At 43.7% G+C, this 144,179-nt stretch overlaps 1 long non-coding RNA gene across 1 annotated transcript; it reads right to left on the bottom strand.

Moving 5' to 3' along the window:
- Positions 1–23,526: 23,526 nt before the first annotated feature.
- On the bottom strand, positions 23,527–74,896 carry LOC146867063 (uncharacterized). The gene is made up of 6 exons (XR_014966060.1): positions 74,805–74,896; positions 74,253–74,315; positions 26,648–26,711; positions 26,343–26,537; positions 25,378–25,763; positions 23,527–23,621 (listed from the first exon to the last, which is right to left on the bottom strand). It is a non-coding gene; the product is annotated as an uncharacterized LOC146867063 (long non-coding RNA).
- Positions 74,897–144,179: the final 69,283 nt, after the last annotated feature.

Here is a 144,179-nt window from a genome sequence, read left to right on the forward strand (position 1 = left end):
GAGTTGCATTTCAGGCTGTGCTGCCGAAACCACGCAAAGACTGCACTCAGGCAGTCCTTGATTCTGCCGCCGCTAAAGGCCTCTCCCTTCCTGCAAGTGAACAAGAGCTGGGTGTCATCAGCGTATGAGATGACCCGGGCCCCGAACGCCTCCGCTACCTCCGCAAGAGGGGCCATGTATATGTTAAAGATGGTGGGGCTCAGGATAGAACCCTGAGGCACCCCCACCTCCAGCGGAAGCATTTCGGCCGAGAACGGCGGGGCCCAGATCACCTGTCGGCGGTCGGCAAGAAAGGATTGAAACCAATCCAACACCGTCCCTCGCAGACCAATCTCCCTAAGTCTTGAGAGAAGGCCTGCGTGTGGGACGGTGTCGAATGCCGCCGATAGGTCCAACATAACTAACATAGCCTCTCCCCCATGATCTAGCGTCTCCCTGATGGCGTCGGTGACCTCAACCAGAGCCGTCTCCGTGCTGTAATTCGCACGAAAGCCGGACTGGGAGTCATGCAGCAGTTTGTTGTTCTCAATAAAGGTGGTCAGAGTATGCTGAACATGTTTCTCCAACACCTTCGCCAGAGCAGGGAGGAGGGAGATTGGTCTATAGTTAGCGCATTGCAGGGGGTCGAGCAGAGGCTTCTTAATCAGCGGCAGAATGAGTGCGTGTTTCCATTGGCATGGAACCACCCCGGAGCTCAATGAGAGATTAAGCAGGGGGTTCAGCAGACTGTTCACCGCCGAAGCCACCTTGCCCAAGCATTTCGCCGGACAAACATCCAAAGGCGAACCAGATTGCAGCCTGGATAGCAGCTCAAGCGATGTCTCACAGGACAACTGGGGAAAAACATGTAATAAAGGCCCAGTTTCAGCCTGCAAGGGTGCTAAATAGGTCAACTTGTCCCCTAACACAACGTCAGCCGATTGGAAATCCACCGTTGGAAAAGTGGCCTGAATCTTTGTGATTTTAGTCACAAAAAAGTCGGCGAGCTGTTTGATCCATTCTTCCGAATGAGAATGGACCGGGGTCCCTACTACCGGGTTGACAAACTCCTTCACAATCCTAAAGAGTTCCCGGCTCGTATTATCCGCTTTATCAATTCTCTGCTCCAGATAGTTCTTTTTGGCTGCGGCAATCTGTTTATAATAGGATTTTATCGCACCTCGGTAATTCATTCGCTCCACAGGATCGTACTTGCGCCGCCACTGCCTTTCCAACTTTTTGCAGTCTTGTCGCATTGTACGTAAAGTGGACGAGAACCAAGGAGCAGAATTGAGATGAGGTGCTGTTCTAGTAAGCCTCAAAGGGGCCAACTCCTCGAATCTTGCCTGCATCCAGTTCTGGACCAGGATGAGATCAGTTTCCAGAACCCCTGTCACCGGACACAGATATTGGCAGAGAGCCTCCGATAGCATATCTGCTGTCACAAGATGGTAGGCTCTGAAATGCCGGGGACCTTCCTCTCGAGCCCTTTGACTAAGCCTAGATTCAAGCACCAAGCCAAAGTTTATCAGATAATGATCTGACCAAAGGACCGGGAGTGGAGGGGACACCTCAATAGGTTTGGAGGCAAAGATCACATCTAATGTGTGGCCTTTCTCGTGAGTGGGGCTGTGGATAAAAGGGGCTAGTCCTAACATCTCTGTAATCTCGCGGAGTTTAATAGCCTCCGGATCTGTAAGGCAGTCCATATGCAAGTTTAAGTCGCCTAGTAACAAGCAGTGCACCGAACGCATACAAGGTACAGATAAGGCCGACTGTAGGTCCTCAAAAAAGGATCCAATGGGTCCAGGGGGTCTATAAAGGAGAATACCAGTACAGGTCTGGGACGCCGATAGATGGAGTGTAAAGCCTAATGCTTCACATCCGGCAATATTGTCCACCACAAAGGAGGAACAGTCAAAGACCTTGTCCACTACCAGAGCCACCCCGCCGCCTCTTCCCTCAGTTCTATCCCTCCGTAAGATGGAATAGTTAGGAGGGACAGCACAGGCGATGTCGGGTTCAGAACCCACTCCCAGCCAAGTCTCAGTTAAAAATAAACAAGAGATCTTGGAGTGCGCGAGAAGATCCCATATATCCGAAGTGTGGCGAGGCAGGGACCTAGTGTTGAGCAGCGCGCAATGACAGTATTGCGGAGGGGTAGATGGACTATGGGTAGATGATAATGTGGGGAGCCAATTACACACGGGGCATCCCCTACCCAAACGGCGACCGCCAGGGAAGAGAGACAGACAAGCAGAGCGTGTAGGGCGCAAAGCATACAAAGACGCAGCGCTGTACGTAATCATCCTGAAGCTACAGGTAGGCACCTCTAATCCCGCGGACACCAGAGCCGTAAGCCAGAGTCCGACCTCGTCCGCCGCCGAGACGCTGACGAGCGCAGACGGGCAGGACTCTGGCACGACTCAGGCGCAGGGAAGGCGCTCCGCTGCGCGTTACCGCTGCGCGAGACCAGCGAGCATTAAATAGCGTCGTCTCGGCGTCCCAGGTGACCTGGACGCTCAAAGATGGCGCTCGCGCTTTCTCCCCAATGCAAGATGGCGCTGGACTCAGTGAAACCCGCAAACCTCCCGGTAACCCGGACCCGCCAAACAGCGGTGGTGATGCCAGATTATGGTGCAAGGTAGGGGCCAGGAGCGCGTTATAAAAACAGGGGAGAAGACAAAAATAAAAGAAACAAAACTCCACAGAACGGGGTATTTTAAAATCTAGGCTGAGCAAAGATGACACGCGACCAGCGCGAACAGCAGTGGGGCACCGATAGTATTCTAGCCCTCCAGGGCACTAAGCAGACTCACCTGCCGCTCAGCTCGCCCTAAATAGCGTCGTCTCGGCGTCCCAGGTGACCTGGACGCTCAAAGATGGCGCTCGCGCTTTCTCCCCAATGCAAGATGGCGCTGGACTCAGTGAAACCCACAAACCTCCCGGTAACCCGGACCCGCCAAACAGCGGTGGTGATGCCAGATTATGGTGCAAGGTAGGGGCCAGGAGCGCGTTATAAAAACAGGGGAGAAGACAAAAATAAAAGAAAACAAAACTCCACAGAACGGGGTATTTTAAAATCTAGGCTGAGCAAAGATGACACGCGACCAGCGCGAACAGCAGTGGGGCACCGATAGTATTCTAGCCCTCCAGGGCACTAAGCAGACTCACCTGCCGCTCAGCTCGCCCTAAATAGCGTCGTCTCAGCGTCCCAGGTGACCTGGACGCTCAAAGATGGCGCTCGCGCTTTCTCCCCAATGCAAGATGGCGCTGGACTCAGTGAAACCCACAAACCTCCCGGTAACCCGGACCCGCCAAACAGCGGTGGTGATGCCAGATTATGGTGCAAGGTAGGGGCCAGGAGCGCGATATAAAAACAGGGGAGAAGACAAAAATAAAAGAAACAAAACTCCACAGAACGGGGTATTTTAAAATCTAGGCTGAGCAAAGATGACACGCGACCAGCGCGAACAGCAGTGGGGCACCGATAGTATTCTAGCCCTCCAGGGCACTAAGCAGACTCACCTGCCGCTCAGCTCGCCCTAAATAGCGTCGTCTCGGCGTCCCAGGTGACCTGGACGCTCAAAGATGGCGCTCGCGCTTTCTCCCCAATGCAAGATGGCGCTGGACTCAGTGAAACCCACAAACCTCCCGGTAACCCGGACCCGCCAAACAGCGGTGGTGATGCCAGATTATGGTGCAAGGTAGGGGCCAGGAGCGCGTTATAAAAACAGGGGAGAAGACAAAAATAAAAGAAACAAAACTCCACAGAACGGGGTATTTTAAAATCTAGGCTGAGCAAAGATGACACGCGACCAGCGCGAACAGCAGTGGGGCACCAATAGTATTCTAGCCCTCCAGGGCACTAAGCCCACGATGCTGAATGTATTTGCATTACTGACTGCAACCTCAAACCCCACTCGGTTGTGAATACAATGCATGATTCCACAGGATAAGCAGCTGGGTGTGTGCTAAGAGTCTGCTTCTGCAGAAAAATAGCTCCCCCTTTCCATCTAATGCAACTGTAAAATTACCAGAGTAATACGCAATAAATCTCTGTCTATAATTCCTCTTTGCACACAGAGACATGGTTTCATATTAGTCAGAAAACGAAATTTCTTTGCCAATTTGAAAGCACACTTACTACTCTTTTTTTTTTGCAAGTGATAAGTACTTTTACAGTCTGACACATTTTTAATCCACTTTTCAGATTCATAAAAAAGCACATGTCCAAACAGCTTTTTCAGACCAGAAAAACATGTAACCTGGGTGACTGACTACACTCCAGCAAGGGCAACCAGCCTTAGTGATGCTGAATGTATTTGCATTACTGACTGCAACCTCAAACCCCACTTGGTTGTAAATACTATGCATGATTCCACAGGATAAGCAGCTGGGTGTGTGCTAAGAGTCTGCTTCTGCAGACAAAATACCTCCCCCTTTCCTACTAATGCAACTGTAAAATTACCAGAGTAATACGCAATAAATATCTGTCTATAATTCCTCTTTGCACACAGAGTCATGGTTTCATATTAGTCAGAAAACGAAATTTCTTTGCCAATTTGAAAGCACACTTACTACTCTTTTTTTTTTGCAAGTGATAAGTACTTTTACAGTCTGACACATTTTGAATCCTCTTTTCAGATTCTGAAAAAATTACATGTCCAAACAGCTTTTTGATCCCAGAAACATGTGTAACCTAGGTGACTGACTACACTCCAGCAAAGGCAACTGAAGTACTGGGTATTCTAGACCCAGCGGTGCAGGGGCACACACCCTATGACTTCGGGGTTTCACCCTGTTCCGGACCTACAGAAACACAGAGTCTTCTGGGTGAAGTCAAAGAATCGTTTATTGGCTGCAGACCAATGACAGATATCCTAGAAGTACAACAGCGTGTATGTTCTCAGGAGACTGCTGAAAATCATAGGAACGGACTTCTCCTTAAGTACAAAATATCATGCTCCAGGCATACATTCCTTGGTTTATGATATGGTCATATAAAGGCATACATTACAAACGAAAAAGCAGAGTCATGATGACCATCCCACATTCCAGTTCGGCCAGCCCACAATGATTTACACCGGAAGGTTCAGGTCCCATGTTTGAAGTAAATAGACCCCCCAATAAACATGAGCATCTCCTGTTTTGGGAAACAAGTAATAAAGCAAGAACATGCAGGTGTAGAAAAGATTAGCCGGGGGATTGTGTAGAATGAAAGGGTTTTATGACGGGTCAAGCCCTGATACGAATCACAGGTGGACGGAGGAAGGGGAGCTCGTGAGACCGGTTTGACCCGGGGCAGCAGAGCCAGCTGCCCAGGTCACAGAGAAGTCAGAGGGAAAGCTCATGTACTGTGAGGCCCGTATTAACTCCATCATAGCCTATGTGAGGGCAATGACAAGATGGCCACTGCTTCCAAAATGGAACCCGCGTAGTTGAGCAGAATACGTGTACACAGTGCGTTCGTAACTAGAACGACACGCAAAGCACTCGTACGTGCCGCATTTACCATTTGCGGTTCGCTAATACCAAGATAGACAGGGGTAGGGCCCTGTCCCCTACGCGGTTCCCGAATATCAAAGTACGACAGACCCTCCTTTTGCCCTTACATAGGCAATCACTATACTCATCTTAATCCGAGTCTAGGTCAATGTCCGCAAAGTCATGGAGATGTTGCTGTAGCATCATCCTATTACTTAGTTCGTCCCTCGATACAGGTTTCCTTACCCATAAGGTAGTACAGAGGCCACATATCGCAGGAGCACACTGTATACACAGGCAGGACAGGAAAAGAATGGCTAGGATCATTCCAATGACCATCAGAACTTTCCAACCCCAGGCAGATATCAATTCCCAGAACCATCCCATCAGTGACCAATCTCCCTTATCCACGTGTATGGCTTCAGATATTTTATGGAGTTTGGAGATGGCTTGATACACTGTTGGAGCATTATCTGGTATGAAAATGCAGCAACTGGATTGGATGACCTTACATACCCCACCGCGGTCTGCAAGAATAACGTCTAAGACCATGCGGTTCTGCAAAGTCATAAGGCGATCCGCTTGGAGCTCAGCTGTCAAATTACTAAGGGCACCAGCCGTTACATTGACGGTGGATTCAACCACACGAGTCAGCTGTCTCAGGTTCCTACTATTGACCATAGGTCCCCAAAACGGCAGGAAACCCAAGAAGAAGTCTCCTGCTTCCTGACCGGCAGTGTCCTCCTTACTGATCACACCTCTCACAACTCTGGTCTTGTGATAATCAGAGGCGGCAGTAAATGTCGGCGGTAGCAAGTTCGCAATATAACATGTGCCCGAGAAATCAGGGGGCAACCATGTATATGCTCGATCATGACAGATGAAATATGTGCCCTTAGCAGCCAAAAACGCAGGGGAAAACTGTGACGGGAAAGTGTACGTTTCAGTACAGTCACTTCTTCCCAGTTGAGCCCTAGGGTTCTGACCATTACCCTGTAAGCAGAACTGACCCATGTGGGGTACGACCCAGATTGGAGATGAGATTTTCCGCTGTCTTTCACCCAGACTAATACTATACCCCGTCGCGTTCCATCCCATATAAGGTCTCAGCTCTTCTTTGGGAATGGATGAGTATGCATTAATATCCCTACTCATATCGGCAACTCCTTTCATCAAAGCCTTATTATTGGTGATGGGTCTGATGGAACGCGGTGGGCGAGGGGAGTATGTATCTAGAGCATAGAGGAACATGGTTTGGAATGCCCATGACGATCCATTGTAACCGTACGGCAGCACCAGGTAGGGAATACCCTTGTTAATGGTATGTGGCATTAACCCACAGACCCAGCAATTGGTCGTATTCATTACCAGTTGGTGCTGGTGCAAGAGTTGGATAAACGAGTTATTTACGAACTCTGATCGTCGGGTCTGTTCGTGCTCAGGCAAAGGGTGAAAAGAGTGAGAGGAGGCAGTAGAGAGAAGTATAGGCTGTTGAGTGGGTGCAATGGGTTTTGGAGCAGAGAAAAACACAGATCCTACAATAAACATTATGATGCTACACAGTGTAAAAAGGCACAAAAAGACGAAACATTTACTTTTTACAATTCTACACATCTTGGCTTGAAAGTTCATTTCTTCAATCGGTCTCTCCATCTTACAAAACTCCATCCTCTACTCGGGCCGCTCGCGGTGGATGAGTTTCTTCTGCTAAGGAGTACGCCTGTCAGTCCAGGGAAACGCCCTAGACCAACCAGAACCGTCGACCTAGCGTCTTCGGCCTGTACCCCAAAGTCTTGGCACCGCGACCCTGCGGCAGAACCCGGATGGTGGTTCGAAAAACAAAAATCAAGAAAGTCCTTCAGATGGGAGAGCAAAAAATGTCAAAAAGGGAAATAATGAGGGAATCTTTATTTGTCCATGGGTCTAGGTCTCAAATTATAGCGGAGACGGCCAGGTGTTGTTTGGTCTTGAAAAAGAAGTTCAGGCTCAGTGGTGTCCAGTCGATTCGATGGCGGCACAGCTTCCTGCAAAATATTGTCACTCTCTTGGACTGAAGCTGTGTCTTTTAGGCGTGCGTCACTGAATGGTACAAAGCGAGGCACAATGTCTGTCTCTGAGTCGGCGATACCCTCGTTGACCCACTGGTCATATGGCAGAGGCAAGGGAACTACCTTGCAGTGAGTACCATGGATCCAGTGCTTCTTCCCTTTCACTCGCACTGCTGATCTTGTCGAAAGAAGAACAAGATGAGGGCCGATCCAACGAGGCTCGTCGTTGCCCTTACGCTGGAAATTCCGTACTAGGACCCACGAACCAGGGTTGATGGGGTGTCCAGGAGGTTCAGAGGCTTGGGGAAGAGTATCATGTACCTGTTGGTGCAAAACACGCAGTTTAACAGTCAAATCATACAGGTAATCGAGCAGCACTGGGTGCTCTATCTCGCTGAATTTAGTGGGCCTTGGCACACCCCATACATTAGCCGGGCGGCCAAAGACCACCTCGTAGGGACTAAGTCCCACTCGTGAGTGTATCGTCATTCTGGTGGACAAGAGTGCTAGAGGCAGGGCATCAGGCCATTTAAGACCAGTGCTCGCCTGAATTTTGGCCAACTTGAGCTTTAAGGCTCCATTGTAGCGTTCAACCAGTCCAGCTGATTGGGGGTGATTTGCAGCGTGAAATTTCTGCCTTATGCCTAAACCTTCACATACACTCTTCATCACTTTACCCACAAACTCACTCCCGTTATCACACCACACCATTCTCGGCATCCCAAACCTGGGGAAAAACTCCTTCACAAGGGCTTTGGCTGTGGATAGAGCAGTGTTATCTTTCAGAGGATAAGCCTCTACCCATTTGGAAAAAGCACAAACAACCACCAATACATATTTCAGGTTGTTGCATCTTTCCATGTGAATAAAGTCCAGCTGCAAAACTTCGAATGGACATGATGGGGGTGCAAAGTGACCAGCCGGAGTTGGGGTTCCCCTACCAGGGTTGTACTTCAAGCATACCATACAATTCTTGACCACATTCTCTGCACACTTGGGAATTCCAACATTCTGCCATACTGGAGCCAACAACTTACAGATACCTTTTGTACTGATATGCGCCATTCCATGCGCCATAGTAACCACTGGAAGCACATATGCATCAGGCAACAACCATCGCCTATGTTCTGTCAGGTCAATCCAACAACCATTCTCATCCAACTTACCCATACTCTCTCTCCACTTGCTTAACTCTTCTTCTGTAGCTTCAGCCTGAAGCGACTTCACACTCTCTATTGTGTTCTCACATATTCCCACATCATTAACCCATCTTGCGGGACCTGCAACATACATTCTAGTCTTCACATTCTGTGCGGTTTCTCTCGCGGTCTCATCAGCAAACGCATTCCCACGTCCAACATCATCGGTGACTTTCCTGTGCGCACTGCATTTCATGATCGCAACTTGCAAAGGTAGGGTCAGTGACTCAAGGAGATCATTCACCAACTTGCCATTCTGAATTTTAGCTCCATGCGACGTCAGGAACCCACGCTCCTTCCACAATCGCCCAAAATTATGAGCCACGCCAAAGGCGTATTGGCTATCTGTGTATATGTTCACTCTCATTCCTTCAGACAACACGCATGCTCTCGTGAGGGCAATTAATTCTGCTGCTTGGGCCGAATTATGTGGCACTCGTGCAGTTTCCACAACTGTATGTAAAGTCGTGATAGCATATGCAGCAGTCGTGTCACCATTAGGGAGCTTGAAACAGGACCCATCTACCCATAAAGTGCCATCACATTCAGTCAGGGGAGTATCTTTGAGATCTACTCTCCCTTTCGTCTCTTCTTCTGTTCTGAACAGACAGTCATGTTGCTCAATCTCATCTGAGTCTGCTGGAATCGGCAATAATGTGGCTGGATTCAGCGTATTGCATCTTTTTATGTGTATGTGATTCGCTAACAGTGTTAGTTCATATCCTGATAATCGCGCACTAGTCAGGTGTTGTGTCTTGGTTCTATTTAATAATGTGTCTACAGCGTGTGGAACCATAACGATCAGTGTGTTGTCCATTACCAGACCAGCAGATTGTCGGATAGACATCGCTGCAGCAGCTGTCGCTCTCAGACAGCTTGGCAATGCCCTCGCTACAGGGTCCAAGGTGGATGAAAAATATGCGCATGGGCGCGGTCTGTCGCCAAAAGGCTGTGTCAACACTGACAACGCACATCCATCTTTCTCGTAAACATACAATGTAAAAGGCTTACTGTAGTCGGGAGTACCCAACACAGGAGCTGAACACAACGCATTGCGCAATTCCACAAAACTTTTCTGGCACTCTTCAGACCATGGGATAGGATTTGGTGTGTCTTTACATGTTAATGCTAACAAAGGTTTTGCCAACAAAGAAAAACTAGGGATCCAATGCCTACAGTATGAGGTAATGCCCAAGAAAGCACGCACTTCTCTCTGTGTCTTTGGCACACTCAACTGTGCAATGGCTTGAATTCTCTCTGGGGTCAGTTTCCTTCCCTCCTTCGATAAGAGATGACCTAAGTAGGTCACTTCTTGTCGACAATATTGCAGCTTAGAGAGAGACACTTTGTGATGGTAAGCTGATAAATGGCGCAACAGTGACAATGTGGCTTCTTTACAGATCTTCTCAGTATCCGCGGCGATCAGTAAATCGTCCACGTACTGGATCAGGATAGCGCCACTAGGTAAAACAAGTGCATCAAGCTGCGCTTTCAGAGCTTGACTATATATGGATGGACTTTCACAGTAGCCCTGGGGAGCGCGTTTGAAGCGGAAGCTTCGGCCTCCCAGACTAAAACCAAAAATGTCTCTGCTCTCTTCTGCAATTGGGATACTAAAGAAAGCATTCTTTAAATCAATCACTGAAAACCATGCAGCAGAGGCTGGAATCATCGTTAACAAGGCAGTTATATCGGGGACAACCGGAAACTGAGGCACAACAATCTTATTAACCTCTCTAAGATCAATCACAAATCTGTAAACAGGTGGCTGTGAAGGGTCCGTACGCTTTAAGACAGGTAAAATCGGGCTATTACAAACGTTGCCTCTTGTCTCTTCAATCACACCCTTATTAATCAAATCGCTGACAATGTCTAACAATGCTTTCTGCCCTTCATTAGAGATCTTGTACTGAGGAATACGTGGCAGTCTAACATTAGCCTTTAGAGTCACCACATATGGTGGTATCTCCAAGAGGCCCACATCATTGGGACCAGTAGCCCAAAGGGCATCCGGAAGGGATGACAATTCAGGTGGCATCGTGTTCTTAGACAAATACATTGGGGAAACCACTGTCTTGCCTAATGTAAGTTGTACTCCTGAAGGAGAACAATACAGTGTAGCGTGCAACCTTTTCAACAAATCTAATCCCAGCAAATTCTCACCACAACCTGTGGTCAGGATCAGGGGCGCTTTCAGCTCACAAGGTCCAACAGAAAGCGACATAGGACTGGAAATCGGGTTCCTAACTGGGGCGCCAGAAAAACCTACTGAAACATTTATATCGCCAGACAAAGGTGCGCCAGGGAGTTTGGAATGCATGATTGAACTCTTTGCAGCACCAGTGTCTAGCAGAAAAGGCTCCGTTACATTTGCTGTAGTCACCTCAACATACGGTCCACTCTGATCCACTGGCACTGAAACAACTCCCTCTCTCTGTCTACGGCTGTCCTAGTAACCATTATTTTCTGCGTCGCCATCTTCATAATAATCATTATTGTAATACTGTGCCGTATTACCAGTCACGGTAGCTTGCTGATCAAAGCTATTAATTGCGCTTTGGGGCGGAAGAGGACGCGCATTTTGGGGAACACTTCCACGCCCTCTGCCTCTAGGAGCTTGCTGACCACCTCTACCTCTTGCGCCATACGTATTACCATTCCGTTGCATTAATTTAGGACAACTATATTTAAAATGACCTTCCTCTTTACAGTATGAACATTGGTTGGGACCTACAGGGACACGTGGTTGATAATACCCGTTCATTTGCTGGTTTGTCTGAAATTGTTGGGGTTGGTGATAGACACCTTGGGGCTGTCTATAATTAGTACCACCGCCACGTGGTGCATAGGCCTGCTGTAGAAGGACCTTCGTTTTTAGTTCCTTCGTTTTCTTCTCCGTCCTATCTTTCTCGTCTTTATCTCTGTTTTCATAATACTGTGCAGTAGCCAGTATTTGCGCTGAAGAGGAAACGGCCCAAGAACTCTCTGAATCTTTCAACTTTTTACACAGGTCAGGGAGTAAATTCTGCACAAACTTGTCCACAAACAACCGTTGTCCACCCTCAGTACTCATATCTTGCCCACTGTGGTCAATAAACGTTTCTTCAAACCTAGTAAAGAAGTCTGACACTGTCTCATCTTTCTTTTGCTTGCATGCAGATAACTTGTCCCAATTTACACGCATCGCAGGTATTATTGTCTTCATATACGTAATGATTCTACCAGGCAATTCAGCTACTAAAGGTTCTGGTTTCGCACCACCCGTTTGTCTAGCATCAGCAGCAATAATGTTAGCCCATGTATCCCCTAGCTCTGCATTGTGATCTACATTACGAATGGATCCCCATAGAGGCTGTGGAACAACATTACCAAACAACATGTCTATATCGGCCAGATTCATAACACATGACCCTGCCGTCTGTGACAACTCTTTATAATAACCTGCTGGGTTTTTACGGGGATCAGGCAATGTCTGCTTAAGTGCTAACACCTCAGAGCGCTTCCATGGAACATGCACCCAAACACGCTGGAAATGCGCTGGCACAGCGGGGTTACCACCGGCAGCTGCAACCGCTTCCTTCCATACCGGGGGAACTTCTCTCATAGGGTATTGTCGCGCTTTTTCCTTATTCCCCACAAGGACCTCATGTTCAAACAATGACTGTTGGCAATCGTCATTCCTTAAGGACAGTACAATCGCAACTGCTTTATCTACTTCGCGGTCCACAATTATACCAGTTCCAAAATCGCACCTCACTCTACACAATTCCTGCGGATTCGGATTTCTACCACTATCCTCCAATTCTTCACAGAGAATTTCGCACATTTTCTCAAATACGTATCTCTGTTTCGGGGCATCCCATTGATGGAAAGTGTTAACAACCGATTCCACATCATACAGTGAAGGAAAAACGATCCATCTGCGCGCCATGTGATCTATTACCTTTTTCTCATCGGGGTTAGGCAATTGGCTGCGCAACTGCTTACGCTGTACACCAGGAGTTGTACCAGATGACCCAAAGAGAGGCGACATTAATGTAGTAACCACATTAGCCAAACGCTGTCGCGCCGAAGGAGAAGTTGAAGCGAGAACAGGGGGAAAAACAGAGGGAAGAAAAGAGGATGTAGAGACAGGTACTGGAGTGGTGGAAGGAAGAGTGTTAGGGGAGGCAGTTACTGGATCAAGCAAAGTCGCAGAAAGTGCGGAGGTAGTTGGAAGCACAACTGGCGGCGCTTGAGAGGACTGCGCTACAGGAATAGGAACTGGTTGCAAAGCAACTGGCGGTTGCGGCAAGGCTTGCAGTATATGCACTGGAGGCGGCATATTTACAAGCTGAGGAGGCGCCGTGGCAGTTTGAGCATACGGGGGTGGCGAACTCAACAAATGTGACATCAAGGGATCTTTCTCCTTTTCTTCTGACTCATCCTGCTTAGAATATGGCAAAGCCGGGTAACATTTGTCAATCCCTAACTTACGCTGCCTGTGCAATTGCTCATTCATTTGCTCCTCTTCATTGTCTTTAAATTGTACAGCTGCTTGCATTACTGACATACCTCTCTCTCTCTTGTTCTTTTTTGCTAACTTAATTTCCTTCTGTTTGGCTTCTTTTCGCCATAAGCGGAAAGAGTCAAACATCGCCGGCCGGGCTTTCTTCTTAAACAATTTAATTTCCAGATTATCTAGAATATCGGTATCGAAACTACCATTTTGGGGCCATTTTAAAACACCGTCTTTCCTGGTGTAGTGGATCCACACTTCGTTATATGCAATGGGGCCTACGCCATGTTTCACATAGAGCTCATAAGTTGGAGTTCCAACCGGAGGAACCGGACATGATTCTTCCAGCTGGAAACCTTTTCCACAACCCAAACAGAATAACTTACCAAATATTCTAGAACCAGGCATCTTCGCTCACTAGTCTAGATCCAAACGTCAAAGGATTATCGATTACGATATTCTCGTGAATACACGAGTCCTCTGGCTTTGGGGTTTGCAAACACCAAATCACCAATTACCAAACCAAACGATCCCGAGGGATACCAAAACAAATGGGAGACGCTCCACTTATACTTAACTGAATATTGCTGATCGATGACCTCACCAGAAGACTCTCTCGATTGTTTCGCTCTCTCAAACTCGTCAAGGGTCCAAAACAGGTCGATTAATCAGGGCAGCAGACCTTCGTAGCCGTCGGGACGCGGAGAACCTCGCAGAAAAGACTTTCGGACCACGTCGACATGCAGGGGTCGATGAAGTGGCGGCCTTCCTCCGGAATTTCCACACGAAGCTCCTCACGAACCTCTGGCTTGGACTGGTACCGCTGAAATCGGCCCGAGTTGGGCGCCAAACTGAAGTACTGGGTATTCTAGACCCAGCGGTGCAGGGGCACACACCCTATGACTTCGGGGTTTCACCCTGTTCCGGACCTACAGAAACACAGAGTCTTCTGGGTGAAGTCAAAGAATCGTTTATTGGCTGCAGACCAATGACAGATATCCTAGAAGTACAACAGCGTGTATGTTCTCAGGAGACTGCTGAAAATCATAGGAACGGACTTCTCCTTAAGTACAAAATATCATGCTCCAGGCATACATTCCTTGGTTTATGATATGGTCATATAAAGGCATACATTACAAACGAAAAAGCAGAGTCATGATGACCATCCCACATTCCAGTTCGGCCAGCCCACAATGATTTACACCGGAAGGTTCAGGTCCCATGTTTGAAGTAAATAGACCCCCCAATAAACATGAGCATCTCCTGTTTTGGGAAACAAGTAATAAAGCAAGAACATGCAGGTGTAGAAAAGATTAGCCGGGGGATTGTGTAGAATGAAAGGGTTTTATGACGGGTCAAGCCCTGATACGAATCACAGGTGGACGGAGGAAGGGGAGCTCGTGAGACCGGTTTGACCCGGGGCAGCAGAGCCAGCTGCCCAGGTCACAGAGAAGTCAGAGGGAAAGCTCATGTACTGTGAGGCCCGTATTAACTCCATCATAGCCTATGTGAGGGCAATGACAAGATGGCCACTGCTTCCAAAATGGAACCCGCGTAGTTGAGCAGAATACGTGTACACAGTGCGTTCGTAACTAGAACGACACGCAAAGCACTCGTACGTGCCACATTTACCATTTGCGGTTCGCTAATACCAAGATAGACAGGGGTAGGGCCCTGTCCCCTACGCGGTTCCCGAATATCAAAGTACGACACAACCAGCCTTAGTGATGCTGAATGTATTTGCATTACTGACTGGAACCTCAAACCCTAAAAGTATTCCTCATTAATAACAATACACCTTATTTTATGGTGAAAACATAGTCCATATTATTTTACATGTTCCTCACATTTAAATTTCTCCCAAAACACAAAACGATAAACACAACTTCAACAAAAGGAATTCCAATTCTATTATTCATTTCTTAATTTACCATATACATCCCCTCTCAAACTCATAACTCACCTTTAAAATTAGTTAGTTGTGAAAGAAATGTGGCACTCAAACAGCAGATTATCAGAGCCAGGATCTCTGTTCTGTACACCTCTCTCCTCTCAGCAGAACCAGATAATGGCAATGTTTCCCTCTCTTTTTCCACACATATACATGTTAATTTCAAATCTCAGTGCTTCCCCCTTTTTTTCAAATGTAATCACACATTTCTATTGGTTGAAAACCAACCCTTTTCCAAAAGTACCCTTCCCCCAACTTGACTTCAGCCTAGTACCCTTCCCCCAACTTGACTTCTGCCTGCTACCATAGCAACAGCTCTTGAAACACTGCTGTGTAGAGTTAGGTCAGAAGTTCACCACACAATGTTTCATTTCCAAAGAGCAGCAGTGCTTGACTTTTCAAACCTAACAGCAAATCCATAGTACTGTTCTTTGGTAACACATTTTTCTGTACCAATACAAAACATGCTTCTATAAATTTACACATACAGCCTAGTTTTTATTGTAGAATGGTATCAAACAGCCAATCAGTTCTTTTTATTTTAAAAAAATATGTATGCCTCCATTTCCAAACTGTCTTTCATTTCTTTTTCCCATTCTACTGAAAGACACCTCCTGAGTGCATCCAGATCTCGTTTGAAGATGTTCACAGTGTGGATTGTAGGGCAGAGCTATGTCTTCTGGAGTGAAAAGTATGCAGAAAAAAGAGGTATGGTGAGAGACCTTGCTTTGCCAAATGTAGACATTAAATGGATTGTTCAGAGAGGGTTAAAGTGGCACCAATTGATGCCATTGGTGAAATCCTTCATGCAAATCCAACACCCTGACCTCATAATAGTGCACTGTGGTGGCAATGACCTAGGCACTTTGACTGGGGTAGGTCTGGAAATGCTTATGAAGGAGACCTTTGCACAACTGTTTTCACTTTTCCCTAAAACTGCCTTTGCGTATTCTAACATATGCCAAAGGCAAAAATGGAACTGGTCCAATCATTTTTGTCCGCAGATTGACAAAGCAAGAAAGCACGTCAACAAATCTGTTTCTGCTTTCCTCCGAGACTATGGTATGGGTTCCATTTACCACAACAACTTGCGTTACGACATGCAAGACATTTATAGAGGAGATGGTGTACACTTCACTGATGAAGGGAACAGAGTCTTCCTCTTGAACCTTAGACTCTGCATTGGTACTTACTTGTAGGTACCACTAAAAAATCAAATCACTTCATAAACACAACGGCTCTTTTTAGAGCCCCCTAATATCTAAACACTTAAATCTGAATTTTTTCTTTTTTATTTTTTTTTTCTACCGTACGCGTACGGTAAGCTTACCGTAAGCTTACCGTACGCGTACCCCGCGATTTTTTTTTTAAATTAATAATTTTTTTTTTGTACTTTTCTGTCCTTCTTTGACCCCCTTTCAAATGTTAGGGGGTCTGTAACTCTCTTCCTTGCCCCCTTTTCAAGTTATCACCCTTTTTTTTCTGTGTGAAACACACAAAATGGCGGCCGCCGCTTCCTGGTTTCGACCGATTCGAATGTTTACTAAGATCTAACAGCCAATCAGAATCGCGCTCGCGCACGGTAAGCTTACCGTAAGCGCACGGTAAGCGCACCGTAAGCTGCCACAGATATATATATTGATTTAAATGCTATTTTCTCAGGAACTACTGAACAGATTTACACCAGACCTACAAAAGGCACTTCCTTGACCTGAGGACTACCTCTCTGCCAAATTTCAAGTAACTCTGTTCAGCCGTTCGGGCTGTAGCTGTGTCTAAAGGTCCTATGGAAAAATGCATGGGAAAAATGTGTTTTGGGACCCCCCTTTTTTCTCAGCCCCCGCTTGACGAATCCCCCCGAGACTTTCAGGGTAGGAGCGGAGCGTAGCGCCCCACCTATTTTGAAAATTTCGCGAGGATTCATCGACCGGCGCCAAAGTTATTCCAAATAGAATGTTGCGGATTTCCTATGGAAACAGGGTCCTAACTATAACTACCTACTGGCGACCGCCAGTAGGTAATATATATATATATATATATTTGAAACATTAAGGTTGCCCTTGCAATGAGAAAGCACTCGCAGGTAGGTAAATCCACTAATTTATTGAGGACATCAACGAGAGCAGGGAGTGGCTCAATCTCAATCCTGGAAGGCCCGACTGGTTTCGGACTAACATGTCCTTGCTCACAGGCCAATGCAAAGTCTCTCAGCAACTGGTATTGCAGCACACCGGCTTAAATCTGCATTCCCGCCCCCTGTGGGCGTGTACACACAAGATGCATTATGGTGCTCGTAGTGCTGCAACATTCTTTAAATCCCAAGTGGGCTTTACTGGAAACTTAAAATGCGCTATTTCTTTACTCAAGTGGGGGAGTTCAAAATCACACTTTCCGCCGCGTTGTCAATAGTCGTAACTCAATCCGGGCCCAGCTGCTCGGCAGCGCCTTCATGCTGAGACGCTCGCGACCCGCTGTTTAAGTCTTGCGGTGGTGCTCTCTCGCGGCTGGACCAGCCGCAATAACATTTGAAACATTAAGGTTGCCCTTGCAATGAGAAAGCACTCGCAGGTAGGTAAATCCACTAATTTATTGAGGACATCAACGAGAGCAGGGAGTGACTCAATCTTAATCCTGGAAGGCCCGACCGGTTTCGGACTAACATGTCCTTGCTCACAGGCCAATGCAATGTCTCTCAGCAACTGGTATTGCAGCACACCGGCTTAAATCTGCATTCCCCCCCCCTGTGGGCGTGTACACACAAGATGCATTATGGTGCTCGTAGTGCTGCAACATTCTTTAAATCCCAAGTGGGCGTTACTGGAAACTTAAAATGCGCTATTTCTTTACCCAAGTGGGGGAGTTCAAAATCACACTTTCCGCCGCGTTGTCAATAGTCGTCACTCAATCCGGGTCCAGCTGCTCGGCAGCGCCTCCACGCTGAGACGCTCACGACCCGCTGTTTAACGAGCAGCTGGGCCTGGATTGAGTGACGACTATTGACAACGCGGCGGAAAAACCATTCATTTAAAAAAAAAAATTATAATAATGTTGCCGCAATCGTGAGTATTTGTGAATTCGCAGCAACAAATACAGTGGCACCTGTGGCAGCACGATTCATGTGACTTCGAGCCTCTGAAGAAGTGAATATTTCACAAAACACGTCAGGCTCGTACGCTGATGCTTTTTCGCCTGGACTTTTCCTGACTGCAGCCTTCGCCCAATTAATGAGCAAATTACATATACCTTTGTGAGTTTTCTTTCGTTGGTGGCAACTCTTTTTGTTTGGATTAGTACGGCCGTGCCTGGCCGAGGAAGAAACCCGCCGTGTCAAAACGGACCCTTGCATCGCCAGGCTGACGAATGCGAATGGGCGAGGTGTTTGTGGGACGATGGCAACAAGGTGCAGCAGTGCAAAGACAGCAATTTTGAGCAACCCACTGGGGAAATAATTATGTTTCATGACTGAATCCCGCGCCAGCTCACTGCAGTAAGATGTGTTACACTACAGATCCCAGAAAGCCATAGAAATGGCCACACCCACAGAGGGCTGGTTATCGTATTTAAAACAGTGGCACCTGTAGCAGCGCGATTCATGTGACATCGAGCCTCTGAAGAAGTGAATATATCACGAAACGTGTCAGGCTCGTACGCTGATGCTTTTATCGCCTGGACTTTTCCTGACTGCAGCCTTCGCCCAATTAATGAGCAAATTACATATACCTTTGTGAGTTTTCCTTCGTTGGAGGCAACTCTTTTTGTTTGGATTAGTACGGCCGTGCCTGGCCGAGGAAGAAACCCGCCGTGTCAAAACGGACCCTTGCATCGCCAGGCTGACGAATGCGAATGGGCGAGGTGTTTGTGGGACGATGGCAACAAGGTGCAGCAGTGCAAAGACAGCAATTTTGAGCAACCCACTGGGGAAATAATTATGTTTCATGACTGAATCCCGCGCCAGCTCACTGCAGTAAGATGTGTCACAATACAGATCCCAGAAAGCCATAGAAATGGCCACACCCACAGAGGGCTGGTTATCGTATTTAAAACAGTGGCACCTGTGGCAGCGCGATTCATGTGACATTGAGCCTCTGAAGAAGTGAATATATCACGAAACGCGTCAGGCTCGTACGCTGATGCTTTTATCGCCTGGACTTTTCCTGACTGCAGCCTTCGCCCAATTAATGAGCAAATTACATATACCTTTGTGAGTTTTCCTTCGTTGGAGGCAACTCTTTTTGTTTGGATTAGTACGGCCGTGCCTGGCCGAGGAAGAAACCCGCCGTGTCAAAACGGACCCTTGCATCGCCAGGCTGACGAATGCGAATGGGCGAGGTGTTTGTGGGACGATGACAACAAGGTGCAGCAGTGCAAAGACAGCAATTTTGAGCAACCCACTGGGGAAATAATTATGTTTCATGACTGAATCCCGCGCCAGCTCACTGCAGTAAGATGTGTTACACTACAGATCCCAGAAAGCCATAGAAATGGCCACACCCACAGAGGGCTGGTTATCGTATTTAAAACAGTGGCACCTGTGGCAGGGCGAATCATGTGACATCGAGCCTCTGAAGAAGTGAATATATCACGAAACGCGTCAGGCTCGTACGCTGATGCTTTTATCGCCTGGACTTTTCCTGACTGCAGCCTTCGCCCAATTAATGAGCAAATTACATATACCTTTGTGAGTTTTCCTTCGTTGGAGGCAACTCTTTTTGTTTGGATTAGTACGGCCGTGCCTGGCCGAGGAAGAAACCCGCCGTGTCAAAACGGACCCTTGCATCGCCAGGCTGACGAATGCGAATGGGCGAGGTGTTTGTGGGACGATGGCAACAAGGTGCAGCAGTGCAAAGACAGCAATTTTGAGCAACCCACTGGGGAAATAATTATGTTTCATGACTGAATCCCGCGCCAGCTCACTGCAGTAAGATGTGTTACACTACAGATCCCAGAAAGCCATAGAAATGGCCACACCCACAGAGGGCTGGTTATCGTATTTAAAACAGTGGCACCTGTGGCAGGGCGAATCATGTGACATCGAGCCTCTGAAGAAGTGAATATATCACGAAACGCGTCAGGCTCGTACGCTGATGCTTTTATCGCCTGGACTTTTCCTGACTGCAGCCTTCGCCCAATTAATGAGCAAATTACATATACCTTTGTGAGTTTTCTTTCATTGGAGGCAACTCTTTTTGTTTGGATTAGTACGCCCGTGCCTGGCCGAGGAAGAAACCCGCCGTGTTAAAACGGACCCTTGCATCGCCAGGCTGACGAATGCGAATGGGCGAGGTGTTTGTGAGACGATGGCAACAAGGTGCAGCAGTGCAAAGACAGCAATTTTGAGCAACCCACTGGGGAAATAATTATGTTTCATGACTGAATCCCGCGCCAGCTCACTGCAGTAAGATGTGTTACACTACAGATCCCAGAAAGCCATAGAAATGGCCACACCCACAGAGGGCTGGTTATGGTATTTAAAACAGTGGCACCTGTGGCAGCGCGATTCATGTGACATCGAGCCTCTGAAGAAGTGAATATATCACGAAACGCATCAGGCTCGTACGCTGATGCTTTTATCGCCTGGATTTTTCCTGACTGCAGCCTTCGCCCAATTAATGAGCAAATTACATATACCTTTGTGAGTTTTCTTTCGTTGGAGGCAACTCTTTTTGTTTGGATTAGTACGGCCGTGCTTGGCCGAGGAAGAAACCCGCCGTGTCAAAACGGACCCTTGCATCGCCAGGCTGACGAATGCGAATGGGCGAGGTGTTTGTGGGACGATGGCAACAAGGTGCAGCAGTGCAAAGACAGCAATTTTGAGCAACCCACTGTGGAAATAATTATGTTTCATGACTGAATCCCGCGCCAGCTCACTGCAGTAAGATGTGTTACACTACAGATCCCAGAAAGCCATAGAAATGGCCACACCCACAGAGGGCTGGTTATCGTATTTAAAACAGTGGCACCTGTGGCAGCGCGATTCATGTGACATCGAGCCTCTGAAGAAGTGAATATATCACGAAACACGTCAGGCTCGTACGCTGATGCTTTTATCGCCTGGACTTTTCCTGACTGCAGCCTTCGCCCAATTAATGAGCAAATTACATATACCTTTGTGAGTTTTCTTTCGTTGGAGGCAACTCTTTTTGTTTGGACATATATATATATATATGTATGTATGCATGTATGTATGCACTTTTTAGGTCAGCTCCTATCTTGAAGTTTGGGGGTGATTCGTCAAGTGGAGGCTGAGAAAAAAGGGGGGTCCTAAAACGCGTTTTCCCCATGTTAATTTCCATAGGAGATTTTGTGACGAGCTACAGCCCGAACTGCTGAACGGAATTACCCCAAAATTTGGCAGAAAGGTAGAGCTTGGTTTAGAAAGTGACCTTTTTTTAAATGGTGTAAATCCGTTCAGTAGTTTTTGAGAAATTAAAAAAATAACAATGAAAAAATCAATTTCCCATAGGAAACTTTGTGCAAGGCTATAGATGAAGCTACTGAACGGAATTACCCCAAATTTGGCACAAAGGTAGTGCCTGGGTCAGAAAGTGACCTTTTTTTAAATGGTGTAAATCCATTCAGTAGTTGCTGAGAAATTAGAAAAATAAAAGTGTTGATATCTGGGCGGAGCCTAAATCCTGTGCACGAACTTCACTGTGATTGGCTGCCAACACTCCAAACCAGGAAGTGTTGGCAGCCATCTTGTGGCTCGGTATAAGCGAGTCGCTATAAAACAGAGAAACAAAGGTAGAAAACAAGAGGAGGGGGCAGAGTAGAAACATCCTGACCCCCAGACGGACTCCAGGGCACCCCAATTTTTTTTTAAATCGGCGTCATTCGTGCTGGGGTCGCGGGTTCCCGTGTTTTATTTTAATGAGACCCCGGGGTGGGTAGGTCCCGTGGGCATTTCTTAAACAATAATAGCGGGGGCTTGCTGGGGCTGCGGGTGCCCACTGGGGTCCCCATAGTCTCTGGGCTTCACTCATGTTGTGAGGGGGGTTGTGCGGCCCCCCTCCTGAAGCTCTCCATCTGCTTATAACTTTGACGTCGTTTGACGATTCTTTATGAAATTTTCCAAAACGTTTCTCTTTTTTGATAAGCTCCTATTTTGAAAGTTTAGGGGTGATTGGTCAAAGGGGGGCTGAGAAAAAAGGGGGGTGTGGAAACGTGTTTTAGAAACTTTAGACAAAGCTACAGGTCAAACTGCTGAACGGAATTACGCCAAATTTGGCAGGGAGAAAGGTCTTGGTCCAGAAAGCGCAGTTTTGTTGAAATGGTGTAAATCTGTTCAGTTGTTTTTGAGATAATAAAGGGGAAAAAAAATATATATATATATATATCCGGTCGGTGCCTTACTCCCGAGCACAAGCTTGCCTCTGATTGGCTGCTAACACTTGAAACCAGGAAGTGTTAGCAGCCATCTCGTGCCTTGCATCGAGTGAAAATATAAAAGAAAGGTTCCGGGGGCAATTTAATATAGCGGTGCTCTGTGTAATGATGATTTGGACGCAGAGAAGGTTTAAGATTTATTAACTATAAAGGAGAAACAGGTGAGCGCCAGGCAGCACAACTTCCACTCAAGGACACTAGTAGTAAGATAACCCTTTCACGCTCCCTGTGCCCAACATCACCACTTCGGAGGTATGCTTTTAGAAGCCAGTCCGTCGGCTCGCAGCCGTCTACCTCTGCGAGCTACTACGCTGCTGTTCCTTTGGGAGCGGACGGCTCATAGTTCTGCCTCTATGAGTCGAGCGGACGGGCCGCAGTTGTCCCTCTGTGAGCCTGGGTATGAACTTTTCATAAGTCTTACTATATGAGCATTGAAAAGCCATTTTGTGATTCAGTCCGTCAGCTGGCATCTGTCCAAGGCATTTCTGAAAACATACCAGAGCTCTGTTTGTGAGAAATACCCCTTTCACGCTGCCTGTCCCTACATCAGCAGGTAACGCACCCTCTTCCCACATCACTAGCATACCGTCAACAACCTTCTTGGGCCTGCAAGTCTCCCTCTGCGAACCACTGGTGGGCTCGCAGCTCTTCCGGTGCGACTTCTCGGGCCCGCACGTTTACGAACCAGGCCGCCGGTTTGCAGGTCTCTGAGAGGAGATGCAATGGAGGCAACGATGATGCAGGTCAGACACCCAACAGTACTCCGACATCCCCCAGCAGCAGCTGCTTGTCCGCCATCCCCGCTCACCCCCACAAACAAATGTGACAGGAAGGTTTTTAAATGTAGAGCCTAACAAATCGGCTGGTGTTGCAGTTTTAATAAAAAAGATGTTTGTGAGGTTGGACAAATAAGAATCTTAGTCATGTATGGATATACATATAAAACATTTTATTAAAACAAAACAACAACAAATAAAACTGTGTGTAAAATATTTTATTAAAAGAAAAACAACAATAAATAAAACTATGTACAGCCATAGCGTGTCATCCCTCGACAATTTGTGAATCACAGCCTGCAAGGCAAAAAGAAAAAGAAGATGGTATGTTATGCGTCCAGCAAAGGAGAGAGAAAGAGAGGAAGAGTGAGATACAAGGAAGATAGAAAGAGAGAAACAGTGTGAGAGAGAGGAAGAGAGAGAAAGAGTGAGAGAGAGGAAGAGAGAGAGCGAAAGAGAAAGAGAGAGAGGAAGACAGAAAGAAAGAGTAAGACAGAGAGAGCGAAAGAGAGAGATACAAGGAAGAGAGAAAGAGAGAAACAGTGTGAGAGAGAAGAGAGAGAGTGAAAGAGAGAGAGAGGAAGACAGAGAGAGAAAGAGAGGAGAGAGAGAAAGAGTGAGAGTGAGAGAGAGGAAGAGAGAAAGAGTGAAACAGTGTGAGAGAGAGGAAGAGAGAGAGAGGAAGAGAGAGGGAGAAAGAGTGAGAGAGAGGAAGAGAGAGAGACAAAGAGTGAGAGAGGAAGATAGAAATATTAATTAAGAAAGAAAGAAAGAGTGAGATACAAGGAAGAGAGGAAGAAACAGTGTGAGAGAGAGGAAAAGAGAGACAAACAGTGTGAGAGTGAGGGAGAGAGAGAGGAAGTGAGAGAAAGAAAAAATGAGAGAGAGAGGAAGAGACAGAGAAAGAGAGAAAGTGTGAGAGAGAGAGAAAGGAAGAGATGGAGAGGGAGTGTTGACACTGGAGAAAATCTTCGCAGTTCACATTTGTGTCACCGGTGTGTCTCCAACCACGTGCCGGGACATACTGCACACTCAAGTTTAGTTATCTGAAAGATAGTATAGAATTAGTAATTGCAGACTATATACAACTGCACACACGTAATTCTGTGTTTCGGCTCTGTGCACCAAGGCTGCTGCATCCCATCCACTTCCACTGCCCAGAGGTATCTAACTGCCGCTGCGCACCCAGGGCCATATTATCAAGAACGTCGATAACATTATCGCCACTTTAGCGGCAGGAAACTGCTGCAAAAGCGGCGAATAGGGACTTGATAATATGCCCTTGTGAATTCCCATAGAAGCCCAGGTTTGATGTCCTTCACACCAGAACCTGGGCTTCTATGGTATTTCTCAAGGGCATATTATCAAGCCACTTATTGCCGCTTTAGCGGCAGTTTCCTGCCGCTAAAGCGGAGATAATGTTATCGTCGATCTTGATATTATGGTCCCCAGTTTGCTATAGGCCATAAAGTTGCACTGCCCGGAGGTGTATAACAGTCACTATGCACCCAGGCTGTTGCACCACATGCACTCCCACTATCCGGAGCTAACTGCCTGCCGCTGCGCATCCAGGCTGCTGCACCCCATCAACTCCCACTGGCTGGAGGTGAGTGCCCGCTGATGCGCAAACAAGCCTCTCTGTGTTAGGGTTTGTCGTAAAAATCACGCTCAACCTCATGCAGAGTCTTAATGAATGAATACCGATTATGTAGATCCAATACGAAAGTGCCTTTCATGTGTATTCCAGAAATCTTTGCTAAAATTATTGTTTTAAAAAATCACACCATTGATTGTAAAAAGAAGAAAAGGTGTTTATGTTTCTTTTGTATTCGTGTATTATTATTTGTACTTTGCCAATGCTTATTTGCAAGATTAAGCTTGTGGAGCACACTCGGTATGCAGCATGGACGAGTCATGTTGACGTTTCAGACAGTTGGTCCATGTGCTACACGTGTTATTCCTTTCGCATCTAAGCAACCCCACCCTCCTGAAAATCTATTTAAACCCCAAGCGAACTAAAGCACACGCTTACGCTCGTTATTGCTTCACTCACCTGGAGTCTGCAGCCCTTCGTCGGTCGGAGTTCCCTCTTCCGTCATCCTGGCATCTCCTACGCGCTGAGCAGCCTTTCCGGTCCAACCTGATTAATCTTCCCCTTCTCAGCAAAGGAAACCTGTTCTCGTCGTTCCGGTCCCGTTTTTTAAAGGCGCCTCGACCTGAAAAAAGGAAAGTAAGTTAGCGGTCACGAAAAGGACGTGCAGAAGATTACAGTAAGTCTTTTATTTATTATTTTGGAAACGAAAGAGAAAACGACTTTGGACAAACGAACAAAGGTCATTACTGAGGATTTTGAAAGTCAAGCAAGGCACGCTAAGATACAAACAGTACTTATCTTTTTTTAGACAATTCGTCTTCTTGGCAAAGATCAATCCAATGGACCTATATAAAGAACAGAAGAACATTCTCAGGTGAAATAAGGTGTTTTTATGAAACAAAGCATAATTTCTTTTCAGTAAGTGTACAACAGGCGCCAGATCTCATACTCTTTGGTTGATGTAGTAATAATAGAACATCTGTGCTAAAGTGTGTTTATTTCTTTTACAGAAAGGGTAAATCGCTCTAAATTTTGCAATTATACGAATGACAATCTGGTGGAGGCAAGACCAGAATAAAGAGGTATCGCGATTCATTGTATAGCCTGGAGATAATTGGAGATGTTAGGTTCTAATATCATATGCTAATGTTATGATTTGTTGGTTTTTTTTGTCTGACATTAGAGATACAGTCCATAGACGTCTGGTCATCCACAGCAGATAAAATCTGGAAACTGGATTGTTTCTCTCTGTTTATTATTTTGTCCCAATTCCCCCTTCCCTTAGGATTTTGCTCCTGGTAAGCTGTGCTTACGAATTCAGTTTTCCAGATGCAAGTTCTTGGGGGTAGCTGAGACCAATCCTCTCATCTCTCAAGTTGAACGTCCTGGATTTCAGGTGAGTGAAGGTCTGACACTCTGCTCACCTTCCGCCACCGGCGTGTGTCGAAGAGAGTCGACCACGTGCCGAAGGAACCTCCTCAGTCTCAGTACACGCGGTAAACGGAGCTCACAATTCATAATGGGTGTTGATTGCCAGGATGGCAACGCAACATCGCAGGTTCTACACGTGTTCAGCTCTGGTGGTGTTCGGGGGGGGACGTCAATTTGTGAATCAGAGTCTGTTAAAAGCAAGATAAGATAGTGCGTCATGCATCCATCAAAGGAGAGAGGAAGAGAGAGAGAGAGAAAGAGGGAGAGAGTGACACTGGAGAAAATCTTCGCAGCTCACCTTTGTGTCACCAGTGTGTCTCCAACCACGTGCCGGGACATAGTGCACCCTCAAGCTCCCACATCTGAAAGATAGTACAGAATTAGTAATTGTAGGAAAGACAAGTATGCAGGAATGAAAAGACAGACACTGTAATTCTCTTGATGTGGTTTAATCCTTAGAACATGTTTTGTAAGCAGCAAGTATAAAGCAAGAATGACTGAACCCCCGTTAACTTCTACCTCCCAACTTTCTCACATTCAAAACATAACATTCCCAAAGTGACGCGAGCCAGCCATGAGCTGTGAGAGGAATGTCACGCTTGTGTCTGCATGCTTCGATGCTCCCAACACACCTTACCTCTTTAAAAAAAGAGAAAGGAAAGTTCGTCAAAATTTGATTGTAAATTTAAGGGTACAAAGTATGAAAAAAGAAATACTCAACTAATTAGCTACAGATGTGGGAGCGATGGACATTTGGCCGACTGTAAAAACTGTCCTGCTATTGGAAAACTTGTTCAAAATGCAATAAGAAAGGGTAATGGCAGGGTATATACGACTGCGTACGCCTAAATCGCTGTGCAGCCTTTCTGCATCCAGGCTGCTGCACCCCATCCACTCCAGCTGCCCAGAGGTATCTGCCCGCCGCTACGCACCCAGGCCTCACTGCTCACCTTTTCGCGGTCACGGCACCCTCCACATGCTGCTCTGATCTGGAAGGTAATAGGTCTCACATTGGGTACTGAGTCTTGATATGGCTATGGCAGAGGACATACTAGTGCACCTATCATCATTGCAGGTTTTGCACCCGCTCAGTGCTTGCGGTGCTACTAACTCAGTGAAAAGTGAGGCCATGTACTCTAAACTCTAAAATGGCGTAGTGCACGTGCGTCCAGTCTTTTATATTAGCAGGGTCACGTGTCCTGTGACGCCTGTGCTGGATGGGTGTGGTGTGGGTGTATCTTAGATGTGAGGAAGTGGTAGTGTTGCCAGATTGGGCTAGATCACGCACAATTGGGCTATATTTTTCTAGATGTGTGATAAAATGTTGGTTTGTGCTAGTGGCCAGATTATAAATATATATACAATGCTCCAGCAAAGTAGTATGTTAAAGCGCTTTATTAGACAAATATTTACTTGGCATACTGCTGCAACATCCAATACATTCACAGCCTGCTTGATGCTGTCCCTGCCCCTCCTTCCCTAAAGTAGCAATATTGGGCTAGTTTGGGCTACTTTTTAGTTGGCTTTGGGCTATAGAAAGCTTAACTAAAATGGCATAGTGCATGTGCGCCCGGTCTTTTATATTAGCAGGGTCATGCGTCCTGTGACGCCTGTGCTGGATGGGTGTGGTATGGGTGTTTACCAGCCATGAGGGAGTGGCTGTGGCAATGCTGGCGTCCGTGTTGGAGTGCTACCGTCACCCGGGTTGCAAAAGCCAAAGTGTCACTCTGTGAGCCAAGTCCCACAACATGGCCAACATGGAAGGTACAGGGAATTACTGACCCTATGTTCATCCATAGTTCCACACAAGAAAGATGATGACATGAGATATCTGTGTAGATATGAATGTTTATTGCACATTCAGTGGAGTGTTGCAGCTGTAGCAATACAGGGCCATGGAAAGTTGAAGTTTCAGTTTTTGGCACATGGAGGGCAGCCAATTAGAGACAAGGTCGTTGTCGGAGTTAGGCTGCGCCAACATATGTACTTATAGAATCACTCTGACGATCTTCACGTGCTTATAAATTCAGTATACACTCTCCTAGCAGTACTCTAATGATGCAGTCTCTGAGTTCGTATTTGTATAATGACCGAGACAAAGTTACATAACTAAAGTTTTCCCCCACTGTCAAAGGTAAGATGGTTGCATACGCTGTCCAGAGCACTCTGTACTGTGGTAGGGCCTAGGGGCAGCATGTTGCATTCATAATGAACACACGGACACAGATAGATAGTGGAACTGGGTACGGGCATGTGTGCTCAACTCCTTTTTATTAACAGGGTCACATGTCCAGTGACGTCTGTGGTGGATGCATGTGGGGTGATTGTAAGCCAACCCTCTGTGAATGGTTGGTGGTGACAACAAGCACAACAGTAATCATTGGATCAGACACAGAGATTCAATCATAAAGGGTCAATGATTTGTGCTGCACTAAGGTACGGGTACCAGATATGAAATCATACAGAAAAGATTCTATCATAAAGGGTTCATGACTTGTGATACACTGAGGTAGGACAGCAGATGTGAAATTATACACAAAATATTGTATCAGAAAGGGTGCATGAGTTGTGCTGAACTGAGGTGGGGCATCAGAAGCATTCAGCATGTGCGCAGTCAACAATGGTGCGTGGTCCGGGGGGGCCGCACTGGGAGCAATGTCTCTTGCCTATTGGACTGCGTCATCTGCTATTGCGACTCGATGTGAATTGTGAGCCCTGCTGTTCACAGTGTAGGTGGTTGGAACAAAAGATGAAACATTTATGAAATACACTGTCGAAATATGTAGGTTTCAGGGACGTTATAGTTCAAATTCTGAGCTCTGCTGTCCGCAGTGTAGACTGCCATTCAGTGTTCGTTTGGACTTGCAAGATGAATTTGGTCATTATAGTAAAGCTATAACTGACATAAAACAAGTTCTTGAAGCAAGGATACTAAAAGGATATTGTGTAGATTTGAGGGACGTCATACTTAGTTGGTATTTTCACCAGAACCTACTTTAAACTTTGTTATTTCTTTTTGAAACTTCACATCACTATTATCTTCCATCTCTTCTTCAATACGTACCCTTTTCAAACTGTTATTTTCTGTACACTTCTCTTGACTAGCAAAGAAACGTAACTCTATATCATCACAAACTTGTTTTATATCATTTATATTAAAACTCAATTTCGTGCTGCAGCAAGACCTAGACGTATCCAGATGATTCCTCTTGACTTTGAATATAAACTTGTAGATGTCTATCAATCCGAACATTAGTAGGATTTCATTTCTCGATGTGAAAGCATCTTCAAGATGAAGCTGTACAATTTTTTGATAAGTATATTCTCCTGTGAAATTTCTTCCCACATTTCTTTCAATTCTATCTTCTCAGACTTGGTAATATATGACGTGACGCAGCGAGAAACAGCAATTCAGTTATCTGCAACATATTGTATGTCCATATTTGCATTCCACATCTTCAAAATCACTGGATTGTAATCATTAATGTACTTCGATTGTTCTGTTCTTTTTATATTATAAGTATTTTTGGGTGATTTTCGAGCGATAGGATGCCTCACTGCTGACATAAAACTATTCACTCTTTCTTGCGATGACTTATGGTGCACTGAGTTATTAGTACCTTTGGTGCTCAGTGTGTACGTAACCTGCGATGATGCGTGGTCCAGGGGGGCCGCACTCGGACCAATGTATTTTGTCTATTGAATTCTGCCTCAATATGGCCACATGGCGATGACTTATCGTGCACTGAGTTAGTAGTACCTTTGGTACTGAGCGGGTACGTAACCTGCGATGATGCATGGTCCGGGAGGGCTGCATTCGGAGCAATGTCTGTTGTCTATTGAATTCTGCCTTAATAAGGCCACGTGGCGATGAGTTATGGTGCACTGAGGTAGTAGTACCTTTGACGCTCAGCGTGTACGTATCCTGCGATGATGCGTGGTCCGGGGGGCCGCACTCGGACCAATGTCTTTTGAATTCTGCCTTAATAAGGCCACGTGGCGATGACTTGTGGTGCACTGAGTTAGTGGCACCTGAAGTACTCAACGTGTGTGCAGCCTGTGATGATGCATGGTCCGAGAGGGCCACACTGGGAGCAATGTATTTTGCGTACTGCACTGCGTCATCTGCAATCGCTACTCAATCTGAATTGTGAGGCCTGCTATCCGCAGTGTAGATCGAAGGCAGTAGTCTGTACAGACATAAGTCTGCGGTGCTGTGCCGCTGGGTTCGCAGGAGGCCTGTGTTGAAAAGACCCGCGGTCATGGCGGCAGCCACGTGGCAGGGTGAGGCCTGCCGCTCTGGCAGACGTGTTGGCCTTCACAGTTCACAAGTGAACCACGCCAAGAGCCCCGGCTTATTTATTTATACTCCTATGCTGGAGTGGCGTTCGTTGGACGACCCCACTGCACTTCCGCTTCCAGGGGAAGACAACACAGCTACATGTCTGAGATCATCCCCACTGCCTGAGGTAACATGGTTGTGTCTATTGTGCACAACACTACAAGCACCAGCAGTATATATGCAGATGGAAAGGTTTATGATCTGTATAGTGAGGTCTGTCCAGCACAACAACGCTACACTTGGTATTGTGTGCATTATTATTATTGATGGGTGAGTTGCGTCCTTCACACATACTTGGTTGCCATATCTGGCAACATTCAAGTATGGTGTGGCTGAGGGACCATGCCAATTTTGGAAGGTCCACTGTCCTGTTCTGCGCTGCCTCGGTGGTAGCAGGGAGGGGGGTGGTCCAGGGGGACGTCCTGAGGCTGGTGGCACTGCATGTTGTGGCCTTCATGGGTGTTTGAGCTGCGTGATCAGTAACTCTATGACATATGTTGCACTTCAGATGTGATTCTGCGCTACGATCCCTTTCACATTGTAGTTAGTCGTCCTGGTTTACACCAATAAAATGCAGATGTTAGATTATACTGCAAACGTGGCTTATTCCCTGTTTTTGGATCGCAACAGAGATTTGGCTGCTCATTGAAAATATTGGGAACTGGTGCTTTTGTGTTAATTTTTGTACGGGGTCGTCTACTCTGTATATTATTACCGCTAGTTGTTGTTCTCATTTGTGACAAATTCTTTTTTGTTGAAGATATTGCTGGAAAACTGGAGACATTGGCTGTTTTCACTAGGTTATCAATAAAGTGATAATTTAAAATCACTGAAAAAACTATAGGTTTAAAGAAGAAAATAATTAGAAATTAGAATTTAAAAAACCTTTGAAATTCACTGAAAAAACCATAGGTTTCAGGGACGTTATAGTTACAAATTAGCATTTAAAAAACCTTTGAAATTCACTGAAAAAAACATAGGTTTCAGGGACGTTATAGTTAGCTGAACATGTCACTCATAAAAAACCATAGAAATTCCACCGTTATAGTTAGTTGAGCTAACTATAACTTGCGCCCCGGCAATGCACTGCTGATGACATCACATATTACATCATTTATGACATGGTCAGTGACATCACTGATGACATCACTGATGACATCTCAAATGCCATCACTGATGACATCACTAATGACATCATCCACGTGACAATCTGATGCACCTCCTCACACCCTAATATAACCTTTGATACACCCCCTGTAAAATACAGAGTTCCATTTTCAAAACCATTGAGACACCAAAACCAGTTACTACAAACATACTCACTAATTCCTAGGTCTACAGACACATGCACTCATTCACCCATACAACCATTCATAACATGTAGTCACTGATCAATAGAGCACTATCATATGCACTCATGCAGCTATACAGACACTGACACACCACCATTCATCCTACTCACTTATGCACTCATCGTAGTCAGTCATGGAAAGAATGAATCATAGTTCTATTTACTCACCTACACAGTTATACACACACCACCTCATTTATTCATACCGGTACTAACACATACTTACTCTCTTATAAAATCACTAATACAAGTATATACTGATTCATACAGCCACTCTCACAATCCCTGACTCTCACATATAGTCATTTATATACTCCAACTCTCACATACACTGCCTTATACATATGTAGTTACTTGGACATGTACCACTGAGACATCCAACCTTTCACCAACACATCCATACACACACTCACCCGCCCATACAGCTGTTTCCATATGCACTCTTAAACTCATACAGCCAGTGAATCAACCACTCACACATCTATGCACAGAGTCACACACCTCCCACCCACCCACACACACACTCAGTCTTCCATACAAATTCTGAGGCAACCAATCAATAACCCATATAGACACTCATGTAGCTCCTGACCAACACATGCAGCAGCTTACACAAAAACAGACATACTGATACAGACATTCAGACAGTTTAGTCACTAACCCATGCATTCAGTAAGACACATTTAATCACTCACTTATACAGTCAGTCACGCACCTACTAAATCCTTCATCCAGAAAATTCTACATCCAGTTATTCTTCAATACACCTTGGCATATATATAAAACATATTTAAACTTTACAGAAACACACATACACTGGATGATGTCATCAGTGATGTCATCAGTGATGTCATTTGAGATGTCATCAGTGATGTCACTGACCATGTCATGAATGATGTAATATGTGATATCATCAGCAGTGCATTGCGGGGGCGCGTGTTATAGTTAGCTCAACTAACTATAATGGTTGAATTTCTATGGTTGTGTATGAGTGACAAAGTCCAGCTAACTATAACGTCCCTGAAACCTATGGTTTTTTCACTGAATTTCAAAGGTTTTTTAAATGCTAATTTGTAATTATAACGTCCCTGAAACCTATGGTTTTTTTCAGTGAATATATATATATATATATATATATTCAATAAAAAAACCAAAGGTTTCACACACGTTATAGTTAGCTGGACATTTCACTCGTAAAAAACCAATGAAATTCCCCCGTTATAGTTAGTTCAGCTAACTATAACTCGCGCACCCGCAATGCACTACTGATGACGTCACATATTACATCACTCATGACATGGTCACTGACATCACTCATGACATCACTGATGACATCTCAAATGACATCACTGATGACATCACTGATGACATCATCCTTGTGATAGAGTGGCAGACCTCCTCTTCCCCTAATATTACATCCAGTGAATGTGTGTTTTTCTAAAAATTAAATATGTTTTATATATGTATATCTCAAGGTCAATGGAAGAATAAATGGGTATATAAGTGTCTAAATGGATGATTTGTTTTTGAAAAATTGATAGTGTAACTGACTGATTAAGTGTATCATAGTGAATACATGGCTTACTGAGTAATGTTTAAATATGTAAATATCTGTATCAGTCTCTCACTTTGTGTATAAGTGGCTGCATGGGTTGGTGAGTAGCTTCATGGGTGTCTATATAGGTTATTGGTTGTTTGTTTGAGTATCAGTCTGAGTGTCTGCATGGTTTGGTGGGGGGTATTACGTAGTGCATAGGTGCATGAATGAGTGATTCACTCTTTGTATGTGTTGAAGACAGCATGTGTGCAGGATTGTATGGGTGGATGAGTGTGTGTATGGGTGTGTTAGTGAGTGAATGACTGTCTCAATAGTGTCTTTATGAGTAACTACATATCTTTTAAACTAGTATATGTGACTATTGGTGTATATAAGTGAGTATATGTGAGAGTGAGAGATTGAAAGAGTTCCTGTATGAATAAGTATGTGTTTCTATAAGTGATTGTTAAAAAGACTAAGTATGTGTAAGTTTCTGTAGAAGTAAGTGTGGTGGTGTGTGTATAACTGTATATGCAGGTAAACAGATGTTTGATTCTGTATTAGCATGAGTGACTATGTGTGTGAGTAACTCTATGGATGAGTGGCGTTGTGTAACAGGATGTATAGGTGTATGAGTACATATGATGAGTGAGTACATGTATGAGTGACTGTATAGGACTGTTGGTGAATGAGTGGATATGTATGTGGTTCTTAGAATTACTGAAGAGGTGGTTGTAACTGGTATTGGTATGTCCATTGTTTTGAAAATTTTAGTCTCTATTTTTGAATGTGTGTTTCAAAGGTAATATTAGGGGAAGAGGAGGACTGCCACTCTATCACAAGGATGATGTCATCAGTGATGTCATTTGAGATGTCATCAGTGATGTCATGAGTGATGTCAGTGACCATGTCATGAGTGATGTAATATGTGACGTCATCAGTAGTGCATTGCGGGTGCGCGAGTTATAGTTAGCTGAACTAACTATAACGGGGGAATTTCATTGGTTTTTTACGAGTGAAATGTCCAGCTAACTATAACGTGTGTGAAACCTTTGATTTTTTCATTGAATTTCTGAGGTTTTTTAAATGCTAATTCCTAACTATAACGTGTGTGAAACCCATGGTTTTTTCAGTGAATTTGCAAGGTTTTTTAAATGCTAATTCTTATATTTACCTTTTTTTTTTTTTTTTTTTTTTGCAATGTTTTATACATATTTTTATTTTAATTTTCTATCATTTTTTAAAGACTATGGTTAAATTTTAAAAATTCTACAATATATTTTTTATTTTTACCTTTTTTTTAAACTAAACTGGTAAGATTTATTAGTATAACATAGTGTTTTTTAAATTCTCTTTTTTTTTTTTTTTTAGTATTTTTTTAACGTGCGCATACGGTAAGCGCACGGCTTGCTTTTATTACGTTAGATTTCTACGCTGTTTGCGTTCATTTACGCAATTTGCGTAGACTTACGTCACGCGTACGCAGCGCGTAACGCGTACGCTGCACGCGGATGTTACGCGGAAGTGAAGGGGCGTGCCTGTTTTGCGCATGCGCGCGTGCGCGTGTCTTTTTTACGCGCATGCGCACTTTTGCCGTAAGCGCACCGTAAGCGCACCGTAAGCGTAACGTACACGCACGTTGGGTCATGTGATCAAGAAACAACACTTTTGATTGGTTTTTACTACTTTCAGTTCTAGAACTCTCCTACACCACACCCATTCCCCTCATTTCTGCTTGTGATCCCTTAGGAGAAGGAGCTGGGTTGTCTTTGTGATACGATGGCAGAACAGCAGAGCTCTTCTGAGAGTGAGCCTAGCAGCACTACCTTGAGGCAGAGAAGGAGAAAACAAAAGACCTCTTTCATATGGGAGTATTTTTCTTTTCCAGAGGACAAGAAAAAGGTAAATGCACCCTTAGTGACTTGTAAGCTTTGTGGCCGTGTCCTTTCAAGAGGGAATCCCAACAAGAAGTATTCCTTCGGGAATCACACCATGTTGAGACACCTTAAAGATGTACACGGTAGGACACATGCTCGACATACTGAAGGTAACCCTTCAGTAAGTCAACCAAGCACATCCACAGCAGCTCAGCCTGGTCCATCATCTGCAGGGCCGAGTCCATCTTCGGCAGGTCAGGTGAGCCCTTCATCTGTGGGGGAGCATCTCCTTTTTCTATCCTCTGGAAACAAACCATCGGTTTGCGAGGGTTGAAATACGGTGCGCCACTTGTCATGATCTAATTTGTCATAGGGAGACCAGTGTTTCCCTAGTGAACAATAAAATAGATCAGCACATTTGTCGTACCGACTAATATTCCCATTCTTTCTTTCCTCTGTCCCTGCATGAACACAACGGCTCTTGTAAGAGCCAACCTTACCTTTCAACTATTTTTTATATATGTTTTTAAAACTTTTTTTTGATTTTTTTTTTACCGTACGCGCACGGTACGCGTAATTTTTTTTTTTTTTTTTTTTAAAAAACACTAAAAATCAATTATCACATTACAAGATCCATGAGAGACTACAATGAAAAACTGAAAATGTGATTGTGGAGAACTGGAAAAAAGGGACCATGACATTTCTGACTTACCATACCCACTCAAAGATTTATTTATTAATTAAAATGTAATTTTAATTGCTATAAAAATGGTTCAAGTTTTCGTAAATTTTCTATCTCAATCTGAAAAAAAAGAAAAAAGTATTAATATTTAATAAAACATTTTATAATACAGTACACATATTTACATATTTTCAAAAAACAATTTTTTGCCTTTTTTTTGCTGTTTTCAGAATATATTGCATTTCACTATAAATCGTGAAAGCAATTGCATTCATCACTTAACAGCGGGCAAAAAAAAAATAACAATCTCAAAGATTGTTTAAAAAAAGCCCAGAATCTCTTCTCAGTTAAACATAACATTATCGAAATGCAAAATATTATTCATTAAAAATATCATCTAATAACAAAAACAATTTCTAAAAAATACCGTCTGACAATTTTCTTACAGAAGCATAATCTCAAAAATAATATATCTCAAATAAATCCACAAAACATCTAGTTTCCTTTCTTTTAGGCCAAATGTTAATTTTAGAAATTAATTTTTGATTAAATTTCCAACGATAATCCAATAAAATTCCAAAATTTAAATTGTACAGCTGTAACCGATTCTCAATAAAATTTTGGTTTCTGAAACATTAATTAGGATTTAATTAAGTCCACAATACAATTGGATACCTTTCCTTTAGGCCAAATGGTAATTTAAAAAATCTTTTTTGATTAAATTTCCAACGGTAATCCAAGAAAATACAAAAATTTAAATTGTACAGATGTTACCGATTCACTCTAAAATGTTGTTTTCCGAAACATTAATTAAGAATTATATAAGTCCACAATATAATTGGTTACCTTTCCTTTAGGCCAAATGATAATTTTTAAAATCTTTTAATTTGAAAATTCCAATAGTAATCCAATAAAATGGTAAAATTGTTTTGTACAGATCTTGCCAAGTTTCTCTAAAATTTTGGTTTCAGGAAGATTAGATAGGAATTTGCTAAATCAAAAGGCAAACGTTGCTTGAAAATCAATTGTGAATCATTACACATTGTCCAGCCTTTTTCACATTTAAGATAAACTGTGTAATGTCCAGAAGTAACAGTAGGTCCATTATGGAAAATTATTGCAACTGTTACAAAAGTTTTTCCTGAAATTGATAATTGCTGTCCTGTAAACTTCTTTATTAAAGTATCTAATTTTGAACCATCATCTTTACATCGTTGCATCATTAAAATTACATACTGTCCGTATTCCTTTAAAATTAACGTTGAAAACATTTCAGATTTACACTCACTGCATTCCATGCTATGATTAGCATCTTTAACTAATTTAGCAAAAGTGACTGTTTTACACTCTGGCAATGTTAAATAAATAAACCTTTCAGAATCCACATTAGAGCCACATGTATGGAAACAGTTTTCACAACTATGTTCCCATTTATAAGAGAGACCAAACAAATTTTCAATGTGTACCCCTTCTTCTTCCAGTACCTGAAGAAAAAACATCAAAAATTCCTGTGCATCTTGCTGTACATTTTGAGAAAACTGTGTTCGTCCTGAACATACATCTAAAAGTTTTCTAATTTCAGTAGCACTTTCTATTTGAGTTTTATCATTACTCAGCTTTTGAAAAAGGAGGCTCAACTCAGTACAGAATCTTTTTCCCTGATTTACTAATATCTGCTCTTGCAAACTTTCCAGATAAAATATAACATTCAGCACTACATTAGCGTAGCAGTTGACACCAGAGCTATTTTCAAAATGGCAACCTACAACCTCTTCAACATTTACCTTTTTCTTTTTGCTTGCAATGACATCACTCCTCTTTTTTTTCCTCCTCTCTACATCCTCATTACAGATATTCTCAATTCTCCTTTTTCGAGAAACTACACGTTTCTCCAACACAGGATACTGACCTAAATGAGGAGCATAGGTTCTTCTTAATCTATTATACTCCTTTACACAGTTTGTATCTGCACTAACTTTTGAATCATCAAAGTCTATCATGAATAAACCAGATAATGTTTTCACTCGTGACAAAGCTACATAAGCCATACCTTCTTTGAACACAGTTGAACCAATGTTTACAAATGCACAATCTACAGTCAATCCTTGAGACTTGTGAATAGTTACAGCATATGCTAGAGAAAACGGAAACTGTTTCCTTTGAACATATGTCTTTCACAAGCATAAAACGAACTGTACAACGACAAATGTCTATAACTTCTTCTATCTGATCAAATTTTATTTTTAAACATTCAATTACATCTTTTTTCTGATAATTAATAAAACCTACAACTCTTCCCATAGCTCCATTAACTAAACCTTTTTCAACATCCAAATTTCTCCTTAAAAATACTCTACAGTTCATGCAAACATATAGATTTTTTTCTAATCCAGCAGTTTTGGAAATGTTCTTCTCTAGTGAATCCAATTTATTTTTCAGTTTGCCTGTTAATGTGATAGTAATTCTTATATCCTGAATTTTGTCCACTGCTTCCAATTTCCTGATATCTTCCTTTTCCAATTTCAAAAGCTCCTCATTGAATATTGAGCATTCACGTAGAGTTGGCATTAAGCAGATGACACTTTTCTTTTCTGCAATGTTCTTGTATATCTTCTCTGCAACTATTTCTTCCTTTGGAAATAAATTATGTAGCAACCGACTCTGTAATGCTTTTTTACCAGCTTCAGTGAGTACTCCTATTCTCATATCTTTCAGAATACTTCCATATTCTTCATCGTTTGCTTGTCTCATGTTAGTAGTAAGTTCCTTGTACTCAAAGAAGGACCAAATATTAGCATTACCGATGCTTCCCAATGACTTCTTTCAATCTTCATGTGTCACAGTATTAAACACTGGTTGTCCTTTAACTGGAGTAAGCTGTAGAAGATCCCCAAAAACTATGACATGTTTTCCACCAAATAACACGTCATAGTCTCTCTTAAGAATTTGTTGCATTCTTAAATGCACAAAGGCAAGCATTAAGTTTGATACCATGCTCACCTCATCAATAATGAGAACTTGCATCTTCTTCAATACTCTTGAAACTTCCAAGCATGCTTCTCCAGTTAGCCTGTGGTATTGTATTTTGTTCTCATGCTCCACTGGTAACATTAGCAAACGATGTAAGGTGATTCCTTTTATGTTATATGCTGCTAACCCAGTTGGAGCAGTAACCACACAAGACAAAGTTGAATCCGTTTTTTGCTTTAGGTAGTTTCTGATGACTTTTATTAAGAAACTTTTTCCAGTTCCAGCTTGTCCGCTTACATACATCCTGATTGGATGAAATGATGTGCATGAGCACTCTTTTTTTTCATGTAGTAATCCGTGATCAATTTTGTTTGTGATCTCTTCATAAATTTGTTGCTGCTCTTCATTCAGTTGTCTTTCCAAATTTGGTAAGTCTATAAATTCTTCTTGAGCTTGATTCATAGCCATTTCCACTTCATTCATGGCTATTGTAGCTTCATTTTCAACGATTGGTTGTCCTAGGGGATCTTGACTGAGTGTTTCTGAACTTTGGCTGTCTTGAGAACTGTCTCTAGCTACTTCAGCTGCAATTGTAGTTTCCTGTTCAATTTCTTCATTTAACATTTGCACATAAGTTGTGAATGTACTGCATTGTATGCTGTCTTTGCAAGCATTAAAGGAATCTTCATAGCTTTGAAATTCTCCCAGTAGTTCATCCTCTGTACGCCATGGTTTAAACAGCTGTAAAAGAGCCAAGTAGTAAAATTCCTTTTTCTCAGTAGTGTCGCAACTGAGCCTCCTGTGATTTATCAAACTTCCTTTTGTTTGCTTCACCAAACATCCTTCCTCACCAATGACTTTATACTTTCCATTGTTGATGTCTTCTGCGGCTTTCCGTGAATAAATGTAGTTCTGCAGCACTTCATAGAGACACATGTTCTCCAGATGATAACTTCTCTTGGGTTAATATGTGTCCAACATGTTTGATTTCAAAATATCTGTACTTTCTGGGTCATTCTCGGCCAAATATTCAATTTCTCCAACAGATTTCAGTACCCGATTTCTCATTGCTGCAAGGCCTAAACTTGCCCAAATTCTTCTTCTTGATTTAGAGTAGAGACTTGCAGAAGATAACCTATCTGAACATTCGTAGGATCCAATTTCTCGATGCGATAACATCTTTAAACTGAAACTGTACAGCTTCTTACTGACAGTCTTCTTGTGAGAAATCTCTTCCCACATTTCCTTCAATTCTGTTTTTTCTGATTTCGTAATGTAAGACGTTACATATCGAGCAACAGCAATGGAATTGTCAGCTACATACTGTATATCCATGTTAGCATTCCACATGGATAAAATGACTGGGTTGTAGTCATTTATATTTTTTGATTCTTCTTTTCTTTTAAGGTTGTAGGTATTCTTAGGTGATTTTCTTGTAATAGTATGTCTCACAGATGACATAAAACTGTTTACTCTTCCATTTGAAAGAACAGGTCTAGGAAATCCAAATCGACATTTAGTGTAGTATTTATCTTTGCTCTTGTATTTCCGTCGACAGTATTTTCCACACCGATGACTTTGGAAACGTAAAACTTGCTCCTTTAACTTTTTATCTTCTGTGCTTTTTGGTATAGCACATGTTGCATATTCTTCAATGAAAGATAACACTGCTTCATCAGTATCTGTTCCAAACTTTGGGGCATCCTTAATCCACAACAGCATATGAATATGAGGAGCACCTCTTGCCTGGTACTCTTTTCTCCAAAAGAAATCCTCTACTTCTCCAAGAGGTGGATTTTTTTTATTGCAGATGAAGGACATCATAGCCTCAAATCTATGATTGAAATATCTGCAAACATTAACCGGATCCAATGAGCACAGTTCTCCTGCTGTCTTGTATTCGATGTTTTTAATGTTTGAATTTGCCTCTCGTAGAAAATCCAGTAAATCATCCCAAGCGTACTCAGCACAGCTTAGGGTAAGGAACCATGTTGGTGTTCCTAAATTCCGTAACATGCATTTTAATTCACCATGGCGTCGGTACCAATATTCATTTGTCCCACGCTGACAAGCCATCATATTGATCAGTTGTGTTTCCAAATGATCATCTCGGTGCTGCACTTTCTCCATAAAATCCTTAGCAGACACATTTTGTAAATGTACTCCACTTTTTAAAATGTGATTTACTGCATACGACAATGCAGACAAGTCGCTTTCAAATAAAAGATGGAACAAATAAGGAATACTTTGTCGAAATCTGGGATCTTCTGCATATAGTCTTGTAGTTCGATACTCAGAAGCTGGAATCTGTTCTGGACGTTCATCGTATCGTCCTCCTTTTCCTGTAGGAAACAGCTGGGGAAAACATCGAGCTTCCAAGCTCTCCTCCCATACACTCACGGGAGTTCCTTTTGCTTTCTTCATCTGAAACAGATCAATAGTGTCTCCCATAACTTCTTTTGAATGAAGAGGATGTATGCTAAAATGTTCATAAATTTCTTCTTCCTTTGACTTGTCCACTTTTTCAATTTGACCAGTTGGTGTTTCTGTGTCTTCTTGTAAATCTTCTTCTTCTTCTTCTTCTTCTATATAAATTGATTCATACCATTTATTATTTTTTTTCAAATACAAATTTGCTCTTTGTACTTTTCGTACATCCACCAGCTCCTGCCAAATCTTCTTATTCTTTGTAGGTACACCATTAACCAGAATAAGTAATGGTTCACTTTCCAAAGTATCTGCATCAATAGTTTCCATATTTTTTTTCAAATCCAAGGGCAAATACACCACTCTTCCTTTTAAACCTCTCAGTAAATCTGAAGGAGGTAATTTACCAGTTTTTGGCTCCATACGTACTATGGTCTGGAACGGATGAACACATTGAATAAGTATAGACTCATATGTATTTAATTCTCAAAGTTCGGCAGGAATAGCATCCAATTCTAAATTATTATGTACAGCTCTGGTCGGCATTCTATTTTCTTCTAATTTGTTGTAACAGTATTTACAAATACGCTGAACTTCACCCAATTCAAAACAATTTTCAAGAAATATATAGGTGGCAAAATCCTTCCACTTACAATTATCTTCATTTTCACTTTTTCTATAGAGATCAACATACCTGGTTTGTTTTCTATAATGAGTTCTGCGGCAACAAATACAAGTAATATTTGGTCTTTCATTAGAGATTTTTTCAAATTTTGTTATGTGATCATTAAATGTCTTACTTACAAATGGTTCTACATTCTCTTCCACTTCTTCCTCATTTACTGTGTCCTTTTCTGCACTGTCTTGTTCAGGACCAAAACTGAATTTCATCAATAACCTTCTCTACATCTGATACTGACCCACGGAACAGAGCCCTATTCAATTCATCTAACTTTATTGCTGGACTTTTAGCAAAATACAACCGTCTCACAAACTTTCTCATTTCAGTATGATGAACAGCCAGCATCCTAAAATGATGAAAAACACTTTTACACACTTTTCTAGATAGACAAGCCAGAGAATGACCCTGCAAACCAGTATTCTCTCTCACTCGGCATGGATCTAGACTTTGAAGCACCTTAATCTTCTGTTTTACACTTTTTTTACTATATTCTCTTAGAAACTCACGAAATTTATCAATAGATTCCTGACGCACAGTGCAAATACTACTACAATTCCAAGTGTACACTGGGGCTTTAGGACGTCTCCCCATAGCCTCATCTGCCATCACTTGTACCTCATCTCTTGGAACCATTTTCTCCTTCTCCATTATACAACCATTTTTCACTTCGTAAGCACGACCTCTGGTGTCAACTGCATGCAGCAAACTATTACTTTGAAAATAACTCTCTTCATTAAAAAAAGGTTCACTACTTGAACTATGCATCCATTCTCCTAAAAACACTTTACAAAAGTTTGTTCTTTTCACTTCTCTTTTCCTTTTGCTTTGTGATTTCAGTACATTGACCATTTTATCTAATGTACGCATCCTATTCAAAATTAAAATGAATAGTTTCCTTTTTAATTCTAATGCCTTAGCTGCAATGGCTTCAATTTCTTTTTTTCTCTTATAAAATTTTGCCTTTTGCTTATATTTCTTCACATCCTTTATCAAATTGGACATAACTCTTCTCTGAAACATTTTTCTACGTATCTCTTTAAACGCTGTTTTTCTGTTTAAAAAAATCTTTATAGTTTCTGAAGGTATATTTGCATTAACTAAATGCTCAATTTTTTCCTTTTCTTTCCTATTTAAAACATTCTTTCCAGTACAGACATTTTGTGCATTTTTCCTTCTTTTGAAGATGTTCTTTAAAAAATCTTTTGTTTGCTTACCAGAAGACTTTCTTTTTTTCCCAACATGAGCATCTCCAGGTAACTTAGGTCCTCCAGTTGTCTTCAAATATATTTTTTTTTCTGGTTTTTCCTTACTCTTGATTTTGTAGGCATCTTAAATTTTGTTCACTGCTCTTCAGCAATACCTGAAAAAAACTAAAAAAAAAAATCTTTATTTTATTTAAATATATTACTACATTTTTTATGATCTTTTCAAATCTTAAAATACTAAGTACCCCTTTCCTACAAGTGAAAATCACAATAACAACATCACAAATTAAATATCTAAAAACAATTCCTGTGTACACACAGAGTCATGATTTGATATTAGGCCGAAAACTAAATTTCTTTGCCAATTTGAAAGCACACTTCCTACTGTTTTTTTGGCAAGTGATAAGTACTTTTACAATCTGACACATTTCTAATCCACTTTTCAGATTCTCAAAAAAGCACATGTCCAAACAGCTTTTTTAGACCAGCAACATGTGTAACCTGGGTGACTGACTACACTCCAGCAAGGGCAACCAGCCTTAGTGATGGTGAATGTATTTGCATTACTGACTGGAACCTCAAACCCCACTCGGTTGTGAATACTGTGCATGATTCCACAGGATAAGCAACTGGCTGTGTGCTAAGAGTCTGCTTCTGCACCAAAAAAATAGTTCCCCCTTTCCTACTTATGCAACTGTAAAATTACCAGAGCAATACGCAATAAATCTCTGCCTGTAATTCCTCTTTCCACACAGAGTCATGTTTTCATATTAGGCCGAAAACGAAATTTCTTTACCAAATTGAAAGCACACTTACTACTCTTTTTTTTGGCAAGTGATAAGTACTTTTACAATCTGACACATTTCTAATCCACTTTTCAAATTCTCAACAAAGCACATGTCCAAACAGCTTTTTCAGACCAGCAACATGTGTAACCTGGGTGACTGACTTCACTCCAGCAAGGGCAACCAGCCTTAGTGACGCTGAATGTATTTCCATTACTGACTGCAACCTCAAACCCCACTCAGTTGTAAATACTGTGCATGATTCCACAGGATAAGCAGCTGGCTGTGTGCTAAGAGTCTGCTTCTGCACAAAAAAAATAGTTCCCCCTTTCCTACTAATGCAACTGTAAAATTACCAGAGCAATACGCAATAAATCTCTGCCTGTAATTCCTCTTTGCACACAGAGTCATGTTTTCATATTAGACAGAAAACGAAATTTCTTTGCCAATTTGAAAGCACACTTACTACTCTTTTTTTGGCAAGTGATAAGTACTTTTACAATCTGACACATTTCTAATCCACTTTTCAGATTCTCAAAAAAGCACATGTCCAAACAGCTTTTTCAGACCAGAAACATGTGTAACCTGGGTGACTGACTTCACTCCAGCAAGGGCAACCAGCCTTAGTGATGCTGAATGTATTTGCATTACTGACTGCAACCTCAAACCCCACTCGGTTGTGAATACTGTGCATGATTCCACAGGATAAGCAGCTGGCTGTGTGCTAAGAGTCTGCTTCTGCACAAAAAAAATAGTTCCCCCTTTCCTACTAATGCAACTGTAAAATTACCAGAGCAATACGCAATAAATCTCTGCCTGTAATTCCTCTTTGCACACAGAGTCATGTTTTCATATTAGACAGAAAACGAAATTTCTTTGCCAATTTGAAAGCACACTTACTACTCTTTTTTTTGGCAAGTGATAAGTACTTTTACAGTCTGACACATTTCTAATCCACTTTTCAGATTCTCAACAAAGCACACGTCCAAACAGCTTTTTCAGACCAGCAACATGTGTAACCTGGGTGACTGACTACACTCCAGCAAGGGCAACCAGCCTCAGTGATGCTGAATGTATTTGCATTACTGACTGCAACCTCAAACCCCACTCGGTTGTGAATACTGTGCATGATTCCACAGGATAAGCAGCTGGCTGTGTGCTAAGAGTCTGCTTCTGCACAAAAAAAATAGCTCCCCCTTTCCTACTAATGCAACTGTAAAATTACCAGAGCAATACGCAATAAATCTCTGCCTGTAATTCCTCTTTGCACACAGAGTCATGTTTTCATATTAGGCCGAAAACGAAATTTCTTTGCCAATTTGAAAGCACACTTACTACTCTTTTTTTTTGGCAAGTGATAAGTACTTTTACAATCTGACACATTTCTAATCCACTTTTCAAATTCTCAACAAAGCACATGTCCAAACAGCTTTTTCAGACCAGCAACATGTGTAACCTGGGTGACTGACTTCACTCCAGCAAGGGCAACCAGCCTTAGTGACGCTGAATGTATTTGCATTACTGACTGCAACCTCAAACCCCACTCAGTTGTAAATACTGTGCATGATTCCACAGGATAAGCAGTTGGCTGTGTGCTAAGAGTCTGCTTCTGCACAAAAAAAATAGTTCCCCCTTTCCTACTAATGCAACTGTAAAATTACCAGAGCAATACGCAATAAATCTCTGCCTGTAATTCCTCTTTGCACACAGAGTCATGTTTTCATATTAGGCCGAAAACGAAATTTCTTTGCCAATTTGAAAGCACACTTACTACTCTTTTTTTTTGGCAAGTGATAAGTACTTTTACAATCTGACACATTTCTAATCCACTTTTCAAATTCTCAACAAAGCACATGTCCAAACAGCTTTTTCAGACCAGCAACATGTGTAACCTGGGTGACTGACTTCACTCCAGCAAGGGCAACCAGCCTTAGTGACGCTGAATGTATTTGCATTACTGACTGCAACCTCAAACCCCACTCAGTTGTAAATACTGTGCATGATTCCACAGGATAAGCAGTTGGCTGTGTGCTAAGAGTCTGCTTCTGCACAAAAAAAATAGTTCCCCCTTTCCTACTAATGCAACTGTAAAATTACCAGAGCAAAACACAATAAATCTCTGCCTGTAATTCCTCTTTGCACACAGAGTCATGTTTTCATATTAGTCACAAAACGAAATTTCTTTGCCAATTTGAAAGCACACTTACTACTGCTTTTTTTGGCAAGTGATAAGTACTTTTACAATCTGACACATTTCTAATCCACTTTTCAGATTCTGAAAACAGCACATGTCCAAACAGCTTTTTCAGACCAGCAACATGTGTAACCTGGGTGACTGACTACACTCCAGCAAGGGCAACCAGCCTTAGTGATGGTGAATGTATTTGCATTACTGACTGGAACCTCAAACCCCACTCGGTTGTGAATACTGTGCATGATTCCACAGGATAAGCAACTGGCTGTGTGCTAAGAGTCTGCTTCTGCACCAAAAAAATAGTTCCCCCTTTCCTACTTATGCAACTGTAAAATTACCAGAGCAATACGCAATAAATCTCTGCCTGTAATTCCTCTTTCCACACAGAGTCATGTTTTCATATTAGACAGAAAACGAAATTTCTTTACCAAATTGAAAGCACACTTACTACTCTTTTTTTTGGCAAGTGATAAGTACTTTTACAATCTGACACATTTCTAATCCACTTTTCAAATTCTCAACAAAGCACATGTCCAAACAGCTTTTTCAGACCAGCAACATGTGTAACCTGGGTGACTGACTTCACTCCAGCAAGGGCAACCAGCCTTAGTGACGCTGAATGTATTTGCATTACTGACTGCAACCTCAAACCCCACTCAGTTGTAAATACTGTGCATGATTCCACAGGATAAGCAGCTGGCTGTGTGCTAAGAGTCTGCTTCTGCACAAAAAAAATAGTTCCCCCTTTCCTACTAATGCAACTGTAAAATTACCAGAGCAATACGCAATAAATCTCTGCCTGTAATTCCTCTTTGCACACAGAGTCATGTTTTCATATTAGACAGAAAACGAAATTTCTTTGCCAATTTGAAAGCACACTTACTACTCTTTTTTTGGCAAGTGATAAGTACTTTTACAATCTGACACATTTCTAATCCACTTTTCAGATTCTCAAAAAAGCACATGTCCAAACAGCTTTTTCAGACCAGCAACATGTGTAACCTGGGTGACTGACTTCACTCCAGCAAGGGCAACCAGCCTTAGTGACGCTGAATGTATTTGCATTACTGACTGCAACCTCAAACCCCACTCGGTTGTGAATACTGTGCATGATTCCACAGGATAAGCAGCTGGCTGTGTGCTAAGAGTCTGCTTCTGCACAAAAAAAATAGTTCCCCCTTTCCTACTAATGCAACTGTAAAATTACCAGAGCAATACGCAATAAATCTCTGCCTGTAATTCCTCTTTGCACACAGAGTCATGTTTTCATATTAGACAGAAAACGAAATTTCTTTGCCAATTTGAAAGCACACTTACTACTCTTTTTTTTGGCAAGTGATAAGTACTTTTACAGTCTGACACATTTCTAATCCACTTTTCAGATTCTCAACAAAGCACATGTCCAAACAGCTTTTTCAGACCAGCAACATGTGTAACCTGGGTGACTGACTACACTCCAGCAAGGGCAACCAGCCTCAGTGATGCTGAATGTATTTGCATTACTGACTGCAACCTCAAACCCCACTCGGTTGTGAATACTGTGCATGATTCCACAGGATAAGCAGCTGGCTGTGTGCTAAGAGTCTGCTTCTGCACAAAAAAAATAGCTCCCCCTTTCCTACTAATGCAACTGTAAAATTACCAGAGCAATACGCAATAAATCTCTGCCTGTAATTCCTCTTTGCACACAGAGTCATGTTTTCATATTAGGCCGAAAACGAAATTTCTTTGCCAATTTGAAAGCACACTTACTACTCTTTTTTTTTGGCAAGTGATAAGTACTTTTACAATCTGACACATTTCTAATCCACTTTTCAAATTCTCAACAAAGCACATGTCCAAACAGCTTTTTCAGACCAGCAACATGTGTAACCTGGGTGACTGACTTCACTCCAGCAAGGGCAACCAGCCTTAGTGATGCTGAATGTATATGCATTACTGACTGCAACCTCAAACCCCACTCGGTTGTGAATACTGTACATGATTCCACAGGATAAGCAGCTGGCTGTGTGCTAAGAGTCTGCTTCTGCACAAAAAAAATAGTTCCCCCTTTCCTAATTATGCAACTGTAAAATTACCAGAGCAATACGCAATAAATCTCTGCCTGTAATTCCTCTTTGCACACAGAGTCATGTTTTCATATTAGACAGAAAACGAAATTTCTTTGCCAATTTGAAAGCACACTCACTACTCTTTTTTTTGGCAAGTGATAAGTACTTTTACAATCTGACACATTTCTAATCCACTTTTCAGATTCTCAAAAAAGCACATGTCCAAACAGCTTTTTCAGACCAGAAACATGTGTAACCTGGGTGACTGACTTCACTCCAGCAAGGGCAACCAGCCTTAGTGATGCTGAATGTATTTGCATTACTGACTGCAACCTCAAACCCCACTTGGTTGTGAATACTGTGCATGATTCCACAGGATAAGCAACTGGCTGTGTGCTAAGAGTCTGCTTCTGCACCAAAAAAATAGTTCCCCCTTTCCTACTTATGCAACTGTAAAATTACCAGAGCAATACGCAATAAATCTCTGCCTGTAATTCCTCTTTGCACACAGAGTCATGTTTTCATATTAGGCCGAAAACGAAATTTCTTTGCCAATTTGAAAGCACACTTACTACTCTTTTTTTTGGCAAGTGATAAGTACTTTTACAATCTGACACATTTCTAATCCACTTTTCAAATTCTCAACAAAGCACATGTCCAAACAGCTTTTTCAGACCAGCAACATGTGTAACCTGGGTGACTGACTTCACTCCAGCAAGGGCAACCAGCCTTAGTGACGCTGAATGTATTTGCATTACTGACTGCAACCTCAAACCCCACTCAGTTGTAAATACTGTGCATGATTCCACAGGATAAGCAGTTGGCTGTGTGCTAAGAGTCTGCTTCTGCACAAAAAAAATAGTTCCCCCTTTCCTACTAATGCAACTGTAAAATTACCAGAGCAAAACACAATAAATCTCTGCCTGTAATTCCTCTTTGCACACAGAGTCATGTTTTCATATTAGTCACAAAACGAAATTTCTTTGCCAATTTGAAAGCACACTTACTACTGCTTTTTTTGGCAAGTGATAAGTACTTTTACAATCTGACACATTTCTAATCCACTTTTCAGATTCTGAAAACAGCACATGTCCAAACAGCTTTTTCAGACCAGCAACATGTGTAACCTGGGTGACTGACTACACTCCAGCAAGGGCAACCAGCCTTAGTGACGCTGAATGTATTTGCATTACTGACTGGAACCTCAAACCCTAAAAGTATTCCTCATTTTTAATAATACACATTATTTTATGGTGAAAACATAGTCCATATTCTTTTACATGTTCCCCACATTTAAATTTCTCCCAAAACACAAAATGATAAACACAACTTCAACAAAAGGAATTCCAATGCTATTATTCATTTCTTAATTTACCATATACATCCCCTCTCAAACTCTTAACTCACCTTTATAATTAGTTAGTTGTGATAGAAATGTGGCACTCAAACAGCAGATTATGAGAGCCAGAATCTCTGTTCTGTACACCTCTCTCCTCTCAGCAGAACCAGATAATGGCAAAGTTTCCCTCTCTTTTTCCACACATATACATGTTAAGTTCAAATCTCAGTGCTTCCCCCTTTTTTTCAAATGTATTCACACATTTCTATTGGTTGAAAACCAACCCTTTTCCAAAAGTACCCTTCCCCCAACTTGACTTCTGCCTAGCACCCTTCCCCCAACTTGACTTCTGCCTGCTACCATAGCAACAGCTCATGGAACACTGCTGTCTACAGTCAGGTCAGAAGTTCGCCACACAATGTTTCATTTTCAAGGAGCAAGAGTGCTTGACTTTTCAAACCTAACAGCAAATCCATAGTACTGTTCTTTGATAACACATTTCTCTGTACCAATACAAAACATGCTTCTATAAATTTACACATACAGCCTAGTTTTTAGTGTAGAATGATGTGAAACAGCCAATGAGTTCTTTTTATTTTAAAAAAATATGTATGCCTCCATTTCCAAACTGTCTTTAATTTTTTTTCCCCATTCTACTGAAATACACCTCCTGAGTGCATCCAGATCTCCTTTGAAGATGTTCACATTGTGGATTGTAGGGCACAGCTATGTCTTCTGGAGTGAAAAGTATGCAGAGAAAACAGGTATGGTGAGAGACCTTGCTTTGCCAAATGTAGACATTAAATGGATTGGTCAGAGAGGGTTAAAGTGGCACCAATTGATGCCATTGGTGAAATCCTTCATGCAAATCCAACACCCTGACCTCATAATAGTGCACTGTGGTGGCAATGACCTAGGCACTTTGACTGGGGTAGGTCTGGAAATGCTTATGAAGGAGACCTTTGCACAACTGTTTTCACTTTTCCCAAAAACTGCCTTTGTGTTTTCTAACATATGCCAAAGGCAAAAATGGAACTGGTCCAATCATTTCTGTCCGCAGATTGACAAAGCAAGAAAGCACGTCAACAAATCTGTTTCTGCTTTCCTCCGTGACTATGGTATGGGTTCCATTTACCACAACAACTTGCGTTACGACATGCAAGACATTTATAGAGGAGATGGTGTACACTTCAGTGATGAAGGGAACAGAGTCTTCCTCTTGAACCTTAGACTCTGCATCGGTACTTACTTGTAGGTACCACTAAAAAATCACAATAAACACAACGGCTCTTTTTAGAGCCCCCTAATATCTAAACACTTAAATCTGCATTTAATTTCATTTTTAATTTTTTTTTTTACCGTACGCGTACGGTAAGCTTACCGTACGCGTACCCCGCGATTTTTTTTAAAATTGATAAATGTTTTTTTTGTACTTTTCTGTCCTTCTTTGACCCCCTTTCAAATGTTAGGGGGTCTGTAACTCTCTTCCTTGCCCCCTTTTCAAGTTATCACCCTTTTTTTTCTGAGTGAAACACACAAAATGGCGGCCGCCGCTTCCTGGTTTCGACCGATTCGAATGTTTACTAGGATCTAAAAGCCAATCAGAATCGCGCTCGCGCACGTCACCGTACGCGTACGGTAAGCGCACCGTAAGCGCACCGTACGCTGGCTCAGATATATATATTGATTTAAAGGCTATTTTCTCAGAATCTACTGAACAGATTTACACCAAACCTACAAAAGGCACTTCCTTGACCTGAGGACTACCTCTCTGCCAAATTTCAAGTAATTCAGTTCAGCCGTTCGGGCTGTAGCTCGGACTAAAGGTCCTATGGAAAAATGCATGGGAAAAACGCGTTTTGGGACCCCCCTTTTATCTCAGCCCCCGCTTGACGAATCCCCCCGAGACTTTCAGGGTAGGAGCGGAGCGTAGCGCCCCATTAGTTTTGAAAATTTCGCGAGGATTCGTCGACCGGCGCCAAAGTTATTCCAAATAGAATGTTACGGTTTTCCTATGGAAAGAGGGTCCTAACTTTAACTACCTACTGGCGACCGCCAGTAGGTAATATATATATATATATATATGTGTGTGCCTGTAAAGTTTTTTTCACTGCTTCAACAGACTGGAGCTCTAAACTTCTTTCTGCTAGTGCTCTGCTACACCCTAACATAAAACCGCTACTATACCCTCGGTTAGTGCCCGAATATGCTGTAGGTCAGTCAAGAGCTTTACTCTGTTATCCCAGGCTTACAAAATTACCCTTCATAAACCAATATTCAACAATGAAACATATGCAATAAAAAGTGAAGTGATCAAAATGACTCCCAATATAATTCAACACCCCAATGAAAAAAAGAATTCCCTCATAAAAAGGCAATACTTCTTATCTGTTAGGTGCTGCCCTCCACCGTGAAGATGGTGAAGAAATCGTTAGGGGTTCAGTGCTGGAAACAATCACTCTAAGACGGTCCCTTCCTTTTCTCCTGTGATTTAAAAAAAAAAGAGAGGCGAGAACCATGAGTTGGCCCGCCTGTGAGAACATGAAGCCATTGAAACCGGCACTGATGAAGCCAGTTGAAGGCTGAAACACGTCTGGCAAAAGCGGTTCTTTGACTTCACCTACTTGTGCAGGATACAGCAAATAAAGCCTTTTTATCCCCAGAGCTGTGTTGTATCTCTTTTCCTACCTGGGAGAGAGTCCTGGTGTTCATGTTTCACCAGCAAGCAGGCGCTGGCTGATGACCGCCCTCTCGTTCAGGAGCAACGCGTAGAGTCTGCAAACCTTGGATGTGCATTAACCTGCAACGCATCACCCCCCCTATTGGGGAGAGAGGAGGCAACTCTGATTGCCTGAGAAGGGGACAATAAAAGGCACAATCCTTCCAGGTATTTATGGCTGTGTTGGGACCCTCATCCGACCTTTTGGGACTTCAATTGTTGTTAGGAAAAGCTCTATTACTGAATGGGCTCCCTCTGGGGACTTTCAGTACCAGCATGCAACCTGCCTGGCTGGACAAGTGCAAGTCACTTGAACATCATGAAGGCTGAGGAGTGGTGAGAGACCACCTGACTTTGAGTGGTCATAACATCATTATCTCAGCGGTTGGCCCCCCTGTGAGAACAAGAAGCCATTGTAACCGGCATTGATGAAGCCAGTTGGAGGCTGAAATGAGTCTGCGAAAAGCATTTCTTGGACTTCACCTACTTGTTCAGGAAACAGCAAATAAAGCCTTTTTATCCCTGGAGCTGTGTCGTATCTCTTTTCCTACCTGGGAGAGAGTCCTGGTGTTCTTGTTTCGCCTATAACACAACAAGGCACTGGGAAATCCCAATGACTTAAAGGGTAAGAGAGGCAGGATTGTATAGAGTATATCCTCCCATACAAACTATAAGCACAAAAAATACTCTAACGGACCTAAAGAGAGATCCAACAAGATTAAAGGAAGAGGGGAAATGAAGACTCCTGGAATAAAGGTTGTGCCTAATACAACCGTGGTCATGGGGGAGATAAGTATTTCTTTAGGTTACCCTCACACACCCTAGTGGTGTCATGCTTCATCATCGGGTCACCCAGGCCCCTAGAAGTCCGGGTGGGCTCGACCACAGTATTGGGAGTGCTTTTAATATGCTTGAGACAGAGGGGGTTAACTAGATAAAATACCACAGGCAGATCCCCAGTTTCCCTTTATTTTTGGGTCTGTCTGGGTAATTAAAATAGATAAAATGGGTCTTATAGGAGTGTTATGGTCCTAGGACCCTAGTGCCGACATGTTTCAGTCCAAAAAGGGGGCCAAAAAATGGTCCAGGACTTTCTTCAGGGCAAGAATGTAACTCCCCTATGTGAATATAATTACTGGGATGGGGTGTCCCTATCCTGTCAGTATGGTGAGGGCAGAGTAGCTGCTCCACGTGATATTATGTAAAAGTGGATGTGTGTCAACTGCCAGGCTCCATCTGAAAAGGAATTTAGAGACAAACAACATATAAAAATATCAGCGGTATGATTGCCGCCTTGTTCATTTCCCCTTAAGCGGTATAGTGATAACCGCAAGTGGACATGCGTGTATTTGTGCGCATGCTTTCATTAGGAGGAGAGTCCTCCTCTTGTGCCACTCAAGATCACTGTAACATATCGTTGTATATGTGACAGGCATTCTGTGCGAGTGGCGATTTGATTCGCATCCTAGCGATAACAGCGTGATGTCTGTATTTGAAAGTAGCGTGCACAAAGTGTCTCCAGTCTCTAGTGCACACAAAACGTAAATGATCCAGGTGATTCCAAAACCTATCTACGAGTGTGTTTAAAATACATTGGTGAATTATAAAGTAATATACAGGCATACAACACACTCATACTTAGTTTACAGTTATACATTACCCAATTCGGGGAGGTTGACTGTATCTCACAGGACCAGAGAGTCAGAATGGGCGGTCCTGGGGGGAACCGTGGAGAAAAAGTGTGTCAACGAGCAGACTTGGTAGATCTGCCAGTATGTGGATCCGAATGATTGGGGTAGAGAATGGCGAGTGCTAGTCACAAATGGTGAAGGAAGACATCGCGCTTTTCAGAGTACTTACTTATTTGTGATCGGTCGCCCTGCCTGCTACCTGTTTGGTTCTGGTCCTCGGCTTTCGCAAGTTGGTTGAGTAGGTGTCGTGCATAAATATCATAAAAGCGCGCCGGGACATTGGGCTGGGTAGGACCACGCCCCTCGGGTACAGGAAGTGACGAAGAACGTCACGACGTGCAGCGGGACTGGAATGGAGGGAATTGTAGTTTTTTGTTAGGCACTTCAGATTTACCGTTGCGGGCTTGTGATAGTTCATTCCGGGGACTATCAATGTTCTACGAGTATATAATTGTAAGTGCTCGTATGTGGAAACAGCGGTATTGTGGATGAGGGAGGTATGAAAAACAATGGTTAATATGCAACCGCTGTTAACAGTAGATAGCCTACTGTGTCAAGGTGTGTAGTACATAATGCACATAGTACATGATTAGGGGTCAATTAACCAGGGGACAGTCTGCAAAATGCTGGTTTATAAAAACCTTCAAAAACCCGGGTGGGAGGCAAAGTGGGGGTAGGATTATGAATGTTAAGTATGAAAGTTCAATTGTAAACGTGTGTAGAAACTGCTGTGGAAACTGTTTGTTCTGGGTGCAAGGGTACTGCTGTAATGATGTATGAAACGAATTGCCACACTGGTACTACTTGTTATCAATTAAGTGTCTCAGTGATAGGTCAATAGAACATTAGGATATCAATAGGAGCCCATAGATTTTGTGTCTTGAACTCCTGGTCTTGTGTTGAGCATTGGTCAAGGGGGGATGTCATTTGTTCAACTGGCTCCATGGTATAGAGTCATTGAGTCCCTCTTCATGCGTTCTAAGACGATATACCCAGCGTTGTTCCCTCTCCAGGAGTCTTTTCTGTAGATTTCTGACAAAATTAAAAAATCGTACAGAAATAATAATCAAACCCGCCGACAAAGGGGGTGCAACAGTCATCCAAAGTTCATCGGCCTACAAGACAGCATGCCTCACTCTTTTGGCTGACACAAAATTCTACAAAAAAATCAACCGAGATCCCACAAAGAAACTCAAGACTACTATATCAACTCTAACATCTGATGCACTTGGAAAGGAATGGATTACTAAAAAAGAACACAAATTTTTGAATCAAGAGGAACCTAGAATTCCGCTATTCTATACCATCCCCAAGATCCACAAGGGGAAGTCACCTCCCCCAGGGAGACCTATAGTCTCAGGAATTGGCTCGATCCTCGAACCACTCTCCCAATATACTGACTGGTTTTTGCGCCCTCTGGTGAAACAAATACCATCGTATGTACAGGATACAAAACATCTCCTGAATCTTCTGACCGACATTGAATATGACCCAATGAATTGCTTCCTAGTGTGTCTAGATGTAGAAGCGCTATATACGAGTATACCCCAGACTGAAAGCATCGAGGTCATTGAACAACTCCTAGAAAATGAGGACTGGCAATGGACTGCACCGAAGGAATGGATCATCACTTTAATGAGATTGGCATTAACGGAGAGCTTCTTCAAATTTGAAACCCAGTTATATTGGCAAATCCATGGAACTTCTATGGGGAGCATCTTCGCGCCTAGCATAGCATGCCTATACATGAGCCATTTTGAGAACCAACATATTTGGAATGCAAACCCATACACCAATAACATCTTCAAATGGTATCGTTATATCGATGATATCTTCATGGTATGGCGAGGCGACACTCAGAGTCTTTCTAACTTTACTCTATGGATTAATGGCCTTAATCCTCACTTACAATTTACCATCAATAAAGACAGAGAAACAATTCCATTTTTGGATATCAATATCATTGCTAAAAATGGAACACTGAGCAGCTAGCTATACACTAAACCGACTGACAGAAACAGCCTGTTGAGATTCGACAGCGCCCATCCACGATCTCTCAGGGAGAATCTTCCGGTAGGACAATTCCTACGTATACGTAGGAATTGCTCCGAACTCGAGACTACAGAAAAGAGGCAGAAATACTCACAGACAAACTTAAAGAAAGAAGTTATCCAATCAAAATCATTGAACAAGCCAAAAAAAGAGCACGGAACACTCCCGGAGAGTCCTTGCTCGAAACTCAAGAAAGACAACAACCCCAGAATATGATTTGTGTTACCACATTCAATTCATCCTCAAATGATGTAAAGAAGATTATAAATAAAAGATGGCCCATTCTCACTTCCAACAAACTCTCGTATGAAAAACCCATGTTCTCCTTCAAAAAAAACCGTAGTCTGAGGGATACTCTGATCCACACAGACACATATGGTACTGGGGATGACGTCCAAACAACATTATGGAATACACCTCCAGTAACCGGGCATTATCCTTGTGGGTCCTGTGTAGCCTGTGAATTCACCAGACACAGCAAAACTCTAGAACTTGGCCTAAGAACCCCTTGGGAACAACGATCACATACAAACTGCAATTCAGAAGCAGTTATCTACCTTATCAAGTGCCCATGTGATTTGACTTACATAGGCATGACCAGCCGTAAAATAAAAATTCGGATAAGCGAACATAGGAGCACTATCTGACGTATGATCACGGCTACCAGACTAACAGCACATTTCGTGGAGAAACAACATAAAGACACAGACATACGATGGACAATCATTGAGAAGATCAATGGTACCAGAAATCTACAGAAAAGACTCCTGGAGAGGGAACAACGCTGGGTATATCGTCTTAGAACGCATGAAGAGGGACTCAATGACTCTATACCATGGAGCCAGTTGAACAAATGACATCCCCCCTTGACCAATGCTCAACACAAGACCAGGAGTTCAAGACACAAAATCTATGGGCTCCTATTGATATCCTAATGTTCTATTGACCTATCACTGAGACACTTAATTGATAACAAGTAGTACCAGTGTGGCAATTCGTTTCATACATCATTACAGCAGTACCCTTGCACCCAGAACAAACGGTTTCCACAGCAGTTTCTACACACGTTTACAATTGAACTTTCATACTTAACATTCATAATCCTACCCCCACTTTGCCTCCCACCCGGGTTTTTGAAGGTTTTTATAAACCAGCATTTTGCAGACTGTCCCCTGGTTAATTGACCCCTAATCATGTACTATGTGCATTATGTACTACACACCTTGACACAGTAGGCTATCTACTGTTAACAGCGGTTGCATATTAACCATTGTTTTTCATACCTCCCTCATCCACAATACCGCTGTTTCCACATACGAGCACTTACAATTATATACTCGTAGAACATTGATAGTCCCCGGAATGAACTATCACAAGCCCGCAACGGTAAATCTGCAGTGCCTAACAAAAAACTACAATTCCCTCCATTCCAGTCCCGCTGCACGTCGTGACGTTCTTCGTCACTTCCTGTACCCGAGGGGCGTGGTCCTACCCAGCCCGATGTCCCGGCGCGCTTTTATGATATTTATGCGCGACACCTACTCAACCAACTTGCGAAAGCCGAGGACCAGAACCAACCAGGTAGCAGGCAGGGCGACCGATCACAAATAAGTAAGTACTCTGAAAAGCGCGATGTCTTCCTTCACCATTTGTGACTAGCACTCGGCATTCTCTACCCCAATCATTCGGATCCACATACTGGCAGATCTACCAAGTCTGCTCGTTGACACACTTTCTCTCCACGGTTCCCCCCAGGACCGCCCATTCTGACTCTCTGGTCCTGTGAGATACAGTCAACCTCCCCGAATTGGGTAATGTATAACTGTAAACTAAGTATGAGTGTGTTGTATGCCTGTATATTACTTTATAATTCACCGATGTATTTTAAACACACTCGTAGATAGGTTTTGGAATCACCTGGATCATTTACGTTTTGTGTGCACTAGAGACTGGAGACACTTTGTGCACGCTACTTTCAAATACAGACATCACGCTGTTATCGCTAGGATGCAAATTAAATCGCCACTCGCACAGAATGCCTGTCACATATACAACGATATGTTACAGTGATCTTGAGTGGCACAAGAGGAGGACTCTCCTCCTAATGAAAGCATGCGCACAAATACACGCATGTCCACTTGCGGTTATCACTATACCGCTTAAGGGGAAATGAACAAGGCGGCAATCATACCGCTGATATTTTTATATGTTGTTTGTCTCTAAATTCCTTTTCAGATGGAGCCTGGCAGTTGACACACATCCACTTTTACATAATATCACGTGGAGCAGCTACTCTGCCCTCACCATACTGACAGGATAGGGACACCCCATCCCAGTAATTACATTCACATAGGGGAGTTACATTCTTGCCCTGAAGAAAGTCCTGGACCATTTTTTGGCCCCCTTTTTGGACTGAAACATGTCGGCACTAGGGTCCTAGGACCATAACACTCCTATAAGACCCATTTTATCTATTTTAATTACCCAGACAGACCCAAAAATAAAGGGAAACTGGGGATCTGCCTGTGGTATTTTATCTAGTTAACCCCCTCTGTCTCAAGCATATTAAAAGCACTCCCAATACTGTGGTCGAGCCCACCCGGACTTCTAGGGGCCTGGGTGACCCGATGATGAAGCATGACACCACTAGGGTGTGTGAGGGTAACCTAAAGAAATACTTATCTCCCCCACGACCACGGTTGTATTAGGCACAACCTTTATTCCAGGAGTCTTCATTTCCCCTCTTCCTTTAATCTTGTTGGATCTCTCTTTAGGTCCGTTAGAGTAGTTCTTGTTTCGCCAGCATGCAGGTGCTGGCTGAAGACTGCCCTCTCGTTCAGGAGCAACGCGTAGAGTCTGCAAACCTTGGATGTGCATTAACCTGCAAAGCGTCGACCCCCCTATTGGAGAGAGAGGAGGCAACACTGATTGCCTGAGAAGGGTACAAGAAAAGACACAATCCTTCCAGGTATCTGTGGCGGTGTTGGGACCCTCAGCCAACCTTTTGGGACTTCACTTGTTATTAGGAAAAGCCCTATTACTGAATGGGATCCCTCTGAGGACTTCCAGTACCAGCATGCGCTTGCCTGGCTGGATGAGCGCAAGTCATTCGAACATCATGAAGGCTGAGGAGGGGTGAGAGACCACCTGACTGGGAGTGGCCATAACATCAATATCTCAACGGTTGGCCCATCTGTGAGAACAAGAAGCCATTGAACCCGGCACTGATGAAGCCAGTTGAAGGCTGAAATGCGTCTGCCAAAAGGGTTTCTTTGACTTCACCTACTTGTGCAGGAAACAGCTAATAAAGCCTTTTTATCCCCTGAGCTGTGTCAAATCTGTTTTCCTAACTGGGAGAGAGTCCTGGTGTTCATGTTTCGCCAGCAAGCAGGCGCTGACTGACGACCGCCCTCTCATTCAGGAGCAACACGTAGCGTCTGCAAGCCTTGGATGTGCATCAACCTGCAACGCGTCGCCCCCCCCTATTGGGGAGAGAGGAGGCAACACTGATTGCCTGAGAAGGGGACAAGAAAAAGCACACTCCTTGCAGGTATCTGTGGCAGTGTTTGGACCCTCAACCAACCTTTTGGGACATCAATTGTTGTTAGGAAAAGCCCTATTACTGAATGGGCTCCCTCTGAGGACTTCTAGTACCAGCATGCACCTACCTGGCTGGACAAGCGCAAGTCACTAGAACATCATGAAGGCTAAGGAGGGGCGAGAGACCGCCTGACTGGGAGTGGCCATAACATCAATATCTCAGCGGTTGCCCCCCTGTGAGAACAAGAAGCCATTGAATCCAGCACTGATGAAGCCAGTTGAAGGCTGAAACACGTCTGCCAAAAGAGTTTCTTTGACTTCACCAACTTGTGCAGGAAACAGCAAATAAAGCCTTTTTATCCCCTGAGCTGTGTCGAATCTGTTTTCCTACCTGGGAGAGAGTCCTGGTGTTCATGTTTCGCCAGCAAGCAGGCGCTGACTGACGGCTGGGGGCTGGACTTGATTCCCGTGCTGCATGGCGTTTCCCTCACTGTACCTGCTATAAACAAATGTTGGCAAATTACTCACCTGTTGTGTGGCTACTCTATAACAGGCAATCATGTGGTTGGATGTTTAGCGGCTTTTGCCTGAGCCGTGGAGTGAAGCCCGGGTGCTGGTTCAGCAATCCAGTGGTGTCGTCAATCGACGCCACGGTTTTTGGGACAGGAGCTGGTTTGTTGCAGACTGAGATTATCAGCAGGGACCCAAGCCGTGCATCACGACCCACTGGGGTTTTACTGTGAACACTTGAAGCATCAACGCAACAGCTCACTGTAGAAAGACTTGGCACTACAAGGTCCAGCAGGCCATGAGATTGGCCACGCCCACTGAGGCGGGGGCTCTTTACATCAAATAGTGGTGCCGAAAAGTGTTGTGTTCATGCTTTCGTCCATAGCCTTTGAAGAAGTGGCAACACGAAACACGTCAGGTTTGTGCTGAACTTGATTCCAGTGATGCATGGCGTTGCCCTCACTGTACCTGCAATAAACGAATGTTGGTAAATTACTCACCTGTCGTGTGGCTACTCTATAGCAGGCAATCTTGTGGTTGGATATATATATATATATATATATATATATATATATATATATATATATATGCGCGCTCATTCCCAGTCGTTTCAAGAACTCAGGAAAGCACTCACGGGACTCTCCTGCAGTTATTTAGTCGTTTATTGCATAGCGAGCATAGAAAACATGACGCGTTTCGGCTATGCCTTAGTCTGATGTTTTACAAATTTCGCGCCAAAGAAGCAGCATATTTAAAAGAGGCGTTATGTGGGTCACATGACATCACATTACATAGACATCGTAGAAGGACAAACACGTTAGAAGAATCACTTTAGGCAAATCATCGCCATTTTGGAATGTGATTTCTAAAACAATCTTATGACAATTTCATAATATTGCATATTACGCCGTATATCGGCTTTCAAAATCAATCCCAAATTAGAAATAAAGTTATAAAACTTCACGCATAACGCCATATATAGGCATGTGATATCCCTCAGAAATAACAAATATAAAGCTGTGTATCGGCACACCATTGTCCCATGAGAGATCTCAAAGCAACATAAGGGTCGTTCTGAATTTCTTAACATGTTAACTTACATTAAATATGTCAAAATAACATTCTGTTACATATCTACTGTCCTACATTCAAGTAAAACTTAAGAAAAATAACGCCGTGTATCGGCTAAGACCTCATCATTGTTGCTGACATTGGAAAGTCTAGTGATCCACACATCAAGGCCTCTATTACAATATTGCCATTTAAAAATTGGGACAAAATGTCCAAAAGCTAACGCGTATAACCAATCTCACAAATTCAATCACAAAATACCTTATATTCACATCATGTTATAGATTACTGTTCTCTAATTACTAGTCTTTCCTATAGTGTAAGAATTCTTACTGCATTTCAATCTCCAAGATGAACTGACAGCTCCTCCCCCACATTCATACCCATCGGATTCTTAGTTCCCAAGTCAATGATGTATCGCGATTCAAGCCTGCGAAGTTGTTTAATTCTATCCCCCCCCCTGATGTTAACGGGGACCTGATCTAAAACATAATAGCGCAGCAGTTCCCTGTTACCATTATGCTTCTCAGCGAAATGCCTCGCCACAGGATAGGTGACATCATTCTTGGCTATCGCTCGCATATGTTCTAAAATGCGAATCTTAGCACAGTGGATCGTACTGCCCACGTAACGTAAGCCACATGGGCATTCCAGGCAGTAAACCACATAGTTGGTATTACAAGTGAGGAACTTTTTGATGGGCCGAGGATTCTTTAGACCAGTGACCATGTAGGTCAGTGTTCTCTTGCTGCCAACGCAAGCTTTACACTTACCACAAGGGAAGAAACCTCTAAGGTCCCTTAGGGTTCCCATCACCTTGGGTCTAGTAGATAAGTGACTTTGTACCAAGCTGTCCCTTAAAGATCTGGCTTTTCTGAAAGTTACTAAAGGGGCAGGAGGGATATCCGGACCAATGATATGATCCGTTTTCAGTATATGCCAATTTTTTCTCAGAATCTTCTTTACTTGGTTGGCATCGTTCGAATAAGTTGTAACCATCCTGAATTTATTAGTACCTGACTCATCCATCTTGTTTTTCTTTCTGCCCTCTTTCTTCTGCTGAGTGCCCCTATTAGGATCCCCATCCAACAGGGTAATTCTCGGTATATTCCTGACTTTTTGCAGAGTAGTCTCAAGAAATGTTTTACCGTATCCTCTTGCAATAAATCTACTGATACTCTCTCTTGCTGCATCTTCGAAATCATCTACTCTAGTACTGTTTCTCTTCAGCCGTAAGAACTCACCATAAGGGATGTTTCTAACTAATACAGGAAGGTGATTACTCCTAGCATGAAGAGTCGAATTCCCAGCTGTGGGTTTCCGATACAGGGATACCGATAGTTGGTTGTTGATTACTCTGATCTTTAAATCAAGGAAATTGACAGTTTCAGAACTCACCTCCCCACTAAATTCTAAATTAACAGTGTTCTTATTCAAACTGTCAATAAAAGAAGAGGCTGATTCGAAGGAGCCATCCCAGATAATACAGAGATCATCGATATATCTATACCAACTTATGACCCTGTTGGAATCAATCAATCCAGGTATTCTGGACACCTGCTCCTCCCACCAGCCCACGAACAAGTTCGCGTAACTGGGGGCGAAGCAGGTGCCCATCGCAGTGCCAGATCTTTGGTGGTAAAAGTCATCACCAAAAACAAAAATGTTGTTTTTTAAACAAAATTCGGTGAATTGAAGAATCATAGTATTATGTTCCATGAATTTTAGGGGCTTCTTCTTGAGAAAATGGGCTATCGCCTCCAAGACGTGTTCATGTCTAATCCTGGTATATAGGCTGGTAATATCAAGCACAATGAGTTTAAACTCAGGATTCCATTGTTGTTTTTCAATGTGCTTCAAGAAATCTTGTGAGTCCTTAATATACACAGGTAAGGTTTGGACCAATGGAAAAAGAAAAGAGTCAACAAAAATAGATAAATGTTCTGTTAGGCCTCCCTGGGAGGAAACAATGGGTCTTCCTGGGGGATGATCCTTATTCTTATGAATTTTGGGTATGTGGTAAAACGTAGGGACCACTGGATTCAGACAACGGAGGAACAGATACTCCTCCATGCATAGCATTGATTTATCAAGCCATGTTTTAATCATGTCATGATACCTTCTGATACTATCCAGGTAAGTATCCTTGGAAATCTTTTGATAGTTCTCCGCATCAGATAGTTGTCTAATCGCCTCCATTTCATAATTTTCCCTTGTTTGTAAAACCACGTTACCCCCTTTATCCGATGGTTTACAGATCACCATGTGGTCATTGCCCAAGTTGCTAATCGCTACGCGTAGCTCTTTGGTTATATTTTGCTTGATATTTGAATGTTGTAACTTTCCTCTTAAGGCCAGAAGGTCTTTGTTAACTGCCTCAGCAAACACGTCGATGTTATTTCTGAGGGATATCACATGCCTATATATGGCGTTATGCGTGAAGTTTTATAACTTTATTTCTAATTTGGGATTGATTTTGAAAGCCGATATACGGCGTAATATGCAATATTATGAAATTGTCATAAGATTGTTTTAGAAATCACATTCCAAAATGGCGATGATTTGCCTAAAGTGATTCTTCTAACGTGTTTGTCCTTCTACGATGTCTATGTAATGTGATGTCATGTGACCCACGTAACGCCTCTTTTAAATATGCTGCTTCTTTGGCGTGAAATTTGTAAAACATCAGACTAAGGCATAGCCGAAACGCGTCATGTTTTCTATGCTCGCTATGCAATAAACGACTAAATAACTGCAGGAGAGTCCCGTGAGTGCTTTCCCGAGTTCTTGAAATGACTGGGAATGAGCGCGCATTTATGAACGCGAATGCACCTTCGCGTTTTAAGGCACCCGTCTTTTGAGTGCGCTGGTCTGGAGGTGCAGTGGGAGTGATGATTGGATTTACCAGCGACACCGTCAAGGTGTAAAGGGGAAGAAGAAATTTTGATCGATCGCAAGGACGAGATTGTTGAGTCCAGGAAACGTTCGTGACGTATTTACGGCAAACGACAAGCGACGACCGGTAAGCGAGTTACCAACGTTTACTCGTTTCCTTTCCCTAAAACCATTTGGGCAGACGAGGAACCCTGCAGTTTGGTCTCAGGAAATAATTCCCTATGCGAGCATGTTTAACATATCTGAACGCCGCGAAGCGGCTCAGGATATGTTCAAGAGCAGTGTTTCTACCGATACCACACAACGGGGCAATAGAGCGCTCCCCACAGTTACGAATTTGACCACGAAATTCATGGCACTTGAACGACTTTATGAGCGGGAACAACGCAAATGGTGGGAAGCCACCTCTTTGCAGAGCTACATTGATGTCGATCGCATCCCAAGGGGGTTGCGAATTTACACCATTCCGGCCTATGAGAACCCGGATCCTAAGCTGCTGGATGAATGGGCTGCACACACAGCGGAATCGAGCAAAGGCATGCTAGTAATATTGGTCAAATTCGCTTGGAGCGATAGAGACAAAGCTCTACTCGAAATTGAGAAAATGGAGATGGAGATCGAAAAGGAGGAGGACAAAAAGAAGATAGAAGAACTGAAAGAACAAATGAAAAAACGACTTGTTAAATATGAAGCCAAAATTAGATCCAGGAAACAAGAAAAGTTTGAACGCGACGAGCGTGATTATGCCCTAGGAAGAGTCCTAACGTTTGCCAAAAAATTCGAGGGCCCACGTAAAGAGTTAAGAGCTAAAGGCAATGAACCGGATACCATCAGAATTGAAACATCAGAATCGGACCTTACGGGGGGTGAATCTTCTGATGATACTACTGGACAAGCAAGACCTACTGCGACTCCTTTTCAGGAGGAGTTCCGGATAATGAGGCAGACATGGCTGAGAGGGGGCAAGAGCAGACCACCAGAGGGGGAAAAAGAAAAAGAAAGACAAGGCGGGGCGGCTGGAGACGAAGGACGAAAAGCTCCTACCAGAGCCTCTCGCAACAGAAGGGGGAAGAAATGGAATTAGACAATCTTACCATTATTAATCTAACACCTAGAACCCTCACATCTGTAGAACAACAAGTTCTTAGTTTGGGTTTAACTTTTTGCCCCTCGAATAGAATGGAATATACACAGACTCGTATCGATCTTTTCAAGCTAATAAGAAAATTCAAGCTTCATAAATATTTCAAGTTGAAGCCTAGCGCCTTGAAATCAAGAAAATCTTTAAGCCGACCTGGAGTGATTGATATCTTAACAGGTGAAGATTTAGCTGCCCTCGAAACAATGGAATCATTACATACGGACAATACAGATCGAAGTCAGGAAGACAACATCTCGGAAACTGACTTAATACAAAGAACTACGCGTTTGGGATTTAATCAAGTGAGAGATACAAGTGTTTTTAAACCTACTTCACAATTCCTACCGCAGCTACCCATGGATGCCATCGACGTGTTTGCTGAGGCAGTTAACAAAGACCTTCTCGCCTTAAGAGGAAAGTTACAACATTCAAATATCAAGCAAAATATAACCAAAGAGCAACGCGTAGCGATTAGCAACTTGGGCAATGACCACATGGTGATCTGTAAACCATCGGATAAAGGGGGTAATGTGGTTTTACAAACAAGGGAAAATTATGAAATGGAGGCGATTAGACAACTATCTGATGCGGAGAACTATCAAAAGATTTCCAAGGATACTTACCTGGATAGTATCAGAAGGTATCATGACATGATTAAAACATGGCTTGATAAATCAATGCTATGCATGGAGGAGTATCTGTTCCTCCGTTGTCTGAATCCAGTGGTCCCTACGTTTTACCACATACCCAAAATTCATAAGAATAAGGATCATCCCCCAGGAAGACCCATTGTTTCCTCCCAGCGAGGCCTAACAGAACATTTATCTATTTTTGTTGACTCTTTTCTTTTTCCATTGGTCCAAACCTTACCTGCGTATATTAAGGACTCACAAGATTTCTTGAAGCACATTGAAAAACAACAATGGAATCCTGAGTTTAAACTCATTGTGCTTGATATTACCAGCCTATATACCAGGATTAGACATGAACACGGCTTGGAGGCGATAGCCCATTTTCTCAAGAAGAAGCCCCTAAAATTCATGGAACATAATACTATGATTCTTCAATTCACCGAATTTTGTTTAAAAAACAACATTTTTGTTTTTGGTGATGACTTTTACCACCAAAGATCTGGCACTGCGATGGGCACCTGCTTCGCCCCCAGTTACGCGAACTTGTTCGTGGGCTGGTGGGAGGAGCAGGTGTCCAGAACACCTGGATTGATTGATTCCAACAGGGTCATAAGTTGGTATAGATATATCGACGATCTCTGTATTACCTGGGATTGGCTCCTTCGAATCAGCCTCTTCTTTTATTGACAGTTTGAATAAGAACACTGTTAATTTAGAATTTAGTGGGGAGGTGAGTTCTGAAACTGTCAATTTCCTTGATTTAAAGATCAGAGTAATCAACAACCAACTGTCGGTATCCCTGTATCGGAAACCCACAGCTGGGAATTCGACTCTTCATGCTAGGAGTAATCACCTTCCTGGATTAGTTAGAAACATCCCTTATGGTGAGTTCTTACGGCTGAAGAGAAACAGTACTAGAGTAGATGATTTCGAAGATGCAGCAAGAGAGAGTATCAGTAGATTTATTGCAAGAGGATACGGTAAAACATTTCTTGAGACTACTCTGCAAAAAGTCAGGAATATACCGAGAATTACCCTGTTGGATGGGGATCCTAATAGGGGCACTCAGCAGAAGAAAGAGGGCAGAAGGAAAAGCAAGATGGATGAGTCAGGTACCAATAAATTCAGGATGGTTACAACTTATTCGAACGATGCCAACCAAGTAAAGAAGATTCTGAGAAAAAATTGGCATATACTGAAAACGGATCATATCATTGGTCCGTATATCCCTCCTGCCCCTTTAGTAACTTTCAGAAAAGCCAGATCTTTAAGGGACAGCTTGGTACAAAGTCACTTATCTACTAGACCCAAGGTGATGGGAACCCTAAGGGACCTTAGAGGTTTCTTCCCTTGTGGTAAGTGTAAAGCTTGCATTGGCAGCAAGAGAACACTGACCTACATGGTCACTGGTCTAAAGAATCCTCGGCCCATCAAAAAGTTCCTCACTTGTAATACCAACTATGTGGTTTACTGCCTGGAATGCCCATGTGGCTTACGCTACGTGGGCAGTACGATCCACTGTGCTAAGATTCGCATTTTAGAACATATGCGAGCGATAGCCAAGAATGATGTCACCTATCCTGTGGCGAGGCATTTCGCTGAGAAGCATAATGGTAACAGGGAACTGCTGCGCTATTATGTTTTAGATCAGGTCCCCGTTAACATCAGGGGGGGGATAGAATTAAACAACTTCGCAGGCTTGAATCGCGATACATCATTGACTTGGGAACTAAGAATCCGATGGGTATGAATGTGGGGGAGGAGCTGTCAGTTCATCTTGGAGATTGAAATGCAGTAAGAATTCTTACACTATAGGAAAGACTAGTAATTAGGGAATAGTAATCTATAACATGATGTGAATATAAGGTATTTTGTGATTGAATTTGTGAGATTGGTTATACGCATTAGCTTATGGACATTTTGTCCCAATTTTTAAATGGCAATATTGTAATAGAGGCCTTGATGTGTGGATCACTAGACTTTCCAATGTCAGCAACAATGATGAGGTCTTAGCCGATACACAGCGTTATTTTTCTTAAGTTTTACTTGAATGTAGGACAGTAGATATGTAACAGAATGTTATTTTGACATATTTAATGTAATTTAACATGTTAAGAAATTCAGAACGACCCTTATGTTGCTTTGAGATCTCTCATGGGACAATGGTGTGCCGATACACGGCTTTATATTTGTTATTTCTGAGGGATATCACATGCCTATATATGGCGTTATGCGTGAAGTTTTATAACTTTATTTCTAATTTGGGATTGATTTTGAAAGCCGATATACGGCGTAATATGCAATATTATGAAATTGTCATAAGATTGTTTTAGAAATCACATTCCAAAATGGCGATGATTTGCCTAAAGTGATTCTTCTAACGTGTTTGTCCTTCTACGATGTCTATGTAATGTGATGTCATGTGACCCACGTAACGCCTCTTTTAAATATGCTGCTTCTTTGGCGCGAAATTTGTAAAACATCAGACTAAGGCATAGCCGAAACGCGTCATGTTTTCTATGCTCGCTATACAATAAACGACTAAATAACTGCAGGAGAGTCCCGTGAGTGCTTTCCCTAGTTCTTGAAACGACTGGGAATGAGCGCGCATTTATGAACACGAATGCACCTTCGCGTTTTAAAGCACCCGTCTTTTGAGTGCGCTGGTCTGGAGGTGCAGTGGGAGCGATGATATATATATATATATATATATATATAGTATATATATATATGTCTCCCTTTGGCATTCTTCTTTCCGAACACTGAATCTGGCGTCACCCAGTCAACAAACTACAGCTCCACTATTGTAAAGTCGCTTTTTTCAGAAATATATATAAATAAACCTTTTCAATAAAGCGATCATTCAGAATCTGTACCACTGGCAGATGATGGTTTATTCCAGTAGCGTGTTTCGCTTGTCAAGCAAGCTTGTTCACACACTGCATTGAGGGCTGTGACTGCCATACATAGTGGATGACAGAAAGAGAAAAGGGGACATACAGGGGTTACACATTACTGTAGAAATGGCATCCATCTTGGAATGGTCAAATTGCGGAAGTTAGTCAATATTACCTTCATATTGAGAACTTTCTCTTACATACTAAGATTAAGATTACTATGTAAACAATTATTGGTGAAAATACAACCATCTTACAATACAGTGCAAGTCATTAATGTCAAATGGCTTAATTACCCGGTAAGTACTCACATAGTTTGTGATTCAAAAGAAAAGAAACATTGTTCTGTATACAGCATGTGCTAAGTTTGATGTTGACACAAAACAATGTGCAGGGTATACCTGGCAAGTGCTCTAAGAGCTATCATCCCTGCTATGTCTAAATTACATACAGTATGCTCGGCCAGTGCCTGTAAAGGTTTTTTACACTGTTTCAACAGACTGGACCTCTAAACACCTTTCGGCTAGTGCTCTGCTACACCCTAACATAAAACTGCTACAATACCCTCGGCAAGTGCCCGAATATGCCTTAGGCCATTCAAGAGCTTTAACTCTGTTACCCCACTATTACAAACGTACCCTTCTTAAACCAATACTCAACAATGAAACATATGCAATAAAAAGTGAAGTAATCAAAATTACTCCCAATATAATTCAACACCCCAATGGAAAAAAGAATTCCCTCATAAAAAGACGATATGTCTTATCCGTCAGGTGCTGCCCTCCACTGTGAAGATGGTGAAGAAAATGTTAGGGGTTCAGTGATAGAAACAATCACTTTAAGATGGTCCTTTCCTTTTCTCCTGTGATTTAAAAAAAGAGAGAAGAGTACCATGAGTTGTTCTCATAGAAGGGGTTAAGATCAATCAATGAAAAACAACATCATGCATACAGACAAAAACAAATATCTAAAACCAATAGTTTGACAATTCTCATAAGTCAAAGCAGTTCATGTGTTTAACAGACAAAGGAAGTCCTCCTATTCATGAAGGTGAATGCTCATCTCCTCATCCTGGTTATGCCACTCCGGGTTTTTGGTTTATAAATTAATTATATGCCAGGATTCCCTCTTGCGTAACTGGAGTTCCCTGTTCCCACCTCTATAATTCTGCTGGATTTGTTCTGTAGCATAGTAGGTGAGGACCAAGTTATTTGAGAGGAGGTACTCTGCGAAGTGTCACGCTACCGGATAATAGGGGTCCTTGTTGCTAATCACCCTCATGTGCTCTAGAACCCTCTTCTTGGTGGCTAGTGTGGTGCTGCCAACATAGCGCTTTTTACATGGGCATTCGAGAATGTAAATAGTGAATGTAGTGCCACAAGTAAGGAACTGATTGATCTTTTTCTCTCCTGTAGGGGTCTGGTAAAATTTCTCATGCTGCTATTGCGACGTGCTTTGCAATGTCCACAGGGAAAGAACCCTTGTGGGCCAAGGCAAGTGTTCATGTGTTTATTGGTGATATCCCCTTTAACCAGCAAATCTCTGAAATTTCACCTCTCCTGTTTGTGGTTTGGGGTCGTTCTGGCAGTTCCTGACCATTCGTGTGGTCACTGGCTAAGATGTTCCTGTTCTGGTTAAGAATTTTAGCGATTTTACTGGATTCCCTGTTAAAGGTCAGAATCAACCTGGTAGAGGTATTTTCCCCTGGGGCGATTTTCTCTCCTAACGTTTTCTCCATTATCCGGTAGTGAGACACTTCGCATAGTACCATCTCTCAAATAACTCGCTCCTCACCTACTATGCTATAGAACAAATACAGCAAAATTATAGGGGTGAGAACAGAGAACTCCAGTTCTGCAAGAGGGAATCCTGGCATATAATTAATTTACAAACCAAAAGCCCAGAGAGGCATAACCAGGATGTAGATGAGCATTCACCTTCATGAATAGGAGGACTTATTTTTTCTTGTTAAACACATGAACTGCTTTGACTTATGAGAATTGTCAAACTATTGTTTTTAGATATTCGTTTTTGTCTGTATGCATGATGTTGCTGTTCATTGATTGATCTTAACCCCTTCTATAAGAATTACTCATGGTTCTCTTCTCTTTTTTTTAAATCACAGGAGAAATGGAAGGGTCTGTCTTAGACTAATTGTTTCCAGCACTGGACCCTTAACCTTTTCTTCACCATCTTCACGGTGGAGGGTAGCACCTGACAGATAAGAGATGTCATCTTTTCATAAGGGAATTCTTTTTTCCATTGGGGTGTTGAATTATATTGGGAGTCATTTTGATCACTTCACATTTTATTGCATATGTTTCATTGTGGAATATTGGTTTATGGAGGGTAAGTTTGTAATAGTGGGATAACAGTGTTATAGCTCTTGACCTGCTTACCGCATATTTGGGCACTTGCTGAGGGTATTGTAGTGGTTTTCTGTTAGGGTGTAGCAGAGCACTAGCCGAAAGAAGTTTAGAGCTCCAGTCTGTTGAAACTGTGTAAAAAACTATACAGGCACTGGCCAAGCATACTGTATGTAAGTTAGACATAGAAGGGATTATAGTTCTTAGAGCACTTGCCATGTATACCCTGCATATTGGTTTGTGTTGACATCAAAGTTAGCACGTGCTGTATATAGAACAATGTTTCTTTTCTTTTGAATCACAAACTATGTGAGTACTTACCGGGTAATTAAGCCATTCAACATTAATGACTTGCACTCTATTGTACGATGCTTGTATTTACACCATTGATGGTTTACATAGTAATCTTAATCGTAGTATGTAAGAGAAAGTTCTGAATATGAAGGTAATATTGACTATCTTCCGCAATTTGACCATTCCAAGATGGATGCCATTTGTACAGTAATGTGCAACCCCTGTATGTCCCCTATTCTCTTTCTGTTATCCACTATGTATCGCAGTCACAGCCCTCAATGCAGTGTTTGAACGAGCTTGCTTGACAAGCGAAAAGCGTTACTGGAATAAACCATTATGTTGTACAGACTCTGAGTGATAGCTTTATTGAAAAGGTTTATTGAGACTATGCCCGGTGTGCTCTGCTGGCTGCAGCAATCCTCTGCCAATGGGCGGGGGGGAGACAGAAGGAGCACCGCTTTGCAATATATAAATATCCTTTTGAATTTTGCAATAACTTATTTTCTTTATTTTTAATTGTCATATTCTTTATTTACTTATATTTCTCTATTGGGTCCTTACCAAAGCTATATGGTGGATCTCTCCTTCCCATTCATTGCTTAGCTATTATGTGTCTCCACCACATATAAGGGGAAGAGATATAGGACTCGATGCATCTCAAGTTGGCTTTGCTCGTCCATTGGCCACTTGTTGTCCTGTTGTTTTACATGTTAGATTTGTTGTTGATTAACCAGTAATTCCTCTTAGATTTTGTTCTGAATCATCTTTCTCAACCATGCCTAGTGGTCTGTGATTCTAGGAAAATTGTTATGATTGTCAGTTTTTTCCTTACTCTAACAAATTGCTTCCTTGGTAGTTCTCAGGCCTCCTATACATTCTGGAATCAGAGCTTTTCCTGGAAGCAGTAGGCCGTATCTTTGGGACAAGAGGACAATGAAGTCTTTACCAATACCTGCCCTTGATAGGGAGAGTTGATAGGCAATAAAATAAAAAAAGCCACTAAAACCCCAGAATCTCATGTTACTGAACATTGCTATTCCTTAATGGCCTCCACACATGTCATAGGAAATGCTTGAGCTGGCTTCCAGCCTACCCAGGGGTACTTTACAGGCCTTGACTGGTCTTCTCACTATCCGTCAGCTAACCTTCGACAGTGGAAGCATCAGGATTTTACTCAACCTGTCTGTGCCATTTGACAATGTTGACCACAGTGTGCTCCTTTATGCTCTCCTGCAATGTAAGCATTGCCTAAACTGTCCTTATTTTTGTTGATATTATTTTCTGTCAGATCTCTTTTGCAATGGTGACAGAGTACCCTTTCTGCCATACTAAGGGTCCCAGCACCGCATTTTGAGTCAGGCAGACCTTCAGTATGTCAACCGCAGAGATAACTCAATTTCCACCTTTGACATATACCTTGATCTGTCTGGCCGCCACAAGATATGCGATTTGTCCACCCTTCCAAGTTAGAGTGGCAGAACAAATGGCAGGTTTTTACTTTCCCTTATCGCCGTCCAAATCATGGCAGTAAGTGAAAGTACAACATTTCGAAGGCCTCCACACCATGGGGGAAAACTCCCATGGCAAGACGATCATTCCTTTTTTTATTTTCAAAAAGAAAATCATGCTTTGGGATTTTCCTATTGAAAAAAAAAACAGAAATTGAAAATGCAGAGTACTACTATCAGTTGACAGAGCCGTATGGCACACTTTCAATGCATTGACAGGAACCTCCTTGACGACCATTCCTGCCCATGTAAGAGATGATCGCTGGGGCAGTGAACACCTCTGCATTTGGAATGCGGTTACTTCATTGGAGATACGGAGTAAACACTTTGTCGCCCTGACAGAGTACAAATTACAAATAACTTCTTAGGTCTGAACAGCCTTAAAACATAGGCGTGGAAGGGAAGAATGTTATGAACAAACTGTGTCTACAGTAACAGTGCCTAATTAAGAAAAGAATGTGCCTAATTAAGAAAAGCACCCCTTTTAAGGATGAATGTCCTCACTCACCAAAAGGTGACATGCTTCATCATTTGGGCTTTCTCCTCTCAGTGGGAAAACCTAGTCCCACTGAGGGCTACAACCACCTCACTGAGAGGTGGGAGCTCAGGGATGTTTTTCAAGTTTCTGGAGAATAGGATGCTAAAATCCCAAAGAAGAGCAATTGAGTGATATGAGGGTGCAGCGCAAAATAATTTATAAGGATAAGTGAATGTGATCTAAAACTGACTAGTGCTATTGAAAAATATTTTTTATTGGCTCATTAGCCCTGCCAGAGATAAAAAACAGTGCAAAGCAGTAACTATTGAAAACTGCTTGATGAAAAAAGGTCAACATGTTTCAGCCAATGACCATCTCGAAAGTATGTATGGCTTTCGTCAGGACCAAAAACAAAGCTGCTGCTGTCACGTGTAAACTATAAATAAGGTTTGAAAAAAGTTTGAAATAACCAAAAAAGTTATGCTCTTGCGGATGCAATCTCACTGGAACTTGTCTAAAAGTAAAACAGAAAGACACAGAGAGAAACAAAGTAAGCATTCAAATCCCTTCTTCCAAATACTAATAATGGTTGAAGAAATAGTTGTAAATGTCTCAAAAACGTGAGTCATTAATAAGTCTTATTAGACGCTAAAATTATATAACTCACCCAAACCGAGGGACAAGTAGGCCCACCTCACCCTGGTCACAACTCAGGAAAGGGAGCCCCGCTCTGAAAAGATGAGCAAAACGTAGAATATTCAAAACGTTTTTGCTGTTAATAAGTGCAAGGAAGTGTGAATAATGTGAAAAATCACCAACAATACTAATCAAAAAAAGGGGGGGGGGGCATGCAATCTAACACACATGACACTAATGCAATCCAAATGACCGTAGTTTGCAAAAAGTCATGATTGGGCAGAACAAGACTTCACCTCAATGCATTATGGTCAAAGAAGGAAAGTCAATGGTAAGTTAAACACCTCGTCATTGTCCTTACCTAAGATCGAAGTAATGTAAAACAAAAAGTGCTTAGGATTCAAAAAGCACCTCAAAAATAAAGCGAACACCCAAAGGGAAGTTTAACTTTAAAAATACATATTCATCTTAAAAGCGGGGAAAAGTGCCGATCGCTGATCTTTGCAAACCGAGCCCACCGCTAAACACAGACAAAACAATCTTTTTGCACAATGTACCAAATCACTAGCACTTCTTAACTCACCTGTCCGTCGGTACTCCGTCGTAGTACAAGTGTTGCGACCGGAGGTACCGACAGAGTGGTGAAGGGATGTTAAGTACCCGTGTGTCTTCAGCTCCATGTTCAGGACCCCATAGGCATCTATCTGAAGTGCCTGTCTGATTTACTGACGGCACCCCGTTGGAGAGTAGTGTTTAAGTATTGCGCATACAAACTGCAGTTTCTATTAAGTTGTCAGATAGATATGAGGACTGAAAACCAATGAAATGTAGCAGTGTTGCAAGGAACTGCATATGCGAATGTTCATTGGATAAGAACTAAAGCACTCATGTGACGATTTTAAAACATGAGCGCAAACTTTATTGGTATCGGGTTTGAACAAAATACCAAACTCGCAAGCACATGTCAAGAAATAAAGATAATAATAACACATACCAAAAAATAGCATGATGTACAATGCTATCGAAAATTGTTATTAATTAATATTGGCATGCTTAGTGAAGCAGTAGGAGACAAATGGACTTAGTTTATTGAGATCTCCGGTCATCTGAATCCTTTCTTGCTCTCAAACCCAGAATAAAAAAGACCAGATGTGGTGGCCGTTCTTTTTCATACAATGGTGCCATAGGATGGAATGCCCTTCCCCTTCAACTTCGCAAGGAACCCAACCTTCTATCCTTTCGCAGGCTCCTGAAAACCTAGCTGTTCTAAGTCTTCTCTTGCCTCTGTTACTTTGCTTCTGTCCTCAGCGCTGGGAGGCCTACAGGTAGCCAACGCGCTTTACAAATCCTATTTCATTCATTCATTCATTCATTCATTCATTCATTCATTCATTCATAGTTATTAAATCATCAAAAAGATCTAATGTTGAAAATATGATCTTGTGATGCTAACCACCCTCTTGCTCAAGTAGGCCAAGTTACCAGTTTAGAAACATGGATGTAATAAGCCAATAGCTCATTAATTATACAGATAGATCTCTGAAATGAAGGGCACTTAACCCTGTAGGGACAACCAGGGAATGTCTTCATTTAACCCCGATATGTCACTTTTTATACGAAACACCCACCGCTGTTCTTTTCTAAATAAAAATTTAGAAATATCTGTGATGTGTTGGGGTATGGGAGGTTGTTCCAGAACTGTCCAACGGAGATCATCTGCTTGATGGTTCAAATCTAGAAAGTGGTTTGTCATTTTGGTTGCTCTCCTCTTGCACCGAATGGTGCTCTTATGTTCTAAAATTCTTGTTTTAACCTTGCGTGTGGTCATACCCACGTATCGCATGGCACAAGGACACGTGATAAGATAAATAACCTTGTCCCTATTGCAGTTGGTGTGTTTCTTCAAAACCCATGGTTTAGTGGTACCAATATCAACTTCTGTCATGTGTGAAGTCTGTGGGCAAGCTGCACAAGAACCACAAGGGTAATGTCCTACCACAGGCGGTAATCCCCATAATGACTGTTGTTCGCTGACATTGTGCACGATTCTAGGTCTGGTATGTACAATGTGGTCTTTGATGTTAACACTTCTTTTGAAAGCAAAGAGTGGGGGAGCTAAAACCTCATTGCCAATATTGAGAATTTTCCAGTGCTTTAAAATACTACTCTTGATCTTATTAGAGTGAGTATTGAAAGTGTTCACACATGTTAGTCTGCCTGAAGGTTCTTTGGGACTGGGCAAATCAATCAGAGCTTCCGGGTTGTTATTTGCAGCTCTTTTTTGGGACATACGGATAACTTTGTTAGGGTAATCCGCTCTTTGAGTTGAATACTCAGTAGTTTCGCATGTTCATTGTACTTGTCCATTGTTGAGCAATTTCTCCTGATTCTTAAAAATTGACCGAAGGGAAGGTTCTCCCTAAGGGATTTAGGATGAAAGCTCTCGAAAGATAACAACGAACTCCGGGCTGTAGGTTTGCGATAGAGTTCTGTGCCAAGCCCTCCATTATCAGGAAAGATCCGGATATCCAAAAACAGTAAGCTGATATTCGAGTATTCAACTGTGAATCTCAAATAATGATTTTGTATGTTCATCCAAGAGGGAAAAGCCACGATGGTGTCTGGGGGTCCCCTCCAGATGACGAACACATCGTCGATGTACCGTTTCCAAGTGCGTATATGGCTTCTGAAGGGATTATCTTCTATGAGAACACAGGACTGTTCAAAGGCGTGTACATATAAATTCGCCAGGCTCGGCGCAAAAATGCTGCCCATAGAAGTTCCAGATATTTTGCAAGAACAGGTCCTTTTCGAATTGAAAGAAATTCTCCTTCATTGCCATTCGTGCACACATCATTATGAACTGGACTGGGGTGATGCTATCTCTTGATTTGGATTGTAACAGCATCTCGACTGTCGCTAACATCTCATCTTGTGGTATTGATGTGTACAGAGCCTCTACATCGAATGAGACCAAGAATTCCTGCTCTGGGTCAAAAGTAATCTCATTCAAGAGACGCAATAAATGTTTAGTGTCTTGGAGATACGTGGGCATCTCCAACACCAAGGGTTGCAGGAAAAAATCAACAAAGGTTGATAAGGGTTCTAGTAAAGAACCTATACCAGAGATAATAGGTCTCCCTGGAGGCGGTGATTGTCCTTTATGCACTTTAGGTAGCACATAAAAGTAAGGTACAACTGGATGGGATGCTACTAAAAATGCTGCCTCATGATCAGTGATCCAACCGTTGTCCTTAGCTTCTTCTATCATCCCTTTGATTTCGCTTGTTAGACGTTTGGTGGGATCCAATTTCAGAAGTCTGTAGGCATCTCTGTTGTTAAGTTGTCGCATACACTCTGCTCTGTATGTAGTGCTATCAAGGATCACAATAGCACCCCCCTTATCCGCCGCTTTTATCACGATAGTGTCATCCTTGGCCAATTCTTGAAGTGCGCGTGATTCAAGTTTGGGAAGATTATGGTAATGCCTCGTGTCATGTTGAAACAATTCTTCCACATCTTTGAGAACCGCTTTTTCAAAGGTCGTGATCTGTACAGGTGTCAGATGTGATGGAGGGTTAAAAGAGGAACGTGGTCTAAGACCAGTGTTCGTTGCGTCCTCAGGTAAATTGATAATGTCTTTGTTTGAAAAAAAGGAACGTAAACGTATCTTCCGAAAAAAGCCCGCCAGCTCTTGTCTAATCAAAAAGGCATCCCCAGTACTAGTGGGGACAAACCCTAAGCCTTTCTTCAATACAGACATTTCCGTTGGATTGAGATGACGCTTACTTAAATTAAGGATCAGATCGTTTCCTTGCTGGTCCCTGGTTGCACCGGTGGTTGGACCATGCTGCGCAATGTTCTGGGTGCCACTGGTACATCCCAGTGAACTGATGCCCGTTGGTTTCTTCTGCGGCCCCTTGATCTTCTTGGGCCAAACCCTAAAAAAGGCTGCGGAAGAATCATATTATTAAATGATTGGAACGGGTACATGGAAGGTTGAAATGGCGGTTGTGGTGGATACCCAAAAGGGCCTGGTGGCCACCATTGTTGTTGCCCATGGCCATATTGGCCACCTCTTTGTCCTCCGTTCCTCTTGTTTGTGTTACTGGGTCTAGAATCCTCAAACAAAGCTGTGTCGGAATCCGTCGACCCATCTTCACTGGCCGATGTAGAATAATTTGAGCCATACCTCCTGCCATTGTCCCTGATTATAAGTTTCACAGAGGGTTTGAAGATTGTTTATATATTGCGTATCATAATTACCTCTAAATCTGAGTTTTCCTCTTTCAGATAATGTGCAGATATTTGTGTTTTTTGCACCAAAATCCGCATGTCCCTGTATTTACAAGTCCGCTCCGCTGTTAAATTTCAGCAGGTTTGACTTTGTGAAATGTATTCCAGAGGTATGGTCTTTATCACACCTAGTAACTACTGGGTTTTGTAAACTCTGCACAACTCATAATTCCTACTCCTGCACAATCAGGGGGTTGCTCTGGGGCAGAATTATCCTGCCCTCTTGTAAGAGGGGCCTTCGAAAATTATGATTTTTATTTTTGCCATTTTTTTAAAGTTAATTGTGAATTGTTGCCAAACTCATGAAACATCAATTACACTAATTACATTTCATCAGTTAAAATATTTTCCTTGACAAATAAAAATAAACATAGAAAAAAACATAGAATTTCAACATATAAAATGTGAACCTTCTTAACCGGCATAACATTAAATTCAAGTTTTCCGTTAAGTTTGAACTTTTCAGGAATTAGATGCTTTTAAAGTCTCCAGTTTCTCGGTGGAGTACGATTGCATGTTTGTCTGTTGGAGGAATGTATACACACAGTTGTTGACAATCTGTCTATCAAGTAGTAGATTTTGGAAGGATGTTCACCATCAGCATGCAAGAAACCTTTCTAAAGTATTAATTACTCGACTTGCTTTGAAGGCACTAGGAAGACACACCATAGAGTTTAAGAAAGAGACCAGGGTAAAAGACAACTTAATGGGGCAAAGACTTGGCTGCCACTGCTACAAGGGGTGAATGAGGCCGAACCGTAAAAAGAAGAGTAGAAATAGCACAGGGCATTCGCCCCTTGAGGTGTTTTCATTATTTCCTGTTTGTACTTCAGTTCATTCAAGCAAAACTTATTAACAGATTAAAGAGGTGCTGCCTTTCAATGAAAGAGAGCTATGCTTGTGAAAAAACGATAATTTGCAACACAAAGAGAAGTCAAACTCCTTTTGGTATATTAGTGTGTAAAATCCGTTGTGAAATCGAAGCGGAGTATTCAGTGAACTATACACCCTAACCCTGCTCTGCGAACTATGGTATGGACAAAGAGTGGCTGGTAACTCGATCATGCCACACTGTCACCTGTAACTACATACTTTAAAACAGGAGCAATGAAACACATGCTGCTTCCGACGAAACAGTTGTTTTGAAAACTTGCAATGCCGGAGTTTGAAGAGATCAACGTAGACCAAGCCTGGAAAAAGGATTTTGTGTTAAGTGGTTCAGTCAGCAAATTATTAATTGGGGTACAGCACCCTGTTAGGAACAAGACAGGGGGGTTTATGTCAAGGGCAGTTTCCTTTTTTTAAACCTGTTGTGTTGATTTGGCAACCTATTCTGTGTGTTGAGGAATGAAATTAATTCCCACACTATTAATATGTTCTGTTCCTTGTCTCAAACGTGCTCACACACACACGTACGTGATGCACAGACGAACATGTGCATACAAATGTGTGCAAACACATACACAATATTGTCTGAACATTCAGCCACTCACGCACGATGTCCACACACACACATACACGCGAATGTACACGTGTGCACATGCGCACACTCCCAAATGCACATGCACACACATACATCTGCACACACTTGCACAAACACACACACATCAATGGGGCATATTAACAACGGCCAGCGATAATTTAGCGATAATTATATTATCGCAGGCTATCTCTGGTATTTATCGCCCTGGTAGCACGTTATTAACAACGCGCTACTCCAGGGTGATAAAAATTCCAAAGATAGCGAGGTTATCGCCCTTTTACAGGGAACATCGCTGGTTTTCCAGCGATGTTCCCTGCAAAAGGGCGATAACCTTGCTGATACGACCCACAGGCTCGTATCAGCATAATCCACCCCCTATGTTAGGGATGGCTAAGTCAGGATTTTAGCAGACGTTAGGTTTTGGCGAAAACGGCCGTTTTCGCCAAAATCTAATGTGTGCTAAAATCATGTGGGCTGCCTTGTAAATATCGCGATGTAAACATCAGCAATATTTGCAAGGTAGTCCATCTTGGGTACGCCCAGTAACGCCCACTTTGCATCTCATTGGAGAAAAAGGGTGCTAACATGCGATTATGCATGTTAGTACCCTCTTGTAAATAGGGCGCTGGTTTTATCTCCGCTTTTTTGGCTTTGTAGTCCAAAAAAGCGGAGATAAAACCCTTGTAAATATGCCCCAATGTCTTTTTAGTGTAAAGGGGGAAAGGCTCTTTGGGGCACATGCATCAACAATGCCATTTGCGATTCCTTATTAGCGAAAAATAAGGATTCGCTAATAAGGAATAGCAAAAGGCTATGCATGTAGGAATCGCTATTCAAATAGCGATTCCTTAACTTTCCTTAATTGCTACTAGCAAATAGTGAGTAGCAATTAAGGAATGCCGTCCCAATCATTCCTATGGGCCTCCAGGCCCATAGGAATGAATCGGAGATTGCATGAGCAAATAGCGAGTACCAGTAGGTTCTCGCTAATTGCTCATGCAATTTCAAGGGTGCAAGGGTGTCAAAATGACACCCTATAGCACCCCTGAAAATGATATGTGCACATATGTTGCACACACACATGCTCTAAGGGCATGTGTGTGCGCAACATGAAACTTTGAAAAATGCACAAAAGTGCATTTTTCAAAGTTTTTGCAAATTACCATGCAGTTCATCTTCATGGTAATTTGCTCCCCCTATTAGCGAAATCGCTAATTTTTTAACTTTGATGCATTGCATTTAAGGAATCTCACTTTGGGATTCCTTAAATGCAATCCCTATTTAAGGAATCGGTATTTAAGGAATCCCTATTTAAGGAATCGGTATTTAAGGAATCCCTATTTAAAGAATCGCTATTTAAGGTTCCTTAAATAGCGATTTCTGCTTTTGGGTTGATGCATTGGGATTGGGTATTTTTAACTTAATACCGGGAGCTATTAGCGAATCGGTATTTTACCGACTGGATTTTGGGTTGATGCATGAGGCTGTTTGTGATCTCAATTATTTCTTGGTTGCTTGATTGTGACCCTTTGTGCTCATTCCTTCTTGTTTCTCTCACAGTGTTTCGCCTTATACATATTTGTTACCTTGGAAAGAACCTCAGTTTGCGTTTTTCTGGAGCACGATGCCAAAGAAGCTACTTTATTAATGCACTGGTTCAGCTGCCCACTACCTGCTTCTTCTTGAACATCTACATACCAAAACTGGTGTTCTTAAATGGGACACGTTTTATAATAAAGACTAGCAACAAGGTTCCTGGCAACGGGTCAGTCAGTTATCTGCAAGTGCAAGTTAGATCCTTCTGACCATTTCTGCACGACGCTCGTCTCAAACCTAGGAGCACATGAAAAGGCTAGCACTATTCAGCTGGTTCGGTATAAAAATATTTAAAAGTAATATTTTTTACTCTGGAATGGATGAACAGCAGACCATTCAAAGTTTTAAGTACAATGAGGACAACACGAGTCTTAGTTAACAGTGAAATGCTACCTACTTACAAGAAACAGACAAAGAGGAAATATGCGTATTTATTGTTACGGACTTTCCATTGATAATGTGGCACAAAAGAAAGTTCTCTTTTTAGGAAGCATCCAAAAATGTAGAAAGTTCTACAGAGCCTCCATCCAGACAGTGACGTAGTCACCACCTCAAGGGGAGCTGTGTCAGCTGTCCTAGATCCATCTGCTGATTCTGTAAAATATCATTTCACAGTAAAGTTTCCTAAAGGTTATTGAATATCTCTGCTGGGGCAGTCAGTACACATAGGGTGAGGAAAAGAAACATTTCAGACTTTTGGTTTTGTAAGATTTGGGCAATAGCCGATGTAGCAGGTGAGTCAATTCTCAGTATTGCCCTAGAACATTTTGTAAAGCTGTTTGGTAACATACTTGTTTAGATGGTGGCATCCTAATCAAGAAGGGCAAATCCAGATCTCAGGACCCCACTTCAGCAAATGTAGGGGCATATTATCAACAACGGCGTTAAAATTATCGCCGCTTTAGCGGCAGAAAGCTGCAGCTAAAGTGGCGATAATGGGCTTGATAATATGCCGCAGAGAATTCCAATAGAAGCCCATGTTGACACCAGAACATGGGCTTCTATTGGAATTCTCCAGGGCATATTGTCAAGCCCATTATCGCCGCTTTAGCGGCAGTTTTCTGCCGCTAAAGCGGCGATAATTTTAACGCCGTTTCTTGATGATGCTGTCAAGTATCTAATATAGGCGGAGAATCAAGATAAACCGCCACACGAACTGCTTACGTGAATGAGGGTTTTTTAAGTACTAACGGGTAGAACAATTTGGACCCCGGTTGCAGGTGCAAGTGATCCATTCCCCTTTGATTGTGACTCCTTCTGGTTATCCATTGTATCTGTCTACATTAGATATGTGTGACACAATGTTCCTTTTCTCATGATCATTGATGCACAATTAATTTTAAGAGAATATATTAAATGTTATAACGCTTGCTTTTACTTCATGTTCTATTACAACGCAGTTGTTACAACAACCGCGTTGTTCGAACAGGATACCTTTACATCGCAAGTCAATAGATCGACTTGCTGTAGGGGGCACGCTGGACTTAGGAATAGTATGATTTACTATTCCAACTCCAGCGTGCGCAACAGTAGGGAAGGTGTTGGAATAGTAAATTATTCTATTCCTTATGTTAGAGCGCCGCCCTACAGCAAGTCTATCTAATAACTTGCGATGTAAAGGTATCGCGTTCTAACAATGCGGTCGTTGTAACAACCGTGTTGTAAATGTAACTCGATGTAATGACAGCGTTGTAAACGCTGTTTCCCATTTTAAGTATGTTCTTTTGGTTTAATCAATGAAAATCATATGCATCAGCACTTTGTCTAGTTAACTTTGTGGTAGTTATTTTGTCAAGCCTAGAGGTAATGTCTCCATTAAGTTCATGAAGAAAATAAATAAGTTTTATCTCAGAAGGTTATTAATTTCCTGAGCTTCTTTTTTTAATTTCACTGCGATTTCACTTTATATAAATTGATGTTATTATAAGTTTTATTTTTTTCATGACTACTACAACAAATTGGTTCACAAAACTACAACTTTCATGAACAGAATCAGTTTAGGCACATACAGGCACATGCATCAAAAGAAAAAACGGTCGCAAACGGGCAATTTGCGAGTTGCAATTAAGGAATGTTTAGAAATCGCTATTTTTAAAGCAATTTCTACATGCAAAGGTTTTTGCGATTCCTTAATTGCGATTCCTTAAAAATCGCAATTAAGAAATCGCAAAAGCCAACAGTGATGCATGTGCCTGAAAGATGTTTAATTATATGCACTGTAGCATAATGGGATATAGATACCAGACTGTCACAAAAAAACTCCAAATATAAATATATATCCATAATTGATATCAATTAAATATCAGAATAATCTAATTTCAATTCAGATTTGTGCTGATTCGAAATTCTTTATAGCATTGGGTACAATCACAACTTCAACAATTCACATTACATAAAAAAGAAAACACCAAGGGCCAGATTTGCTAAATTCTCATGAAACACAGCGCAGCAGCCACAAATGCTGCGCTGTGCTGTGTGAGAAGGAGAGAGCAGGAGAGCGCCGTATCTACAGAAATATGGCTCTCTACTCCTCTCCCCCCAGCACCACCATAGTATTTTGCTGCCAAGCGCCATGCACACACATTTAAACCATAGTGCAAGAGTGTGCGCATGAGACTAGCATAGATTTTGTACTGGAAGGGTTCCTTTCCGGTACAAAATACTGTGCCAAGACTTTTAAGACATTTCCTACTTTTTATGTGTGCTGTACAGTGCAGCACACATGCAAATTCAGGAAAGAATGGGGAAATTAAAATATTTCTCCTTTTAATGCCTGCTTCCAAGTGACATTAAGTTTTTGCCCAAAACCCTGTCTCAATTTTTTTGTAGATAAGGATTTGCATCAAAAAGCATGGGTGGTTCCATGGGACCGGCCATGTAACACGCCTTTGACGTTAATCAACAAAAAGAAGCGCTTCATGCTGCTTTGCATTCCGTTTAGGCAACTTGGAACTGGAAAGTAAATAACAAAAAAAAATTGTGCTGGTTTGCTTCACTTTTGGCATGCAAAAATAGTGCAAAATGTTTGGAAATCAGACCCTAGATTTAAATAATATTTTTAGTAGATGTGTGAACAGTCCAATATTTCAAATCATGAAAACTTCAGGGAACATTTTTAACTTTAAAAAAAAACATGAAATATCTGCGGCCGGTAGAAAAATTGTCATTTTGTTTCTTTTGACAAATATGTTCTGACCTATATCCTACAAATAGAATTACTATTACACCTTTATAGTGCTCTCCACCATTTGTCTAACCTTTAAATGTTAATAGTCAATATTACCCAATTAAATGGTACTCATTTTATCAACCTCAGAAAGATAAAATGCTTTGTGGACCTAGAAGGATTAAAAAAAGTGTCCTTCTGGTTACAAACAGATCTCTATAACGTATGGATTAGTACACTGAGCTATCTTATTGGCTATGATGCCTGTGATCCTGATGTGAAACAAATAAGGGCAACTGTCTATATACTGGGAAAACTAAACAAAGTTCCTCCTGAAGACATAGCAGAGCATTGCTTTAATCTCCTGTTACAGTCAGAGGCTCCCACTGGTCAAAGTAAGCACTGTAGAAGTGGCAGAAGTTGGGAAAGAATTTAGGGGCTCATTATGATGGCGGAGGAACGCCATCGCCAGCCCGACAGTGGCGGTCCCTCTGCCTTCTGCATTCCCATTTCCCACGCCACATCAGGATGGCGGGGGGAATGATTCCGCAAGCTTCTGCCACAGGAAATCGTAACGATTGCCTGGCGGAGCGGATAAGGCCGTAGATATGGGGGCGGATGCTGGCTTCGGGGGGCTCTTTAAGGGCCCCCTCTGTGGTTGGGGAGCAGTTGTGAACTGGGGGGTACCCATGGTACCCCCCTACATTTCCATGCACAAGGTGACAGGCATCGTGCGCTGCCTGCCACGTTGTGCAGGAAAATGCACAGTATGACCATTTACCATTGCTGTGGGGGCTGCAGCCAGCAGCACCTGCCGCAATGTTAAATTGCCAGATGCAACTGCCGCAGTGGCTGTAAAATCATGGTTAGGGGTGCGGGACCGCCTCATTACAGGCGGGTGATCCCGATCCCGCTACGTCCGCCCGCCATCGTAATCGGCTTCTAAATTCCCATAATTGCTGATAAACACATAGAAAGGGAGATTTTTAGGGTTCGCCGGCACAGTGCTTGCACTGTGTTCATTAAATCTATTGTATTCTAAATCTTAGAATGGGCTCATATCCTGCCCTTCGCTGTCCTGGCTTTTTATTTGGTCCTGTGCTTGCCTCTTATTTTTTCTCTATTTCTATTGGCTGTAGCATATTTTCCTGCATTTACTAATGCTTGCTCCTCATCTGCTTCTCTTATCAGTTGCCAAAATACTGTTAGCATCCACTGGAGGAACTAATTTTTCATGAAGTTTTGCCTTTTTTTCTTGCATGTTACTTTAAATTAAATAAGCAGATTTATGAAGCCCAATTTATTACCCGGAGAGATGACGTGATTTGCCCAGATTCACAGAATGTTGCACAGCCGAGACTCAAACTGGAATCATAAGCTCTGGCCTCTGCGCCGCATCCTCTCCACACCAGTGGCGGCCAACACGGCTCACAAGTGGCAGGGGAACGCGGGGGTGAAATGTAAAAACAATGTTAAAAAATAGGCAATTACCTTTCCGCCAGGTCCCTTGTCTCTGCTCCAGTTCTCCTACGTTGGACTCCAGAACAGGAAACACAGCTAGGCTCCCAAAAGCACCCAGGCTTCCCTGACCAATCACAACGCTGCAATGTAGTGTTGTAATTTGTTTGAGCATCATATTTTGATGCTGAGCCAGGGAATGGGAGCCTGGGCATGTTCTCCACGCAGGCTGTAATGCAGACTGCGTGGATAAAAGGGAAAGTGCGCATGACTGTTTGGCCAACCCCAGATAACCAGCCAAACAGTCTTGTGCATTTGGGAGTGGGCAAACCACTCCTCCCCTGCCCTGATCCGAGAGCAGAGCTGCCCTGCCCTCCAGTTCTCCGGCCCGCCCGCAAAGCAGCAAGGAAACATAAAATGATAATAACTTAAAGTTATTCTCAATTTATGTTTCCTTTATTTGCACTGCTTAAAAGCAGTGGGCGACACCCCTCCCCCATAGCGGAGGAGCCTTCACTGCTCCACTCCCGTGATACTTGTTTCATGTTTTGCCTGCACAGCGCATAATCCTCCCTGTGAACAGTAAGTGGTGTGATTGCGTCACTGTGTGAAATTTTAGGTAAAGTTGAGTTTTAGTGCCTGGTGTTTAAAACATTGTGAAACCCAAAGGAGTAGAGCATGGTACGGCGGTGCTCTTTCTTCTTGTTTTCCCTTCTTCCCACTCTGTAGTGGGCATTACACACAGCTGATGCAGTGGCATAAGAAAACTTGAGGGGGCTCCCCTGCAAGATATTCTGAAGGGGCCCCTCACACTCACATCATTAGGGGCTGAATGGGGCCACCTTCAGAACGGGTAAGCCTGCGCCAAGCCCCACACCCCACCACCCGCACCTGATCTGACGTCCACGCCCATTTGTATCAGGCACACCTCATGGTCGCTTATAATTTGGCAGAGAGGCGCCTTGCTCCTTAGAGGGTATGTTGCAGAAGCTGCCCCTGCACTGTTAGTGTAGCGGGAGGAGGTCAGTCTGCCGCCCTCGCCTTTGCTCTGTGAATGCCACGTGATTAAAATTCTATTTAACTTTGTATTGTCTTGTGTTCAAGTGTGGGTAATATCAGTTTAGACTCCCGCGGATATTTGATACCAGGTTTTACATAGGAACTGGTTCAATGTTAGTCAGTCTCACATATATGCTAGATAGCACTGGGTTAACTTTTCACATAAACTCGAATATTTGTCCGTTCAGGAGTTCGGTTTCGGTTTCAACTACTTTAATCATTTTGAAAGCTTGTGGAATGTATATATTTTTTTCCGCATCTGTTTTGATCCCAGTGTTTGATGGGCATTAACAACGTGTTCCATTTTTTGTCTTATTTATTCTTTCACTTACCGTTCTCCGATTTCATTACAAACAGTGGCACTGTTTTTAGGTTATGCCGGAAATTAAAAGTGCATTTTGTCTACCAAATGTACTGACTTTAAGTGTGTCTTGACAACAAGGTCAGACCTTTCGGAAAGGAGAATAAGCTTTTGTCGCCAACCAGATGCAGCTGGAACTCTTTAGGCTGACTTCCAGGTGGTCGTTTGCGACATCATGGAAAATAGAGAGAAATACCCATAGCGAGTGCTTATAGAAGTTATTTATGTTCAATTAATAGTCGATCGGTATTGTTACATACCATAAAGTACCAAAAGACACGTTGAATTGGCGTAAAATTTCACATATCATTTACATTACATGTTTTGCACTTTTGGAAAGAATTTATTTTCTTCAGTTTGGGAAAATGTTAAATATATATTTCTTGTGTTTAATATAAGCTCTGTATATTTTACAAATATGTACATTGCCTCTAGTGACTGGCCTTGTCTTGTCCTTAGGAATAGGTAGATTTGAGTTAGGGGGAATTACTTTTTGGAGAGGTGTGGTTGTGGGATCTGTAATCTTCCTATTCCCCTCAATGTTTTAGCGACTAGAGTCTAGTTTATGAATTGTCCCCTCATTTGTGGAATAATACGGGTAATGTACCAAAGCATGTATTGAATGGCATTTATTTTGTCAATTCTTTTGGAAGTTTGTGAAAAATTTGGATAGCCTGATGTCATGTCGTTCCATATTTTAGGTGCTGATATTGGGTAAAATTAACTATTATTTTGTTTGTGTTTGAATTTAAGGATTTCAAGTGTGACTTTTTCGAAACTCGCTTGGTATATGGCTCTGTGTTTCTGCCTGTTTTGGTCTCAGGTTGCAGCTGCTTTAAATCAGAAGCCAGTGTTATGATTCGAGCCACTGTGATGTGGCCAAACCTTTAGATGCTAGTGAATAAGTGGGTGCTTACGCACATCTTTCAGTGGAGGTAGGCTGGCTTTAGAAAGTCGCATGGTCGATGCTATTCTCCAATCGATTCACAATAGAATCAGCAATTGTATAAATGTGAAGACATCTTGCTCTGCTAACCGGTATTTGATGTTTTGAATTGTATTTATTTTCCTTGGCTTTTTGCAATGGGCTAGCTTTTTTTTCTAAGTGTAAGTGATTTGTTGCCTAGTCCTTTATTGTTCCCTGATTGTCTCTCTTTCAGGTCTTGGCCGAAAGAGCCCATGATCATTTGTTACTTTAAAAAAAATACAAATAATGGGTTAGAGACTTCCTATTACTTGGAGGCGTGGCTTAGTGTGCAACAAAGATGGCCGCACGCTTCTGAGCTCAGTGTCATCACCGGTGCAGATGCTCGAGTTCCAATGGTTCTGGTGATTTTTGGTCACCTTTTGGATAGCAGACAGTGGCGCAACATCCTGTGAGCCCCGTGGGCAGCTTTTTGTTTTGCTATGGGCTGTTTTGACAGGTAATACTGCCTGTGAGACATTCTGTCTTCGACGGACCTGCAAAATGGCGCCCGCTAATGCAGCTTCGTCATGACACGGAGTTAAGAATTGAAACTAACCGTGAGTGCCTTACACAGATCTGCTTTATATATTGGACCACTGACCCTGGAATTTTCATCTTTCAGTACTAGAGGTTTCTGTCCAATTGGGTACTCACAAAATGGCGGCTGTTGACAGGAACTTTATTGCATGAAACAATTCCTCATGGACATCCACAATTTTCTCCTTGAGATATGAATTAATGCTGATGGGCTACTATCCATGAAGTATTTCGGATGTGGCATTGCTCTTTATTGGTGCATATTGCTGCAGCTATGTCACGATACAAGTCTTGGAGCTACCGCCTGAACTCCTCACGAAGGCTTAGTTTTTGTTCTGATTAAGAGGTACTAAATGCAACATCTCTAAACATAGGTCATTGTGCTTGGTATATTGAACTATAAGATAACGGCTGCTGTCAGTACCTTCCTTGGAGCACATACATACCTTCTGTGTAAGGTTCTAACCCTGAGTATAAGCCGCATTTGTGTGCAGGATTCTTAACGCATGGTTTCAGAAGTGTTGGCTTCTTCACCTTTGGCATCAATGCTCTATTGTTGACTCCTACATCATTCTGGGGTTGTGTCTCATAATATATCGTTGGAATTTTCTGTGCACAGTACATTATTTGATCATGGTCATTACGAATTTCTTCAATGGTGGAAGGTATGGGGTGGCCTCCAAAAACAGAGATTTCACAGGGAATTTGAAAAGATCCAAACTGACCTCTCCTACCCCGGATTCTCCTGCTAAAGGCAGTCCTGACTCTGCCTCAAGGTTAAAACCTATATTACTTAAACTTAATACGGTTCACGACATAGCTCAAAGTACCAAAACTAATACAGATCTGCTTTAGGTGGAAGTGGCAGCAATTCGTAATTACTTGAAAAACCTGTCATTATGTGTATCTAATGCCGAAACGAGAATAAGTAATGATGAAGACTTCACAAACAAACAAACTAAACACATCCAAAGTTTGGAGCGTTCCATGGTTTCAATAAGAAGAGACCTAACTGAACAGGAGGATCAGAATCGCAGAAGTAATCTGCGTATTTTTGGTTTGCCAGAAGATTGTGAGAAAACTGCTCCTTCAGTGATTGACTTCTTGCTTACTTGGATCACAAATGTTCTGAATATCTCGTTTCACAAGGATTTTGAGATAGAATGTGCTCATAGAGTTCCAACTTTTAAACATAAAACAATGTCTTCTCCAAGACCTTTGATCTTTAAACCTTTGCGTCACCACCATACTGAGCAAATTCTGGCACAAATGAGGAAGATTAAAACAATACAATGGGAAGGCCATAAAATATCAATATCACAAGACTTTGCCAGAGACACTGTAATTCGTCATAAGGGTTTCTGAATCTACACAAGAGACTCATTGATATGCATATTCCGTTTTCCTTTGCTCGTCCCTCAAGATTCAGAATAACATTCAAAGGTCGTCCACTGATATTTTATGAACCTTCAGATCTCTCATCTTTTTTGGATAATCAATCTGAATCGCAGATGGACTCTCTCTCTCTTCCAGGTGCTTCTCGCCCTTAATGATCTACATCTATTGAGTTGTCTGTGCCCATCATTTCTCACTTATTTATTACACATGATGGTTCTCTGCTTTTTGTGCCTTGTCACAATATGTACGGTTGCTACTGCTCTTCTGTGTTCTTCCTTGAATTGGTGATTACGCACTGGATTGTTGTTCGTATTACATTGGTTATTCTCTTTTAACTGATTTTCCTTTTTATAGGATAATACAGTTTGTTATACTATTGTGAATGTTATATGAGATTACATTCCTTACAGGTTAGGTATAGGTTGGTTGATCTATTTTTTGGGGGCTATTCTAGACCTATATTGTATACATTTTAAGACTGCCAATGTGTTTCTATTGTTCTTACTTATCCTTATCTTTTTTATCTCCTTGTGTTTTATTTCTTTGGCTGATTCCAAATTTAGTTTTTTGCTCCCCCCTCGGTTCCTCCTTCTTTCTGTGGTCCTTTTAGACAGTATTTTCCTTTAATAGATGTATTAATTCATGACTTTTTTTCGTCATCAATGTCATAATAGTTATGCATTTATCTTAGGCCATAATTATGAAATCTTATTGGTGTGATAACACTCTATAATTGGACTTTTAACTACATTTTTTCTCATTATTCTTATGATAAAGAAAAGTATATTTTCTTATATTTTCCATATTATTTTTTCTTTTCTTTGCTTTAATCTATCTTCTACATGTTTTTTGTATTTGGCTCGTTTATTCTATTTTCTGTATGGCTTTTTATTTCTCATTATTATTTTGCATTGGCGATAACTTATTTATGGGTGTTTATTATTTATCTGTGTTATTGTTCATTATTGGAATGTTAATTTATGATGATGATTTTTGTTCTATATACACAATTTTTAACTTATTTACCTATTTGCCAGTTTGACTCTTTTTCTTTTATTGTATATTCATTCTGAATTATGAATTGCATCTAATGTTAAATACTCTATTAATTCTTAGGGGCATATTCTCAAGGAGCTATCGCCGAGTTAACGGAACTTTAGCGCAGCCAAAGTCGTGATAAATCATTCGCCCCATTCACAAGCCGGTGCAAACTGCTGATACCGCCATTTTTCCTGCGACAGCATCCTCAAAAAACATCGCCACGGATGCCCCCAGCAACTATGGCTAATGAGATGCAGTAGGCGTTCCCGAGCAAAAATCCGCGACAGCACCACGCCACAACATTCTCAACGACCAGGCAGATTGGCGATAATATCACAAATCATGAGATAAGGCACGATAGCAGAAGGAAATTAACACCTGCTCCGACCTGGTGCAAAGTCGGACGACAACCGTCAACAGAAAAGGGAGCCCAGACCACAGCCACACCTGAAGAACAACAGATGCCATGGAGCCACTGATCATGCAGCTCAGAGCCCCAACAGGGCCACAACACCCCCCGCCCCCTCACACAGGACCGCCACGCCCCCCCGGACCACCACAGAGGCAGCGCGGACAAAGACAGCGGACCCAAAGGAAATGCACCAGCCTCACAGACCCAACACCTGTAAATGACATTGCTCACAACAGGTTCAAAAGGACAAACATCCTACGCATCTTGACCATCATCGCCCAACAGGCTGACGGCACCAACACAGTGGACAACCAACATCCCACCCCACACAAAGATGCTGTCTGTGCTGCACCAGTTGGCCACTGGTACCTCTCAACCAATACCTGCCAGAGTCGGAGGAGTCTCACAGCCAGCCACATCCAAGTCCCTCACCCCTGTCCTGGATGCCATCATCAGCCTGGTACCCCAGTACCTCTACGTCCACCACAATGCACAGGAACCGCTGGAGACCAATCAAGGACTATAAGTCATAGCTGGATGCACGCACATGTTGGGGGTAATCGACAGCACACATGTCCCACTTGTGCCCCCTGCCGACACAGTATAAGTCCTGCAACAGAAAGCACATGCCTCCCATGAATGCGGAGGCAACATCAGAACACCGTTGAATTGCCACCAATGTCGTCGCCAACTACCCAGGCAGTGTGCATGAGACCTACAACTTCCGACAGTCCTACATCAACCAGCTCTTCCAGGATGGCACCAATGGAAATGCACTGGCTGTTGGCAAATACCAAATGAACACCCCACACACCTCAACTCCACGACCATGCAACTCACAACTCTGGCAATGCATACGTCACAAATTCACATACAACGTGCCAAACAACATGCCCACCCACCAGACATGACAGCACAACTTACCATGGTAACCTGGGCTAGCCGTCAACATGAGCCATCAGCATCATGGCACCCCAACCACACAATAGCGGATTGTGGGATGAGGTGGGAACCAGGCATGTGTGAAGGAGGCAAGTGACCCATGAATGGGAAAGTACACAATGCCAAGTGTGGCAGAGATGTGCTGGACAGACTGCAGTAAGCAGAACACACCCATATGCTTGGCGACATACACCGCTGGTGTATGGAATGTAGTGGACAGTGGACACAACCATGTCACCCCAGCCAGTGGGGGAGTTCGCGGAAATGTAGCCTGTTACGTCCACCCCATAAGCGTGTGTAGAGTGGGCTGGCCCAGTGTACGCCAGGCCAGCGTAGGGATGTGAATAAAAAGCACGTAGCCCTGGGCGTGGTTCGCTTCCAGAATGTCCAATGTCTCTGCCAGGGCGGTGCCTTTCACCTCACCATGAGGCCGACGCAGTCGTCGTGAGCAGAGGTGTCTGCGATCCTGTGCGTATGCTGTACCCCGGGCCGCAGGACTCCGAAACCGTCAGGCCCGCCCCTGCGCAGCCAGGCCACACTGCTCACCTGCCGACACAGGCATGTGTCAAAGAGGGCCCACCACGTGCTGGCACAAGCTCCAAGCCTGAGGCCCGCGACCTTGGCAGCCTCCTCAGACCATCATGGCCTCCACGACACAGGCCTGCTTTACTCCTTTCTCGCTGACGTACTCTGCTGCTGCCTCCGGCCTACACAGCGGTCAAGTAGGTCACACATTTGGAACTGAGTCTTGATTATGCAACAGCAGAGTAGACACGGCATGGCTGAGTCATATATGTGTTCTCCCTTCTATGTGGGGCCACCAACTCTGTGCATAGCATTCGAACGACAGCTGTCGGTGGTCCCTTGCTAACTACTGCCTTCGGGTTACACTGAGTGAGAGTAGGTCACACACTTGGAACTGAGTCTTGATTCATGTATGCCAGAGTTCATATCATTGCACGCAGGGACGGATGTAAGAGGAAGATGCGGTTCAGTCCGGAGGAGAAAAGGATCATTGTAATGGAGGTGATCGAATACTGCTGACAACTGCTCTGGTGTCACTATCTCTGTGCATCTCGGGTCAACGACAAAGTGGCTGTGTGCCCCTGCTGACCGCTGCCTCGGGCCTACACTGTGGTGCAGTAGGTCACACATATGAAAGTGTGTCTTGATTTCATGATGTCCGAGGCCATACATACATGGCGGCCTTACTTCACTATACACCCTTCGATCAGGTGGCAGCAACTCTGCATGTTATCCCAACGACACGTGTCTGTGGGCCCATGTAGACCACTGCCTCCAGCCTACACTGCGGTCCAGCTGGCCTCACACCAATACAATCCAGTCCGTAGCAGGCAGGACACAACATCGTCAGCTCTGGTGCCCTCTGTTCCACAACATCCATGGACACTTCCTGGGTGAACAGTGGTTGCGAATGGGTCTATGGCATTGGGATTGTTGTCGTCATCATGTCTGTATACTGACTTTGTGGTGAAAATGAGGCAGTAGCATTCCACTCCTCCATTTGCCGCTTCCAGACGGCTTGTACCCTCTGCATCATGCCCTGGAGGACACCTTCCACTGTCTCCTGCAACCCTACGCATCGTTCACCTTGGACATCGATGAGGACCCGCTCAGCTCACGTGGCCCGATCTCAGTGCACCACAAGTCACCGTCCCTTGCTGGTGTGCCTGTGCCAGCTGCAGTGCATCCGGGGCCACTAATCCTGTGCAGCTCAAGTCAGGGACCCTGTCTGCTGAAATAATGGATGTCCTCTGAGACGGTTGCCTTGAGTCCTCAACGCCATGTGTCTGTGGCCCTGCGCTGTCCGCTGCCTCCAGCCTCAGCAGCGGCCCACCAGGGCTCACTTCAATTCGAGTCCTGACAGGCCCGGACGTCTCATCACCGCAGGAGGCACACGCCACCACCAAAGTTGTGCTAAGCTAAATTTGCGATGGTTATCATATGTTCTTGAGAATAGCCCCCTTAGTTTCTAAAATACCCTAATTATGTGAACCTGTTCCTGACTTCCATCCATTTAGAAGTGACTAGTTATCTTACATTTTATATTTTGTGATTTTTCTCTTCATAGGCTATTTATATTAACTTGATAGACCAGTTTATAATACCTTAGATTGATATTTATAATGTCTTATATTGTTATTGATATTGCCTTAGATTGTTATGTATAACACCTCATAGTATTATTTATTATACCTTAGATTGATATTTATATTGCCTAATTTATAATACCTTAGATTGATATTTATCTGCTAACATAACCTAACTTTTCTATTTATGATATGATATATGTTTGCCAATGCTCAAATATATATTTTTGAACTTGCATTATTTATTCTTATCAATAGATTATAGACAGTATGGTAAAACACTGGTATTATTGCATTTGTTTTGTCGCTTAATGAACTATTTATTGTTGAGCCGTCTGCATCGTGGTTGATGGCCTCTGTTGTTGCTCCTCCACGTTATTTCCCCCATGCAATTTGTCTATTGTAGACATCCCCTGGTGGGGGTACACTTTTTTGATGCTCCATTTTTCTTTGGAATACTTTTGCGCTTTCTTTTCTTCTTTGTAGTCTTTATTTCCTCCCTTTCTCTTTATCCTAATTCTGGGACATCTGCTTCAGTTTATTTTGTGATTCATGTTACATTTCTGTTAGATTTTAACTATCTCTTGGCTTTTCTTTCACCCCTTTACCAGATGTAATCAATCTTGTTGTTCTATTCATATCCATGACGGGCCTAAATATAGTCTCACTTAATATTCGGGGACTGAATCATCCAGTTAAAAGGAACACAATTTTAGACTACTGCAAAAGTTTATCTGGCGATGTGGTTCTACTTCAAGAGACGAAGATAGCATTTAAAGAGGCTCTGCTTATGAGGAAGGATTGGGTTCTTGACGTTACTTGTTCTGAGGCCTCTGGGAAAAAGAATGGGGTGGTTACTCTTATTTCCAAAGGTTCTAGTTTATCTATTGTTGCAGCTGAGCATGACACCAGTGGTAGATGGCTACTCACTCCTTTGACTAATGGTTCGGAAGATCTATACGTTATGAATTTATGTGCCCCTAACAATAATGATCGTCTTTTTGGCTCAACATACATAAGAAACTTTCTGATATTCCACAGAATTCTAGGACAATTGTTGGCGGGGATTTTAATCTTCCCCTTGATCGTTTTTTGGATAGATACTCAGCGTTTAAATTTCGTCCTCCTCGATCACATAAACACTTACTCAATATGTGCTTGTCTCATCATTTGGTTGATGCATGGATACTGCTTAATCCTATGGGTAGTGATTTCATGTTTTTCTCCTCGCCACATTCGAGCTTTTCTCGTATTGATTATCTCTTGGTAGATGCCTCTCTTTTGAAACATACTATAAATGTTACTATTCATCCAATAATTGTTTCTGAACATGCGGCGATGTCTTTAACTATTCTTAATCTCACAGATACGAAAGGCCCTCGTAATTGGCGTCTCAATACAGAAATTTTGGAAGATAATAATGAAGTTAGAGATCATAAGGGTCCATTAGGATGGTGGTCGGAAAACCATCCCAACCGCCATGGTAGCGTAAAACAACCGCCCGCCGGTACTGTGGCAAAACCGGTGGTCTGATTAGGTTCTACCACCAAAAAAACCCGACCGCAGCGGTAAGAGCCACCGAAAAACCGCCTGTAGCGGGCGGAGAAGGCGAAAACCCATCCGCGGTGATTGAATTTGCGGCTGAAATACACCAACCCGCCACCAGAAAATTAGGACATCCCCGATGTGACCGTGGTACGTTACGCTGTTTCCGACCACTGCGGTCAAAAACAGTGATGAATGAGAGAGACGGCGGAAGGGCTGCAGCATAGCTACCGCTGTGAACGCTCCGTGAAACAAATGGCGGTCGAAATGAAAATACACAACAAGGCCACCAAGTGCACAAAGCAAACTAGTCCTGCCCCCAGAAACACCTAACACATCCTAAAGACATACCCCCATGGCAAAATCAAAAAGTACAAATCCCAGGACAACCCACACAACACACCTGACAGCAATACCCCATTTTGACTCACCCACATAGCAGAGTATAAACCAGCCCCTTCCCTGACCACAATCCTTTGAAATACTCCAGAAGTAAAGGGACAAATTCCACAGCTGAAAGTTGAGGCAAATGATCACACCAAACACATATCACCACCACCACCACCACTTCCACACCTGCACCTCTAACCCCTTTGCACATCACACACCATACACATCACCACCACAACCATCACTTCCACACCTGCACCTCTAACCCATTGGCACATCACACACCATGGCACCACAGAAAATGCCAAAATTCACAGAGAGTGAGTTAAAGGTTATGGTAGATGAGATATTCAGAGTTGAACCACAATTGTTTGGTAACTTGTTTGGTAATTTGGTCCAACAGACACCATTAGCCACCAGAAATCAAATGTGGGCAAGGATAGTTGACAAGGTCAATGCAGTATGGACCGCCCCGTGCAACAGAAATGAATTTATGAAGCGGTGGCATGACCTGAAGACAGTTGTGAAGGAGAAGAGGAGCAAGAACCGTGAGCTGGCTCAGAGGACTGGCGGTGGCCCTCCCATTCCACTAAAAACATGCACTTCATGGGAGGAGAAGGTGCTTTCCATACTGCATCCAGAGAGTCTCACAGGAATAGCCGGGGGAGTGCAGGCTGGTAAGTACAAACAAATGTATACCATCACACTGCAATGTACTGTCTTTGACAACTACAAAGCTACACCTCCAAGGCCCAAGTCCATCAATCTGCACCACAATACCCAACACAGGTCTCACAGATGTAACATTCACTCCATCTGATTCACACCAAAGCCACACAAAATGTACATGGTGGCATGTGTCCAGGCAACCAGCACCACAACTCCCACCAGGCACCCCTGTCTCACCCCTGAGCAGGATGGAACACTCCCTCCCACCCAGAAGCATGTGGCAACCATTGTATCTCATCAAACAAACTCACAGGTAGGTAGCCATCTTCACAGGGAGGGTTGTTTGGGTGTGGGAGGCCTGTGCCACAACTCCCACCAGGCACCCCTGGCTCATCCCTGAGCAGGATGGAGTACTCCCTCCCACCCAGAAGCATGTGGCAGCCATTGTATCTCATCAAACAAACTCACCGGTAGGTAGCAATCTTCCCAAGGAGGGCTGTTTGGGGATGGGATGCCTGCACCACAACTTCCACCAGGCACCCCTGTCCCACCCCTGAACAGGATGGAGCACTCCCTCCCACCCAGAAGCATGTGGCAGCCATTGTATCTCATCAAACAAACTCAAAGGTAGGTAGCCATCTTCACAGGGAGGGCTGTTTGGGGGTGGGAGGCCTGCACCACAACTCCCACCAGGCACCCCTGTCCCACTCTTGAGCAGGATGGAGCACTCCCTCCCACCCAGAAGCATGTGGCAGCCATTAGATCACTACAAACAAACTCACAGGTAGGCAGACATTTATCAAGGTTGTTCTGTCTGTGGGTGGCAGCCATTGTATCTCATCAAACAAACTCACAGGTAGGTAGCCATCTTCACAGGGAGGGCTGCTTAGGTGTGGGAGACCTGCATTACAACTCTCACCAGGCACTCCTGTCTCACCCCTGAGCAGGATGGAGTACTCCCTCTCACCCAGAAGCATGTGGCAGCCATTGTATCTCATCAAACAAACTCACAGGTAGGTAGCCATCTTCACAGGGAGGGCTGTTTGAATGTGGAAGGCCTGCACCACAACTCCCACCACGCACCCCTGAGCAGGATGGAGTACTCCACCACACCCAGTAGCATGTGCCTGAAAGTCCACCACAATGTGACAACAGGACAGGTAAGCGGACAGTGCATGCACCCCAACATTCATCAAGAAAAGCATGGAGACATATGACAACACAAGGCCCCACATAACACAAACACTGACACAGAGCGTATGTAACTGTCAGAGCAACAGAAGTGTGACTCACCAAATCGCAGGTTGAAGCAAATCAGGGCTCAAACATGCACAGCAACAAATGCTCTCTGTAACTTATATGGAGGTTGAGCATGAAGGACCATAGGAAAAGTAAACAAGCATGATCTGCTGAACAAAGAAATCAAAGCACAGGACAGGACAAGGGTATGCATGAGATGACAATGGCTAGTTTTAATTTTCAATTTCAATTTCAATCTTTATTCGATCAAGTTAAAATGATCATAAAAGAACAGATAAATACATCATCATAACATTGTAAAAACAGCAAATAATTCATCATTGATTCTAGAATAAAGACATTAGTACACTAAAAATGTGCTAAAACTATGTCGTTGTATTATCGTCGAGCAAGCTCACTGCTCTTAGAACCTCCCCCTTCCTCTTTCTCTTACAGGCCCATAAGAGTGATGCTACTGAATAGCAAACCAGGGGATCAGTTAATGATTTAAAGAAATATAGTGCCACTGGTTAAAATTCACTCGCTTTAAAATTGGTTTAAGGTAGTTGTTCCTTTCTCTCTCGTAGAGCCTGAAGAATAGGACTAAGTGCAATTCAGTTTGAGGTGAGAAATTATCGCATGGACACACACTTAAATCCGAATGGTTATATGTGTTTTCCGGATAACCTAACATAAGAGGGATCATGTTCGTGCGGAACCTCAGTAATATAAATCTGTGTTGCAGCCTAGTGACATTCGCTAAATAAGAGTAACCCCCCTATTAATGGAGGGTTTTGGCGGTATATACAAACCACATATTTCTCTTTGTGATATTCCTTTCGCTTATGCTCAGACATCAGTAAGAGCATGTTGGTGACCTTTTGTTTAGAGACCTTTTTACAAGCCAGTGGGTACTTGAAATGGTCAGGGAGACCAATCTCCTTTAATGCTGACTCCACATAGCTAAGCCACCTGGACCGCTTGCACTTGTCCATGCTTAAGCAACTCTTTATTATTGTTTGTGTGAGTGTCACTGTGTCTCTCCGCCAAATTGAATGCCAGAGAAAGAGTGGGGCTAGGTGTATTGTTTCTGAAATGTAGGGCAAGCCCAATTCCGTATCTAAAATATAATTTGAAAAGGAAAGACCCACTATAGAGTTAAAGTAATTATTCTCAGTGGTTTGCAAATATGTTGGCGCTACCACACCCCTCACCCCAGCCCCATAAGTCCCTGCAGACTTTACTTTAGCCTGATAGATATTATAGTATGGGTTTTGCGCCCAGTTTTCTAGCAAAGGATTTACAAGCAGTGATGCCCCTTTCCATTACCATCTTCCTTCCTTCCATCAACTTTAAGCATGATAGGTCTTTATCAAAAAGAACCCCCAAATAGGGGAAGGATTCCACCACCTCTTTTCTTTCAGCATACGCATGTAGGTATGGCATTTTATCTCTTTTTGTTGCCCCAGCTACTATTACAAAGGACTTAGGCCCACATGCATCAAAACAAAAACCGGTCGCAAACGGGCAGATTCTCAGAATCTGACCCTTTGCTCCCGGTATTTTTGCATTTGGGATGCATCATCCCAAATGCAAAAGTAGCAAAATAAGGAATCTCTAAATTGCGATTCCTTAAACTGCGATTGCATTTAAGGAATCTTAAATTGAGATTCCTTAAATACAATGCATGAAAGTAAAAATATTAGCGATTTCGCTAATAGGGGGAGCAAATTACCATGAAGTTGAACTTCATGGTAATTTGCAAAAACATTGAAAAATGCACTTAAGTGCTTTTTTCAAAGTTCCATTTTACACACACACATGCCCATGTGCGCAAGATGTACTCATATGCAGATTTCAGGGGTGCAACAGGGTGTCCTTTTGACACCCTGGCACCCTTGAAATTGCATGAGCAATTTGCGATTCTCTAATTGAGAATGGCAAATTAAGAAAGTCTTCCCATTCAGTCCTATGGTCCTCTAGGCCCATAGGAATGAATGGGGAGGTAATTCCTTAATTGCAACTCGCAATTTGCAAGTAGCAATTAAGGAATGTTTAGGAATCGCTATTTTGTAAGCGATTTCTATATGCATAGCCTTTTGCTATTCCTTATTAGCGAATCCTTATTTTTCGCTAATAAGGAATCGCAAATGGCATTGTTGATGCATGCGCCAGTTAGTTTGATTTAATTTCAATTGTAATGAGTCCATGGAAGAGACATACCCGGTTATCATACGTTGTATGCCAAGTCCTGTTCTAGCAATTAACACCGCGTAATCCAATATTGGTAGTGGTTGGGAGTTAAAGACAGGGATATCCCGGATGGCCACTGTAAGTGCTTTCTCGACTCCATTTGTATATATGGAGAAGAGAAATGGGGCCAGGACACAGCCCTGCCTTACTCCCCTGTAAATTTTAAAAGGGCGCGTACAATCTGGGAGATGGAGAAATCTGGGTACAATCTGGTACAATCTGGGAAATTGGGAGAGGATGTGGTCCGTCGGCTAGACTGCTGACTTTGATGCTGGAAACCAGGGTTCGAGCCTTGGGGTCGCGTCCACATCCTGTGATTCTGGGCAAATCACTTAATCTCCCCGTGCCTGAATGTGTAAGTAACCGGTGCTCATGTAAAGCGCTCCAATACCTTCGGGTTGTGTTTGTGCTATATAAATCTGCAATAAAACAAAAATCTCCATTTTTAGTATAGCGGACTGATGCCGCAGCGTTTAGATACAGTTGTCTAATGAAGTTTAATATGACTTGGACAACCCCCATCGTCTCCATTATATTCCATAGCTTAGCATGGACCACAATGGCTAGTTCATGTGTAGATGTAACGTCTGCCAGTCAGAGTAATCAGCAAAGATGCTTCACATCAAGTTGTATATCCGCCAGTTGCCAGATGAACAACTTTTCATCGTAGTCCTCGCACCTGTGAAAAAAAATGTATGTACACCCACATCATGTCATGATGTACATCACTGTGCAGATATACAATGTGTGAAATAGTTAAATGTGTGCTGCATAACCTGTAAATAAGAGACATTGTACAGCAAGCTTGAGGAGTGCATGTCAATGACCAAGTCCCCTCTGTCCCACAGGTGACCAAGAACTGACTGCAGAGGACGACAGCATCAACCTGCAGAGCCAGTCTCCTCCCCCGGAAATTTTGAGGATTTTGAGCTCCAAGCCGGCCCATCTTGTATGCCATGGCGCAACAGATCCCAGGACACCACTGCCACCCCTGCCCCCTCATCAAGCACAAATACGCTGACCCCTGCTGGAACGACCTGTTCAGCCACCGCCAACAGCAGCCCCAGCAGCAGCACCAGCACCACCACCAGTGCTGGCCGCAACCCTTGCACTGCCCCAGAGGATGACCACCCCACACCAACGACTGCGGAGGGCAGGGAGAGTAGGCGTGTGCATACAGTGGTACAGCAACAGGTCCGTGACAGCAGGGCAGGTGGGAGGCCAAGAACGAGTCAAAGACAACAGGACCCTCGGATTGAAGCCCTGGCAAATATCACCAAAGTCCTTGGGGCCTATGAACAGGTCCAGGGACAAACGGGCCAGGCTGATCAAGATGCCCGTGAGCACCAACAGCTGCTGCGGTCCATAGACAACCGCATGGGCCAAATCGTGGACATCTTGGCAGCTAGTGGCTGTACTGAGGGTCAAGCCTGCGGCACAGACAACACCTCCACCTCCCTCAGTTGTCACGCTGGATGCCAGTTCCCCCTCCTCCCTTGCGGTCACGGAGAGGGGTGACTCCTCAGACCCCACTGGCCCAGCAGCTGTGGCCCCCATGCCAAAAAACCAAGGGGCCATCCAAAGAAATCCTTGGGTGTAACCTGTGGCAAAGCACCTGCCAAACACCATCCAAGGAGCCAGCCATGATGCCACACCTCTTCACCCTGCCATTGACTTTGTCAACTGTCTTTCCCCACACAGCCATGTCAATGGCATCCGTTTTTTGGACTGGGTCACCGCATCAATGTGGTGAGGAATCAATTGTCTCCTCTACCATCACTGACAACTCATTGCTCCACCCTTCACAAAACTGTAAATATTCACTTCCCTGTCACATATGCCCATTGTAAATAAACACTCCTTACACACCAATGTCGTTGTGTCTGCTCCATGTTTATCATAGTATGTGCAATGTTCACCATGATTACAATGTCACAGGAGCATGGATTGTCCCTAGGCAAGGAGAGGCTGAAGGGACCTAGGAAAACACAACAGAACAAAAGTCACTAGTCAGCCAGTGGCATAACAGCCATCACGCAACACTTGTCATCAAGGTACTTCAATCTGCACACACTACAATGAGCAACAGTACAGACATAGACATCCTGTGGCTATGCATAACTCCCCTGTTCCCTAAACATTGGCAGCCAGCACTGAGTCAACAACATGCTGCAGTCACAACGCTCATATCGACCTTTCAACAACAACAACATCAGCAGACAATGGCCCCGTTGTACATTGCCACTCACCTTCAAGTGAAGTAGCCGTTGATGAGCTGTTGTCGCAGGTCGACACCTTCCTCCTCTCCCCTATCCTCGTCACTGGACATTGGTTGGTTTGCAGGCAGGGGCCTCGGCTGCTCATCACGATCCAGGAGCAGTGGGATCTCCTTACGCAAGGCCAGGTTGTGAAGCATGCAGCATGCGACAACGATCTGGCACAACTTTTTGGGCGAGTACATCAGGGCACCTCCGGTCTCCAGGCAGCGAAACCGTGACTTGAGGAGACCAAAAGTACGCTCCACCACACGACGGGTCCTCCCATGGGCATCATTGTAGTGGACGTCAGCTGGTGTCTGGGGTTTTCGCAATGGGCTCAGCAACCAAGGACGGTTGGGCCGGCCCTACCTGAACCCTGTGCAGTTTCCAAGAACCCTGGAGTCCTGCCAGTCTTCGTCTATTGCCTGGGACCTCCCTTTGGACTAGTAGTACTAATCCCCGCCATGCCGCCGGTAAAGACCGCCTCGAGGTGAAGACCGACACCGACCGTGTTGACATAATTCACCTTGTCAACCAAAGGTTGCCGCAGCCAAAGCTTGTTGGTCACCATTCCGGTAATCGACCCCTTCAATGCATCCACCAGTCAGAGGGATCCTCACAGTACCTACAACCGATGCTGGAAACAGCCCTGCTCCTGTGAGCCTGTACCCGCTTTCTGGTGGAATCGACTGAGTGGAAGCAACAACTTGGGCACGACTGACCCAACCACGACGGAGTGCCTTCACCGCACCTCCAGCTGAACACCACTGGTGAAGAACAAATTCTGCACCCCAAGACCTCCTGCACATCCGTTCCAGGTAACCCAGAACTGTCTGCTGTGCCTGAGTCCTGGGACTCCCAAAACTATTACTCCACTAGAGTAAAACTACCCCTGACCTCTGGGAGACTGTGTCCCCCAAAAATTCAAAAGCAAAGTGTTGCTTCCATTGACCGCGACAGTAACTTTGTTGGTGGTACTCCGTTATATTACCCTATGCTTTTCTTCACTTGACCACAACGGTGTTTGCCTGACAGAATTGACTGCTGTTGTTTAAATCCTGTAAGCAATTGTGCCTTTAACTGCATTTGGCTATATAGTCATCATACAAAGAATTTTATAACTGTGGAACAAAGTTCTTGGTTTCTATATACATATAAAGATACCACTTTATTTTTACAAATTGTTCTCAGGTTTATTCTTCAGTGTGTGTCTTATTTATTGCACTTGTGTGTGACAGCAAATGCTTAGCACTACCCTCTGATAAGCCTAACTGCTCACCCACACTACCACAAAAAGAGCACCCTACTGATCAACTTTTACCTTTGCCCACCTACTGGGAATCCACTGGACTCTCTGAAAAGTGTACTTCATTTTAGCACACTATATAGGATACTGAAATTGGTAAGATGTTTACAAACGGAGATCTTTGGATCTCTGGTTCAGTTCTCCCATTCTCTTCCTATTCTTTTCTTAAAAGAGGAATGATGGATGGTAGACAGGAAGGTGGAGAAGTTTTTTTGAGTGGAAAAGTGTATTGAGACAGGCATCAATCAGGGGGTTTATGTGCTCAGAGCTTTGGCCCATTATTAACCTACACCTGTTGAAGGAATTAATTTCATTTGGAAGATGTTCTTGTTTTGTGTGATAACCTACCTCTTAAAGACTAATTTTCTGTGTGGGGACTATAATTTGTTTATGCCATATTCTGATTTACCCACCGTACTGGAGAAAATGTATGAATAGGTATTTGTAGTCATCTAAACTAGCTAGGGAGCTACAGAGTGCTAACCTATTTCCACTATTTGTGTGGGTCAATCTGACTTGGGAATTCTCCAGTCTGCCCTTCAGGTGATTGTGTTCAAGGTGCATGACAAAGCTGCTAAGGTTCACTGCGGAGTTCTTGCAAGTGCTGGACATCCACGTACTCATCAACCTGGAACACAAGATTTTCATGTCTTAGGACAAGCCATGGCTGTTCTCCCAAGTCAACACGATTATTGCACTTCTTCAGTAAGCAAAGCCTGTCCGCTAACCGTCGTAGGATCATCTTTTACATGTGAGGGTCCTATATACAACCTTTCTTCACACACTAACTGTAACAGCATGAACCTTGTCTATGCGATTAAATCTCCTTGTGATAAGCTCTACATAGGACAGACTACACAAAAAGCGAAGGCTAGGATACTACAACACATGAGTAGGATAAGATATAATGTACAGGGTGCACCACTAATCGAACACTTCAACTCCAAAATACTCAGCCCTGACAGCCTGAGGTGGTGGGTAGTAGAGAAGTTAAGACCTCACCTAAGGGGTGGTTCGATGGCATCATCCCTTAATTTAAAGGATTGTAAATGGATACATCGTCTTGATACAGTCCATAAGGGCCTGAACGAACAGGAAGAGACCTCTAGACAGATGGGCCAAATATAGATATGATATATCTGGTTATCGTGTTATACATATGAGTGATTACAATAAACTATCACCCACCATCTGGAACATGCTGTTTACCGTTGAATGTTACCAGCCTTCCACACATGAATTGACCCGAATAGTCTGGTTGTTATCTAAACTATAGGTTTACAAAGTATGGCTATATAATTTGCATATCATCCTCATATTTACATGACTGTTTACATTGAACCACTTTGTTTACGTTTGAATGCTACCTTCTGGTTTTCCTCTGTTATTTGCCACCAACGAATTGTGTTCTCATGACACTCTGTGATCCCCTAGGTGTATTTGCCCAATGACAGCTTCTCAGATTGTCGACCAATCCTAGATCATTAATCACGGAATCGTATATTCAAATTGCACATTAGCCTTTTCCTGGTGCAGCCGCTTTGGCTAGTTCCATGTCTCGCCTTATTTTTAATATGAGACTATCTCTCTTCAAATCAGGGCAGCCATGACCTTGTCTCTCTATGGCCCGTATCAGCCGTGAACAGGACCATGCTAGGTTGATTGACAGCCCGCCTGGCAGCAATCAGCTGCTGCACAATGTCATGCGTCTTCTGGGTACGCTGACGTGACTTGCAAAACTTTGGATTAAATGAAACAAAGTGCACTCGCCTTCAAGACTGCAGAGCGGCTTCCTGCTTTCACGGTAAGCCTCCGCTATCCATCTGTATATACACGTGATAAAATGCCCCCCCATTGAAGTTTTCTAAAACCCACACTTTTAATATTCTAGGATTCATTACGTGACTCCCTGTCTTCACCCGTCTGGATTTTAAAAGCATCACGACTTTCCCACCGGTAAGAGCATATTACTTTTGTGGCAGTCTAGCAAGAATGAGACACGCGCTGGCCTTTATTAATTATTACCTCTACCTCCTAATAGATCTCTTGGCCTGGAATCAATCAAGCTGCTTTGAACTAGAATAATCCCAGTCGGCCTGCCATTAGCAGGTAAGACACACTTATCGGCGCAGCAAATGTACATCTTTTGAACATGCAACTACTAGAGCAGATCATAACTCTATAAATTGGCCTTTTCTTTTAGGAAAATTACTGAGACTCATACGTTGTCCTTAGGTGTTTTATTCACTTTCGGAATTCTGTAATTTTACGTCTTTCCTGACCTTGACAGGTAAGACTTGTTCCGTTGTTAGCGCGCTCCATTGACTTTTACTTTAACTTATCCCTAGTAGGACCTGTTAATCAATCGCCAATTTATACATCTTTTAGATCTATTTGGCTGCCCCCGTACTGTGCGAGACGCCTCCTTGTACTCAGGGTGAGTAATAGTCATCACCAGTCCACCTCCCATGTTGGCCTATTCTAAGACACCCACTGACGCCATGTCTCAATTACCTTAAGCTTCCCCCTGTCCTGATGAAGACCCGCCGCGACATACCATTGATGCGAAGTTAGGGTCGAAACGTTGACTCTTAACCGTGTTTCAGCTCTAAGATATCTCTGGCTTTCAACTTTGAGCAATTCAGCCCTGACCAGAGTGATCCTTCTAATCATTGTCCTGACCACCCCCCCTTTTTCCCTTTTTTGAAACTGCACATATTTGTACATAGCCGCATACCTGTATATATGCACCTTGTCACCAGCACTGAGCACTCTTTGCACCTTAAAGCACGTGTCACCAATCTATTGTGCCTATTTTGGACAGCCTGTTGTTTATTGAAATTGTCTGATGAAATGCTAAAAAACCAAATGCTAAAAATATTTTACAAGTATTTCTGAGTTCTTTATGTTTCGTTAGGGTGTGTTTTTCTTCTCTTTGTTTGAGCGCTCTAACTTAATTTGTTTACTGGACTTTTTAAGTGAATATAATTGTCCATTCTAATGATTTGTATCTATCATCAAAGCGATTGGCGCTTCCCGACGGAGCCATTGTAGTTTGTTATATACTCACCTAGGCTCTGAGAGACACTGGGTTACCCCATTGTATTATACCTTGATTTCCAGAAAGGAACAGTGTTTTAGCGTGAACAGGCCAGAATTATTCCTGAACATTTTCACAGAGCCTGTAGAGAATAGCGCTTGCAATAGTTAGAGATAGTGTACTGCAGAAGGGCCTTATGCAGTAAGAGAGATTTTGTCGTGGGAGGGCACTGCAGAACTTTACAAGTAGCTGGGCACATGGTTTAGGCATGCCATTTAAGGTCTTATTATGAACCCAGTGATGAACTCTGTTGCTCGCAGATCTGTTTGGCTGCATGCTTGGAAAAGGGTTCAACTTTAAGCATATAGTTTTTAGAAAAACAGTTTTCTTGAAAAGTACTTCTGGTACTGCTGGCCAATTAAAACTTGGAGAGCTGCTTTATCAAGGTCCAATGCAGCATCTATTTTTGAATACCAATTGTCTGTGGTATGTTAAACCAGTCATTTAGAAGACTCGAGAAGTGCACTGCTGGTGAACATGATCAATGGTTCCTGGCACCTCTGTTTGGAACACTAGATTTTACTGCAGGTAAAGTACCTTCTGCAGAGGAGGGTAATCATGGCAAACTGGAACAGTTGTCACAAGTTAAAATGCAATGATTGACATCAGAACCAGGAGGTTCCCAAGGCTTTGTCAGGCACTGGGCGGATCTGCATTGTAAATCTTTTCACCGCATACCTGAATGCTCAGGTCTTCCAGTTCCACACCTGCAATCTGGACCCCGAAGCAGCAGTCACAAATCCTATAACTCGGGACTGAAACTATGTTCCTCTACATTAATAATGTTTGTATGATTCTGACTCAATTCAGATTTTTTTTTACAGAGATCAGTTAGATCCACCGTGGCATATGAAATCATGGCTTCCAGTCCTTCTAGAACTTTATAAAGGTTCCGAAATCCTACTTCCTTGATCTCTGGAACTTCTCTGGGATTATATAGATACTCCTCACCCTGTCCTGGAGAAGGGGTCTCCAATGGTTTGGTTGGAAGCTTGCTAGGCTCCATGGAGAATCTCTGGTCTTTCACAGCTGGAGTTGATATCAGAGAACAAATGCTTCTATCTGGAACACCTATAACAACTGGTGTAGAAATGGGTCTTTATCTGACTTCTGCAAGTGGTGTACATATTCTCAATTTCCTATTTGGAAAAAGCCAAATGAACCTCATTAACTAAAGGGATCCATTTCTGCTGTGTATAACGTGTAGGTGGATATGCATATCTTGCTTTGTATACTTATGTATAATGTTTAACAACAAGTCCTTCCTTCTCACTGATTGGAATGCATTTGAGGTATAATATAGAACTGAGGATCAGGAAGGTATTCAAGAAAATACATTTCACTCTGCTGCGTAATTTGATGTTGTTTTTCTCTTTTTTTTCATCGCCCCATGGAAAACACTTTCCCCTAGATACAACCCCCTCCACTACACCTCACGACGAGTGGGAGTGTTCAGTTTGCCTTGCCATCCTGGAAGTGGATTTACTTCAGTTCTCTGCCAGAGAAAATCTTCTTTATTTTTTTATTTTATTAATTTTTATAGACAGGTACATTAACGTTTCCGTTGCGATGTACCAGCCAAACATGGTTGGTGTTGCAGTAATTACAGGTACTTCGTATACGTGTTTAGCTGCACCCCTTTACATTGACTTGCTGGGAGATTAAGGACAGGATGATAGAAAGAGAGAGGATAGAAAAGAAAGGGTGGAGATAGGTTACAAGAAGTGTTCTATAGCGATGAGTCTAGTCTGGGTTTGTAGCCTTGTGTGACAAACCAATACCCCCAAGTGGCCTCACGGGGGTTCATAGGAGTCCAGATACGCGTCAAGCGACTTTCACATCCCCCTAGTAGCTGAGAAAATCTTCACCCATTTCCAGGGTAGGTAAAAGTTTGACCCCACGAGGCAAACCACACCTTGGTCTGTCCACTTCCCACTGCTTTCGTGGAGGTTTACTGCCTTATGATTGTAGATGCCTTTATGAGGCTAGGGATACTATGTGTGTACCTCAAGGGGCAAAAATAGAGACATTTTTGGTCTAAATTGGCTCAGTGAATCGTGAATCGTGCCCTTTAGATTTAGTAAAGGAAAGTGAAGCAGAGCAAGCAGAGTCCAGTCTTGACACGGAATCATGCATTAACTTACTTTGTTTTTACCTGATAAATATATTTGTAGAAACACAATATTAAAGCAATGTAGTCAGTTTTTTTCAACTGAATGAATTTGCAACAAATTCTATGCCTGAATAAAGGCAATGACAAGTTTTAAACTTTGCAAATGAGCCTTTTGCACTACACACCTTGCTTTCAATCTCATCAAACATCACTGATGTGGGAATCCATGTTACCTTACATAATGCAAATTCAGTCAATGAAAATATGGGGTTTATAGACAATAACTCACCTCTGGAAGTAGTGAAAGGAGCAAGTCATGTTTTTATAAACTGGAGCATGCGCCTTGGCAAGCACAAACTACGTGCACAAAACGCCCCAAGTATAACTGAAAGGACAGTAGCTAATCCTACATTTTGAGTAACAGCTGTTGCAGTCCCACAGGCTCATAGAAAGCCTGCAGGTTGCAGGCCTCTATTAATCTGTGGTTTGACGCTTGACCAGTGTCAAGCCACAGCTGCCTTGGAGCATAATGCCTGCACCACAGAGGAATAGGAGAAACCGCAGCAGAGTGCAAAACAGAATATGTATTTTAACTGGTACATAAGTACTTGCCAAATCATACAGCATGTGTGATGCATTCACTACAAGGGATGAATTGTGGCACCATATTCCTTAAAGTGCTAATGCAGGAGCAGTTTAATGGATATGGAAATGTGGAGACTATCCAACATTTCTAGTAAAATGTGAAGTACTTGATGTAAGCACCATATTGTACAATTTAAATATTTTGCATTGTTTCCAGTGGTATGTCGATAGATACCATACAACACAACACATTACAATACAGCTGAAAGGGTCTGACATTGACAAGTAGACATTCTGTTGAAACAAAACTGTTTATGTGAAACAGCCTATTGACTTTTGTAAAGTGGCCACATTATTTCAGTAGATACATTATAACAGCAATGGAAACCATTTATCAAATCTTTAATTGTAAAGCAGTGTGGACAGGGAAGACCTTTGTTGGAACAAGTGGGTGATAATGTATGTACAATTTGTCTCCTGGCTATTGGAAATTATGGATTCGAAGTCCTCCTGTATTCAATTTAACTGGAAATGGAAGATTAGGATTTTGGTGGTTGATTGTGCTGGATGCTGCTGCCAAATCTAGTAAGACAGAGGAACTAAAACTGCCGCCTGGCATCATCCACGTTGTCTATAACTGATTACACGCGTAGGTGGAGCGATGGAAATTCATGCTACTAATTTAGACAGAAAAGAGATTTGGAGATGAACCTATTCAACATTTACAAATCTGTGTATAATAAGAAAGTTCTATTGTTGATACTCATTGATGCATTGAAGCACATCGGAGTGAAAACCATACTGGTGGCAGCCTACCTTAACGGCAAATATGCATTGGAATGCTTTAAGTCTATCAGTTACCCTACTTACTTGAGCTTAAATCATGCTTTTACAGTACTATTGATCTCCAGAATCTTCTGTACTGAAGGATATTTCAAACGTTTCTCAAGTCCAAGTAATTGACAGCCATTTCTCTGTCTTGGTTCATGGGAATTCAGTCAAGGAACTCAGTGATGAGGGGGGAAAGAAAACAACCACCAAAATAATGTTTTATTAAAAGATGATGTATTCCCTGATTCCAAGTTGTTGTATGGAATATTACTGCCATTTACTCCAGGTTCTCAGTTTTACTGGTTTGCCACACATCCCAAGAATGAAGCATAATATGCAGAAGAGGGATTTACCTCACTAAGGGCCTCATGTAGGAAGCCAAATACCGGTCGGTAACGGCCGATTTTCGGTAATAATACCGTTACCGACCGGTATTTTGGCCATTGGTATGTAGGGGGAATTCGGAATTTACCGAATCGGTAAAATTACCGATTCGGTAATAATACCGAATCGGTAATGTTACCGAATCGGTAACTTTTCCGAATCGGTAATTTTACCGATTCGGTAAATTCCGAAAGCAAAATCGAGATGTAGGGGGAGTGTGTGTGTGTGTTTATGAGTCGGTATTTACCACCAACTTATAGTTGGTGGTAAATAATGAATGTATGTGTAAATGCATTTTTACGCGCGTAGCTGTGTGCAATGTGGCATACATACATGCCCTTAGGGCATGTATGTGTGCCACATGTGCACACATGGCCGAAACAGGGGTGCAACAGGGTGTCAATGTGACACCCTGCCACCCTTGTATGTGTTCCCCCCATTACCGAATCGGTATTTACCGATTCGGTAATGAGGCATACCTTCCCATCAATGGGAAGGTATGCCTCATTACCGAATCGGTAAATACCGATTCGGTAATCACCGACTAGTAACGAATCGGTAAAAATTACCGACTCATTACCTACATACGAGTTACCACTTCTTAAATACCGAGTCGGTACGGCTCGGTATTTAAGAAGTGGTAACTGGTACGCTACCTACATGAGGCCCTAAGAGTCAGATCTACTAAGAATTTTAACGGTCACAATCGCTCCAATTTGGATTTTGCGACCAGTAAAATGCTTTTTCCTAAGTACTAATCCCATTTTAGTAGTCAGAAAAGATTTTCCAACACCTAAAATTGAATTCTGAATGGATACCTGTAATAACTACTCAAGTCACGTTTCCGATAAAATAGATTTAATCATTACAATAGAGACGGCTCTGGAGGAGCATCCTGTACTGACAATTGCTTACAGGCAACTGTCATTGCTTAGTCAAGTCACTCCTCACATGCCAATACAGAACATAATGACATCATTATTAATAGCACAGAACATCATGACATTATGAGCATAGAACACTGCATTATCCTTTCCCTCCACCATTTCAAACAATATATCAAACATAAGCACCGCCAATGTTGTAATAAAAGAGGATAACAATAAAGTGATAAAACCTGAAATAAGCCTATATGTATGAAAACTAAAGACTTTACTACATGCATCCTAGAATGCACTTAAATGTGGATGGACAGAAGGCAAATGAAAACAATATCTGCACAATTCTGAATGTTACAATCCCTTGTTCCAACCATACTTAATTGACTCATTTTTAAGCATTTGAATATCAGCTTTGACAAATCAATGAAACCTGACTGGCAATTTCTGTTGTCGACTGCTCCTGTGAACACTAATTTTACTGTCAGCAGACTCTCCTGAGTTAGTCATGAAATTACTGTCATTCAACCTTTTGGGTTTCAATAATTCAAAAGGTGAAACTTTTGTAGATGAATGTAGAGTGGTGCGATAAAATCATAGCATGGACCGTGCAACATTTTGTATCGCACGTTTACTAGCATTCGACCATTGAACACAATTACCCAACACAAGATTCACATGCTCAACTGAAACGTTGTTTTTTTGGGTTATATACCAAGCTTTTGAGATGTTTGATGTTTGATACTACACTGTTGGAGAAACAATTGAAACTCTTGACTGACAAATTGTACACCATTGTCAGAAACCAGAAGAGATGGGAAACCTTCCCTTAAAAATACATCTTTCAAGAAGTCAATAACATTGTTAGATGTGGGATTTCCCCATTAAACAAACATCTAGTCATTACGAGTAATAGTCAATGAACACAACAGCAAATCTAGAGGAAAATGGTAATGAATTAAAAGGACCCACAAGGTCAATGCCTACTTTGTCCCATGCAAAAACCAAAGGAAATGATGAACGGAGTGTTGAACATTGCAAGCACTCACCCCCAGTCAACTGATCTGGGTTTAATCCATCACCATTCTTTAGCCCACTCTGCCACCCCAGTTCAGACATGGCCATATGCAAATCAGTCTGACCCTGTGCCTCATGGGAACAGTCCAGCCCGAACTGCCAAGCCATGTCTTCCCTGGACCGGAAACAAGCTTCCTAGGACCGGTTTCTGGCATTTCAGCCGTCTTCAGCCAGGCTTGCTTGAATCCAGTGGCAAAGTGAGCAAGGGACTCACGTCTGAGCATACCCTGCCAACTTATGGCGAACAAAGCAAAAACCAAAGGAAATGATGAACGGAGTGTTGAACATTGCAAGCACTCACCTCCAGTCAACTGATCTGGGTTTAATCCATCACCATTCTTTAGCCCACTCTGCCACCCCAGTTCAGACATGGCCATATGCAAATCAGTCTGACCCTGTGCCTCATGGGAACAGTCCAGCCCGAACTGCCAAGCCATGTCTTCCCTGGACCGGAAACAAGCTTCCTAGGACCGGTTTCTGGCATTTCAGCCGTCTTCAGCCAGGCTTGCTTGAATCCAGTGGCAAAGTGAGCAAGGGACTCACGTCTGAGCATACCCTGCCAACTTATGGCGAACAAAGCAAAAACCAAAGGAAATGATGAACGGAGTGTTGAACATTGCAAGCACTCACCCCCAGTCAACTGATCTGGGTTTAATCCATCACCATTCTTTAGCCCACTCTGCCACCCCAGTTCAGACATGGCCATATGCAAATCAGTCTGACCCTGTGCCTCATGGGAACAGTCCAGCCCGAACTGCCAAGCCATGTCTTCCCTGGACCGGAAACAAGCTTCCTAGGACCGGTTTCTGGCATTTCAGCCGTCTTCAGCCAGGCTTGCTTGAATCCAGTGGCAAAGTGAGCAAGGGACTCACGTCTGAGCATACCCTGCCAACTTATGGCGAACAAAGCAAAAACCAAAGGAAATGATGAACGGAGTGTTGAACATTGCAAGCACTCACCCCCAGTCAACAGATCTGGGTGTGAGTGTTTGATTGGTTCTGATGCTCCGTCCATCACCACCCCCTTTTGTACCGCTTTGTTCGCCATAAGTTGGCAGGGTATGCTCAGACGTGAGTCCCTTGCTCACTTTGCCACTGGATTCAAGCAAGCCTGGCTGAAGACGGCTGAAATGCCAGAAACCGGTCCTAGGAAGCTTGTTTCCGGTCCAGGGAAGGCATGGCTTGGCAGTTCAGGCTGGACTGTTCCCATGAGGCACAGGGTCAGACTGATTTGCATATGGCCATGTCTGAACTGGGGTGGCAGAGTGGGCTAAAGAACGGTGATGGATTAAACCCAGATCTGTTGACTGGGTGTGAGTGTTTGATTGGTTCTGATGCTCCGTCCATCACCACCCCCTTTTGTACCACTTTGTTCGCCATGAGTTGGCAGGGTATGCTCAGACGTGAGTCCCTTGCTCACTTTGCCACTGGATTCAAGCAAGCCTGGCTGAAGACGGCTGAAATGCCAGAAACCGGTCCTAGGAAGCTTGTTTCCGGTCCAGGGAAGGCATGGCTTGGCAGTTCAGGCTGGACTGTTCCCATTAGGCACAGGGTCAGACTGATTTGCATATGGCCATGTCTGAACTGGGGTGGCAGAGTGGGCTAAAGAACGGTGATGGATTAAACCCAGATCTGTTGACTGGGTGTGAGTGTTTGATTGGTTCTGATGCTCCGTCCATCACCACCCCCTTTTGTACCGCTTTGTTCGCCATAAGTTGGCAGGGTATGCTCAGACGTGAGTCCCTTGCTCACTTTGCCACTGGATTCAAGCAAGCCTGGCTGAAGACGGCTGAAATGCCAGAAACCGGTCCTAGGAAGCTTGTTTCCGGTCCAGGGAAGGCATGGCTTGGCAGTTCAGGCTGGACTGTTCCCATGAGGCACAGGGTCAGACTGATTTGCATATGGCCATGTCTGAACTGGGGTGGCAGAGTGGGCTAAAGAACGGTGATGGATTAAACCCAGATCTGTTGACTGGGTGTGAGTGTTTGATTGGTTCTGATGCTCCGTCCATCACCACCCCCTTTTGTACCGCTTTGTTCGCCATAAGTTGGCAGGGTATGCTCAGACGTGAGTCCCTTGCTCACTTTGCCACTGGATTCAAGCAAGCCTGGCTGAAGACGGCTGAAATGCCAGAAACCGGTCCTAGGAAGCTTGTTTCCGGTCCAGGGAAGGCATGGCTTGGCAGTTCAGGCTGGACTGTTCCCATGAGGCACAGGGTCAGACTGATTTGCATATGGCCATGTCTGAACTGGGGTGGCAGAGTGGGCTAAAGAACGGTGATGGATTAAACCCAGATCTGTTGACTGGGTGTGAGTGTTTGATTGGTTCTGATGCTCCGTCCATCACCACCCCCTTTTGTACCGCTTTGTTCGCCATAAGTTGGCAGGGTATGCTCAGACGTGAGTCCCTTGCTCACTTTGCCACTGGATTCAAGCAAGCCTGGCTGAAGACGGCTGAAATGCCAGAAACCGGTCCTAGGAAGCTTGTTTCCGGTCCAGGGAAGGCATGGCTTGGCAGTTCAGGCTGGACTGTTCCCATGAGGCACAGGGTCAGACTGATTTGCATATGGCCATGTCTGAACTGGGGTGGCAGAGTGGGCTAAAGAACGGTGATGGATTAAACCCAGATCTGTTGACTGGGTGTGAGTGTTTGATTGGTTCTGATGCTCCGTCCATCACCACCCCCTTTTGTACCGCTTTGTTCGCCATAAGTTGGCAGGGTATGCTCAGACGTGAGTCCCTTGCTCACTTTGCCACTGGATTCAAGCAAGCCTGGCTGAAGACGGCTGAAATGCCAGAAACCGGTCCTAGGAAGCTTGTTTCCGGTCCAGGGAAGGCATGGCTTGGCAGTTCAGGCTGGACTGTTCCCATGAGGCACAGGGTCAGACTGATTTGCATATGGCCATGTCTGAACTGGGGTGGCAGAGTGGGCTAAAGAACGGTGATGGATTAAACCCAGATCTGTTGACTGGGTGTGAGTGTTTGATTGGTTCTGATGCTCCGTCCATCACCACCCCCTTTTGTACCGCTTTGTTCGCCATAAGTTGGCAGGGTATGCTCAGACGTGAGTCCCTTGCTCACTTTGCCACTGGATTCAAGCAAGCCTGGCTGAAGACGGCTGAAATGCCAGAAACCGGTCCTAGGAAGCTTGTTTCCGGTCCAGGGAAGGCATGGCTTGGCAGTTCAGGCTGGACTGTTCCCATGAGGCACAGGGTCAGACTGATTTGCATATGGCCATGTCTGAACTGGGGTGGCAGAGTTGGCTAAAGAACGGTGATGGATTAAACCCAGATCTGTTGACTGGGTGTGAGTGTTTGATTGGTTCTGATGCTCCGTCCATCACCACCCCCTTTTGTACCGCTTTGTTCGCCATAAGTTGGCAGGGTATGCTCAGACGTGAGTCCCTTGCTCACTTTGCCACTGGATTCAAGCAAGCCTGGCTGAAGACGGCTGAAATGCCAGAAACCGGTCCTAGGAAGCTTGTTTCCGGTCCAGGGAAGGCATGGCTTGGCAGTTCAGGCTGGACTGTTCCCATGAGGCACAGGGTCAGACTGATTTGCATATGGCCATGTCTGAACTGGGGTGGCAGAGTGGGCTAAAGAACGGTGATGGATTAAACCCAGATCTGTTGACTGGGTGTGAGTGTTTGATTGGTTCTGATGCTCCGTCCATCACCACCCCCTTTTGTACCGCTTTGTTCGCCATAAGTTGGCAGGGTATGCTCAGACGTGAGTCCCTTGCTCACTTTGCCACTGGATTCAAGCAAGCGTGGCTGAAGACGGCTGAAATGCCAGAAACCGGTCCTAGGAAGCTTGTTTTCGGTCCAGGGAAGGCATGGCTTGGCAGTTCAGGCTGGACTGTTCCCATGAGGCACAGGGTCAGACTGATTTGCATATGGCCATGTCTGAACTGGGGTGGCAGAGTGGGCTAAAGAACGGTGATGGATTAAACCCAGATCTGTTGACTGGGTGTGAGTGTTTGATTGGTTCTGATGCTCCGTCCATCACCACCCCCTTTTGTACTACTTTGTCCCATGGTCTGAACGGCAATTCATCATCATCATCATCATCATCATCATCATCATCATCATATTAACTTTATTTCGGTTCAATATACCATAAAAGTGCACAATGCAAGAGACATTATACATGCACAAAAAAGATCATAAAAACAGCGCATCCCAATACTAGTGTACATATTAGAAAAGAACCAATCATAAAACAAAAATTGGCAACTGCTGCCCTACAACTAAGACCAAGACCAAGAGACAAAAACCTCAAATATAGAAACCTTAGAAAGGTGCTCCTAAAAGGTCCGCTATGTCACCCAGTTTGTGTGTATTATTTACATTAAATCATACATTTAGTCTTTATTTTGGCTTTTAAAAACCATAAAAATTCATCAAAGCATTAAAAGCCCAAAAGTCAAATATGGACACATTAAGATCCATGTTAAATTAAGAAGTTATTTAATTAAAAATAAATCTTAAAATAGGGTAAGTTACTTTCTTGGCCCTCTGCACATAGTATCAAAATCAAATGCCATGACAGCATAAGGCCTAGTTGTCATCATCACAGAAATCCTCTTTTCTAATCAATGTGGAAAAAAGCAATCTAGATTCTGCAAATATTATTTTGTGGTGGAGATTGTGTTTCAGTTTTCTGAGGACCTCAAGGTGGTTAGGGATCCCTAGGTTCCTACACATCTGTACTATCTACATTTTTCTTACTCTTTGATATGCAGTACAAAAGAAAACTACATGTGATTTGGTTTCTTCTGCTGTTCCACAGGAAGGATAGTTCTGATCTATTTCCCTCAACCAGGCACTAGTGAAAGTGCACAGGGGGAGCAAACCATGCCTGAACTGCAAATACAACTTCATGGCTAGAACTGGCTGGATCACGTCTAGGAAAATCTCATACCCATAAACATTTTTAATCTGTATAAAATTCCTAGTTAAGATGCCCACAGTTGGACCCTTCATAAGAGAGCAACGTATAGAAACCCTGTAGCAACCCACAATGTTGTCAGAGAGTCTTCCCATAGAGAAGCCAGTCCTATACTAGTCAGAGTGTCATTGAGATGAGAGAGCCAGGACAGACTTTTGGTCCCTGGTATCCCCAGGAGTTCTTTTCATACTTGTCTGTACGGGGTCAGCTCTGGGCGCCACCAAATTCTTCTTCAGATTAGGAGATGCTTACAGCAATAGCCTCTCAAATGGGGCACGGCCCTAGATCTAGTCGGAGCGGAATCAGGGGGGGTACTAGGGGTAAGAATCAATATGTCCCTAATGAATTTACTTTCTAACAACACAATGTCCATAACAGACTTGTGTCCCCATAGTTCTACCCCATAAGTAATGGATCACAGAGATTGGGGTTTGTATATTTCCATCAGGGGTCTAAGAGGCTTAGGGAATGAAATCATATAAACCTTAGCAAGGCCACCTGTACACTGTGCGAATTTCAACCTCTGTTTCCCTATGTGAAGGCCCAATCCATGCCCTGATGTTCGCTGATGATACCCTCCTCCTATCAAAATTTCCCATGGGGATCCAGAGGATACACGATGGGCCCGAATCACAAAGGCTATCTGAGACAAAAGTCTAACTTTATGACTTTTGGTGCTCACAGAGTTCGTTTACGAGTCGTATCTTTACATCTGCATTCGAGCCTTACTCTCCCCACCCGGGCTGTACTCTCTGGCTCCAGCCATACTCTCTGGCGCGGACCGGATGAAGTGTAATTGTGGAAAAGTAGGTCTGTTATCTTGCCATTCACTCCACCATTTTGTGCTATACCCTTCATGACTGACCTTCTCTCTCTTTCACGTTCACTCTGGAGCTCCACTTTTGACCTCCCACATTCCTGCACGGACGCTCACACCCTGTTCGTGCTTTGACCTGCCACAAACTGACCAGCCCATGCTCAACCAGTCGGACAGGGAGTTTCCCAGATGTTTATCGTCCTCACCCTGCACACTATGCCCTGCAGGCGTCCAAAAGCTACCATCTGCAGGCCTATCAGATTGACCTCTGCTTGCTGTGTAATCATTCCTCTCTCCTGTGCCCTGCAGGGGTCCAACAACTACCATCTGCGGACTTATCTGATCGAACTTTACTTGTCGTATAAACATGCTTTTCGCCTACAACCTGCAGGGGCCTCACCGCTACCATCTGTGGACTTATCAGATTAACCTTTGTTTGACATATAATCATGCCTTTTTCACCTATGCCCTGCAGGGGCCAAACAGCCACCACCTGCTGATTGTATCATAGCTGACCATTGCTTGTCTGTAAATTATTGGTGTTTGTTATTGTTCACCTAGCAGGGTGGGGATGAGGGGTATATAAGGTGCAGAAGCAAAGCACTCAGGGGAGTGCCTCCTCAGACAAGCTGCGGGTGTCTGTTGCCGATGCTCTCTCTCCATCTCATGAGATTGTAATAAATATCCTTTCTCTCGGCGCTCTAGTGTTGGTCTCAGTTTGTATCCCGGACCCGTGGACGAAGGGTGGACCCTGCACCTTTGGGTGGTCCCCCAAAAGACCCCCAAATCCACATAATCAATGGGCCGGAATACAATTATTTACAAAAAGGAACATTAGGAACGTGTGATAAATGGTAGAGGAGGTCAAGAAAATAAGCTAGGGCAGGAAAAAGCGTGTGGCCGGACATTACATCATATCCCAGAAAGTTCACTCCTTTGCATCATGGTACATGCAGTCTATGATCAGTGTTGAGCAGTCCATGATTTGTGCTCCCCTGAGTGTTGACTACAGTCAACAGACAGGGGAGCGCAAATCATGAACTGCATGTACCATGATGCAAAGGAGCAAACATTTCTGGGTTACTTATGATGTAGTGTTCAGCCACACCCTCTTCCCTGCCCAAACTGATTTTCATGACCTCCTCTACCATTTATCAAATGTTACTAATGTTCCTTTTTGTAAAAAATGGTATTCTGGCCAATTGATTACACTTCCTCCGGCCCGAGCTGAACAGTAAGGCTGGAGCCGGAGAGTGCGACCCAGGTGCAGAGAGTACGGCACACATTTGGAGATTCCGTCCCAACTGTGGTTGTAAAGATACAACTCGTAAATGGCCTTTGTGAATACCAAAACTCGTAAAGTTAGACTTTGGTCTCAGATTTCTTTTGTGAAACTGGCCCATTGAGTATCCTATTTGATAGGAGGAGGGCAGTAACGGCTTGTGGAGGGAGTGCTGCGGGCGGTGGGGCGGGGTGGGGGCTAGTAAACTACAGCTAACGGCCGACCGGAGTAATGTAAATTAATAAATAAATAAAACAAATTTCACTGCGCGCGCTGCATCGCCATTTGGCATTTTAGCGCGCGCAATGAAACATTTGGGTCGGCCATGAGCCGGAGTTTACTACCCTCCACCCTGTCCCTCCCCAGCCCCACCCCACCCCACCGCCCCGCAGCACTCCCTCCACGAGCCGCTACTGGACGAGGGTATCATCGGCGAACATCAGGGCTGGAATTATGAAGGAACAAATCTTGGGAGCGTTTTTGTCACAGACCCCATTTTAAGTATCCACCAACCTATTGATGTTCAGACAAAATAGGGTCAAAGCCAACACACATCCCTGTCGTACGCCCCTGGTTACTGGAAATGGTTCCGAAAATTCCCCTAGTTTTCCACAGCAAACCTGTACAAATTTCTTCAATTGCAGCCTCCTGATGATATTACTGAGGTAGGTGGGGACCCCATGTTAGACAGAACATACCAGAGTTTGGGCCTAGGAAATAGGTCAAAAACAGATTTTAGGTGTATTAAGATCAGATACAAGCTGTCACCCCTCAGCACCACCGTTTTCCAATAGAGAAGTTGGAGGCGGAATACCTGATCAAAGGTGGAAGTTCGGTTTCTAAAGCCTGTTTGTAACGTGCTCGGAGCATCATGTTCCTCTATTCACTCCTGAAGCCATTCTAGGATGACCCTTGAGAAAACTTTCTGCATCACATCTTTAAGGATAATGGGCCTGTACTTCCCCAGTAGAAGGGAAGGGGGTAATATTTCTTATACACAGGGATATTTCAGAAGTGGCCCAAGTCTCAGGGATGGCATACCACCTAATACAGCATTATAGATGACTAGCAAGTAGTTGTCCCAAACATCAGGTTCTGAAAGATACAAGTCCCCAGGAATCTTGCCGATTCCGTGTGCCTTGTGAGGGGCTATGTTTGAGATAGCTCTACATACTTCCACAAGAGAAACTATGGGAAAATCCTCATTAACCTTTATTCCAACCTGGTTTAGATCATATATTTGATGGTCTACATTTTTAGGCAACACTACGTCAGGGGAATCCTGAACTTTAAAAAGTGAAGGAAAATTATAATTACAGGCTTTGGCCGCAATGTTTAGCTCTAGATTACTTCTCCTTTCCCGATTGCCAAAGGTGATTATATTCCAAAATGCTCTTGGATCTTTATATTTAACCCTTTCGCTGCCTGGCCTCCCCCGTGCCATGCCCTTTTTTGACTATTTGAGGTAGTTCACTCTTAGGCCCCATAACATTTTGCCCACATAAGGGATCCACACCAAATTTCTGTCCTTTTCTTTCAACATCCTGAGAATTCCAAAGGTACCAGGGATTTGTGGATTACCCTGGAGGGGACTGAGAAATTAGGTAAAATACAGTCACATTTGTTTGTATGGTTGAAAAATGGGAATAAAGTGCTGCAGAAGAAAGCATCTGTTTTTTTGCCCTGCAAATGGTATAAACAAAGGGTTTGTGGTGCTAGAATCACCATCTTCCCAGTTTTTTTTTACGAACAGGCAGACTTTTTTCAGAAAACCAACATTTTCTACACAGTTTTGGCATTTTGCTAGGACATAGCCTATTTTTTGTGCTTTCAACCTCCTTCCAGTTAGTGGTAGAAATGGGTATAAAACCAATAATGTATACCAGCAAGCTATACATTTCTAAAAAGTAGATACAATTCTGAATTCAGCAAGGGATCATTTGTGTAGATCCTTCAAGGTTTCTCTATAGAAACTAACAGTTGAAATAAAAAAATAATATTGAAAATGAGTTGAAAAAAACAGCCGTTTGTGTCTACATTTTCACCTGTAACTTCTAACTATGGCATTACTATGCCGTTACGTCCGTGAGAACCATCTGTTTCCGGCGATATATAGGGCTTGCAGGTTCACCAAGAACCCCAGGTACCCCGAGCCAATAACTAGGCTGCACCTTGCAATGGTTTTTCATGGTGTATCGGGTATACAGCAATACATTTGGTAACATATAAAGGGTGACAAATAGGCACCAAGGAAACCTATGTATTAAAAAAATGGGAACAAGATATGGAGTTTAGAAGCAGTGGTTATTTGCACATCTCTGATGCGTGTAGCCTTACTAGCATGTGAATTAAAGGGAATTTTTTAAACTGTCTTTTCTTATACCCACTGTCTTACATATGTAAGGTAGAAATGCATAGAAAGACAATCAGTAATAACACGTGTTCTACTCTTCTGTGTTACCCTAGGTCTCGCAATATAAATGGTATCCCACTTGTGTGGGAAGGCCTAGTACCCACAACAGGAAATGACCCAATACGCAACGTGGATCCATCATGATGTTTTCCCACAGAAAATGGACCCTTTTTTTGCATAGTGCCTAGCTGTGAATTTTACCCCGTAGCTCAGCCAGCACCTAGGGAAACCTAGAAAATCTGTAAATTTTTGAAAACTAGACACATAGGGAATTCCATGATGGGGTGCCTTGTGTGGCTCTCACCAGGTACTAATACCCAAAATTCCTTGCAAACCTCAAACTTTGTGAAAAAAAAAATATTTTCCTCACATATCTGTGATGAAAAGTTCTGGAGTCTCCGGTAAGCCACAAACTTCCACCCACCTAGCATTTCCCAAAGTCTCCCGATAAAATTAACACCTCACTTGTGTGGGTAGGGATAGCTCACGCGACAGGGAACGGCCCAAAACGCAACATGGACCCATCACATTTTTCTGTAGAAAACTGACCCTTTTTTTGCAAAGTGCCTAGCTGGGAATTTTGGCCATAGTTCAGCCGTCACCTAGGGAAACCTAGCAAACCTGTAAATATATTCACCGAGGGGATTCCAGGATGGAGTGACTTGTGTGGCTCTCACATGGTAGCGTTACCCAGAATCCCTTGAAAACTCAAACTTTGTAAAAAAATACATTTTTCTCACATTTCTGTGATAGAAAAGTTCTGGAATCTGCATGGAGCCACAAAACATCCACCCACCCCCATGTCTTCCAATAAAAATGGTACCCTACTTGTGTGGGTAGGCCTAGCGCCCACAACAGTAAATGGCCCAATATGCAACATTGACCCATCACAGTTTTCCTCTGAAAACTGATCCTTTTTTTGCAATGTGCCTAGCTGTGGATTTTGGGCCCTAGCTCAGCTGGCACCTAGGGAAACCTAGCAAACCTGTACATTTAAAAAAACGAGATACCCAGGGGAATCCAGGATGGGTTGACTTGTGTGGCTTTCTCCAGGTTCTATTACCCAGAATCCCTTGCAAAGCTCAAACTTTGTAAAAAAAACACATTTTCCTCACATTTCTGTGATGGGAAGATCTGGAATCTGCGAGGAACCAAAAACGTCCACACACCCAGAATTTACCCGTCTGCCGATAAATATGGTACATCTCTTGTGTGATTAGGCCTAGTGCCCATGACAGGAAACGGGGTAATCGCAATGTGGACACATCACATTTTTCCCGTGAAAGCTAACCCTTTTTTTGCACAGTTCCTAACTGTGGATTTTGGGCCCTAGCTCAGCCGGCACCTAAGGAAACCTAGCAAACCTGTAGATTTCGGAAAATAAGACACCCAGGGATTCCAGTATGTGGTGACTTGTGTGGCTTTCGCCAGGTTTTGTTACCCAGAATCCCTTGCAAAGCTCAAACTTTTCCAAAAAAGCAAATTTTCCTCACATTTCTGTGATGGAAAGTTCTGGAATATGCAGGGAGCCACAAACTTCCGCCCATCCATCATTCCTCCGAGTCTGTCAATGAAAATGGTACCTCACTTGTTTGGGTAGGCCTAGTGCCCGCGACAGGAAATGGCACAAAATGCAGCGTGGAAACATCACAATTTTCCAGTAAAAACTGACCCTTTTTTTGCAATGTGCCTAGCTCTGGATTTTGGCCCCTAGCTCAGCCCACACCTAGGGAAACATAGCAAACCTGTACACATTTGAATACTACACATCCAGGATGGGATGGCTTGTGGGGCTTTCACCAGGTTCTGTTATCCAGAATCCCTTGCAAACCTCAAACTTTGTAAAAACAAAAAAAGAAAATTCCTCCCATTTTTGTGATGGAAAGTTCTGGAATTTGCTGGGAGTCACAAACCTCCACCCACCTAGCATTCCCCCAAATCTGTCGATGAAAATGGTACCTCACTTGTGTAGGTAGGCCTAGTGCCTGCAAGAGGAAATGGACTAAAACCTATTGTGGAGACATCAAAATTATTTTTCACGAAACAACCGGGATTTGCAAGGGCATCACTTGTGCTTTTGGTCCCAGGCTTGACGGCCATCTAGGGAAACATAACAAATTCAGACATTTCTGAAAACTAGACACCCGGAGAGGTCCAGGGAGGAGTAGCTTGTAGCAGGGTCTATTTTTTACCCCAGGCCAATTCTGCCCACACCTGAGGCATGAGAACCTGATAAGCCCCCACCAGCTAGTATAAAAGGAATCTGTTAAGTTGACCAAACTGTCCCAGCTGTTCTTTTTCTATGAATAGGCCCCAAAATGCCTCGCTCAAGCAATCTCCTCAGCTCCGCCGGAGAGCCCACTTCCTCGATCTGCTCTTCTTCTCTTACACCCACATAGATACCGCAAGAATAGCAATACCGCAAGAATAGGGAACTTCCCGAGCTAAAAGAGACATCACGCAATACCTGATGGTTGGGGCCATTTGCCATCTGTCATCTTTCATATTATTGTTCTGTTGCTAGCTTTAATGTAACTAAGACATGCAACCAATATCTTCCTAAATGTTCCGCTTTCTTATAAAAGTTTCCCTGAAGTGACGCAAATCCTGTTCAATAGATGTTCAATTTCATTATGATTCATGGTCAAACATCCTGTGACCTTTTGAGAAACTTTTTGTAGCGTTCTGTACATTTCTGACTGGGATCACCTCAGCAGCACAAATTTCCTACCACCCAGCTTCCCCCTTGGTCTCCCAATAAGAATGATACCTCACTTGTTAGCGTGTCAAATGCAGAATCGCCTAAAAATGTATATATGAAAAATGATAGCGCTTAGAGCTCGCTGTGCAAACCCTTCAATCTCTATGTTTTTGGCTCTTCCCAGTCACAGGCCCTTGGTCCATGCACAGAAGTGAGGTGTCATTTTTCTTGGGAGACTGAGGAAATGCTGGGTGGTAGGAAATTTGTGCTGGTGCAGTTAGCACAGCCAGAAATGTGAGGAAAATCTGATTTCTTTAGCTAAATTTGAGGTTTGGAGGGGATTTTGGGTAAGGATACATTGAGGGATCCATGCAAGCCACACCACTCTGAATACTCCCAGGTGTCTAGTTATCAAAACTGTCTGGGTTTGGTAGGTTTCCCTAGATGGCCGCCTAGCCTGGTCCCAAAAAGCAGGTTCCCCCCAAACCAAGTCTTTTTGTGATAGTTAATTCTGATGTCTCCACAATATGTTTTGGACCCTTCCCTGTCACGGGTACTTGGCCCACCCACACAAGTGAGGTACCATTTTTATCGGGAGACCAGGAGGAATGCTGGGTGGTAGGAACTTTGTGTCATTCCATTGATCCCACAACTTTCCCACACAGAACTGTGAGGAAACGTGAATGTTTTAGCTAAAATTGAGGTTTGCATGGGATTCTGGGTAAAAAATCATTTGGGATCCATGGAAGCCACACCTCCCTGGACTCCCCCGGATTCCTACTTTTCAGAAATATCTGGGTTTCGTAGGTTTCCCTGCATGGCTGCTGAGACCGGGAACAAAAACACATGTGTTTCCCTTGGAAAAAAAGTTGTTTTGTCATAGATAGGGGGCACACCTGCTTTTTTAGTCTAGGTACACCTACCAAACCCAGATATTTCTGGAAACTAGGCACCCAGTGAAGTTCAGGGATTTGTGGCTTTTGTGGATCTCCTAATGTTTTCTTATCCATACTCCCCTTCAAACATCAAATTTAGCTGAAAAGTCACATTTTCCTCACATTTCAATGTGGCAAGGTTGTGAGGTCACTATGCAGGCAGACATTTCTGACCACCCAGCATTCCCCTCAGTCTTCCAACAAAAATGATACTTCATTTGTGTTTGTGCACAAAGCAGTGTGAGTCTAAAAACGTATGAAAAAAACCTGCCCTTTTGGACTCACTTTGGTTCCCCCTCAGTTTTTCATTTTATACGTTTTTAGGTTCTTTGCTTTAGGCACCCACACAAGTGAGGTATAATTTTTTTCAGGAGACTGAGGGAAATGCTGGTTGGTGGGAAATTTGTGCCAGCACAGTAATCCAACACATTTTCCACACAGAAATGTGAGGAAAGTGTGAATTGTTAGCTATTTGATTTGAGGGTTGCAGTGGATTTGGGGTAATAAAACGATGAAGTATCCACACAAGCCATACTGCCAGCCAAGTGTCATCCACGCTGTTAGAAATGGGATTTCTGCAGCCGCGGTGCGTCCATTGGGGCGTAGGGGCGTAGCCCCACTAGCCACATCGCCCCCTAAATTCGTGCAAGTGAAGCAAATGAAGCAGCCAATTTCACAACTCCGCAGTCTCGCGCTGCTGGGACACGCACGCGGCAATCCACTGAAGGGGGAGGAGTGGGGCGGGGCTGCGGCAGCACTCAACACAGTTTGAGTGACAGACTGTCACTGATAGCGGCGAGTGCGCATGTTTGGGTTTGGGCTGTAACCAGCCCGTACATGCGCACTGTGTGAGCCACTACCATACTCAGTAAGCGAGGGGGTGTGGGGGGGGAACCCGAGAGGCCGTCGCAGCTCCCCAGTCTATTAGGGGCGGGCCGTATTCGTGCCCTAGCCAATCCTGGCACTGCTAATGCAGCGTCCGGATTGGCTGCGACTGCGAGTGAGACACTTGCCGCGCAGTCTGAAGTTGTTCCTGCTCCTGACCGGCCCAGAGTAGACCTGTTCCTGCAATCCTAGTCCGGCCGAGGAACTGGAGACAGACAGAGGTGGCGCGGGATCGGGATCAGGTACGTTTTTAGATTTTTATGTTACCCCCCCCCCTCTCTGAGAATTGCGAGCCGCGATTGATCAGTCCCCTAAAAAACAGACACTCCTGAAACCTAATACGATTCCAAATGCATGACACTTTGCCTTGTTAACCACCCTCATTGTATATGTAAGGTTCCATCCTTGGCGACTAAACTAGTTGCTGATGGGAGCAAAAATAAATATATGAATAAACGACCCTCGCGGTGCTTACAGTAGATGAAGATTTGGAGAAATAAAATTAAATATGAAAACAAACGAGGACATTTTCTACTTTAAAAAAAACAAGGCAGAGGTTTTCCCTCAAACTAGAGCGAGCGGTCCCGCGAGCCTCTAACCGATTTCCTAAGAGCTTGTCCAGACGAAGCGATAATAAATGCAAACCCTGTGAACTGGAAGCCAGCCCTCTCTGCAGAATCAATAGGACATGCATAAAAATCATTAGTAGATTAAGTGGGGGTGGGGGTAGCTGGAGGGCTCCCCGGCCCAGCAGGGGTGGGAGACAGGGTCTGCTTTCCCCATCGCACCTGTCACTTTACATCAGCACTTGTTTCATTTTCCGCCCTAGTCCACCCCAGAGGTGGGCACAAAATGGATCTGTTGACGAGGGGCCCGACTCGAGCTGGAAAAGTCTGCCCTTTCTGCTGGGCTGTACCAAGAGCAGACCGAATTACGGGGGCACTCGGGATATTCCCGCCTTTGAAAGACCTGTGAAGATGGCGACAATTCAGACACGGCATGGGACAAGCCCTAGCCCACCTCTTCCCGCCTTCCAGAAGCAGCGATGCACTAGGACTAGTTATGTGAGGGCACTAGGTTGCGTCATGGATAGATTCACAGTTGATAGGTTACATGTATTAGAAACACTGCCCCAGTGTTTCCAAACTCCAGAAGCATCGGCGCAATGAGATGCGCAGATTGTGACGTCACGTGCAATCTATGGAAAAGTCATACTAAGAGTTGGTCCCATACTACTTACACACATTTCGAACAATAATCAGATGAACTCGTTCCACTGTGGATTCCGTCCTTAAAGCAACACAGATACAGAAATCCACCCCTCCCTCAGTTCATGATAAGATCCGCTGGACTTATACACTTTCAAAGTAATCGTCCACAAGACTTTTTTCAGCAATGTTTTGCTCCAGAATTGAGTTAGAAGGCACAAAAAAGTAACACGGTGGCCAACCCTTCTCCAGACACGCGCCCTTCCAGAGGCACCTCTTTTGTTACTGACATTTCTTCTTGGCGCTGTAATAATCACTTTGATAATCACCAGCGGACAGTTATTTACTTGACGGATCTCTGAAAAGCGAAAGGCCTTTCGGGATTGAAACCTGTGACGTGGTAGTTACACACAGGCCGCAGCAGCACGTACCCACCACTGACACACACTCTCAACACAAAGAACAGAAACTGGAAACAGAGAAGGATGACGGGGGCAGTTTTCATTTTTTTTTTTATTGGGTCAGTGAGAAAACAAAAGGGATGTTGTGGGGGATGGGAGCTGTCAGCGCTGACCCCTTCCCCCCTACAGCGAGCTCTCGGAGGCTCAGATGGATTTACCCCCCTCGTTGTTGTGCCCTGCAGACATAATTTTAGGAAGGCCCCCCGCCCCCCTCCGCCCCTCATTTCCCTCCGAGAAGTGTCAGGCCAGGGGGGGCTCTTGGGTTGAACCTCCACCCGTAGCATCTCCTTGCACTCTGCCTACCCCATGCATATTGTAAATCCTGCCGTTACTCATTACTTCCGCTGGTAGGACTGCTCGGCGGGCACGTGTACCTGCTGCGCAGGTCTTCACATCTTGCAACCACACTGAGGCCTACTCGACAGTCAAGCTTGATAAAACGAATACTTTTGAGAGCATAATGGCAACGTTTGCTGTTAATTCTGACTGTTTTGTCTTGTAGGGTTAATCTCTATTCCAAGGGCTTTGGCTTTTTGTTGTGTCTTCCCTGTGCCTGTGTTTCCACAGCGACAAGGCAGCGTTGAATGCTAGCGTCCACAAGATAGGTCACAGTTTGGAAATGGAAACCTGAACGGTTTGGTGGACTTTCCAATTTCTTAATATGTTTGTATGCTTCGTTCGAAATATTTACATATATATTAATATTGGAGCTACTCCTCGGTTTCTAGGCCCTGCCAGTGGTGACAAAGGGAGTTAGACATTCAGCAGTTGATCCAGTCACACAGTGTTGATGGAGGTCAGAAGCCAGGCTTAGATCACCGTTTTCCAGTGTCCACATTAAAAATGTATCCACTAAATACTGATCTGCCGTTTGTACTCCACAATATACACAGGTCCTGGGTTTACTATATTTGCTACTTGCTGGGGTACCTGTGCCAACTTTCACAAGAAAATAATATTTTGTGCGGAAAGTTAATGCAAGTGCAGTGAGAAAATTGCTATTGAAGGTGGAGCACTACACCCCCACGTTACCAAAGCAAAGCGGGGGGAGGGTTGAGGGGGGCACAGGGCAGGAGTAGCGCAATCACGCATAGGTCTTCATGAAAAGCTATGTGTACTAAATAAGCATGACCTACGGGTGAAATTATTTTCCCAAATCCACCCCGGTGCAAGCAAGGGAAAAGCGGAATATCGTGTGACCTTTTTCTGTAAATATTTCATTTTTTACGCAGCTTAACCTTGGGTGGTGTTCCTCTCTTTGAGATTAGAACTGAAGAGTGTAACTCAAGTGTCAGTCTCATGCAAGCCACCGCTGGCTATTCATTTGCGCCATAGGGAAATGCTTAGGTTGTGAATGTGTAATAGTCACTCACACCTGCCTTCGAAATTATAAACAGGTGGCAGTTGAGAGCTCTCGTAGCAGATGCAATAAGTTGTATTTAGGATCAAATGTGAATGCAACACAGCACGTGCATCTTTGTTAATGAGACATCCAATTACAAACTAGAACACCAGCATCCTACCCAACAGTAAAAGAGGATGTGGCGCTATGTCTAGAGCTGCCAGCGATGGAGGTGGGAAACAGGGTTCGTTCGAGTCTCGGCGTCGGGTCAGCATTCTGTGATTCTGGCCAACTCACTTTATCTAATTTCTGGTTGCTTGCAGTGTATATGTAGTGGGAGCATGGGATTGTGGTACTGCTATCGACTAGCTCACAGCCTGTATTTTTGCTAATCTAACGTATGGCAGGAAGAGAACAGACACTAATCAAATTAAAACTTGGAATGAGATTTTCAGCACCAGTGTCGAGGCAATTAAATTATTAACATCCCAGGGCATCCTCACACATTCAGTGTGATGACAGTAAATTGCTTTCTGCCCAGAACTGTTTGCTCAGATACTGCATATGTATGTAACATTAACAAATGCTGGTTTTGTTTTATGTTGAAGCACCATGCCAACTAACGTTTCATTGCTTGACACTCAACACAAATATTCCGAGGGTTCTGGGAGCAGAGATGGGACTCCATTTGAAATCTTCCTTCACAGAGGAGCACCGTGTGCTTTTGGTAATCATAAAGACAGTAAAATCAGGCAGTAAGTTTTCCGGCAGCACGACCATGTCGTTCAGACTAGAAATAAATACTGTAAGTTTGAAGGCTGCACTAATATATGCTGCCATTTATAGGCGGCCGCCATTATCTGCCATGTTGCGATTATGCCACAAAAGCAAGCAAGACCTGTTTTTATAATATGTACATTTGAAGCAGCAACGAAGGGCCTTGTAAAGCACAGTCCCAAATCAAAAGCCCCTTCTGTCTGACGGCCCTGTGTAAAATGCATGCTGTCTCTTTAAATAAGTGTCCCCTTTACAATTATGTTTTTCTATTAGATGTTATCTCTGATTTGAGGCTGGCGCTTCCCTAACGGTAGCTAAGGTATCCATTTTAGGGTGCAGCAAAAAGCAACAAACGTTACACAAAATTGCCATTTTCTAAAGCAGGGGTCCAGGAGAGCCGGATCCATCATCACAGATTCAAAATATCTAATTAGTATGTAAATGAGTAGCATTTAGATTAATTCTACCGACATTTATTTTATCCTGAAAATCTGGCGTGGATTTGGCCCTCCTGGAACTATGTTGGACACATCTACTCTTAGAGCTGAGATTTCCATGAGTCTTATAGTCTGAATTCAGCACCTGAGCATAATAGGACAGAATGTATGAAGCTCTGTGGTAATACTGAATAAGCAGCTACCTATGTTATGCCATCTATTAATGTAATAACTGCACTTTCACAATTGCTTTATTAACCTTCCTGCTTTCTCAAATTTGCTTGAAAATGCACGATTTTTCTTCTTTTTTTTCAAAATTTTCTCGGGGGGGGGTAACCCCCCCAAACCCCCCTTTTGGGGTTCCAGCTCGCTCGCTGCGCTCGCTACGGTGCTGTATGCTAATTCGTTTGCGCCCCACCACTTTAAAATCTCACCCACCGCCCCTGGATTTCTGGTTGGCTAGGGGATGCACCTAAGCCAGGCAGAAACCACCACTCCAGTCAGGGCAAGGGAGTTACACACTGAAGATAATCCCTGCTCACCCCCTTGGTAGCTTGGCAGAGCAGTCAGGCTTATCCCAGAGGCACTGTGTAAAGCATTTGCGCAACACACTCACAAAGCAGCGACACACTAGGAACACCACAAAAGACACTCCACACAAGGTAAATAGCCTTTTATTATGCATAAAACACATCAGAGCATAATCACAAATGTTCACTGTGCCAACTGGCCCTTAGGTATTACTTTACAGGGGATTATATACATTACAGGGCCAATCGAGACACTGTCATCACCATTAGCACATAAGTAGTAAAACACAACCAGTAACTATTGGTAATATCACAGGTAGCATAAACGCATTATGTATAAATCACATTAGTCACACATCCTAAATTAGCAGTGCACCACAGTAACACTAGCAAGGTGCACACATCACCTTAGGGCCTTATGCACCCACCAGAACACAAGGTGATCCCAGGCCAACAGGCCTTCCTCGGGGGCCCTTCTTGGGCTTCCCCACAATGCCCTCTGTCCACAAAAGTCAGGGATCTATTAGCATGTGGCTGTGTATTAGCCACCGGGCTGCCAATGCAGGCCCCAATGCGCTGGTACACAAATGGGGGCAAGTGTGCAACTCACCCGTGTCTCTTAGTGACACAAAAATGCCCCCACGTTGCAGCTGCCATGATCTGGTGGTGCCGCTGTGCAAATTGTACCCGGCACCAACAGTACCTTGTGAGCGCCACTCACCGGGACTCCTCTGGGGCAATTGGCTCAAGCAGACACCGACAGGGTGCTTCAGGGGTCCCCTCATTGGGGCTCCTTTTGCCCAGGGAAATCAGCAGGGACCCGCAGGCACCGACAGTGGTCCCCTCCAGGCACCAATAGTGTGCCTGGCAAGCCCCGCTCACGGGACCTCTTCTCACTTCGCCCGGTCTCCTCCTTGGCAACGCGGATTTCGCCTAGCCTGTATCAAAGTTTCCACCGACCACGTCTTCAGATGCAGGCCCGTGGGGCTCTCCTCCTCGGCCCGGTAGCCCCACCCCCAACCAGACAACCTTTGCCTGTCTTCTGGTTGCTGCAGTAGCTTCCTGCCACATGCCCCATCGACAACAGGCCCTGAAGACACACGGGGCTCTCCCCCTTCTTATGGGAGCCTGCCCACAGTCAGGCAGCCTTCGCCTGACTTCCGATCGGTTGCTGGGCAACACTGGCAGCTCCGATGGCACTCGCTCGGCTCCCTTCATGCTGGGAAACAGGCTGCAAAATACAGCGCTTACTCAGGAAAAAGCACCTTGGCCCCAAGAGAAAAAGAAGCGCTCCCAGGAGAAAAAGAAGCACCCCAACTTCACTTGCCCACAGGATGCAGGGAAAGTAGGGAGTTCGCCAGCACTGGGCTCTGAGTCCCCACTCCATAAAGCTCTCAGCCTATCTCCCCATCTGAGGGCAACACCAGGGAGCAGGCAGCGTTTTCCTTCTGAAACCCACGAGGTCAGAGTTGGAACAGGCTGGCCAGCACGCAGAGCCCCCCAGCAGAAGACAGCAGCTGGGTCCCACGGCGGTTCCTCTTGTCCAGCAGTCTTTCCTGCCAGTCCAAGTAAGCACACTTTACATGGGGTCACAGACCCAATATTTATACTATGTACAGTCTTTGTTCTGCCCTGGCACAGGGCTGGGGGACCCAGTTTAATCCAGTTCTGGGGGTCACTCCAACATTTGTTTACCGTGCACAACAGTCCCCATTGACAGAGTAGGTCCTGTGCCCAGACACACCATAGGGGGGTGGAGCTAGCATTGTACAAGGCGGGCACAGACCTCTTCAGGGTCAGGGACTACTCCTCCCACTACTCCAAATGCAGAGCTGCCTATTCAGCCTATCGCTGACTCACCCAGCCCCTCAGGAGCCACTTCACCTCCCCAGTCTCTGTCACTCCAGAGCCAGACATGCAATACACATCAGGTAGAATAAAGACACATAGCTCACAGAAATGCCCTATTCTAAAAGTGGCATTTCGAAAATAGTGATAATAAATCTGCGCACACCATTACGCAGAATATATTACCACTATTCCAAACATACCAAACTTGATCACGCTACTTCTCTCAGATCAGGAATTACCACTGAAACACATATCAGGGAATCACCAATGCATTCCTATGACAGAGCAGCCTCACAGTAGTGAGAAACCAAAATGGCTGTTTGCCACTACCAGGTCATACTACACAGTTAAGGCACATATACTACCTTTTACCTACAATGCACCCTGCCCATAGGGCTAGCTAGGGCCTACCTAAGGGGTGACTGATATGTAGTAAAAGGTGAGTCACAGAGGTGGCACCCACTTTATGTGCCACGTCACAGCGGCAATAAACTGCACGAGCAGGCCCTGCAATGAGACAGGTTTAAAAGGCTACTTTGGTGGGTGGCGCAAGCAGCGCTGCAAGTCCACCATTAGCATTTAATTTATTGACCCTGAGTATCTGAGATACCACTTTACAAGGGACTGATAGGTTAATTAAATATGCCAACCAGGTGTAGACCAATTTTACCATGTTTTACCATAGAGAGCACATGCACTTCACAATGGACAGCAGTGATAAAGTGCCCAGAGTCCTAAAACCACCAACACCATGTCAGAGAAAGACTAGGAGGAAGGCAAAAAGTTGAGGGATGACCCTGCAAAAATGGCCAAGTCCAACACACACACACCACCAGCCAAGCAACAGTCCACGCACACTGCCAGCCAACCGATAGTCCACACACACTGCCAGCTACGCACAAGTTCACACACACTGCCAGCAAAATGCAGATTCACACACTACCAGCCAAATGCCAGTAAACACAAACCATCAGCCGAACTCCAGTTCACACACACGTAGAAATATTTGCTAGTGTCTAGTGGTTTTCTGCCCGCCCTCCCTTGGAGCAGATGTGCCTAGAAATATTTCTGATCTGCCCCCAAGGGGTGCTGAAGCAGCCAAAAATTGTTTACAAAAAAAAGGGGCGCAACCCTTGCCTAAGGGGCCGCTTCCTGACATGCTCATAAACATATTTATGGTATCTAGTGCGCTTTCAACCCACCAGGTGCAGATCGGGGACAATTTCCCCATTTGCCCCCCAAGGAGGCAGCAATACTGTGGTTATTTTTTTTGCGGGGGGATTGACATCGCCCATTATGGGCGTCCCCAACCTGATTTCATTAAACAAACAAAAAATCCTGGTGTTTAATGTGCTTTATGCCCTCCCGAGGGGGGCAGATCAGGGTCTATCACCCCATCTGCATCCCAGAGGGGCTGAAAGACTGTGGCAATTTTTGGGAGGGGAGGGGCAATATAGTGTCCATTTAGGGCAGCCCCCACCCCTAAGTACTAAAAAATAAATAATCCCTGGTATCTAGTGGGCTTTCAGCTCCCCCGGGAGACAGATTGGGGGTAATAACATCCATCTGCTCCCGGGGGCAGAAAGACTGTCCCTTTTGTTTTGGGGAGGGTCATTGGTAGTCCCCACTCCTCTTTTATAAAAAAACAAAACAATTATGGTGCTGAGTGGATTTTCTGTGCCCTCGGGGGGCAGGTCCGGGGCTATGGCCCCCATCTGTATCCTAGGCGGGACATAAAGACTGTGGCAATTTTTGGGAGGGGTGTGGGCATTATAGAACCCATTTAGAGCAGCCCCCACCCCAAAGTACTAAAAAGTAAACAAAAAAGAATCCAGGGGTATACATGGGGACATTTATTTAAAAAAATGTACTTAAAAGTTTCTGTGGTAAACATAAATTAATGATCAAGTCACAAAATAGTCCCTGGAGTTTGCCATCAAGATCAGTAATGTTAAAAATGCCCCACTCGACGATCAATCACTCCCTCATACATCACTCCCATACACTCCATTTATACAAGTCGTTTACACTCCCAGAATATAAATCTTCATCAGGCCACCAAGGAACCGATCTTCTTTTTGGAGTTCCATTGATTCGTCCTGATCTGGTGTTTTTCAAAAGATTGGTCAAAACACGTTTTGGTGGTTTACCGGTTTGCTAACCACCTTCTTCAGGACCTATAGCTCTTTTATTTCTTAACCGGTTCAATCCAACAAGTGGGGGGCATCCAGCCATTTAGATCTTATTCTATCTAGAATTCAGCCGCATTCCTATATTTACAGTTATTGCTTTATCATGTAGCACTTCACAGCTGAGACACGCAGTAAATTCCCTCATATGGTCCACCTTCCAAATCATATATAACCTGGACCCATGCACTTAGCTGAAACGCAGCTGTTCCCTTCTTGGACCTTATCACACAAAAAACCTCACATTGCCTGAATCCCATGTTTTGGCTCTTCTACCGGCGTCCTCCTAATCTGTAAGCTACAACCCATGCCCTCAATGTCAAACTTATTCTGCAGTCCGGTATTATCTTTGCCCGAGTTAGCAAATGGACGGGGGAGTCGGAAATTGTGGTCCTGCCCTACAAAGATCATGTACGCTCATGTCAAAGTCTGTTCCAGATAACAGTTTGTGTTGAGCAGCCTGAGTATGTGTTTGTCTCTGTTCTGGGAGGTGCATGCGTATTTCTGTGTGACTATCTGTGTTCGCATGCCTGCTAGAGAGAATGAGAGAGAGAGAGTGTGTGCGTGTTTGTGTATTTTCAGCCCACGGGTTGACAAAGTAAGATTCTGAGTGCTGGAGAGGGTAACAGTTAGCAACATCAGGGAATATCTCTGCTCAGTGCTGCATTTCATTTTGTGCTTATTTTTAGGTCTCGCCTATGCAGCGCACATGTGCTGCATAGGAAAGAGACCTTTTGTAATCGGCACAGCTTTCCCGGCAAAAACATGCATGCGTTGCATTGCTCCCAATGGCAACGCGTGCATGTCTGGCAATTCACTTGCGGGAGCGAGCAGCTGGCGCCATATGTTATCAATTATCACGCCTTGCTGCTTGATCCCGCAAGGGAGTCGCGCAGGACCCCTCCTCTCTCCCCTCCCCCTGCTACCGCGCGAGGCGCACACGCTTGTGCTTGTTTATAATACCTTCCTGGTTGTCTGCCATAAGACATCAACAAAGTGTGTTAGTTGGACCATGAAAGCAGTTCAGCTTACAAAAACTCTGCAGGTGTGAGAATAGTTTAAGGTAAATTTTGGATGCGATACATGTCGGCAACCTAGTAGAATCTGCCTGCCTTGGTACATAGCATAACGTGTCTCCCTGCTGGCGCTTTGGGTTGTGCCACCTTTATGTTAAGCAATGGTTTAAAATCTGCAGTTTACACACTCAGTGACACTGATGTGAAGTCATCTTCCACCATTGCAAGAACTGGAAAAACAAGTTTCAGAACCCGAAGTTTATCAGATGAAAGGCTAGCCGTGAATCCTCAGATTACATGGTGTTTGGCTCGTACAACATTCAGTTTCGACTAATTCCTGCTCCCCACTCCTCTACCTCTCCACCCCACTCTTTTCATAGCTGGCATAACATGATATGGGTTGCTATTAATGTTTTTGTAAGAAATAAATGCATGCTTTCCTTTGTAGAGAAAGTGTATTGGGAACATAGTCATGGAAGTTTTACTTTTGGTTTAGGTGCTCCGTAAACAGTGACTTACTAAGAAGGTCCTTCCGGGTGGATATAAAGGCTATAGCTCTCAGGTGAACTTCGATGGGCCACTGACACTAATTCTTGGCCACATGCACATTCAGTGGGTTGAAACACTGGGCCTTTTATACAGTGAATCTCTGTGGTTCGGCTGACACCACATAAAGCAGTAAGAGGGTTGTGTCTCACACACTATGATCTGTGGTGTAGTCAGGGGAGTTGTATTTCTTTAACTCTGACACTCCAGTATCTTTTGCAGATTGTCCAGGAGGGTTCGCAGACAGACGGGCGGCATATCTTTCTTGAAGCATTTGTTTCCAACGGCCGCGTGGACCATTGGTCATTCTGTTAACCAACCTTCTTTTTTTTAATTTTTTTTTTATATACTTTATTTACAATTTTCTCACAATTACATAATACAGCATGGTGGTTCACTGTTATACCGATTCACATGTCGTCATTCAATATTATCACATAGCAATGTAGTGGTTTACTAATAAACCTGTGACATCTATTGAATTATAAACAAGCATTGGCATAGCCAATAGGTCTCGCCTTTGGGACCTTATAAGTGTTTAGCCATGCAACACTTAATGTTGTTGCAGCAAGGATATTGTGCTGGATAACTTCAGCACAATATCCTTGGTGCAACAACATCAACTGTTGCATGTCTAAACACTTATAAGGTACAAGGTTTAGCCATACAACAGGTGATGTTGTTGCACCAAGGATATTATGCTGCAAAACTAAATACTTATAAGGTCCCAAAAGTGAGACCTATTGGCTATGCCAATGCTTGTTTTTATTGCATGCACAACCGTGACAACCCTAGCGAGAGCAGATCAGAGGTAGCCGCCCCTTGCTGATTTTGTTTACTGCTGTATGAGCAGCCTCAACATAGCCATAGTTGATGGCACTGTTAATAAACAATGCTCTTAGTCTCAGAGGCACTTGCAGCTGTACGCCTCACCACTTCCAAAGTCTGTGAGCCACCACTGATGCTCTGATTACTAAGCTTTTTTCTGCATTGTAGATGTCACTTATGCTTCTGCATAGAGTGAATCTTTTGCCATCATATATAAAATGTATCTACACTCCACATTTAACTTCAACTAAAGGTGGCTACCAGACAAACCCTTGAGCGAGGAGACTTCATGGATGTCAAATAGGGACTGTCAGGTGGAGCAACTGCAACCGCCATGCTGCTTCCTGCAACAGCTGTCCTTGTGCCTCCTAGCTTCCAGTGATAGAAACATACATATTTGGACAGCTTCTCGTGTGCTTATTTGGTGTCGATAGGCACATACGCACGCACCATACTGCCACCATTTATTCCGCTGTCTTCAAATTACCTCAAATTATTATGGCTCACTTTTAAAATGTATGAGACATATGAGACATGAATGTTTTCGATTTTCAGGTAAGCAGGGTACCATTCACACAAATTATGGACTACATTTAATTAAAGTAAAATAATATGGATTATGGAACTGATCTTGTAAATCTGCAGTGAAATACTAGGTACCCATGTTTCTTATCAATCAACATGTTTAGCTCTGAATACATAGTTACAGGAGGAACATTCCCCTTTAGTTCTGTTCTGCACTGTCCTAGGAATTTCTGCTGGACAATGTCAAATATGGTTGTAGTCATTTTAATGGTCTGGCTTGAAAGCACAATTGTGCCAGACAAATATTTGAGCATCACTAGAAAGGGTCTTTGGCTCTACCCACATCTTAGGAGTCAGGAGTACATACTTTGGGCATAAGTTGTCTGCTGCAACAAAACGTGCTTGCCTTCCATGCAGCTGTGATCATTTTATTCATTTATACAGCTGCCAGAGCTTGAACTTTCAGGGGCACACACATGACATTGTAATGCTATTAAAGTTTATTAGATAACTTGGTCATTTATGGTGTTTTTCTCTGGTAGCATCACAGATGGGAGGAGGGCAATCATTAATCTACATGGTTGTCTAGGGGTGTGGCTGAGAAGATGGCCATCAGCAGCTAAACCTATGAGCTTCCAGGCCCCTGAACAAAATCCTGGGGCATCCTGGGCCTGAAGTAGGTCTAACGGCAAACTATAGAGGAACCCCCCCGAGTTGTGGAGGATTAGCTGGCTGAGTCTGTTTCCCCGTTTGCGAGGTGGAGATGGCGTGTGGGCCAGGTGCGGCAGCAGCCAAGCAGACGGCCAAGATGTCTCCAGCGTGCACCATCAGTTGCAACCAATGAGATTTATGTAGGCAATTGCAGAGCCAGCAAGACGAGGCTACGTGGCCAACAAGCCCAGCATGAGGGGAAGCCTGTGAATGCCCGGCAGTGGGGACAGAGCCTGGTGAGAGTGAGAGGCGAGGCAAGGGAGACAGAGGATGCAACTGGGGCTGAGGAGCGACGAGGAGGGGCCGTGCATGCCACCGACCCCAGAGATGGAGAGACTGCATTTTGGACAACCACACCCAGGGGGAAGTGAGATGGGCCTACATAGAGATGGTAGACCGATAGATGTTGGCTGGTGGGCCCAACCACACCCCATCCCAGGATACAAACTGGAGGATAAAATCTTTATTGATTTCCTCTGAAACAGCCAGAGACACTGATGGGTTGCATTCTCTTCCTGGGTCTGGAGACACCATTCCTCCTTTCACACATCTTCCACCTTACTCCCTAAAAATGCTAGGTTCCAATGGGAAAAGACAGGGCTCAAAGGGGCATGCAAAAAACTGAAATGAATCAGTTTGCCACCACTGGGGTGGGCCGACGAGGAGGGGCCCCCAGTTGAGACTTAGAGCAATGTGACAGCAGTAGCACATACCGGTCCCATGGGTCTCTAAATTCTGGTGGCAATTGAAACCTCACACTCATCATTGGAAACACAAATAGACAACATTTCACAGAATGTGAACCTAGTCCACACAAAATTGTGCATAGTGGCTGAAAGTTCCTTGACTAACGTAATAGCCTTAAAGGAGGCAATCCAGTCTCTAACAGTGGCGTTTGGCTCACTCATAGAGCTTACCAAAAAACTTGAGGAGAGGGTTGAGGACAGCAATGACCGCTCACGCTGATGCAATCTTCAATTTGTGGGCTTCCCCGAGGAAGCAGAGGGAATGAGCCCAGAAATTTTTTTGGAACATTGGCTCAAAATGGCAATAGACCCAAATGCACTCTCTGGATTTTTTGAGGAAGAAAGGGACCATAGGTTGCTTGCTCCCAGGCCCCTGCTGGGTGCACCACCCGCATGATAATAGCAAAGCTCCTTGACTATAGAGACTGAGACATGATCCTATAGGGCAGTGCAGTAGTCGGGAGATCCAACACATGATTATCATGCTATCCGCATCCTCCCAGATTTTACGCAGTGAGTCCAGTGCCTCAGACAGTGCTTTGCTGCCATTAAGCAAAAACTGAAAACCATGGAGCTAAGATACATGCTCCTATTTCCTGCTAAGTTGAAAGCTCTCCAGGGGCAAAGTTTACTTTTTTGAAACACCTAAAGAAGCTTAGGACTGGGTGGAAACACAAGGTGGAACCCACCTGCTCTTGGACCCCAAGAAGACGCAGGACTCGCCTGGCCAGTAGATGTCCACACAGGAGCTTAGGGATTATGCACTCAGGTGGTGGTCCATCATGATGTCCCTTTGGGCTTTGAAGACCTGCAGAATGGAAGACAGGAGGCCAGAGCACTGGTGGAGCCAGTCACAGCGACAACAGTGACGGTAGGGCTGGGGGGGGTGAGCAGTGATGCACAAGCACGTCCTGGCATGAGTGATACGTGCCAGGACTGTAGGGATGTATGGTGGGGTGTACACAGCATCACAAATAAATGTGCAGCAGGGGGCCTGAAGACAAGGCCCCCCCTGGCTATCAGACTCAGCGGGCTGCCCAATTATACAGGAATCTGAACTGCACACAGGGGCATGGGAAGAAAAGTTCAATGGTCAGACCCACCCAGCCCCCCAGTTTCTCTGGGGGGGTGGAGAACAGCACCTGTGATCCAATGATATTGGGGGGTACTGTAGGAGTCAGTGGATTGCCCACACCTGCAGTATGCATGATCAGACATGAGCTGTGTGTTACCAATGAGTTCTTACAATGCTTGTTTTTCATTGATCTTAAAGTTTGAGTGCATGTCATTGGGACTCCGGGTAGCTCCTCCTTCTGGTCCTGGGAGATGGGATTCTTTACCTGCATGAGCTGGGGCACTACATGCGACCCCTGCATGTAGACCTACATAGTCAAGAGCATGACACACACTATTGTACACCATATATTCATGGTGGGATGGGGGAGTTAGAGCTTATATAGGATAAACCTCATTGACCTCAGGGAGTAAGAGGTCATTGCCCATTACAGGCTCAGGAAGGAGTCTATTGTTAGCCTCCCGCACCAGATTGTGCTAAGGCTGCATCCAACATCACAGCGCTGCACTAACATCTCTCCACTGGCCAAATTACTGGCTGCACTCCACATGCTGGGGTCTGGAACTTTCCAACCAGAGTGGCAGAGTATCCCAGGCATCCTTCTCAAGGTTCCTCCTCACCCTCCTGGATGACATCATAAGCCTCACATCTCAGTACCTCTACTTTCCCAACACAGCGCAGCGACAACAGGAGAACAAGCAAGGCTTTTATGCCATTGGAGGATTCCCACATGTGTTGGGGGCAAAGGACTGCACACTTGTGCAAATTGTGCCTCCCGCAGTTACATCCATGTCTATTGCAACAGGAAGCACACCTATTCCTTGAAAGTGCAGACAATTGTGGACCATCTGGGCCTTTGTTATCAATGTCCTTGCCAAGTACCCAGGCAGTGCACATGACGCATTCATCTTCTGGAATCTGCCATTAATGAGCGTTTTCAGAACGGGACCCATGGGAATGGCCTGCTGGTAAGTACATCTCAAGCACACAACAGACCTCAAGGCACTCATTCATATAGGAATACGTTCACATATCAGTCTTGGTAGTATCTAATTATAAACCTATCTCACTGCTCCCATTTTTCTTTGAGACTCTAGAGAAATATGTTAATTCAGTAATTTCAGAATATGTGGAAAAAAATAATCTCCTCCATTAGAGCCAGTCTGGTTTCAGATCCAATTTTAGCACCGAGACTGCTCTGCTCGAAATCTCAAAGTCAATCAAGGAGAAGCTGGATAAGGAGGGTAAAGCTGTGTAAATTTTGCTGGACCTCTCGGCGGCTTTCGATACTGTGCCACTTGACTGACTACAGCACAGATTACAGGAGTGAGGTCTGGGTGGCACAGTTCTAAGGTGGTTCTCCTCCTTTTTTGAGGATAGATACCAAGAGGTCTGGTCTCCCCCTTTTGCCGCTCCCCTTCATTCTTTGGAGGTTGGTGTCCCTCAGGGCTCAATTTTAAGTCCCACACTTTCAATCTTTATATGTCTCTCCTTGCTCCCTTGAAGAAGCTTGTGGTGCTGTAATAATCTCCTATGGGGATGACACACAGCTTCTGTTCACTTGTGACAAGTGTGAGGACTTTGCAGGTGAGAAGATCAACCAATGCTTGTTTAGGGTTTTTGCATGGCTCAGGGAAAACCAGCTCAAATGCAACCCAGAGTAATCAGAGGTAATTTTCTTTGGCTCTTCACCCTTGGATAAGTGGAAACAATGGTGTCAATCAGACATGTTGCCACCCCTCTCTTCCGTTAGCACGGTTAAGAACCTGGGTGTCAAGTAGGATGATACTCCATCTATGAAAGCCCAGATCTAGTCAATCGCAGGATCTTGTTTTGGCCTACTGTGGATGCTCAGGAAATTTCTTCCCCTCCTGCCTCTTGACCACAGGAAGACCGTTGTCCAAGCTCTTATTGTTACAAGACTGGACTATGTTAATGTCCTATATCTAGGCCTCCCAGAATACCTACTGAATAGATTGCAGGTGGTCCAGAATGCGGCCGCCCGGGCATTCCTCTTTCTTAAACCTAGAGCCCAGATCTCACCTCACCTGAAAGCGTTGCACTGGCTTCCTGTGAGGAAAATAATTTGATTTAAAGCCTTGGTCTTGGCCTTTAAGGTACTACAGGGCACGGACGCACATTATCTCAGAAGGAGAGTCATACACTACCCCCCGCAGAAGCTTGAGGTCATCCCTAGATGAAAGAAGATGGCCGCCAAGTAGGAGCTCTTTAGGTGAGCTCAAGGTCGGGATTACCTTTTTCGGTTACAATCCCCTGCTAA

This window comes from Triturus cristatus, chromosome 1_2 (assembly GCF_964204655.1).
Source record: "Triturus cristatus chromosome 1_2, aTriCri1.1, whole genome shotgun sequence".
Lineage (NCBI taxonomy): Eukaryota > Metazoa > Chordata > Amphibia > Caudata > Salamandridae > Triturus > Triturus cristatus.